The sequence below is a fragment of the Nesoenas mayeri genome, assembly GCF_963082525.1.
Source record: "Nesoenas mayeri genome assembly, chromosome: 5".
NCBI classification, from domain to species: domain Eukaryota; kingdom Metazoa; phylum Chordata; class Aves; order Columbiformes; family Columbidae; genus Nesoenas; species Nesoenas mayeri.
Window position 1 is genome coordinate 48,155,970 of NC_137548.1, and position 144,179 is coordinate 48,300,148.

Genomic DNA, 144,179 nt, shown 5'->3' on the forward strand with positions numbered 1-144,179 from the left:
AAACAATGAATAACAGTTTATCATTTTTACAATTTCAACCGACTTTCCTCAGAACTGCCGCCAGGTACATTCAAGACAAAGGGATGTTTTTTGACCAAACTCAGTTTTTGACCAAAAAGCCCAGTTCCAAGTGTGTAACATTCATTCCATGTAATTTTGTGTTTCAGCTGAGCACATTGCACATTGATCTGTTCAGAACTAGGGCTCTCATCTTATGCCAGCTCCTAGAGGACAACAAGGTTCCAGTGCTTTCAGCCTCACTTGCCTGCCTGTTTCATACAGATGTGAACAGGTTCTGTCTGTATTAAACACTGAGCTCAAGGCTCAATGGAAACCTCTGTGACACTATTTCACGATGCAACGCTGATACGTTTTGCATAGAGGTAAAGCCCAAAATTAAAAAAAAATAATATGTAAATAATATTCACTGAGATCAGAGGTTGAATACTGAAAGGCTTCTGTCTTTCACTATGTCAGCTGTGTGCCTCTTGTGTCTTGAAAGCAGCTTACAGACTCAGAGCAGGAGAAATCAGCAAACTCTTAGAATTATAGAATCATTTAGTGTGGAAAAGACACTTGAGATCATCGAGTCCAACCATAAACCAAACACTGCCAAGCCTACCACTAAATCATGTCCCTAAGCACCACATCTACATGTCTTTTAAATACCTCCAGGGTTGGTGACTCCACCACTTCCCCAGGCAACGTGTTCCAATGCTTGACAACCCTTCCCATGAAGAAATTTTTCTAATATGTAATCTAAACCTTCCCTGGTCCAACTTGAGGCTGTTTCCTCTCGGTCTGTTACTTGCTACTTGAGAAAAGAGACCAACACCCTCCATGCTACAACCTCCTTTCAGATAATTGTAGAGAGTGATAAGGTCTCCTCTGAGCCTCCTTTTCTCCAGGCTAAGCAACCCCAGTTCCCTCAACTGCTCCTCATAAGACTTGTGCTCCAGACCTTTCAGCAGCTTCATTGCTCTACTTTGAACTCACTCCAGCACCTCAATGTCTTTCTTGTACAGAGGGGCCAAAAACTGAACACAGTAGTCAAGGTGGGGCCTCACCAGTGCTAAGGACAAGGGGATGATCACTTCCCTAGTCCTGCTGGCCAGAGTATTTCTGATACAAGTCAGGTTGCTATTCACCACCTGAGCACACTGCTGGCTCATATTCAGTCAGCTGTTGACCAACACTTCCTGGTCCTTTTCCACCAGGCAGCTTTCCAGCTGCTCTTCCCCAGGCTTGTGGCATTATATAGGGTTGTTGTAACCCAAGTGCAGGACCCAGCACTTAGCCTTGCTGGCTCTTGCACTGCAGTGAATGGGCTGTCCTTGGTGTTGGAGGTCAGAACTGGTGGCCATGGACTGTCAGGCCAGCCTCAGCCCCCGCATCCTGTTAAGAGTTGAGTTGAGCTTATTTGAGTGGAGTTTAGCTCCTTTGCCACATTTTGGACATGATCTCCATGTCTTTTCTTTCGTTTTCTAGCTATAAAGAAAGCCTGAAAGAGTTTTTATTTTGCAGATATTTTGAGAGAACCTTTCAGCAGATATGTTGTACTTGAAAACTTCCGAAACATCTCTACTCTCTTTCCCAATAGACTCTCTGGACAGCTTGAGAACTAATAGGCTTATGTTGTCTATGATAAAGGTGTAGCACAAATAGCTGAGAGAATAAGTAATTTTTATCTAGGCTGTTTAAGATGCTGGGTTTTGTTAGTACATATTTAATGTAACACCCCTATAGATAGCTGGAAAAAAAAAAAAAAAGTTTTCTAAAGATTCAGCTTAGTCTGCTCTATACAGCAAATATCACAGATATCCATGCAGTTTCACAAGAAGCAGCAGTGAAGATGAGCCTTGACCCTTCTGATGCTTCAAAGATTAAAAATGAGAATGGAGCCTTTCTGAGAGGGAGAAGTCCTGATTTATCAGGCCTTTTTTAATCTGTCTCAAAAAAGAACAAGAAGAGTACAGACTTATCTTGCACTTCCTTTTGCCATTTCACCTTTCTGCTGCTTCTTATAGCTCAGGAAATGTCAGAAAAGAGCTGCAGTTAAGGCAGAAGTTTCCGACTGCAGAGTCACCATGTGGAAAGGAACCCAGCTGTGTGTCTCCATGCTGTGGTCCAAGAGGATCCATACAAGTCAGTTCATGGAGAGAGGAAACAGCTCTTGTTATACCAAATGATATGTCCGGGAAAAAATGACAAGCTTCTGGGCTAACTTATGCTGTGTTGTTGAAAACTTGTCTGTTTTTTCCAGCTATATCGCTTGGCCTAATCAATAATTTTCCTTCTCCTGTGAACTGTGCCATATTATTAGCCATGTGATTTTTCTCATGTCTTTTCCCTCTATTACACAATAATATGTTTAAAGAGGCTGAGTTAGGACAGAAAAAGCAAATGATAAGCAAAAAACAGCAGCTAATCCCTTAGGCCAGGTAATTACACTTCTGGAAACATCTGAAAACTTTGTACGCTTCACATTTGTCAATTTAAACCAGATGATGTTAATGAAATGACAGTTACTCCCCCCAAGATAGTGCCAACAACTATGGCTGGCAATGTGTTTAAGTCCATCCCCACTCAAGAAAGCATTTAAGGACTCATTCAATTGTAAACATTATTCTTATGAAGATAAGCGTCCATTTCAGAGTGGTTTTGATTGTATATGCTCCACCATAGGATGAGGTCGCCTGTTTCTGGTGCAGTTCCACCAGGTCATGACTGGGCCTCCCCATAAGGTGCCCTTTCTTCCCAGTTGTCCAAGGGCACTGTCTGTATAGGTGCTGGGTTATCCTCTTCAGCAGGCTGCCACTGTGCCCAAAGCGCCGTTATGGAAGTGTCACTGTAGTATCTTTACTGCTGCCATCCTGTGGGGTACAAGAACAGGAGCATCTCTTCCTGGAGGGTGTTTGGGATAATATTGTAACTCCCATAGCAGGGAAAGTAAACACTCTGGATGTAAAATCTTGCAGAATACAATGATGTACTTAAATAAAAGCAAAAGTACATAAAAGTAGTGGACAAATAGTGAAAAATGCCTGTATCTTAGTTTTCTCTGACAGGCATTTGACTTGAACAACAAATGAAAATTATTTTGTTCTTCAGTCATGTTCTTCTCTCTTTTTTTCTTTGCTACAGAACAGCTTGCTTTGACTGCCTACTCCCACACATAAGGAGAAGATCTTCTGCTGTGAAAACACTTCTTTGATCATCTCACCTGCTAAGATCTCCTGTCCTTTGCAAATTCCTCAGTTGGTATACAGCCCATCACCAACATTTGGTCTTTTGATTTTATGTTAGGCATCTTCCAATTTCCACTTCCCACTTCCCCTTCCTCTTTTGCAGAAAGCTAATGAACGCCTGTAGCCATCCCATCCTCTCAAAGTGTTTCCCTTAGGCAGGCTATCAGTAAAGTTTAATGACTGACACCTTCCCTGGCTGGCAGGCACTTGTTGAGAGACCTACAGGCCCACCTTCCATGACAGAGCAGTTCTGGAAACCAGGGTTCATGCTTGGGACTGCAGCACCTGCTCCAAACCAGAGTTTCTGCCTCGAGTAAAGGTAATCACAGAATGTGCTATGGAGTTTGCTGTCACACTGGCCCAGCACCTATTTAGTTCTTTGTTTCATAGATTAAAAGTTATTTTGCACAACAGATAAGATGAATAAATCAAAGGCAATTTGCAGTGCTAAAAGAATCTCTCCTATAGTATGCACTCAAGGCTGCACCCCAGATCAAATAACTGTCTGGAAATTCATATATAGAACACATAAGTCTTAGTGAAAAGTCAAAGAAGAGTACAGAAAAGGTAAATGTCTTTCTTGGGAAACCTGCTATCTAGAGATTGATCTTCCATAATTACATCCCCTATTCTGGAGAACTACAAAGAGTAAAACAAACAATTATGCATTTCTGTGGAAGCTGAAATTAGATGTTCATTGCCTGTCATCTCAAGGGAGTTCATATTTATTCTGTTGAACATTTTACTAACACCGGGAAAATATTATCTTTTCCTAAACATTTGTCCTTTGTCATGTTGCCAAAGCTTTACAGAATTATGAATTCTTTAGTGATAGCAGTGCTATTATTTCTCATTTCTAATGTAAGCAATTTTTTGGTGCAAAATTGAGACACCTCATAATGATGTTCAAATGAGACCTAATGCCTGCATATTTGAACATATGGGAAAAAAGTGCATGAAGCAATATAAAAAATCATTATTCCTGTGGTGAAAGTAGGCAATGCTCACATCAATCACTCATACCAATAGGGTTGCATGTATACTTGACAGTGACATCCACATTGTAAATAATAGGGAATTGCACAGGTGAAGACAGAAGTTCAGCAGGAACCATCTGAGGCTGCAGCAGATGCAGTGGCATCTGTGCTGGTACTGTGAGGAGCTCTGCACTAGGAATAGCAATGGGCAATGCAAGACAGAAAGCTAGTGAATTTATGTGAGAATAAAGCAGTGAGTAGAGGGTAGCTAGTTGCCATAGCTCAGTTAGACTTCCCTAGAGCCCCTTCTGAGATATCTTATAGAAGGACAGAAATAAATTTAAACTATCATGACTGAGAAACAAAGTATATGAGTCAAAACTGTCTGGGAGACAGGAAGAAAGAGTAGGAACTATTTTTTTTTCTCATACTTGTCAGTGTAGGTGTAGTGCGGTTTCTAACATGGATGTGAAGTCATATGTAGTTAAATACATGTACTAAGGATGAGTGAGCTGAGACCTAACATAAGGTTAAGCTGATCAGTGCAGATCAAGGAATGTCTATGAGGTGCTTGCAGAGGATCCAAGTGTAGTCTAAGCAAGGATCTAGGGAAGCAGATAAAACAACAAGCAGAGTTCAATACAAGCATCAGAAGAGTAAGTTACTCCTGCACTTCTCAATGATGGGTTAGTTATCATCAGCTCAGGCAAGTGGGCTGGGTCCTGCTCTGGGCAGGCCAAAGACATAGTGGCTGTAGGGGCAGCTGCATCCCAGCAAGCCTCAAAGTATGGACAAAGGAGACCATGATCAAGAGGATGATGCAGTGCTTTGATCTTATCAGTGAGATGCCCCCTATGGGACACTCAGCTCTTCCCAATCACTGCATTTCAAATGGATGTTGTGGGATTAGAGGATGGAGAGGAAAAGGAGAGGGACAGAGAGAAAAAAAAAAATACTGGTCTCTTGGTAGCAATTTAAAAAGCCGTGAGTATTGTCTTACAAAAAATAGTAACCTGCTGAATCAAGAAAATTTTAGAGAGGTATGGTTTAAGTGTTTGCATGAACCATGAGCTGGAACAGGTTATCCCAATGAGTTTACTATCTATATCTGTTGAAATATACTATCTTGGTCATTTTTGGAGGCAGAACACTATACAAAGAGGATACTCAATCTTATCTGGCCCAGTTGGGTTTATGTAACAATATTCCAACAAACCTATGAATGCTAGGCCTGAAAGAAAAGGAAGGAGTGAGGCTTTTGGCAGAGCAGTTTGTAGTGGAATAATGAAAAGGCAGGGGATACTTCAGGTCAGTCCCAAAGGGCACTGCAAGAGCCATTCAGTAATAGAAATCATCCATTGTCACTCAGGCACAAATATTTTGAAAGGAAGAAATTCTGGACAGATTCAGAAAAGCTGCTGGCTTAACATTCTGATGAGATTTCCATAGGGAAGTCACAGTATTTGCAAGGTTGCCAATTTTCAAGCAGTTCTCTCTCAGCCAATTTATTTCTTTCCCTCCCCACAATACTAAACATGATTATATCATATTAAGAATGTATCACCTGCCAAATTTCATCTCCTATTAATCATACTGAGCACTGTTACCTTATAAAAGAGTCTTAAAGTGATTAAGCTGTTTACTCTGTGCCTATGTACAGAGGAAAAAAAAGTCTCATCAGCTTACTTTGGAGTACTATTTATCAAGGCATCCTGTTTTATCTTTTCCTCCTCTTTTTGCAGTTGATTTGTCACACTTCAAAGGGAAAGGCTGTAAAATAAAGCAGTGGTTCCACTGTTGTGGATCACATGTAGGAAGTGGATGATATAACACTAAATACACCCCAGCTAGACAGGAATGTGCAGACTTCTGTCATTTGCATCTTACTCTTCTCACTTATTCATTCACGATGTGGCTTCTGGTTGAGAAAATCATAAAACATTTAAAGCATTAAAGCAGCTCAACTGGTGCTGCTAAAATCACAGAGAAGGGCAGGCAATGAAGGCTAGAGCCTCATGTGACACTTAAATGTCACCCTTCTGGCATCTGTACTCCACAGAAGCAGACAATATTTTGCAGCCTAAGCCAGTGTGATCTGTCCCATGAAATACAGGTTTGCAGACTAAGTCAATATTTCATTTTACTTTTTCATATAGTATGCAGTCCTCACATAAATTCCCCAGATTGGGTTTGGGCTTACTTTATCTAATATCAGACATCTTAAATGTCACTGTTTACATCAAAGGTAGTCTTATAAAATCCCTTTCTAGTGCACAGAGAAGAACAGAAAACTCATCCTGATGCTGATTTTTAAAAGAGCGGTAATAAATCACATACCAGAAGTTTCTAGTTGTCTCCAATTATAATGAAGAACACCCAAAGCACTAACTCAGATATCTATATACAATCATCTAACATTTGGTGAGCTGCATATTATCCTCAGGTCTGAAATGGAAGACCCATCAAAGAGTATGAAATGCTAGAGACCAGGACTGAAACATGTCAGTTAAATTACATCTTAGATCAGTAATAGAAGATTGGCAGGGGAAACAATTTTCTCTGATTGACTCCCATTGAAAGAGCAGAAATACCATATATTATGAAAAGGAATGTGATTGTTCTCTACCTTAGTTATGCATTGTGATATTTCACCACACACAATCCCATTAAGTGGGTCACTGAGTTGGTGTTGTAGGCTTCTGCCCAAGATCTCTTACTCATAATGATGTGTGTGACCGTTTAATGTTTAGAGCAGAGAGATAAAAACTGCATGTAAAAACTAATTAAATATTTCAAGGTGCTGGTATTGACTTTGGCCTTGAGATACTGCTGTTACAAACTAATTTTCTAAAAGTCAATGCTTACAAGGTTCCTCAGGAAAGATGCATAGTTTATGAATTTTAACAGGCCAAAACTTTTGGGAAACACATCTGAGGACATCAACAAGAAAATAATTCCCCTCAGAGATCAAATAGCTGGACATACTCAGTTGTGCTCCTGACTTTAACAGTGGCCTCTTCTGAAGACATAGAAAAGCCAGCTTTGGATAGTTATGACATAAACAGTCCGTACAGGAAATTTCTTTTTAATGTTTGTTTTGATAGTGTTTGGGAAAATCCTTGTTCATAAGCACATATAATACAGGAAGATAAATTATGTTTCATTTACAATTTTGCCCCTAGTCACATGAATCTAGATGATAAAGTTCTTTGAAGTGGTGCACTCATATGAACTATGCCTATATTACCTGCAAAGGATGGTCCCATGACTGCCCCAGGAGATGAATTGCCTATTTGCCTCATGGTGAGCTTGCAGGCATGGCCTGAGGTACAACTGGAGCAGCATTTCCATCATCTGTAGGATCATGTATGCCCAGGCCAGCCAAGAGGTAAGTCAAGAGATGCAGGAAAGGAAACAAATCAGGCTCATAAACACTCCAGAGTTTCTGTTTCAACACAGCATAAATGTGACTTTCAATTTCAGACAAATTCATATCAGCTAATCATCAGAATCCTCATGGGCCTGCTCATTAAATACTGAGGGACAGTATGTTACAATGTATGATCTTTCTGATTCATATCCCAATATCATTGCCTAAAAAATAATGAAAGAAAATTATTAGGAATTTTTTTTTCCAAGTTTTTAAGCGGAACATCAATAGTAGTCTGGCATGCCAGAGTTTGAAGATGACAAGGATGACATGGAGAATAAATATGTAGAAATAGGATCATCATAGGATCATCAGAACTGTCAACTCTCACATCAGTGTCTGATAGGGACAGAAGATGTGCACAAGATGCTACTTTACAGCAACTTGCTTTTCAGCATCTGGTTTTGCACTAGTTGAAGATGCTTATGACTTTTTTTTTTTTTTAATAAAATTGAAGACATGACTGCATATTGTGGGTACACAATATGCAGTGGGTACACAATATTGTGGGTACACTGCATTTGGTGGGTACATCAGTGTCATGGTGACCTTGTTCAGTTGTTCTCAGAATGGACTACTGCTCTGAAAGATCTCAGCCACTTCATCAATTAGTTTGAGCAATCTTTCTCTCTCTTTCTGAATAATTCTATTTTTATTGTCTTTAGCATCTTATTCAGGTCCCCCCCTCTTTGTCAAGGTCAGTCAAGTCAATTAAGGGAGAAGGACAGAAAAACTGATTAGCTTAAGAGGGTGTTATAATAAATCACAGATGGCAGAACTCCCAAAAGATGCATCAGGAAGATACATGGCATGTTGTGAGGGACTGCGGTGGGTCTGTGGATTCCCTGACGGACGGTATGGGAACAAAGATTAGCCTTGAAGATATTAAGGTGTACCCATGAGAAGGATGGGAGTAGAGGAGTATCCAAAGATATTAAGGTGTACCTGTGAGAAAGAAGGGAGTTAAAGGGTAACATTCACAATAGCAAAATTAGCCAATTATATGTTACTATTGCAGCCTGTAACCAGTGACAAAAAGACACATGAGCTGGTAAAGACTATATAAAAAGGTGTTTGTGGCAATAAGTGGAGACTGCTGTTTCTACATAAGAAGAGCTACGTCTATGTCGTTTGTCCATCCCAATCACGACAGCATGTTACTGTACATGTCCTGATTATTTACTTGTATGACATGTAAGACAACTGTATAAAAGATGAATGATTTAATTACTCCTTGTAATTAGAACTTCACAGTTTTTCCTAATTAGACTTTCTCACAGAATATTCATCAGGACATTTTGGCAAATCTGACCTACAGGGACAGAGAGAGTGAGCGTTAATTTCAGTTTTTATGGGGATCAATGAAAGGAGAAAAGGAGATCACAAAAAGCCTGCACTTCAAACTAAGCTCTTAATTTGTTAGACAGTACTTCTCAAATCTACATCACTCCATCTTACATCTAACTGCAACGCAGTTACAGCTCATGTGAATCATATTTCCAAAAATGCTACACTTTTACATTTCCAGTTTGGAAAATCAGACATTCAGCACCTTTGAAAAGCTGACCTACCACCAATTACTTCCAACCTACATTTTTCTGACCCTTATTTCATGCACCCATTAATCTGGCTGGACTTCATGCTGCCATGCTGGTCTGGCCTTCTAGGTGGAGCATGGTTAGGTGTCTCCAAACCATATTCTCTTCTTGGCTTCCATGCTGACTCACGTGTACCGAAGACCATAAAACATAAGCCCAACTTCAATAAAATCAAAACAGTTGCTTGTTTTCTGTGTTTCTGTTGTTTTGGTGATCAGTTTGAATATGCTATACAGACTAAAAGTTTCATTCATTAACCTAGAAAGCCTTATTTATTCATCTATGAAGCAAAAATGTATATCACAAGAATGACTTAATCTACGGGTTATTCATGTCCACGTAAGGAAATACGTGATTGCAGCCCTTTTTTGTTACCCACTTAGACTGTAATATCAATGTCTGACTGATTGTTAAGTAGACTTGACCACCGGCTAGTTTTAATTTCAAACCAAATCTTCCACCAGTATCTTTTCTTATGCATTGCTACAGTGAAGATCATCACAGACTGCATAAAAAGTGAAACACAGAAGACTCACTGAAAAAACCCATCATGACAGATTAAGACAGGAAATAACAGCTGAAAAAAAAAAGGTATATTGCTTGTTAGGTGCAATTAATCAGCCATATTTTTCTGGCCATATTTTGCTAATCATCTGCCCAGAAATGTATTTGGAATAATTTAAAACTTCCTTGATTTTCCTGACAAAATCTTTTTAACAAATACAAGCATTACCATTGTCATTACAAGTCACATAGGTCAGGGACCCCAATGTGTGCTGGCACTACCTCTTTTGGCTTCTCTTATTCTCACCCATTTAGCTTTCTGGACTGTCTCAGTCACTGAGGATTAACATCCCACACAGAGATGGGAATAGTTGGTGGAGCTCAGGCCAGGAAAAGGTGCACAAAGTGCCCTTGCCTGTAGGTGCCTGTTGTGCTGATTTGACTGAAAGTGAGTTAATTTTCTTCATGCAGTTAGAAACTATTCTTTTTCATAGCTAGCATGGTCATTGTTTGGATTTAGTTTGAGAACAAGAAGATAACAACCCAGGACAGAATAATGTTTTTCTTCAAGTAACTTTTCAGTGTTTTTGAGTTGGAACAAAGAAAATGTAAGAGCTTACTATTATTTTAGTTGTTGTCTGGGAGCCAAGGCCTTTCTGAGCTCTCTGCCTGCATGCATGAGGCAGCTGAGAAGGGGGAAGTGATGGGGCAAACCTTGACTGACAACTAGACTGATTAATAAGAATATTCCATGCCATTAGCATCATGCTTCATATTTAAGGAGTCAGATTTTCTAGCTACAGAGATGGAGACCAGTTCTCGTTCTGCTCCATTTCAACTGAGTTTTGTTCAGGAGTTCCTTTAGTTCAGCCTTTTGCCATTCTGCCAGTTTGCATCTCTCTGGGATCAGCTGTTCAGGGACAGGGTGTTCTCTTCCTGAGACTGGCTGCTCAGTGTGGACAGAGTTAATGAGGAATTGCATTGAGTATCTTTTATTTTACATTTTATTTTCCATTTAAAATATATTAGCAGTAGTGGTATTTTAGTGTTACTTTGGTAATTTATTAGACTGTGTTTATCTCAATCCACAAGTTTCTCCCTTCCCTTTTGATTCTCTCCACTATTCGGGGGAGTGAGGATTAGTGAGTGAGCAGCTAACATTGTTGTGATTGCTAGCTCGGGTTAAACCGTGACACCTATGTAGGGAGGCTGCCACAGTTCTACAGAGGTTCATAAATGCTGGATATTACACTGCACACGTTTGGCATAACTTGAAGCCCAAAGGGCCAAGTATACTCTTAATACTCCTAGAAACTTTAAAAATGTTCCTCAGATGTTACAGTAAGGACTGAGATTTCTTTTAAAAGCTGTATTCTAAAGGCAAACAGTTTGTTATCTCTCCTCTAAAAGGACCCCTTACTTGACAATAATGCTTTGTGCATTGGTGCTAATCTTTCATTGACTGCTCTTGCTGCTACTTTTAAAGCTCTAGGTCTGAGTTTCATTTGAATTTTATTTTCCCTCTGAGATACAAGTCCTTTCCAGCCTCTCAATGGGTCCATCTTCTTTTACAATGTCTTTCAAATGGTTGAATTAGATTTTGTTTGAGTGGAATGGTATTATTGGATAGTCACTAAAGTTCAAGACGTAACTCCAGCAACCCTGCTGGAAGCACCTTTGAGCTCAGATGGTTTAAACTCTTTTTTTGGCAGAAGACTCCATCAGTTTCAGTGAGAATCTTGCATGTGAGAAGAGAGAGAAATTAGCTCCATATGTTCTTGTAAGAAGGATGTCCTGCAAAGGCAACCAGTCTGTAGTGGCATAAATGAATAATGTTGAAAATCACAGATTTCCTTCCAGCAGAACCTCTGGAGCTTTGGAAAATCATCAGGGCCATTTGGGATGGAATAATCTGAACAGAAGTCACAAAAGAAGAAAGTTTTCTGGTAATGTTCCAGTAACAGAGACAGGATATTTCAGTAGTCTGTGAAAATGGGGTGACATAAAAAGTTCACTAAAATTTCAAAAGTCGAGACAGCTATTTTGTTTCAAGTCCAAATTGATTTTATTCAGACCTATACATTCATCCCTAATTACTCTTCATTGAGCAGAACAGTCCAGAGCTTCCAATATTGAGAGTGAAGTTACTGACCCTTCTTGACCTGCCACTTCTTCACAATATGAACCTCAGCTCATGTCATCTCCCTGCATCTCAGTTTTTTCTGCACCACAAAATGGTGGTTTTTCTGTTCTTGTAGACTAGACCACATAGTGTTTTCATGTCTCAGGTTTGATGGCAGATTATTAAAAATACAAGTCAGTGGAATTAATTACACATTAATTATTCACTCAATTGTCAATTATTAATTATCAAAGGACTCGTTTTACTCTAGGTTGAAATTGATTACAGGGTATTTTAAAATAACTATCAGAATCTGATGACTCTATCAATTTTTGCAGCACTCTGTTTTACAATTCAGTTTCAGTGGAATGTAATTTTCAAACCTGTACTTCAGTATGTTTAGCAATAGAGCAGATACAAACTTTGCAGCCAAATGCTATAGTGAGATTCCTCAGCAACACACACACATGGTTAAGAGCTTTTTGCTTTTTTTTTCATGGAAGATTACATACAGCCTGAAATATTTGGCTGGTGTGATCTGCCTGGTTTGGTCCCTGCCTCTTAAAAGGAATGCAAGAAGTGCATACAGGAGCACTGTGTAAGTTGCCCGCAGTCATTCCTGGAGCTAAAGCTACATCCCACCAGACAACTCATGTAAACAGGACATGTGCAAATCTGTGGGATCATGACTGAATTCACTTCTTTGGCTGCTTTATAAGGAGGCAGTGGATCCACCAACTAAACTGATTTTGCAAGGTGCCAAGCTAAGTTAAGCACTGTAGAGTAATGCAATTATATTTCCTGGTGGCAATTATGTTTCCTGGTGGCATCTTTACCTTTACTCAGAGACAACTTGAGAATGTCTGATTTAGAACTGGGAAATATTTTCTTTGGATAGTATTGTGCAAGAAAATTATTAGAAAAAATAAAGTATGCTGCTATGAAATATAGGCTGAAGACGAGGTAAAATCAGTAGTATGTGCTGATAGAAAATAATAATAAAAAAAAAAAGATAAAAGAGAAAATCCAAATTAAATTATCTCCTTTGTTTGAATTGAACATTTCCTCAATATCAACATGTTCTGACAAAACATTTCAGTTTTGCCAAAATTGCATTTCCTGGCAGAAATTGACTTCATAAAAAGTTTTTAACTAGCTTATGTGTGTGTCTGCTAAGTGATTCCTTTTGTGTTTGTGGTTTTCACCCACTGTGGAGTGAACTTTTAGTGAGCCTCATTCATTCATCTGCCCCACAATAAAAAATGCGTGGCTATTTTAAGCATGTTGTAAAGTGAAACATGTCACTTGGCCAGGCTGCCCTTTCAGGAGTGTGGGTCAGGAATCCCTCTCTGCACCTACCCCATCCCTAGCCCCACCGTGGTTAGGGGCAGTACCTCGGGATGCAAGCCCAAAGGGAGCATGTATGATGTGCCTCCTTCTGGAGATGTCTGCAACTTCAGCTCACCCACAGCAACGGGGATGATTCATATAAACAGATATTAATATTTCTGTTTCTTTCCCCTTCACAATATCTTTCTTTCTGAGATTAAAATCAGTATCTCAGAGCTGAACACTGAACCAATGAAACCATCATAAAAGGGATCAGCTGCCAGAGTCCAGAAAGGGTTAAGGCAGCAGTTGGAGAGGTTTGGGGTGACGTCGTGCTTCTGGATGCCTGAGAAATCTCTTGAAGGTAGTTCCACTCTGGTGAGGATGGGATTGAGCTGAGGTCTGAAATCTGAGATCCCTTGCAGCCTGAAGCTGGTGAGGTCCCAGTAAAAGCTGTTTGTCTGCTTACTCTTCCTGAGCAGTCACACTGCTGCGCTGGTCTGGGCAGTATGGATCGAGCCCCCTGGACCCATGTAGGACTCGCTCTCCTCCAGCTCCTGCTCATCTCCTGCTTGCCAAGAGGTACCGTGAGTGTGTGTGTTCCCAGCACAGCCAAATGAGTCCCTTTCCTTCAGTGTGGTCAGAGGGGTTTGATCTCATGCGCTGTCATGGGAAGTAGAGAGATCTGCATGGATGGTAATAATAGAAAGAAGAAGCTCTGCTTTATTTTTTTTTCTTGCTGGCATGGAGTGTGGGGCGGGGGAGGTTTGCCCAAGGATGATTTCCAGGCAAACGTAATACTCTTAAAGAGAAACAACAGGCTGGATTTGTTTGCCAGTGACCATCAATAAAAGGGTATGCAATCACTTTGCTTACTACTGCTTTATTTTCTCAATGCTCAGTGCTAAGGAAATGGTGATTTTAAAAGGTATTTAATTCTGAATTGGAAAGAGAAATTTGTTTAGTTTGGCAAGACAGAGACTTTCCTCTCCAGCCCCAACAACAAGAATGGAGGCAAGGAAGGAAAAAAGTGAACGAAAAAAGAAAACAAAAGCCACACATTGTTTCCGATCTGGGCTTCACTTCTGTCAATGTTATTCTTTCAAAAGTAAAGCCTCGTTAAACAGAATGATTTTTTTTATACTCAAGCCTCGCTTCAGTTTCTGCTGAACCAGCATGTATTGTTTCTTTTTGATAAAGTTAAGCAAAAAGCATTTACTATTGAGTAAATTGGCTGTTGTAAGGGCCATGAATGTGGTCTGTTTACACCTGGAGGTAACCAGAGCTGCTTGCAGCAGCTAGCTGTCAGCATCACAGGCTGTTTTCTCAGGAGTTGCAGCCCTAAGGACTGGGAGGTGAGGTGCCCTCAAACCACCCACCCTTCAAGCCACCACAGATTGCAGCACTCCTGGCAAGGTAAGTGCCTCTTACTGGAGGAGATGTCAGGTACATAGGCACTCAGATTGTGACGGCTACAAATAATTGGTGTCAAAGATGGTGCTTCAGAGCTCGCTTCCCAGGGGCCACGGCAAAGGGTCTGCCCCTGCAGTGCCCTTCTCTGCGGGCCCCTTGGGGCCCAGGGTGTAGGTGACATGTGGTTACCAGGAGTTTCTGGCTCCCAGGCTGGCCACCAGCACTTGCAGCCATTCTGAGAAACTGGCCTCTTGCCAAAGTTTCCCACTGGGGCATAAGCACAAAGAGCTGCTCCACACTGCCATCCCACATGCACCTAATTGTCCTCACGGTGGCCTGTCACTTGCATACTGGCCAGGCAAGGTGGCTCTGTGGCATGTGCTGAGGTGTCACAGAAATAGCCCTGCCGGTGGCAGAGCAGCCCTAGACATGGGCTGCAGTTGTCAAGCAGCTAGGAGGGCAACAAACCACTCCTGCTGCAAGAACAGCGTCTCTCACTGTGAGAAGCCAATCTGTAGAGTGGACTGCTTGGGGGACAGGGGGACTGGGCTGCTGGGGGACCCCTCAGCAACAGTGATAAGGGGAGGCAGGAGGAAGGACAACAGCAGGCAATGGGACACAAGTGCTATGGGGCTGCAAGACTGGGAAGGACGATGCTGGTTCCCTCTGACACCAGCTTCTCACATGCCAGGAGCAGTGCAGGAAAGGCCTGAGGGACACATGGAGGAAAGCTGTCCCCCTCATTTCCTCTTTTTCCTCTCCTTGCCTCCCCTGCCCTGCTGCTAGTGGAGCAGCTGGCACAGTCACTTGCCCAACACAGCTGGCAGCATGAGGAGGGGGCCAGGTGCTCCACTCTGGCAGCAGTGGAAAGGACACCCAGAGACAGGGGAGCAATGCAAAAGTGCAGTGGCCTTAGCAGGCTGGAAAATATCATTTTGCCTCCTCCCCACAGATGTATCCAATTTTTATCCATGTTTATCACACCCAGTTGCACAGGGCCTGCCTCAGGAGTTGGGGGCACAAGTCAGAGAGGTCTGGGAACTGATTTTTGGAATAAACTTGAAGTGCAAGTGACTCATATTTCCTTAAAAATGTATATGTGTGTGTGTGTGTTTCTGCTTGCCTAAACCCTTCCCAACCTCTCTTCCCCTCCCCATCCAGCCTCTGTCTAGTGAAGTGGAGGCCAGATGCACTCAGACACATCCAGATGCATTCAATCTTACCAAATTGGTTAGTTCAGTTCACATGTTTAGGTTCCTAGCATGGACAAAGGGAAAAAGACTTGCTCTTTATTTTGGAGAAAAGCTGGCGTTACTCACTCTTGACCCTGACACCACCTCAAGGGACTCCCAGGAGTCCCTACAAGGCTGCTGGTGTCCAAGATTTGGCTCTCCATTGGCCCAGAGGGGGCCCTCACCACCATAGGACCGTGTGGGTGCTGCTGGAAGCATGAGCTCCCCTGGAGACATGGATACCCCTCTCCTTCCTATGGGATCAAGGACATGGTGCAGAGGCAATAACGGAAGGAGACCATAGGGCAGGGAGACAAGCTATCAGCAGTAACAGAGGGCGGGCAGCCTGAGGGCATCTACAGTTCTTGGTTAGGACTTTACACACTGTGGAGAGCTGTAAGGAGTAAAATTTGAGAAGGAAGGGTTTTGCCGTTTTCTGTGTGGACAAAATTAACTACAAATAAACTCCCAACATGTTCCAGGTCTCACACCATTACAGCAAGCAAGCACCTGAGACAGGTCCAGCACTACTCCTCCATGTTTATAACACAAGCACATTTGCATGTTAGGTGGTCATGAATTTCAATACTGCAGCTGCTTCTCCAGTTTGTGTAAATGGTCTCTAACCTGATCCTGCTCAACCAAGGGAAGGTCTTCCTTTTGCCATACTTTCTCTTCTCTCTCTAAAGTCTGGGATTCCTGAGAGCTGGTTTTAGTAGTAAAGACAGAAGGAAAGAAGGCATTCAGTAACTCTACCTTCTCTGTGCGATCTGTCACCAGGGTACCCTCCTCATTCAGCAGCGGACCTACATTTTCCCTAAACTTCCTTTTGCTGCTGCTGTACTTGAAGAAGCCCTTCTTGTTGTCCTTGACATCTCTGGCCAGATTTATTCCCAAGAGCAGCTTGGCCTTCCTCACCGCATCCCTGCATACTCTAATAGTCTCCTTATATTCCTCCCAAGTGGTCTGTCCCTTTTTCCACATTACATAAACATCCTTCTTCCACCTGAGTTTTGACTGGAGCTCCTTAATCATCCATGCTGGCCTATTACTCCCTTTTCTTGATTTCTTCCTCATAGGGATCCATTGGTTGTTGACATCTTCCTCATTTTAAAACAGATCGTTATTGTTTAAATTGGAGTGCCAGTCATCAGAAGTTCCATGTGTTGAGAGTTTTATAAACAGTGAACCACGAGATGGTATCTTCCCTGAAGGATTTACAATTTACTGTTTCAGTGGAAGTATTGAATGATTCATGTTTTAGATTAGGGTTTAGTAGTCTGATATATTCAGTGTTACATTTTAAACTAATTTGTCTGGGAGGAAGTGATGTTTGAGTATTAGTCAGTTCTCTTGGACCTCCCTACCTTCTAGAGGCCTATCCCATTGGATTCTTCCAAGCAGGACCTTGAAGAGGCCAAAGTTCATGCTCCTGAAATCCATGGTTTTAGTTCTGCTTATTGTCCTGCTTCCTCCATGCGGGATCCTGAACTCCACCATCTCATGGTCGCTGCAGCCGAGGCTGCCCCCAACCATGACATCTCCCACCAGTTCTTCTTGGTTTGTTAGGACAAGGTCCAGCAGCATGCCTCTCCTCATTGGATTCTCCACAAGTTGTCAAAAAGTTGTCGTCAATGATCTGTAGGAGCCTCCTAGACTGTGCATGCTTAGCTGTGTTGCCCACCCAGTAGATGTCAAGGTGATGGAAGTCTCCCATGATAACCAGGGCATGTGATCATGAGGCTACTTCCAGCTGTTTGTAGAAAGCCTCATCAACTTCCTCTTCCTGATCAGGTGGCCTGTAGTAAACACCCACAACAGTGTCCCCCATATTAGCTTGTCCATTAATTTTTACCCATAAGGACTCAACTTGTTTGTCATATCCCCCAGGCAGAGTTCAAGACACTCAAGTTGCTCTCTCACATAAAGTGCAACTCGTCCACCTTGCTTTGCTGGCCTGTCTTTCCTAAAAAGTACATGGCCTTCCATGACAACATTCCAGGCATGTGAACTGTCCCACCATGTCTCTGTAATAGCAATGAAATCATGGCCCTGTGAATGCACATAGATCTCTAATTCTTCCTGTTTATTCCCCATGCTATGCACGTTGGTGTATAGACACTCCAGGGAAGTACTCAAGCATGTAGGTTTCCCCCGAGGGGTGCAGAAAGATCCACTGCAGCCATGTATACCCTTGAGGTGGTTTGCCTTCTAGTTGTCATCTTGGGAGGCAGATAATGAATATTTGTTGCTGCTCTGGCTGGTCTGGCATATTCCCTAGTTGGATGTGATTGTGTGAGCATCACCACTTTGGACTCCACCCCCAACCTCATCATTTTAAAGCCTTCCTAACCTTGCCCCTTGTTGTCTCATCCCACAGCATGTCACAGGTGAGCCCATTTACATCCCTCTCCCCCATCATATCTAGTTTAAAGGCCTGTCAATGAGCCCTGCTAGCTTGTGTGCAAAGATCCTCTTGTCCCTATGTGAAAACAAACCTGGTGCCATGCAGGCCACCTCATTATCAAAAAAGCCACAATTGTGGTGGTGACACCAGTCATGGAGCCATTTATAAATAGAGTGCACCTATCTGCTTCTTCTAAGGTCAGTATATTCACTACCATTCCCGTTCCTTGTATTGCAGCACAGAGGAAACAAAATCTCTTCCTGATCACACTAGTATAATTTTTCCAGCCAGAATAAGCTCCTCTACCCCAGAAAGAACTCAAGGCCTGAAAGGTAATGTGGCAACCTCTCACTTTTAGTCTTACCCTGGCTATTCTATCCTGTCACAGCCCTTCTCGGATGAAGACACAAGGCCACAGTGCTGACAATAAGAACACAAATGCCAACTCATTATTACAGAGATTAAATTGAAGTAGGGGCAGGTTTAGGGCAGACTTCTTCAGGTTGCTTTAGATGCTAAAAACACCTTGACTTGTGGCATAGATTGCCTGTAATTTAAATCCAACTATGACAAAAAGATATAGTAAAAGGAATCTGTGTGATGTTTAGAGGTCAAGAGGAAGGTGTATGCAGAGGAGAACGAGGTTTAAACTGGAACTTGATCTGAAATGTGGTAGAGGCATGAACACTTGAATGCAGCTCTTTGGGCCTGTGGCCCAACTGGCCTGTTCCTGAAGGGAAAAGAGGGAATATAAAAGTTTGGTACAAGAAAATATTGAAAGAAGCAGAGTTTTCGACTCAGGAGGTGTGGAGTGTGGCTCTATTTTGCACTTTAGAGCTTACCACCAGGGAACAAGGGCTGTTGAAATGTATGAACAAAGGAAAAGGAAAGTTTCCAATAGGAACAAGCATCCTACCTTCAGCTCATAGAACATCCCAAGTTGGAAGGGACCTACAAGGATCATCAAGTACAACTCCTGTCTCTGCATATGACAACTCCATAGTTCACACCATGTATCTGAGGATGTTGTCCAGTTTCTTCTTAAATGCTGCCAGTCTTGAGGCTGTGACTACCTCCCTGGGGACCCTGTCCCAGTGCTCCACCACCCTCTGGGGGAAGAACCTTTTCCTAATGTCTAGCCTAAACCTCCCCCGGCACATCTTCCTGCCATTCCCTCGTGTTCTGTCATTGATCACTAAAGAGGAGAGTTCAGCGTCTACCCTTTTTCCTCCCCTTGTGAGGAAGCTGTTAGACCACGAAGAAGGTCTCCTCTTTTCCAGGCTGAATGAACCAAGTGACTTTGGCCACTCCTCATAGGGCCTCCCCTGCAAACATTTCACCAACTTTGTAGCCCTCTTCTGGACACACTCCAGTAGCTCGATATCTTTTTTATCCTGTGGCGCCCAGAACTGCACACAGTGCTCCAGGTGAGGCCACACCAGTGCAGAGTAGAACAGGACAATCACCTCCCTCACCCAGCTGGCAACGCTGTGCTTGATGCACCCCAGGACACAGTTAGCCCTCTTGGCTGCCAGGGCACACTGTTGGCTCATGTTCAACTTGCTGTTGACCAGAACCCCTAGATCGTTCTCCACAGAGCTGCTTTCCAGCATCTCATCCTCCAGTCTGTATATACAGCCAGGGTTGCCATGTCCCAGGTGCAAAATCTGGCACTTGCCCTTGTTGAACTTCATGTGGTTGGTGATTGCCCAGTTCTCCAATTTGACCAAACCTCCTGTAGGGCCACTCTGCCCTCAAGAGGGTTGACAGCTCCCCCCTAGTTTTGTGCCAGCAGCAAACTTACTAAGCAATCTCTCAGGTCCTGAGTCTAAGCAATTTATGAAGACATTGAAAAGTACTGGCCCTTAGTACTCAGATCTTCTTTTTTCTTTATATGACTGAAGAACCTTTTGCTATTATTTTCATATCCCTTGCAAGGTCAAATTCAGCTTGGATTTTGGCAGTTCTTCCTTTGTCCTTGAGCTCTGAGGCATAGCTTTCTTTAATGATCAGACTATTTTCCATCCCTGACAGGTCTCTCCTTTTCCCTTGAATGAGAGATTGGACTCATTGTATATCCCACAAGATCCATCACTATCCTTTCCAGCAGACCTTGTAGGAGTAACCTACTTCCACTCCTTCCCTTTACTGGCTTCTGTGGGTTCAACATACAGAAGCAGGCAGGCAAGCATCACTTAAAAAGGCAGTCACTGAGCTGAGTCAAAACCAAGAGCAAAGAAAGGCTGAAAGTTTTGCAGTCTTGAGGATCTGTGCAGAAACTGAAGTCCTGTTACTTACAGGGGAAGTCAGTAAGGATTAAATTACTCAGAAAATTGGCTGTGCATTTCATTCAGTGCCAGTTCCTCTGTAGATGCTCTCCATACATTCTTCAGCAGCTCAGCTCCCAGTGCTGGCTCAACTGACCAGAGCAGGATTAGCCAGCCCACCCCTCCCCATGGTCTTGCTGCATCTGCATCGGCTCAACACCCACATGCAAGTTTTCACAGAGGAAGCTCGGGGCCCAACTGCTAGCGAGGACTTGGCTCCTCCAAAGCCCTGGCTCAGCACTGGGGAGCAGGGGAGGTGGTAGGATCACTGTGATGAATTGCCACTGCTGTAACTCAGCCCTCAGAGTGATGCTGCTAACAGGGAGGACACTGACTGGCAATATCCCCTCCTACTACCATCCTACAAAATTCATTAATGAACAGCCTTCAGGATCTGAAATATACCATAGGGACAAGGGGGTCTTGCTAGGTGCGGATGTCAGTGAAAAGCATGAGGTTTTGCCATTCAAACATGGAAATGCATGAGAATTACAAGCCACCCTGCTTATGCCTCAGTGTTCACCTCCTATCTCACTTGTCCCTCAGGCTGGATTAAAAGCATCAGGTGAAATGTTGCATTGTACTCTGTCAGGATCCCAAGCCAAGCAGGTCTTCCCTCCTGCGTCTTCCCCAGAGGTTCAGGTGCCTTCCAACGCAGCCATTTCTTGCTTGGTTTCTATGGTCCAGAACTGCTTCCATGTGTGCTGTTTATACCTGGATTTAATGGGCTTCCATCATTAAAACTCCATAAAACAATCCACTGTTTATTTGCCTGTCCAGAGACTTGTTTGTTCCTTTCAGTTAAATATTTTGCATGGGTTGTCAAGAAGCTTCTTCCTGCTTCTCCCCAAATGAGGTCACACCACTTTCTGGACTGTGTTTGGTGCTGGGAGACACAGCCACTGCCTGCAAGTCAGACTGCCTGCTTTGAAAGATTATAAAAGTCAGGACCACAGAGTATGCCACAATTATCTCTACCACAGCTGGCCAAGGCCTGTCTTCCAGTATTTTACTCATTCGGTAAATCTCCTCCTGCTCTTCTCTGCCTCATTCTTTCCTGTTTTTGGCTAATAATGGCCAAGTGTGGGTGTGGGAAGCTGTCAGTTGTTGCCATTCCTCAAACACACATGGGGGAGGGGGGTTATGCCTCTTCCTCCCTGGAGTCCAGGCTGAGCTCAGCAACACAAACAAATATTCATTACACATGCTAGTGACTCTGTGCATCTCCCTCTTAAATTTCTGAGGGAAAAGTTTCCTTTGCCTTTTGTTTAGTAGCCTAGAGATACTTAGGCAAAACAAAAGGGATCCTGCTGTTATTAAGGAGGTGCATAAAGTCTTCACACAAATTTATTTAAATAATAGCTTCTACAAAAGTTCAGAATAATACATTTCATTATTTCTGTGAAGAAAACTCTAGATGATGGCTTCAAAAAAATCTCAAATCCATAGATTTCCTTGTCAAAGCTACATATGTTGCCCAAACTGCAGTACCTGAGAACCTGAAAAGGAATTAAATTGTCAGTAAAACAAAAGACAGTCTATTTTCATCGTCTTAGTTGAGACAAGGGCAAGAAGTGAGCAAACAGCATTTCCAGGTGGCAGCAAACTTATTTTTACAATTCTTTAAGGCCAAGATCTGTTGCTCCCCTCTTAACACTAAATATTACCTTAAACGCAACTTAGGCTACAAATACACCCATTTGATTCACCAAGAATAAGTATGGCATCTGCTTTTTGACTCTGTTGTGTACACAACTCTACATATAAAAATAAATGTGCACACGTACACAGACTCTACGCACATATAAACACATGCATAGTATTTTATGGAAGCATAGAGTAATTTAGGTTGAAAGGGACCTCTGGAGGTCATTTGCTCCAGCCTTTCTTTCAGATAAGTGCTAACCTGGAAGCTATGTTGTGTTGCCTGCAACCTGGCAAGAGCCAGGTTTTGATTCCCTGCAAGGATGGAGACACGCAGCTTCATCTATGAACATTTCAATCATTTTACAGACAGCAGTTTCTCATGAGCAACTTAGAGCTACAACTCATTTCATTAACAAGCCTAGCAATCTTAAGAGAAATTAGATTTCTAGCTTGAGTTGAGAAACAGGAAAATTTGAAGGAAACTTTGCAAAAGCTCCTGAGTGTTGGGTAGTTATTTACTACTCAGACTTTTGGGAGTCCTCCTTCTACAAGGAGTAAAACCCCTGACAACCATACACCACAGAAAGTTATTTTCAGTCATGTGTGGTAAGATGTATCACACAGAATCACAGAATCACAGAATGTTAGGGACTGGAAGGGACCTCAAAAGATCATCTGGTACAATCCCCTTGCCAGAGCAGGAACACCTAGATGAGGTTACACAGGAATGTGTCCAGGCGGGTTTTGAATGTCTCCAGAGAAGGAGACTCCACAACCCCCCTGGGCAGCCTGTTCCAGTGTTCTGTCACCCTCACTGAGAAGAAGTTTCTTCTCAAATTTAAGTGGAACCACTTGTGTTCCAGTTTGAACCCACTGCCCCTTGTCCTACCACAACTGCGTGTCAGTCATGCTGGTGGAGAAAGATGGGATCTGCACTTTTTGTGGCAGTCTGGAGTCACAGTCTGAGGTCATTTCCTAAAAGGGTATTTCCAGCATAGCTTAAATATAATCATACAAGGTTATGCTAAATAACAAAAATATATTAATAATATTACCATACTAGAAATGCCAGGCAAAATGAATCTTTAAAAAATAATGAAAAGTCCTGTTTCTTTTGGCAGTGGAGTGTAACATCTTGTGCTTCTCGGTGAAAATACAGAGTGAAACCGGCTAACACCCAGCTTCAAAATTTGACTTTTCTAGTGGACAATCTAGTCTTTAAGAGTAGCAAATTCACAAATAGAAATATGACCAAATCATGCTATTATAGTTTAAATAATCTATACTATATATGAGGCCATAAATCAGTCCTGCTATCTCAAGAAGAGTTCCTCATGTGACATCATACTCTGTGGCTTTTTAAAACTATTTTTCTCACCACAGAAGTGGGAAGGCCTTGCAGAGAAAAGATTGAAGTGAACAAATACCTTCCCTCTGGTCTGTTTGCTTCCTCTGGCTGGCACTGCAAAACTTCCCATGTGTTCTTTAGACACACAAACTGAGCTGACATTTTGGCTGCATGTTCACAGAATCACAGAATCTACTAGGTTGGAAAAGATCTCAGAGATCGTCAAGTCCCTTGGTCCAACTCCAGTCCATTTACTATATCATGGCACTAAGTGCCATGTCCAATCTCAGTTTAAAAACCTCCAGGGACGGTGAGTCCACCACCTCCCTGGGCAGGCCGTTCCAATGCCTCACCACTCTCTCTGTAAAGAATTTCTTTCTAATATCCAGCCTAAATTTCCCCTGGCAGAGTTTAAGCCCATGCCCCCCTGTCCTATTGCTGACTGCCTGGGAGAAGAGACCAATCCCCACCTGGCTATAACTTCCCTTCAAGTAGTTATAGTGATGAGGTCACCTCTAAGCCTCCTCTTCTCCAGGCTAAACAACCCCAGCTCCCTCAGCCTCTCCCCATAGGTCTTGTGTTCGAGTCCCTTCACCAGTCGTGTTGCTCTTCTCTGGACCTGCTCCAGCACTTCAGTATCTTTCCTGAACTGAAGGGCCCGGAACTGAACACAATACTCCAGGTGTGGCCTCACCAGTGCAGAGTACAGGGGAAGGATCACTTCTCTTGTCCCGCTGATCACGCTATTTTAGATACAGGACAGGATACCATTGGCCTCCTTGGCCACCTGGGCACACTGATGGCTCATGTTGAGCTTCCTGTCAATTAGTACCCCCAGGTCCCTTTCTGCCTGACTGCTCTCCAGCCACTCTGCGCCCAGCCTTTAGTGCTGCAGGGGGTTGTTGTGGCCAAAGTGCGGGACCTGCCACTTGGCCTTGTTGAACTTCATCCCATTGGAATCAGCCCATTTTTTCAGTCTATCCAGATCCCTCTGCAGAGCCCTCCTGCCTTTCAGCTGGTCGACACTCCCTCCCAACTTGGTGTCATCAGCAAATTTGCTGATGATGGTCTCAATCCCCTCATCTAAATCAATAAAGATGTTAAACAGGACTGGACCCAACACTGACCCCTGGGGACACCACTAGTGACTGGCCACCAGCTGGATGCAGCCCCATTCACCAGCACTCTCTGGGCCTGGCCCTCCAGCCAGTTCTTAACCCAGCAGAGAGGGCACTTGTCCAAGCCATGGGCTACCAGCTTTTGCAGGAGTATATTATGGGAGACAATGTCAAAGGCTTTGCTGAAGTCTAGACAGACCACATCCACAGCTTTCCCCTCATCTGCCAGGTGAGTCACCTGATCATAAAAGGAGATCAGGTTGGTCAGACAGGACCTGCCCCTTCTAAACCCATGCTGGCTGGGTCTGATCCCTTGTCCATCCTGAAGGGGCTGTGTGATTTCATTCAGGATGATCTGCTCCATAACCCTGCCAGGCACCAAGGTCAGGCTGATAGGCCTGTAGTTGCCAGGGTCAGCTTTGCAGGCCTTTTTGTGGATTGGGGTAACATTCACCAATTTCCAATCATATGGGACCTCCCCAATGTTACCACGTAGTTTGATATTTCTTGTGCCAAAGACCTCAGCCATCCTCATGTCATACGTGATCTGACAAATGGCTGAATAATAGATCCTGTCAATCCTTGGCAGACAGTGGATCTTTTCTGTGTGTCCCCCTCTCTGTTCTCCTCTTGCAGAGTACACAGTGATCAATGAAAACTGCCCGGGTGCCGAGTGGAATATCATGTGCCGAGAGTGCTGCGAATATGACCAAATCCAGTGCATCTGCCCAGGACAGAAAGAAAGAGTGGGCTATACCATTCCCTGCTGCAGGAATGAGGAGAATGAATGTGACTCCTGCTTAATCCACCCAGGTATGCTTGGGGCTACACTGCCCTCACATCGGATCTTTGGCCAAAGCATCAGCACATAACGGTAGCTGCTGGGCAGGGGATCAGCAAGGGCAGGCATGTCTCACTGGGGCATGGGATTGCCCTGCAACTCCTCAGGAACTCTTTCTGCCACTCTGCTGACAGCAGAAAGACACTTGGCAAGGTGACAAGGCAGGCTTGGGAAATGCCAAAAGGTGACATAGCAGCTGGCTTCACACCAGGAGAGTTTTATAGGTGCTCAATGATGATTTCCATCCCCAAAGCAAGAAAGGAGAGGTGACCTGGAAGTCTGGCTAGCAAGGAGGAAAGGGGAAAATGAAAAGTGAGAGCAAGAGGAGACAGGAACAGGTTAGAAAACATCAGAATCATTTGGGCTGGTCCTAAGTGGCACCAGCATCCACAGACTTCTGAGAGAGGCATTTACAGTCAGAACAATGAGATGTAGAGGTTTGGACAAGTCAGGCTGGTATTTTGGCTCAAAATCTCAGCATCTGAGCTGCCTAGAGTTTGGGGTGGAGGTTAGGTGCAGTTCTAAGCAGATAAGCTGTCAGCACCACAGCAGTCACTAATGCAATTGGCATTTTTTGTGGAAAAGAGAGAGAGACTGCTTCTCTCTCCAGAGGACAATCCACTTTGGCTTTCCTCTAACGCAGTGGCTCTCCTTTCAGGCTGCACCATTTTTGAGAACTGCAAGTCCTGCCGCAATGGCTCCTGGGGAGGGACGCTTGACAACTTCTATATCAAGGGCATCTACTGTGCAGAGTGCAGAGCTGGCTGGTATGGAGGTGACTGCATGAGTAAGTGTCCTACACGGGCAGGGAAGCATGTTTGGGACAGGGAGTGGTGGAACAGAGCGAGAGTCATGCTGTGCTTTTCCAGCTATCCCTGTACAGTGACTCTTGCAAAGGTCACAGGCAGAAGAGGGCAAACAACTAGGCAGTAAGCATATCTACAGTGCGAAAAAACTTCTCTCCCAGTGCTCATCTGCTATGGTTTGGCCCAGGCCCCAAGTCATGGGAGATTATAACCGTACTAAACTTCCGGTTTGTTTTGGTTTATTTTGAAACTTTAACTACTGTGACTCTGGAAATCTGTTCTCTGCATTTCTCAGCCACACTTCAGCATAACCAATTCCTCAGAGGCCTTCAGCAAAACATAAACTTTTATAAGGGCAACAGCTATATCAAAGAGCTTCTTCTCTGTTGTCCTTCAATCCCTGAGCTGCAGAACCAGCCTCAAGGAATTCCCAGTGCCCCCTCTTTCCTTCACACAGCTCAATGCACTGCAAGACAGCTCTGGAAAACAGTGTCTTGCAAGTGCTAACAGCAGCGTTTCATGTTCTGGTAGTGCTATCTGAAAGTTTTGTTCCTGGCAGTGCACAAAAGGTACTGCTTCTTGGATTTTGCTAAAATGTTGGTCCCAATGCTACCTTTCAATAATGAATTCTATAAGCTAATTGGATACAGTTTAAGACTAGTATTTCCTTTACCAGTTTCCCACTGGTGAAGGTATAGGCTTTCACCAACCCTTTTTCAATTTTTATTGAATGTCTCTTTGTTCACATCGCTGAAAGGGATGAAAGCAGAACCTACTTTTCCTACTCTGTAATTCTACACACCTTAGTCTTGTATCCTCTTAGTCACTAATTTTAAAGCAACAATTGAACATGCTTTCCCAACACAGCCCATGACCACTCAGGAGGTGAAAGTAAACAAAATAAAATAATTGCTTCAAATAGCAGAATATGGGCAATCAACACGTTTCAGTAACAGGGCTAACTCAACCTTGGTGCTTTGGAAACTGATAAACTGAGTCCCTTGCAGTTTACAGTGTGATTTCCAATAGCACTTTAAAGTCTCATTTGCTCTGAGTTGATGCTAGAGCTCCCCTGGCACTTTTCATAACAGCAGAGCCAAGGAAGAATCATTAGATTATCTAATCCTTCTTCACTCTGCCCAAGTAGATCAGCTGCCTACAGTATATTTCAGCCTGCTTTACCAACTTTTGTTTTAAAGTAAATACACCCTCACACTGCAGTCTATTTGGACATTTTTGCAATAATGAAATTTTGGAGAGCTTTGTCTTACAGTGTTTTTCCTACCAGCTCTTTTGAGAGAAGCAGTGTGACACTGAGGATGTGGACTCTTTAGTGAGGTTCTGCAGTGTATCAGAGGCAGGATAGAATGGGCAGATAGTGCTATTGTCTCTTCCATTTCTAAAGAGGAACACAGGGAACAGTTGTGATTCCAGCACACTTCTGAGCTCCCTTGCTTTGGCTTTCATGGCTATCTCAGTTTTTTCCTTGCTCAGGCATGCAGAGACTGCATGTTCAGAAAGCAGCCTATAACCATGATGGGTGCTGGCCTATAGGCTCACAGCTATGTATGTGGCTTTGGGTCTGGAGCACAGCTGGTGAGTAGCCTTTGAACAACAGTGTGCACCAACTGCTCAAGCAGTGGATGTGCTAACACAATAAATTTTGGAAAGCTAAGGAGGAAACATCTCTCTTTGGTACATCTGGAATTTTGCAGCCTGCTCAGAGTGCCTCGCCAGTGGTAGAGTGCCAATAAATCCCAGTAACACACAGGAGCACAACCATAGTAATTGGGGGACGTAGTTTATCTACTTCATCCTATATTGCAAACGCTGGTGCCCTCTGCTAGCAACCACATGGATGACCCACGGGAGTTGCCCTGACCAAGCTGGTCATGCACACAAACTGCACACAAAGCTTCACTCCGCAACAGGTCGGCTGCTGTGGGAACCAGCGTTGCTGCAGTGCCCAGAAAAGAGGGCTCCTCCTGGCAGAGCTGCCCTCGCAAGGTGCCCCCAGCTGAAGCTTCTTCCTCAGATTTTACTTCCTCCTGCCCAGCAAGACCTGTGTCTGCCTTGTCCCTACGCCGAGGGCAATTTGCGTGCAGGTTCACAGCCCGCTCCCACTCCTGAACGCGTTAGGGTGGTTGCCCAGACCACGGGAGCGGTGCGGAGGGTGCTGGAGATGTTGGCACGCAGCCCCCGGGCAGCCGGCAGAGCTCGAGGCGGACCCACCGCCAAAATCGCCAGAGGTACGCTGGGCTTTGTCTCCCTCCTGCGGGCCGCGGGAGGCGTTGCCACGGACCACCGGTCCCGGTCCCGGGTTCCTGCTCCTGGGGCGGAGCGCGCCAGGGCTCAGGCGGGCTCCGCCGTAAACGGGCACACGTCTCGGCGGCGAGCGAGCAGACCTCCAGCTTCATCCCTTCACTACGGGAGCGTCCTAAGAAACGGCCCCGAGCGCGGTCCGACCAGACCTGGTCATACTGAAACTCCCCTCCTGCTCTCCTCCCATCGCGCCATTTCCCTACAGCGCCCTGGCCTGCCCGCGGGCGCCGCGCGGCACCACCGCCGCTTGACGCTAGGTGGCGCCCGGGGGCCCCGGAGGAGACCGCCCCAGGCGCCAGGTCCCATCCTTGTCAAACAGATGGCAGAACGGCCGCGAGTGCAGGCAGAAGGGGCTCAGTGCCGGTGCTGCAGAAGAGCACAGCTGCAGTTTAGCCTATAGGCAGGATTAATGCCTATTTAATACCGCACTGGTGGGTGTGGGGAGCAGTGAGGCCTGCCCACGGGTCAGCCCAGCAGCTCTGAGGTGCACTGGCCAGCTCCATGGGCTAGTGGTGCTGCCTCAGCCATAGGGCAGCAGTCAAGGAGCTGCCTGCAAACAAAATGGCAGCATGAGCCCCTGGGAGTGATTTCTTGGAACTTCTAGAAAAAGTGGCAATGTGCCTGGAGGGCTGTAGCAAGGAAGAAATAATACGGTCTGGCCTGTGAGGCTGTCCTGTTCATACTGTCTAGTGGCATTGCTGGATGCATGGACGTGGCTGAAAAACAGCCAAGGAATCAATTATTAAAAAGACAAATGGCACAGGGTAGTCCAAAGTAATGTTATTAGGAAAAAAACCACAGTGAATAGAGTTAATTTGGTACTGGAACATTTTCTGATGGGACTTTTTATTGGATTGAACTATTATACCCTAAAAGGCACGTCAGAATCTAAAACCAGAAGAAAAATGACCCTGTCGGACCTTTTCCTCTCTATCCCGCACTCCAACAGCCTTCATCAACTTCTGATTGTCATATTGTTGAGAACACATATTCCATCAACACAGGAGAGAAAGTGGTGTTATCTAACAGCTGTTCTTGGCTTTGCTATCCAAATGTGGTTCCCATGACAAATAACAGTATTTCTAGTTTTAGAGATTTTGCAAACATTAGTGTTTCACATAATACCGGTGACCAGGAAGTAACAAGTAGCAACAAGGTGTGACAAGTCACAGCTGCCTTCCCATATTAGCCTGTTTCTGAATACCAGTAAAGTTTCTACGCATCTATGCTGTAGCACTCAAACAGGAGATAATGAGTTCCTGCTGGAGGTCTCCTCAGGACCTCTCCCTCCTTTGACCCGTGGGTCTGTGTGGGCTACAACTCAGAGATGTCCTATATTGTTTTGTTTTCTGTTAGTAACAAGCCTTAGAAGAAATCTTACTGTGGCCCTGAAAGCTGCCTTTTTTCCAGGAACAGGAACAGAGGAAGGATGCTGACACCGCCAAAGTAGACTATCTTTTTGTAAATGAAGCACAATTTTCCAGCATTTGTGTTTAGGATATAAATTAGTTTTTGAGAGCTTGCCAAGTCCCCCACAGATTCAGAATGGGAGGAGAAAATACTCCTTTTGATCAACAGATGATTGAACTGTTAGTATGAGAGTCAGCCAAACTTCTGCTAGAAGGGCTAGAGATACAGGAGCACAGATCTGATGTTATTGCAAAGGTACTTCATGTGGAGAAGGGCAGTAGCAAATCTGAGAATGTTCTTTTGGAGGTGGTCATTAAATGGCTCCTTTTTAGTCTCTGGACCACCTGCTTTGCTGGCAAAACCTACTTCCTTGGCATTAGTGTTCAGAGAGTTCAGGCTGTACCACTGCAAAGAGAAGAGTGTGTTTAGTATGCTGTGCACACAAGTATCTCTTTGCATCAGTTCTTTGGCTTTCCTTTCTTAAAAGCATTGGAAATGCAAAAGCCCTACAGAACAAAAAGGAAGCTTCCTTTGAGGTGGTCCAAGCCCCTTGTCAAACCATCTGAAGATTTCAGGTTGTTTTTGAGGCAGGAGCCACTGGCGGCACAAGGTCCTGTTTCTTGCTGTGGGAAGAAGCATTATAGTGCACCACAGCAGATCTTGCTGTACTAGCTGAATCCTAATGGGGTTGCTGGGCACAGTCATTAATCCTTGCCTTTTACAGAGGGGAACTAAGCAAGCCACAGAGGATGATGAAACACTTTTAAGGAACTCTTCTGAGGAAGATTTCTGTTTCCTTGGGTCTTAATTAAGGGTAACTGAGAGTAAATGAACAAAGGTTATTTCATTTGAACAACATTTTCTTAAGAAGAAAGAGGAGTAATCGACCTGCAGTTTTCACATTTCCCTATAGACTAGATGCAGCAGGACTGATTTCCAGACATCAAGATCAATGGAAACTGCAGATGCTTGGTATATCACCAAATCAAATCATTATCACCCTCTTTTCCCAAAGGAAGGAAGGGTCCTGAGGCAAGTGTTAAACCCCAGCATTTCAGTAGGAAACATTCATATTGTGTTACTTGTTAAAAGTTTAAGGTTCTTCTTTGGAAATAGATGGAAGGAGCAGGGCTTTCTGTTGGACTAAAGAGGTAAAAAACAGCGAGAGAGTTGCCATGGAGGTCTTTTGGGTCATTTGTCTTTTTACTTATCCTTATTATCTGTGGTGTGCAGCCTACCAGAGTCCCCTGGTTCGGTGATGCTGTTAGACTCAATTGCAATTTCTGGTGTATGGATACAGTCTCATTCCCCAGCAAAGCAAGTGACAGCTTATCAGGGAATGTAGCCATGTGCAAGACTCTATTCAGAAAGATGTAGTCAGGAAAGTAGAAAGTGAAAAATTAACTCTGTTTGGTGTGTAATGACTTAACTTCGCATTTTGCGAGCACTTGCATTTACAGATCACAGAAGGCTCTACAAAAATCACTAAACAACTTTCTTCCACAGAGGAAAAATACCATTATCTGTATTTTATAGCTGGGGTAAGAGAGAGGTTACCAAAGGTGAGAGGATTCTTTGGGCTAAAAATGTTCAGCATCCAAGATGAGGAATTAGGACAATTATCCCTGGACAGCTGCCATGGGGCAGCTGCAGGATAGCCATGAAAAGGTATTGCTTCCTCAGTACATGACTTTGCCATCTGTTCAGGTCCTCTGGTGGTTTTCTCAGACTAGGCACAAATGACTGGAGTACTTCACCTTATTCTGTTGGTGCTGGGCACTGGAGTACAGTTCGTAGTATGGTGAAAAGCTGAGAGTGAGACAGAGTGAGACAGGAAGAGAGCAAGGATAGGAATGAACCTGAGAGAAGGGATAAGGGCTGTATATTATATATGTGTTACATCGAGTAATTGGTGGAGGAGCTGTGATGGTTATATGTCTCCATTGGCATGGTGGCATTAACATGTAAGCGTGATGTGGAGAATCCTGAGGACTAACAGATGTCTCCTCTAGGAGGCATCTCCTCCATCAATTGTTTTTCCTCCAAGAGTCTCCCTGTGAAGGCCCTGAAGTGATGCTGTTTGGTGCAACAGCTCCTGCTCTCATTGTTTCACTCAAGCTAATTCAAATGATCATGTACCTTTAACACTTTCCCACCATCTTCCTCAGCTTCAGTGGTTACATGGGTCAACATGAGATCCATCAAAACTGTTCTGAGCTGGAGTGTCAGCCAAGTGGGTGGGTGGGCTAATCAAGAGTAGGTCAGAAGCTGTAAGAAATGGCTTAATGGGGCTGCATTGCACAGCAGGGAGAAACAATCAACAAAACTTTTCTAGGAGTGCTCTTAGCCTAGACAATACACTAATAGAGTCATCATTGTGTGGCTGTTCCATTATTTTATATACTGCCATGTAAGAAAGTGTGTGACTTCCTAAGCCACCCTGTTTTCGCATTCCAGTGTTGCTTCTCCATGTACTTTCTTCAAATACCTCTTAAAGGTCCCACACACAGATTTTTTTTTAATTTTTCTTTGCTCCCCAGGGTGTGGACAGGTTCTTCAGGCTTCTAGAGGTCATATTTTGCTGGAGGGTTACCCACTGAATGCACGATGCGAATGGACTATTCATGTTCAAGCTGGATTTAACATTGAATTAAGGTGGGTCATACTGACTTTTAGCCAGCACTGGTTTCAGGTGGTCATCGAGGCATTTGGATAATCAAGAGTCACTGAGGATCAACAGCTGGGAGCCACCACTTTTCATTTGGTGCCTTGGCTCTTTCCCCTCGTCTAGCTTGTGATGGGCAGCCACTGCACAAATCATCAGTGCTGTGCCTTCAATTCCCTTTTGGGACAGCTGAATGCTAAGGAGAATGTCTCAGGTATTGGGCACAATGTCTCTTCAAGACCTGGACACTAAAGCACCTGGTATTTTCTGAAGAATGTACTAGGCTGACCTGAGATATTCTTTGAATAAAAGCTGTAGGAACATTTTGATACGATAACTTATGCCAGGAGAGATTTGCTGATAGGACCTACCTTGCATTTAGCAAACATTTTCCCTCTCTTATTTTTCTTTCTCTCCTTTTACCAGCCCCGTTCACTACTAGCCTCAGTTGCTCCTTTTACCATTCCTATGTCTGGAGGATGTGATTGGTTATCCTGCAAGTCATTGGTCCTCTGATGTGTGTGTGCTTAGACCTGTTAACCTGTCCCTGCTGACTCAGGCTTACAGTTCTTGATTGGGTATCCTGCTTAGTGCAGGAGAGCCCCCAGCTGGGGTAATTAATACTCTTTTCATGTGTATGTAGCAGGGAGCTCACACATGCAGCAGGAAGCTTGGCAGGGGATTGTATTCAAAACCCACTAGCTAATATAATAAAAACAGCAGCTAAAGCTTTCACATCAGTATTTCACCAGCTTTGGAGACCATGCCAAAGAAATATATTAGATACACAATATAGATTTCTTCCTATATGTTTAAAGAGAGACTTAACATTTAATGAGAAGAAGATAAATCAATTGAATAGAATAGCTTGTGGCATTCCCACATTAATGCCCTTTTTTCAGACTTGCAAATGCAAGCCTACTCTGTAGTTATGAGCAGGTGCAATTATTGCCTGGATAACTTTGGAGACTCTTGACTATGGAGAAATGTGAAGGTGACACATGAGAGTAACACTGTGAGGAGGAGATTCTGTTCTCATGACACAACTTTGCATCAGTGTCTGGAGGTACGAGCTGTACTTACCTTGTGTTTAAAAGATGATGGCTGTGTGTATGATCTGCACAGTACAAGCTCAGGGAGGTGGTAATCTGGTATTTTTTACATTTCTGAATGAGGCCTTGTCAATTGTAAGTCTTAGAAAGTGCTTCAGGATCTACAGCTGTCACTCTGTCTTCATTCTTGTGGGGATGGGTGTGGCGGTGGAAATGGATCCTGTGCATGCACAATCACTAGTGAATGCACCTATCTTTGTGTAGAGTTGACAGCCAGGTGGCACCAAGCACAAGGTACAAGAAAGGGAGGAAAGGCTACTTTAACAAAGGACACTAGATAGAACAGCGGTACTTACTGTGGTTGCACTAAGGAGATTCTCATTGATTCTCAAGGCAGGGGAATGAGAAGTGCTGTGATGTAAGCTAACAGATGTACTAACTCTTGAGAAATCAGACTTCCATTCTAGACTCTGAGAGCCTCTCACATGCATGCTAGGAATATGCTAGTCTCACATGAGATCTGTACAGCTCACTCTGTTTCCTTTTGCTGTTACCAGAAGATGCAAAACTTCAACATGAGGGGCATAATTCAGAGAGCGCCTTTCTCTTTCTCCCTGTGTCTATCCTTCCTACAGTTAAACAAACACAAAACTAGGCCTCTCCTTGTTGTGACATAATGTTACATTCCAACTGTGAAAATCTCCGAGAGGGAAGCCTGAGTTACCAGCCTTCTGTTGTCAGCAACTGCATTTATCTCAGCTGGGCAGCACTGGAGAAGCCTAACGCCCTGTGCTCAGCCTGAGCTGACCGTGATGTCTGGGTGCCTAAAGATCCCAGCAGCTGATACAGCACTTCTAGGGAAAGATCAGGAACTGTCCTGAATGTCCACACTTAATCCTACCACCATGCAAGTCAGGAGGCACAGCAGGAAGCCTCCAGGGCAAAGACAGAACATGAGGAGCTATATCTACCTCACATTAGGCAACCCTGGAGTGTGTTCTCAATGAGCTGAGGTTTTCAAAGTGGAGCACCTCAAAGCTGGCCATTGAGGTACTTCAGCAGTTAGATACTGTGCAAAACTGGTACATTTAGCCTAAAGCTTCTCCTTTAGGCCATTCCTACACAGAAGAGCAGGTACAACTAAGCAGGCCACCACAGTCTTCCTTCTGGGTCTGCCATCATGCTGAATCTGTTGCCTTCACTGTATTTTCATATAAACACACTGATCCCCTCTGTGGGTGCTAACTCTGCTTACACCAGTAGTGCACAGCCAACATTGCTCTGAATCAGCACAACTGCAAACAAAAGAACTAATTTCTTCATTCTCTCTGTGCACAAATCCTATTTCCTCTTGCTCTGATGGCTTGCAAGGGCAGAGATGGGGACAATGTGACACAGAAGGGGAACAAAGTGGTTTGTCTCTGCTTACACAGTACTGGAAGAGTAAAACTCTTAGGAGCACAGATAAATATTCCTTTGCTTCAAGCTGTGCCACACAGTCCTTTGGGAGTTGTTTAAGCAGAGCTGTTTTGATAAACGGTGCCCAGATTGTGGCAGTAGTTTGTTTTCTCTGTTTTTTTTTCCAGCCTCATTTTTATTTTGGCTTGTGATGTATAGGCTCCCTTAGCCTCAGCCATATCAGAGATGTCGTACCACAGTAGAAGTATCTCACAACTTTAAATCATTTTCTTTAATGCCTCAGCAGAAATGCAGTTTTAAATATTTTCCTTCAGCTAGAAGCTTTCTTCAGAGGAGTTGGTGAATGTACTCACAATGCAGACACAGATGAAGTCAATACAATACTTTGCATTTCCACTACAGTTTCACAGGTGAGGGAACTGACATTCCTGACATGCCTGTACCTGTGATTTAAACAGCAATAGACCTCATGGTCTGTGAAGGGTCCCATCAAATGGGCCATAGCCAAGAGGTTTTGAAAAGCTTTTGCAGGTTTCCTGGTCTGCTTGTTCTGAGTCTTAATCATGGTTTTCCACGTCATCAGTCAGTGTATCTGCTTCAATGCTAAGATACGCTAAATAAAATGCAAATCAGAATCCCCATGCCTTTTACATCTTCCACTTTGCTTTCATCATTTTTAAACCAGGGAAAGCAAACAATTAAAACCAATATTCTGTGTGTGGCTCTTCCATTCTGTGCCTTCACTCTGTGTGAGTATCTCTTGATATTCTTTATTCAGGAACACACTGCTACACAGAGTTTACCTTTACATCTGTAAATATTACTGCTCCCATTACATGGTGGGCATCCCAGAAATTTTCCTTTTGTACTTACACACATGCTTAATTTTAATCAGAAATGTAACATTTCAGAGAACCAGTAAATATTTTTAGGATTGAGTCAGGATAAACTTTAGCCTGAAAAGTATGTCAAGGATGAATGAGTTAATTTGTATTGCTCTATAACTTCCATAAGGGTATGTCCCTGGGGTATGATCTACCAGTAAAAGAACATTTTGAAGATGTAGTGTATAACCTAATGCCTGTGAGAATGTCTCTGGCAAACCTGACAGAAGTAGAATTCAACTCATGCGTTTTATGCAAAGCTAAGTTGAATTGATCTCAATGTAATGCATATTAGAAGCAGGTGTTATTTTTTTTTTATTCTACATTCCACTAGATGATTTAAAAATGAAGGGTTCTGCTCCATTGGTATAGCTTCCTACGACTGCTCATTCATTTCTCTTTATGTAGTGTACTCCTGATGCTCTAAAACCAACCATATGACCTGAACAAACGTTACTGAGTGAAGAGGCCTCTTAAGTCAGCTCATGAGTTGTCAAAGAAAGGTCATTTCACATAACATGGGGGCCTCTCTAACCTGGGGGCCTGAGTCCCAAGAAGAGAAGAGGAGGAAGTAGGCTCCATTGTAGTCTTGTGTCTTCACATCACAGGATCCAGCAGCAGATCTGAAATTTGTCTGACCTCTTTGGTTTGAAAATGCAGTCTTTGCAAATCACTAGGCCTATGGTGGAACAGGCAATGTGGGACATTTAGCCTAATCCTAAATACACGTCTGCATCCTTAGAAGTTCTCAGGAAGATTGAGTACACAACCAGTTTCATTTATAAAATGTTCTACTGAACAGTTAGTAGCATGGCCTCTCCAATCTTCTCATTCTTATCTGCCATGCCAAGGCACCCCTGGCCATTGCTTATTCTCCAGGGGCACTTGGTGTTTCTCACTCTGTTTCTCGTTCATGTTCTGGTGGGATGCTTTGGCACTGTACCCCAATGAATTCAAACAGCATCATATAACATTGCTGTTAACAAACAAGAGCCTCACACAGTGGCTGGATCAAAGCTAGGAAACACAGACATTGTGGGAAAAGGTTTTAAACATTTCCCTTCTGCACTAACTTCAGTCCCTTATTTCTGCCCTCAAAAGAAGGGCAAGTGCTAGACTTTGGGGATTTACTACCATTTTGCTTTCTAATGCAAAATGTGCTGTAGTATTTCAGATTCCCTTTCTCTGCCTATTTCTTCTTTTGTTACACCCCCAAGCTTTCCTTTTACCCTTAATTGCTGACTTCTGAACATCACAAGGTAAATAGCTTTTAAGCCTTGGTCTTTGATACTGTTACTTTCAGTACTTAGAACTTAATTTAGAACAATTTTTAGCAAACAGCTGTGATAGAAATATGCCCCCTACAGTGTGTGACCCTAGATGAAAGTTCTAACATTGTAATGTGGTTAGGAACCTGGTGCACGTGAGCAGACTGTATGACTTCAATTTAGACTTCACTTTTCTGCCACTGAAGTATTCTTGTGGAGCAACTGTGTAGAGTTGAGTTGGCTTCCAAGGATCATGATGCAAAAATTGAGATGAAGCAAGAGGGACTTCATGTGGTTAGGGACTTGTTGATTCACTGAGGGAGGAGAGGCACTAACATAACTAAATGTCAGAGTCAGGGTGCAGAGTACGCAGCCTGACTGTGTGTCCTTGTTCTCCAAGATTTTACATGCTGAGCCTGGAATTTGACTACATGTGCCAGTATGACTATGTGGAGGTCCGTGATGGGGACAATTTGGACAGCCGAATAATTAAGAAATTCTGTGGAAATGAGAGGCCACCTCCCATCCGAAGCACTGGGTCTTCACTCCATGTCTTCTTCCAGTCTGATGGATCCAAGAACTTTGATGGATTTCATGCTGTCTTTGAAGAAATCACAGGTAAAATAATCTGAAAGTGGAACAAGCCATCATTCTCATTAATTTGGTTTCACTACTCTCTCTCCCTGCATTGCTTCAATAAAAACTTTCATGCTGTGTTACCAACAGTAACTTACAGAAAGTCAGTGCAGGGAAGATTCAAAAGCTGTCAGATGGCATGAGAATGTGAGACTCTTCCAACAAAGACTGAATTCCTTCTACCCATGTGAGGAACAAGGACATCAGCCAGCACAGGAAATCTGCTGTTTTGTGAGGCTTTTCTGTTTGAATCTGAGAACTATGGGCACAGAAGGACAAAGAGGAAGAGGCATGTGTATCTGCAATTGTAGCATTGCTAAATGCTGTGTGCAGGAGCATTTCTCACTATCCCAATTAGAAAAACCTGATGCAAAGCATAATAATTAGCTCTGTGAGAATGCCCTAACATGACTCCTGTGTTGGCTCACATATTATACCATTAAGACTTTTAAAAAGTGTATACAAAGAACATATTATTTTATTTGAGAAAATAAAAAGGCATTTCCCATTCTGTGATAAACTCAGTGCTATCAATGTCAGAAGCAGGGCTTCAGAGTTCTTGTGTTTTTGTTAGGACTCAGTACTTGAATCCCCCACACTGTTTTCCATCATTTGTTTCTGGCTGCAAAATAATATTGAAAGTATAGCTGGCTCCTCATTTTGCTGTTGCATTTGAAGCAGCCTCTCCGCTCTTCCTGGATCTTCCTTGTTTAGTTATGTAGGGAATTTTGATCAAATCTGTCTACAGTACTCCAGACACAGAAGGCTAATCAAAATGTTCTGCTTTGCCTTAGATAAACCCTGCAAGATCTGTGACTCACCAAACGTTGCCTCCTGCACATCCTGATGACCCATATTTCATGAGGTCATCCAGGGTATATCTGGCTCAGGAGGTAATACAAAAACCTACAATGGATCAGCTGTTAACAATGACCAGGAGTGTAACTAGCAATCTGAAATGCGCATACTGCTGGTTGCAGTGCCTATGTCATTTCTTAGTCTTCCCTATTCTTCAAATGTTACATTAGTTATGTTAGTAACATAGCAGGAGCAGGTAGCTATTGATAGTTCACCTGGCTTGCAAGAGGAAAGGTGATATAGAACAAATGAATGTGGTCCGGGCTATGTTGCATAAGGGCTGCCTGCACTCAGGGAAGTAACGTTTTTCATGTAGTGCAAGCTGAACTGATTCTGTTTTCTCTGCCCAGCAGGGAACGCTTGGTACTTGAATACTGTTGAGCACTTTATTTCCGTCCCATTTTCAGTTGTAATTATTCTGAGGTTGGGTATCATAATCCACACAGAGCACGTCAAAGGGCTTCTTAGAGTTTGTGAGGTCTTATTGTGCAGTTAATTATGAGTCTATTCTGACCTAATGTGTGGCTGCAGTGAAAGGCTTTTAAAATACTCCCAGTGTCTTTTTATGTGAAGCATTAACCTGGCCAGCAGGACAGTTTAGAGAAAGAATCCGGTGTGCATGAGGCAGCATAGAATTGAAAGTGGTGGTAGCACAGGATTGAAAGCTTTAGCAGCATATTGCCAGCTGAAGCATTTACTCTGAAATTTCCCTCTGTACACAGCACTACGGAAAAGCTAAGATCCCTGACACAGATTGCACAGGGCTTGCTAGAGCAATTTCCTGTGCTGCAGGTGAGAACAGCAGCATCACTTGTGCTTACAGTTCATGGACCAGGCCATAGACCTGATCTGATATCCCCAGCACCTTAGTGGTGCAATGGAGAGGACTGAAGAAATGTCTTGTGCTGTCAGAACTGAATTGCTTCCTGCCTTCCTTTACTCTGAGCTCTGTGTTGTCTTATAAATCATAGGTTGCTGAAGCAGTGGCACTGACTGCACAGAGGTCACCAGTTTAACTCCCAGAAAGGTTTTGATTGATACAAAATAAGCTGCAAAGCCTATATTCCCTTTAGGAAAAGTCACTGCATATGTAGTTATTAAAGGACGAAACCACACAACCTGCTGCCCCATCTTGTCTGGAAGCAGGTATTGGGTTGCATCCCATACCAAGCGTCAAATGGAAACCAGTCATTGGCATGAATGACTAGAAGTCACTCAACAGACTTCAGATGAGAAGGATGGGGGGCAAATGAAAGAGCATCAGAGTCTCTTAGGGATTAAACATACACTGGATCTAGTTAAATGAAAGCTTGTAGTTGAATTTCAATTATGCTTTACTTTCTGTAACCCCAAGCTAGCAATTTTTGACACAACATAGGGACTTTAACCTTTTGTAGTACTGTCCCATGTTGTTTGACTGAAGCCAGGAAAACAAGACTCTTTTAAAAATAAAAATATTTTGTGCTCTTGAGTATCAGGTGTTTTCAAGGACAGTCTATGGCACTTCCCCTGTTCCCTTGACATGCTTACTTTTACAGAATCATGAAATAAGGCTGGGGCAAGGGCAAAGCTGAAAGTTCACTGGCTTCAAACCAGTGATTACAAAATATCAGTCTGTACAAGCTCTTCTGTTTCTCCTTCCCTTTCTCAGTTTTTACATTAGCTCAATACAGAATAATTGCCACATATATATTCCTTTTAACAAATGAATTACTGTCCTTAGCCAGATCTTAGTCTTCAATGAGACCTGAAAGATATTCATTGCCTAGCCATGTATTAATTACTATTACATTACCACATGCAACCTCCAGATAAAACCATATGTGTTATCTATATATCTGGATGTAAGAGACTCAAAGATTGTGCTTCAAGTGAAGTCTTTGCAAGGAAAACTGCTGATTCTGAACTGCAGCAGAGAGAATGCTTTAAATGTAACAACATCCTCACTGCTAAATTGGGGAAGTGTGGACTTGATGATCGGGTAGTGAGGTGGACTAGGAACTGGCTTAAGGGACCAGTACTATTCAAGATGTTCATCAGTTACTTGGATGAGGGACTAGAGTGCACTTTCAGCAAGTTTGCTGATGACACAAAACTGGGAGGAGTGGCTGACATGCCAGAATGCTGTGCTGCCATCCAGTGAGACCTAGACAGGCTGGAAAATTGGGCAGGAAAAATGTAATGAAATATAACAAGGGCAAGTGTAGAGTCTTACATTCGGGTAGGAACAACCCCAGGTTCCAGTATAGGTTGGGAAATTACATATTAGAGAGCAGTGTAGGGGAAAGGGACCTGGGGGTCCTGGTGGACAGCAGGATGACCATGAGCCACTGTGCCCTTGTGGCCAGGAAAGCCAATGGCATCCTGAGGTGTATTAGAAGGGGGATGGTTAGTAGGTCGAGAGAGGTTCTCCCCCTCTACTCTGCCCTAGTAAGACCACATCTGGAATATTGTGTCCAGTTCTGGGCCCCTCAGTTCAGGAGGGACAAGGAACTCCTGGAGAGAGTCCAGCGCAGAGCCACAAAGATGATGAAGGGAGTGGAGTATCTCCCTTATGAGAAAAGGCTGAAGGAGCTGGATCTCTTTAGCTTGGAGAGGAGAAGACTGAGGGGTGACCTCATTAACATTTATAAATATGTAAAGGGTGAGTGTCACAAGGATGGAGCCAGGCTCTTCTTGGTGACAACCAATAACAGGACAAGGGGCAATGGGTACAAACTGGAACATGGGAGGTTCCATTTAAATTTGAGAAGGAACTTCTTCGCGATGAGGGTGGCAGAGCCTGGAACAGGCTGCCCAGGGGGGTTGTGGAGTCTCATTCTCTGGAGACATTCAAAACCTGCCTGGACGCCTCCCTGTGTAACCTCATCTGGGTGTTCCTGCTCCAGCAGGGAGGTTGGACTAGATGATCTTTCAAGGTCCCCTCCAATTCCTAACATCCTGTGCTTCTGTGATTCTGTGAGTAGTACACAGCCTCACCGTAGATCCCCCTAGGCTGCTTGCTTGTGGTTGCAACACTCAACAGCTGGTACAAAGATTCATATTTCTGTTATAACCAAAGTAATCAGTGTATTTAGCATGGAAGGACATAGATAATCTATATATTAACTAGAACACAAACCTTCCTAGCAATTTTGATTTAAAAGTTTAATCCATAAGTCATCAGGCATGGTAAGATAATTCTTTAAGATGGCAAGGAATAAGTTTTGTAGTCAATGTGAGCTGAAACTGAACTCAACTGCTGATATGGATCCAGATGTGGACTTCGCTATAGATTCTTGTTTTGTTAAGATGAACTTGAAGCAGGGCATCAGATCCTGAACTCCTCAGGTGTTGAAGTTACTTTTGGCTCTACTTCCTGTCTGCTAAAACCCACAATCAGTTTGGAAAATAATCTAAATGGAAATGGTTTCTTTGTATTTTTGAGAGTAAATTATGTTCTACTCATCTCCCCCTAGAGCAGGCACAAAAAAAAAAAAGTATGTGTTATTGCACAGTGGAATTTGCTGATATGAAATAGTACATTTACACATTCTGATACTAATTTATGCAAATATGTACAGTTTGATCTGTGTCACTGGTAGACTTGTGGTGTGCAAGAGCTTACCTGGCAGACCTAAGGTCACCATGACCACTTAGAGCTTCCTAAGCCCAACACCAAAGAAGTGCTCCTCAGGGGCAAAGCAACTCCAAAGATCTGGGATGACAAGATCCAAGACCTAAAAAACCCACCAGAACCGTGAATCCCAGAACCTATCCCTAAACTCTGAGATGAATGGCAGGAGAAATGTAGGTTGATATTAAATTTATTTAATTTAGGCTAATCTCTAAACACTGTTGGAGGTCACTGTAAATAATTTTTCTTCCACACACCTTTCTCACCACTTGAATACAGTTAAAGGAAAATGGTAAGAGTAAGTGATGAATGATGGGAAAAGAACTGCCTATCCTTATAATATCCCCTCTCCAGGAAGTAAGAAAGAAGAACAAAAGTCTTTTTGACATGCATTAGGCCCTTTAGTGTATCTTCCTAACTTTTAACCAGAATATGTAATTTACCACAAGACACAAGCATCATGAGGAAAAATTGACAGGACCTCCATCCTATGAGACACCATGAACATCTTGCTTTTCTTCTATAGCTTGCTCTTCCTCTCCGTGTCTTCATGATGGAACATGCATTCTAGACAAAAGCAGTACCTACAAATGCGCCTGTCTGGCTGGCTATACGGGGAATCGCTGTGAAAACTGTGAGTATGGGCACTGTGTGTATGACCAGTCTTCAGGGTTGTCACTGATGTAGGTCATTAATCATTAGGAATGTCAATAAGATGTAGGTTACGTCAGTCACAGTGTCAGAGAATGCACTGAGCTTCCTATGGCATTTTTTAAGACACATTGCTTGCAGTTTGTGAAGATTTGCACTGAGCTTTATATCTGTGTTTTAAAAAGTAAAATAGAATTGGAGCTGGGAAACTGCACACAAGAAATCTTGTAAGGGACTAGCCTTATCAGACAGATATATGCCCGCCTGCTATTTTCCATTGTGTGGATCAGCTGTTCTCTTCTAAAAGTACATACCCCAGCGGAAACCTGTGCTTGATGCTCTAGCTAGAGTCAGGCCTAAGAAGTTTGTCTTCACTACAGCCACCTGAAAGATAGATTTCTGGCACCATGAATGACATAGACTTGGAATTAAAAAAACTAGAAAAGGGTAGATTCTGTCCACATCTGTGTTGGTGGTCCTCACTGTATGTTTGTGCTGGTTTTGTGCTGCCAAGTGAATTGTAAAATAACTAGGTTCAAATGCATTCAAATAAATTGTCTGTTCTAGTGTTTTAATTCTTCATGCTTGAGCTAATGTCTTCATCTAACAGGTCTTGAAAGACCAAGAAGGAGTAAAAACTGTGTAGTATATGCTATAAGAAAGGCTGTATAATCTCTACTAGCTGAAAGGAGCATTGTACAATATTTAAAGTCACTGAGCTAGAGCTCCAGCTGACCCTAGAGGATTTCAGTGATACTAATGAAATCCATTTGGCATCATATTTGACTCAAGAGAGAAAGTGTGGCTTACTGTGTCCTGCTGAGGCACTACTCTCGCTGTAAGGCACACAATGCTTTGCCTGCTTCCAGAGTTTTGAGTTCTGTGTCAGAGCAGCCAATACACACCAAACCTCACCAAAATATTTCCCCACATGTGCCATTGTCAGGAGTGGATTTCTGTCCTGTAATTGTTTTTACTTCATTGAGGGAGTTAAATCATAGTGACCTCCTTGCATGAATCATTTTGAGATAAGATGAAATGGAGAAATAAACTTAACAGCAAGAATCAATTATACTGTTAAGCAGGTATTCTTTATTGACAGCGCTGGGGAGCTCTGGGAATTATTCTCCATAAATGCTCCAATGACTGGCCACACTTGCGTTTCTTATATTCACACAATTATTACATATTAGTTACAATTTTGTGAAATTTCTAACATACTATATATCTATACTAAGAAATACTTGATGAAGTTAGTTATAATTAGTTTCTTACTTACAATACATCTATTAATTACTAGTCAAACATAAGCTAAGCACTCTGCTTCTAAACAATGTATTACTTAATTTTCTGTCTCCCTCTTGTCATGCAGAAGGATCTAAAACCTGAAAAATATCCCCTCATTTTGCAGGTGGTTAGAAAGCATTTATCATTTCAATTGGTTAATGATGGGTACATCTTTTGTAACTTAATCATGGTATACATTAATTTAGCAGCTTCTCTTCAAAGAGACCTTTCAATTTCTACAGATCCAGAAGCAGCTCATAAAACTTGACTCTTCTCCCAGCAGACCAGAGAAGAGGTAGTTTTACATTTTCTGTAAGTGTGGAAGAGTTTTGGCTCTGAACAGCATGCCACGTTCTGCCAGACTGCAGATTCCCGGTATTTTTTTCTGTAGGGAAGGAGTTACTGAAAATTGAGAGCTTCTGACCTCAGGGCTAATGTGGCTGGCTCTTCTGCTAAGTAGTAGTTGGTTAGCAGGTCATTTAGGGACTGGAAACTCTCAAGCTTTTTGCAACTGCTCAGTGAGTTTAGTTCCATTCCTGTCTTTAAGGAAGAGTTTAAAAAATAGAATCTTCCAATCAGGTTCAGAACCAGCCTAAATTTAAAATTAATGAAATTTCCAGCAAACTTCAACCCTAGTTTTGGCAGGGTTCATGCTACAGTCAAGGCAAGAAATGATGCTCACTTTCTTTTACTAGTTTTCTTCTATAATTTCAGTGTAGGAACTTCACACATGCAGCACACACAGCAAACAACAGAGGAGGTAGCAAAAAAGCAATAGGATGAGAGAATTCTGTCTTACTGTAAACAATGAAGGGTATAGGTAGTAACAGAATAAAAGGGAGGAGACACTTAAAATAGATACAGTAAGATTTTTAACTTGACAGGAATTCTATAGTTTGATTTGTGAAAGAAAAGTTTAGGTGGATAAAATACTGGTACTTTATTATGTTTGTGGCTTTATGCTTGACTTTTGCTTATGCTAGGAAGCATTTTTTCCAGCACCTATATTGCTGCCTTCCATAACATAATTAAAGGTCGACTGCTATTTGTTTTTGTTTTGTTTTTTTAATTTTTTTGTATGTGAATAGCCAACCTTGCAGTGGGAAAACATCATGGCAGATCTGTGTTCTCTCTGTCTTAAAATAATTTTTGCTTGAGGCATTTCCATTAGTTTTGCTAAAAGGTATCCTAAGTATTTCTCAGTGTTTGGAGGGAAAAAGGCAGAAAATTAAAGTTTGATTTGTTTTTTAAGCACAAAGAGAAGAATTCTTTAAAAATTAGTTATGTAGTTTCCTGAACAGCATTGCAGTTTAAATGTTAAAGGCAGATTGTGTCGTGCTCAGAATCTTTCTGCCTGCAGCAACAGCGCTGTCTTGTAAAGTATATTCAAGGGAAATATATTGATTTCTGCAGAAAACAATCATTAAATAGTCGCTTTTAGAATATTGAGTATGACTTTGGACACTATGAGTCTAATTCCTTTCGTCTGTTTATCTTGGAGCAAGTCAGCTGCAGTCCCATTAATGTCAATGGATTTATGTTGGTGAAAAGTAAGTATAAGAGAGAAGGAAATTAGAACTCCTTAATGTTAAGTGCATGTAGATTTGAGGTGATGCAACAGAAGGTATCCAGATAGATCTGAGGGTTTTAAAATAATCCAAGGGACATACTTCAGAGGAAGGGACACTGTGGGATTATCTCATTGAGGGATAAGTTAAGGCCAAATTAAAAAAAATCAAAAATTGACATTTCATGACAGAATCAGAAATCTTCTAAGTCCCTCACCATTCCAAAGCAGCTCTGTCTTTTTGTCCATTACCGAGTTTAGTTTAAAGGTGTGGGAATCACTATTGGAATAATGGAAATCACCTTAATGAGATAAACCACAAGGAAACTATTTTTTCCTCTGTTAAACTAAATTCCATCAATTTAACAGGATGATCAACATTAGTCAAGCTGCTTTCCTGGGGTAATATTCAGCCCTAATTGCTCTGTCAGTTACAATTTGCAATATTAATAAAATAATTAAAGGCACAGGTTGCTTATAAATAGCAGTCTCTTTTCTACTATGGTAGCCAGGAAATTGTATTTTTGTTTACCATTTAAGGGACTAGTATAGTGATTTAAAGGCTTCAACAGCACGAAGTGAAATGCAGGCATCTATCTTTCTAACAGTTGTTAATATTTCTATCAGTCATGTTTCAGGGCAAGAAATATTTTATCTAAATATGTCTGATTTCACTCCAGAGACTGTTTTAAAAATATATATATATACGAAATTCAAAAGCAAATGCTAACCAATAGAATGAGATCTTCTTTCTTCTGCCTTAAAACACAATAAAGTCCTAGAGACCAGCAACAAATAGCTTCTTACACATAAACATGCTTTGTTGCAGTGATAGAGGAAGTAGAGAAAACTAATTCCTATTTTAAATGCTTGGGCTTCTTTCTGATCTTAAACTGAATTTTCAGTACCCCTGCATACCCCTCTTGGTGACCTCTTAACCATGCTGACATAATTGAGGTCAAACTCAGGCTTTTCTGTCTGAGTTCTGTGGATTTTAATGCAAATAATCCTGCAATCACAGGCATTAAAAAAAAAATAAATAAAAGCAACAACAAAACCAGATCATCTTGTTCTCTTAGCCTGAAACAGAACAGCAGCCTCCTCAAAAGAAGCATGTTAGGGAAAAACTAACAAAATGACCAGTGTCCTCATCCTCTTTCCCTGCATGCTAAAAGCATCCACTCAAGTATCAAGAGTGTCAATGACAGTCTGACAACTACTTGTTCAACTCCAACTAAGAAAGTATTTTCCAAAGTTTCACTGTTGAGCTTGCCTGCTGAAGATGCAGCTCTAGAGAGAGGGTACTGCTGACATGCCATGGCAAATGCTCTCCCCCTCTGCCTGCCATCCTCCTAGGATGGGGTGTCCTAACTCAAGAGTCCTCCCAGGGCTTGCTGGCCCCAAAGCAAGGGGACGTCATCCTGCCTTGAAATTTCCTGTTATCTTTATTTCAAACAAAGCCAGGAGAACTAGAGTTCCTATGCAAACAAGAGGAACTCATGCTGAATAAGGATTTCAGGGCTCAGATCTGATTTCCGTTTTTATTCTGTTTCTCACTCCTGTCTGCCAAGAAGTTTGTTCTGCATCCTAATGAAGGGTCTAATCCAACTGACTAAGCTGTATAAACGAACTCCTTGCTGTAGGCTTTGATGTTGCTAGGGCTGGCCTTATTTGTTCCAACAGGCCTCTGAATATAGCTTTCAGGCCCTTCCTCACTGCTAATATAATCTCCTTCCATCCTTCTTGGCCACATACAATTGTGACTTGGGCAGGTTCTTAGGGAAGTCCTCACCCTTAATGGATGGACTGACAGTTAAGATAGGGAGAAAGCATTAGCACTCCCTCACCCTCTGCCTTTTTCTGCTATAGGAGAAATGGTTTCAGCTGTCAGTGTTTGGCGTAGGCTAGACTGGGTTTTAATCCCAGCAGTGTTAAGGATGAGGCACTGATGAAAGGTTCTGGACATTAAGTCTAGTTTTCTTACCTAACCGTGGACATCTAAGGCAGAGTCTTCTAAGGGAATGCTTGGAGTGTTTTTTTAAATTTTGCCAGAGAGATTCTCAGTAATAGGTTTCAAGGAGTGCCATAATCACTGTCTATAATCACTGGTATATATTGTGCCATTTGCAGCCCACATGTGTTAGACCATGCCTACATTGCATGATTACAGTGGAGAACTTCAGATATAACCCAATGCCCCTCAGCTCTTTCCTGCCACTCTGGTCTGGACTTTTGGTTGGTTGCTGGGTTTTGCTTATTCTTTCCAGTGGAAAATAGCTTATTACAGCTTTTAAAAAGGGCTGGAGTTCTTCCTCACTTGTGTCAAAGAGATGAGAGTAATGCCACTCTTTTTTCCATCACATTTCTAGTGTCCTCACTATAGTCTTGTGTGTATAGGGTGGATGGAGCTGCTAAAGAATAAAGGTTAGTGGCCCTTTTTCACTATCGCAATCCAAGGATTTACCTGCCTTGAAACTCACACACTAGCAAAAACCTTCAACTGGAATGTGGCAGTTCTCATATTTTGCAGACCCATTAGGGGTTAAGGCCTCAGCTTAAGCTGGTACTACTCTTTGGCCTGTCATGCAGCAATTCTGCAGTGTGAACACAGGCAGTAGGGTATCAGAGGTGCCTTGTTCTCCAGGACCTTCCTGGGACTCCCTCTGAGAGGCAACATAGTATCACTACTTGTGCCATGAGCAGTATTACTTGGTTAAACTGCTCTTTATGTGTAGTCCTTATTATAATGAGATAATGCAGCAGTGAAGATATGGCCAGCGCAGTCATACAGGAAGATTCATCGACCCACCTGTCTCTGCAAAGCTAAGTAAGAAAATGGTACTTGCATTCATCAGAGAGGTTTTTAATAAGTCACCTTCAGAGTTCAGTTCTGGTGGGATAATGTCCTCTTTTTTTTCTCCTGAACTGATCAGAAGAACATTGTGATACTGGCTAGGCATTTGGTAGGACATTATGCTTGCTGCCCCATACTGCCCCACAGTATACTGCTTTCCAGGAACACCATGTGTTTATGAGGTGAGATCTGTATTGTTTAATGCTTAGTGCATGAATTTGAAGGGCTTGTCTTGAGATGAAGGTAAAGATTTCTGCTACCAGTTTTCGCTTCAGTATATTTCCTGGAGTTTTCTCCCTTGGTTAGAAGGATGCTGGAACTGCTCACACAGCAACTGCCAAACCACCAAACATAATTTCTGGTGCTTAAGGGTAACCTAACATCAGTTTTGAACTGTCTTAATTCACTGAGTGATAAACTAAACTGTTTGGCTCCTGTTACACAAATAGCCAAGGTGCCCCATAGGAGAACAGAAACACCTAAGAGGAAAACTAGGTTGATGGCTGAGGATGGAAATCGCTACACACATCTGAAGCAATCACTAAACAACTGCTGCTTGTGAATTATCCTGCAGAAAACTGGTCTGTAGGACTGCTCTGTCACTATGTCTGTTGGATTGAGCAAGTCATACAGTTTCTGAGAGGAAGTTGCTCATACCATTTAGCAGTGTTTGGTATATTTTCATCATATTCATTATATTTTTATAGTGTCTTGAAACTCCAATGAGTAAGTGTAGATGACAGCAAGGCTGAAAGAGACATCTGTTTTATTGACAACTCTTATCATTTTGTTACTTTCTCAGTGTCTATTAACTAGCCAGTTTTTTCAGTTTTTCAGAAAGTGAAACATGTCTTGTAAAAAATCATGGTATTCTACCCAGAGCATAGCCCCAGACATGGCTATAATATAAACAGATCAGAATTTGTCTGTTAAAGTAATCCATCCAAGGACAGACCTGCCATAGGAAAAGAGGTGTATTTCTAAACCACATTAAATGGATTCACAGGGAATCTCCATTTGTCCAAGCTGAAAACAACTCTGAACTTTTTCCTCATTCTGCTAACATGCCTTAGAGATAAAACCATCCATGGAATTCTCCCTGATATGACTTGCTGTGTGGAACAACAAATCAGTGTTGCAGGAGGACAGGCTGGACCAAGCTAAATTCCAGGTATTCTTGCCACCCTGGATGGGACAAAGATACTTTTCCCCTTCATTTCATCACTGAATCTCTTAGGAGACTAAGTCTCCCTGACAGGTCTGCTCTAATGTGTGGCATAAATCAGCTCTTCAGCACAGAATAACTGCATGCAGGCAAAAAAAAAAAAAAATATTCTGCATCACTAGCACATTTCAAGCTCACTCTCACCTTTTGCAAAGGTCAGAGATAACAGAGAGCTGGTATATGGTTATAAGTTGCTGAAGGATAAGTTTCCTGCCACCTAGCTGAGCGGGAGGAGATATATCTTTTGGGGGGTTTTTTGAGCTAGAAAAAATTAGCTAAGGACCTGGAGTAGGATTTGGGATCTATGCCACTAACCACTCCTAGTCCTCTCTGAAGACTACTGATACATGGCTGCTGGTGCAGAATGCACATTCTTGCAGTGCTTTGGGGTAATGTTAAAACTACTTTGAAAGTTTGCTGAAATAGCCAGCATGCTTAAATGCTGACAATTTCATTCTTTTCCCTGCAAAGTTCATTCAAAGACTTGGTTCCTCCTTGTGGATTTTACACTCAAACATCTGAGTCAGACTACCTTACTTCCCTTTGTGGGCATGATTACATGCTGTTTGCAGCTGATACAAAACACTGCCAAGGCAGAATGGCCCCAGGTGGTAGGAATGATGACACAAATAACCAGGCAGTATCCCACTTGCTCTTTGTTATGGCTCCCATACTCCTCTTTAGTTTCTTCAAGAGCTCAGGAACTGCATTTCACAGCCAATCAAATTGCCCTGTCACATCCTTAATACTCTCCCACTTTTTACTTACTTTTGTTGTCTTTTTCCCTACACTTTCATCTCAACACTTGGTAATTTCCATCTCTTTGTTTTAAACAGGCAATGCCAGATCTTCCTTTCTTTCTGAAATCCAGCTCAGATCCCTGCAAAAGGCTGAATAAACCATTCTGTCAGCTACAGTGGAGTCAATATGTATCATTAAATGGTGCTTTTCTGTTACAGTTAATGCACATTCACAAACATTGTTTTGAAGCAATATGCATTTCTTTTGAGTGTCTTTCTCATCCAGCATTGCCTGGGTTTATCCCTGTTTAGCTGGAAAGCTGTCATCTCCAAAATGAAACACCTCAAGATGATTTACTCTCTTTTGTAATATGGTATAATAATGAGCATAGCAGATAGTGCTGTCTTTTGCAGTGTGATATTGTTATAATTTCCAAGGGACACATTGGGGAACTTTTTCTAAGTATTAGTTCTTACCACTGACAGAGAAAGTGAATGTTAAGGATCATTAGGATTTCACTCAGTCCAGTACCCCATGCACAAACAGGCCCAGTTGTGTAATTAAATAGGCCATCCAAGTACCGGAAATGTTGTATCCAGAGACACAGCTTTCTGAGGGCTAAAAGAACAAAGCTGATGAAGATCAAGTGGCTAATTGTAAGCAACAACCTCCAAATTGCCTCTGGATGAATAAATCACAGTCAGTGATCCAAGCATATTTTTACATGAATATGTTCTCATTCACAGAAGCAGGGAGCTGGAATACATCAGGGGTGAGTTCCAATTGGCTGGAAGGGAATTAAAAGATTTGGATTTCAGTACGGGTTACATCATAGTTTTGTGTAATTATTCCCAGATGATGCAGAAGTGAAGAGGCCCAGCAAGCAAGACTGGAAATCTACTATCTCTGGTACTTGGGGTTAGCTGATCAGCTGCTCTTGTTATGGTTTTCTTTGACATTTTTCCAGGATTAATGGGAGGACTGGAAAAATGCAAAAATGAGAGGATATTTGAACTTCCGGAGTATGAGGGATAAATTAAGGCAAAAAATCTTTGTGGTGAAATGTCTGTCCCAGCTGTGAGTCTGTGATGACAGGCATGACCAAGCAGAGCACTGCTGTTTGGGTGTGTAGCTGTAGCTGTTCAGACCATTCTTGTTCTTCAAGGTCCAAGAATCTTCTTATTCCAGAAAACACTGCCATCACTGTGAATACCTTTTTATCACAGTGGTTTCCCTGCCCTTTCCTGTACAAGATCTGCTGTAGCGTTTGCATGTATTTGTTCTCTGCTTTGAGAGTCTTTCTTTACAAAAAAATAATTTTTAACCCAAACCTGAACACTCTAAGCACATCTTCTAATTTCTAGCTATAAAAATTGCAACCATGGTCCTTTTTTTCACCTAAAATGCAGAGCCTGCCAGGTCTAGAAAGTAAAAGTTCTCAGGGGCAACAAAGATAAGCAAGCATGCTAGATATCACCATCTCCCACAGGCATGACCTGTGCAAATATATACCACCCCCAGGAAGTATTTTTTTCAGAGAGCCCTAGAATCATAGAATGTCCTGAGTTGGAAGGGACTCAGAAGGATCATCAAGTACAACTCCTGTCCCTGCATAGGACAGCCCCAAGTTTACATCATATGTCTGAGGGCATTGTCCAGTATCTTCTTGATTACTGCCAGGCTTGGGGCCATGACTGCCTCCCTGGGGAGCCTGTTCCAGTTCTCCACTACCTTCTGGGGGAAGAACCTTTTCCTAATGTCCAAACTAAACCTTCCCCTGCACATCTTCCTGCCATTCCCTCGAATTCTGTCATTGGTTGTGAGAGAGATCCACACCTACCCTTCTTCCTCCCCTTGTGAGGAAGCTATAGGCTACAATGAGGTCTCCCCTCAGTTTCCTGTTCTCCAGGCTGAACAAACCAAGTGACTTTAGCCGCTCATACAGCTTCCCCTCTGAACCCTTTACCAACTTTATAGCCTTCTTCTGTACACTCTTCAGTAGCTTTATATCCTTTTTATAGTGTGGCATCCAGAGCTGCACACAGTGCTCCAGGTGAGGCCACACCAGTGCAGAGTAGAGTGGGACAATCACCTCCCTTGCCTGGTTGGCAATGCTGTGCTTGATGCACCTCAGGACACAGTTAGCCCTCTTGGCTGCCAGGACACACTGTTGGCTCATGTTCAACCAGAACCCTCAGATCGTTCTCCACAGAGCTGTTCTCCAGCATATCATCCCCCAGCCTGTATGTACAGCCAGGGTTGCCATGTCCCAGGTGCAAAATCTGGCACTTCCCCTTGTTGAACTTCATGCGGCTGGTGATTGTCTAGGTCCCCAATTTGTCCAGATCTCTCAGAAGTTCCTCTTTTGTGTCACTGGCAAACTTACTTAGTATTCCCCCAAGTCCTGTGTCTAAGTCATTTACGAAGATATTAAAGAGTACTGGCCCTAAGATGGATCCCTATGGAACCCCGTTAGTGACTAGTCACCAGCATGACATAACCCCATTTAATAGAACCTTTTGAGCCCAGCCCGTCAGCCAATTACATGTGCATATGTGCATGGAGAGTAAATACACTCGCAATCCTGCGAGGGTCCTTTTACTCACGCCCGTGGTGGCAAGGCAAGCGGAATCTCCATCCTGGGGAGAGGGCTGTCGGCGGCAGCATCTTGCTCGTGCTCCGAGAGACCCACAACAATGGGTGGAGTCTCGATGAGAGTCCCGTATTTTTATAGGCTGATCAGATCTGACTGTAGGCATTCCAGAAGCTTCTCTGCACCCCCACACTGGCTGTGGGGTGCTCCTGAAGCCTCCAAACATCCCCCACACTGGCCGCAGGCACTCAGCGGCTCACTGGCACCTCGACACTCCCTTCTCCTAATGGCCCTGGCCAGGGTGCTCTAAGGCCAAACAAAAGAAGCTGTTAGCCTCAAACAGCAGAGAGGGAGATGTGCCTACTCCTTCCATACTGAAGGAGGGAGGGTGAGACAGGGGAGTATGCATCCTGCCACAGATCCCTGTTGCCCTTCTTGTAGACTGGGATGCTTGTCAGCTTCCAGTCATCAGGGACCTCTCCAGATTCCCAGGAGCATTGAAAAATCCCAGAGAGAGATCTTGCTATGACATCAGCCAGCTCTTTAAGTACCCTTGGATGAATCCCATCAGGCCCCATTGACTTGTAGGGATCTAGCTGGAGTACCAAATCCTGTACAAGTTCTAGATTGACTAGGAGTTTATTGTTCATGCAGCTATGGTTCGCTAGCCTAGGGCTATGGGCGCCCTCCAGTCCATCTTCAGTGTTGAAGACCGAGGTGAAAAAAGCATTAAATATCCCTGCTTTGTTTATATCCCTGTTAATAAGGTGACCATGCTCATCGAGTAATGGGCCAATGTTATTTCTGGTTTGCCTTTTGCCATTAACATATCAAAAAAAGCCTTTTTTATTGTCCTTCACAGTACTGGCCAGCTTCAATTCTAATTGAGCTCTGGCCACACGAATTCCTTCCCTACAGTGGTGAGCAGCATCTCTGTAGTCCTCCCATGATGCCTGACCTTGCTTCCACTGACCGTATAATTTCTTTTTTCACCGTATTTCAAGAAGAAGATCCCTGCTCAACTAAGCTGGATTTATGCCTCACCTGCTAGATTTTGAGCATTTTGGAATTGCCTGGTCCTGTGCTTTTGGTAGGTGGTACTTAAAAAGTGACCAACACTGATGGGCCCCAGCACCTTCAAAAGCTTCTTCCCAGAGAATCTTACTAAGTAGTTCTCTGAGCAACCTGAAGTCTGCTCTTCTCCTATCTAGAGTTTAGGCCTTGCTGGCAGTTTTCCTACTATTAGCACAGATTTTGTACCTGACTGCTTTGTGGTCACTGTGGCCAAGGCAGCTACCAATTGCCATTTCTCCCATAAGACCCTCTCTGTTATTGAGTACCAATTCTAGGAAGGCACCTTTCCTGGTCAGTTCCCTTGGTACCTGTACCAAGAAGTTATTGTCCAGATGCTTTAGGAATCTTCTGGACCTTTTGGTGCCAGCTGTGTCATATTTCCAGTTGTCATCTGCCAAGTTGAAGTCCCCCATAAGGACAAGGGCAGATGACTTGGAGGCTTTGCTTAGTTCCTTAGAGAATAACTCCCCAGAATTGTCATCCTGGCTGGGTGGCCTACAGTAGACACCCACAATGACTTCTGCTTTATTTTTCTCTCCCTTAATCCTTACTCAGAGGCTCTCAACTTTGCCGTGGCAAACTGCCAGCTCCATGCATTCCAGCCCCTCTGCTACATACAGTGCCACCACCCCGCCTCTCCTACCCTGCCTATCACTTCTGAATAGTCTGTAGCCATCCATCCTGGCACACCAGTTACAGGACTCATCCCACCAGGTTTCCCTAATGCCAGTTATATCATATCCCTGGGACCGGGCCAAGGCTTCTAATTCATCTTGCTTTTTCCTCGTGCTACGTGCATCAGTGTAGCATCACTTCAGCTGTGGTTGATTGTGCCCTTCACCCCATGGCACACTTTGAGGAATCTCACTGTCATGTGTCTCCTCAAGCTTTGGTGTGCCATCCCACTGCTCATCATTGACTGGCCTGTTATTGCCCTGTCATAGTTTAGCCCCAGTCCCCTGCCAGCCAGCAGCTAAAAACACGGCCTGTTTTCTCACCTCCCTCCTGCCCCTAGTGGGATGAAGAGGACAAATTAGAAAACAAAGGCAAAACTCGTGGGTTGGGATAAGAACAGTCTAATAGAATAGCAAAGGAAAAAAAAAAAGAAAAACAAACAAACAAACAAAAAAGCCAAACAAACAAAACAAACAAAAAAAACCAAAACAAAAACTAACAAGCCGTAACAACAATAATGCAATAATGAAAGAACCTACAAAAGCGGTGGGCACAAAGCCCAACCTGATCCGTGTAGCATTCTCACCATGCAGCAGCACCCCCTTTTGCAGCAGTGAGCAGGCTCCTACTGCAGCTCATGCTGATACTCTCCCATCACCATGGCAACAGCTCATGGTGAAACTGCTCTTCCCTCTGCTTTAAACCGCAACTCACACCCAAAATACAAAAGCACCAAAACATGCAGTCAAGAAGAAGATGATTTGGGCTGCCCTGGACCGCCAACCAGCAGGACAGTGAGCACACCCCTGGCTTCTCTTGACTTTTATGTTGAGCTTGACCTTATGTGGTATAGAATATCTGGATGTCCAGGCAGTGTAGTAATTAACCCCGTCTTGACTGACCCAGCACATTCCACTTGTTATTCTATACCATTTATGTCATGCTCAGTTCATACATGTACCCACACACTTCAACTAATTACTACCACCTGAAATACGTATACACACATATATACACACAAATAGTTTCTTCCTTAGTTCATGGCATAGTCTCATTCCTTTGAAATGTTGAGTCCACTAATTTGTCATGTTGGTGTGCTGTATTGCTGAATGCTGCATCTGGAACACATAGCTCCTGCTCATGTTTTGCAAGTCAAAGGCATTGACCTCGAGGAGGTGGGTGTATACCAGTTATTGGAGCAAGCTTTGGTTCCATCTTTGCTGCACTTTGTTGAGTTTTGTTGAAGTTAATTCTTCATTAACCTGAAAGATACTTACTGAATATTGTTAACCTGGTGTATAGTGTTATGCAGCAACTAACATCATACAATTCACATCATGGGAGTATTCTCACCCAAAACCAAATCTCCCTGAGGTACACATTGGACTCTTCCATCCTTCAGCATTACCCACCAAGGGCATCCAGGTCCCTGAGCAAAAGCAATCCCACGAATGGGTTAGCCTTTGCCCAAGGCAGGAGTAACCAAGACTGTTTTCCCCAACACATTCTTCATTCACACCACAGGGACTTTATACCTCTCTACAGTGTGTGAAAACTTCAATTGGGCAGGGCCAGGTGGATTGGTAGATCCTCTGGTGTTAACTAACCAGGTGGCCTTTGGTAAATTTGAATCCCAGTTTCTGAAAGTTCCACCACCCATTGCTTATAGTGTAGTCTTTAACAGTCCATTGTACCATTCAATTTTCCCAGAGGCTGGTGCATGATAGGCAATGTGATACACCTACTCAATGCCATGCTCTTTGGCCCAACTGTTTGTGAGGTTGTTCTGGAAATGAATCCTGTTATCTGACTCACTTCTCTCTGGGGTGCCATGTCACCATAGGACTTAATTTTCAAGGCCCAGGATACTGTTCCAGGCAGTGGCATGGGGCACAGCATATGTGTACAGCCATCTGGTGGTTGATTTCACCATAGTAAGCACATAGGGCTTGACATGTCAGGTTTGTGGGAACGTAATATAGTCAATCTGCAAGGCCTCCTCATATTTATACTTCAGCCATTGCCCCCATACCACACAGGTCTTAACCACTTGGCTTGCTTGATCGTAGTGCATGTTTCACAATGGTGAATAGCCTGTGCAATAGTGTTCATGGTCAAGTTCATCTCTTGATCACAAGCCCATCCATATGTTGTACCCCTTCCTTGATGAAGAAATGGGCCCACTGAGCCCAGTCAGTCCCTAAGTGGGCCCACTGAGCTATAAATAATTCACATTTGGGTTCCCAGTCCAAATTTACCTGAGACATTTTAATCTTGGCAGCTCAATCTGCCTGATGGTTGTTTTGATATTCTTCAGTGCAACAACTTTTAGGCACATGGGCATCTATGTGGTGCACTTTTACAGACAGGTTCCCTGGTCAGGCAGCAATATCTCACCACAATTCAGCAGCCCAGATGGGTTTGCCTCTGCGCTGCCAGTTGTTCCTCTTCCATTGCTGTAACAACCTCCACGGGGCATTTGCCACTATCCATGAGTCAGTGTAGCGATAAAGCACCAGCCACTTTTCTCATTCAGCCATGTCTAAAGGCAGTTGGATTGCCTTTACCTCTGCAAACTGACTTGATTCAGCCTGTCCTTCAGTGGCTTCTGCAACTCGCCTTGTGGGACTCCATGGAGCAGATTTCCACATCCGATGCTTTCCCACAATACAACAGGACCCGTCAGTGAACATGGTATATTGCTTCTCATTCTCGAGTAACTTATATGGTGGGTCCTCTTCAGCACGTGTCACCTATTTTTCTGTTAATGCTCTGAAATCCTTACCCTCTGGCTAGTCTGTGTTTACTGCTAAGATCTTTGGGTGATCAAGGTTCCCCATTCAAGCCAGTTGTGTGATCAATGCCACTTACTCCATGTGGCATCAGTTGCATAATGAATGGAAGAGACCTTCCCTTTGAATGTGCAGCCCAACACTGGCAATTGAGGTGCCAGCAGGAGCTGTGCTTCAGTACCGACCACTTCAGAAGCAGCTCAAACCCCTTCATATGTAGCCAGTATCTCCTTTTCAGTTGGAGCATAGCAGGCCTCAGATCCTCTGTACCCCACAGTCCAAAATCCCAGGGGTTGACCTTGTGTCTCCCCTGGTGCTTTCTGCCAAAGGCTCCAGGTAGCGCCATTTTCCCCAGCTGTAGTGTAGAGCACATTTTTAACATCTTGTCCTGCCAAGGCTGGCCCAAGAGCTACAGCATGAACTATCTCCTGCTTAGTTTGTTAAAACGCTTGCCGTTGCACAGGGCCCAACTCAAAGTCATTCTTCTTCTGGGTCACCTGATAGAGAAGGCTCCCAGTCTCACTGTAGTTTGGAATATGCATTTTCCAAAAACTCACAACCCCCAAGAAAGTCTGTGTCTCCTTTCTATTAGTTGGGGCAGACATAGCTCCTGTTTGGTTGACCACATCCATTGAAATTTGGTAACATACATCCTGCCATCTTACTCCTAAAATCTGATCTCCTGTGCAGGTCCCTTGACTGTGTTTTGGTTTATAGCAAAACAGGCTTGCAGAAGAATCTGGATTGTCCTCTCACCTTTCTCAAAAACTTCCTCTGCTGTGTTGCCCAACACAGTGATGTCATCCATGTACTGCAGGTGTTCCAGAGCTTTGCTCTGCTCCAGTACAGTCTGGATCAGTCCATGGCAAGTGGTGGAGCTGTGTTTTCACCCCACGGGGCAGTCGATTCCATGTGTGCTGGGCGCCCCTCCAGGTGAAAGCAAATGTGCTCTGCACTCTGCTGCTAAAGGAATAGAGAAAGGTGCATTAGCAATGTCGGTTGTGGCATACCACTTGGCTGCCTTCGACTCAGTTCGTATCACAGCTCTAGCATGTCTGGCACGGCAGCACTTAATGGTGGTGTGACTTCATTCAGGCCACGGTAGTCTACTGTTAATCTCCACTCTCCACTGGACTTCCGCACTGGCCATATGGGACTGTTAAAGGGTAAGTGAGTCTTACAGATCACTCCTTGGCTCTCCAGTTGACAAATCAACTTATGGATGGGAATCAGAGAGTTTCAGTTAGTGCAACATTGCTGCTGGTGCACTGTTGTGGTAGCAATTGGCACCTGCTGTTCTTTGACCCTTAGCAGTCCTACAACAGAAGAGTCTTCCGAGAGACTGGGCAAGGTATACAGCTGTTTAATGCCCTCTGTCTCCATGACTGCTATGCCAAAATCCTACTGGTATCCTTTTGGGTCCTTAAAATGTCCTCTTATGAGGCAGTCTATATCAAAGATGCACAGAGCATCAGCACCAGTTACAATGGGGTGCTTTTGCCACTCCTTTCCAATCAGACTCACCTCAGCGACTAATACAGTCAAGTGTTGGGATCCCTCAGTCACTTCAGAAATGCTGATGGGTTCTGCCCCTTCATATTTTGATGGATTTAGAGTACATTGGGTCCTGGTGTCCACTAGAGCCCTGTACTTCTGTGACTCTGGTACCCCAGGCCATCAAATCCACACAGTTCAAAAAACCTGGTTATCCCTCTTCTTCACCTGGCTGGAGGCAGGGCCTCTCTAATCCTGGTACTGGTACTCACTGCTTCCTCTTTGCAAGAATGAATCAGAAGTCCTTTCAAGAAGGTCAGAAGCAAGATCAGCTCTTCTACTTTGTCTGGGGAACTGCCCACTGGGAACTGGGGCAGCATCTTCCTGACAGAATCCCCTCTTGTGGTTGTCTTTCCTTTCAACTCATGTAACCATGCCTCTAGGACTGAGGTAGGTTGCCCATCCCACCTCCTCATGTTCTCTCCATGTTCATGCAGGAAAAAACATAGGGTGCCCTGTTTTTTATACCCTCTGTCTTTTCTCTCTTGATTGGAGAGACGCTCATTCCAAGTGAGTTGAGACCCTAGGCCATACAGATGAGGAGTGGAACTTGTCTTCGAAATGCTGGAACTCTTGGGATAATTTCTCAGCTAGTGCATCTGGCAGTTTCTCCACAGCCAAGACACAAGCCCAAAGGGAGGATGATAGACTTCTCTCATATCATTGGAGCTGGCCAGCCAATTCATCCATTATTTGTTCCTTGCCTTCTTTCCAAGACATTACTGCCAATGAGCTGACATAGGATGATGGTGCACTCTGCAGGAATTTCATTGGGATCTGTGGGTACATCACCATTATTGGTGTCATTATAAATCACCTCCAGAACAGCTAATTCCTTCAAGTACTGGATACCTTTTTCCATGGTGGTCCACTTGCCTGGGTGACAGGTAACATCTTCCTTGAAGGGTTACGTTTCCTTCACACATGACAGAAGTTGCCTCCAGAGGCTGAGGGTTTGTGTCTTTCTTCCAACTGCCTTGTCAATGCCCCCATCCCTAGACAGGAATCCTAGTTGCTTGGCTTCTCTATCCTCTAGTTCCATGCTACCGGCACCATTATTCTATCCCAGCATCAGAGCAGCCAAGTAACAAAGTGCTTGCCATCCCAGCAGCTGAAATCTTTTTGCATATCTCACAGCTCACCTGGGGATAGAGATCAGGTGATTATCTTTGGTTCTACCTCCTCCTGTTCTTGCCATGGGGCTGGGTCATCATCTTCTCTCACTAAGCAAACCAATTTCTTTATGTATTTCTTTTTCTGGAGAGGAGCAACTGATACATACACAGGTTGGTTCTTTGATTCAGCTGCAGCACCTGCTGCCTGGGTTTGGGTAGCCACAGTGCCTGTTACTGGGGTCTGAGCAGCTGCAATGTTCGGCACAAGGGTAGGAGTAGCTGTAGTGACTGTTGGTTTGTTACCTGCCTCTTCACTCTGGGGGTGCTGTATGGTGTTGAGCAGCATTTGGGATATACCGGCCAGGGCCCACCACAGTGCTGTAAGTTGTGCTTCTTTGAAGTAGCCAGAGCATTTTCCTTTTAGATATTCTGTCACCTCATCAGGTTCCTGCAGTTGTTCTGGAGTGAAACTCCAAACCACACACCGTTCCACCCATGATCATCCAACCTCAGAGCAAATCCATGTGTGATATACTTAATACGTCTTTTTATAAACCTGTATATGACCTGGCACGTATTCAGAAGACATAGCAACAAGAGCATGTTAGCTTGAATATCCCCAGGGTGTCCAAAATCCTCAAAAACTGTTGCATGTAAGCCAGAGGAGAAAAGGAAGGTGAAGAAATGAGGGAAAATTCCTCCCCCCTCTATCTTCTCCGTAGACTAGGTGCAATTACTAATCAGTTCCGAGAGGTGGCACCCGAGGTATGGAAACATCAATAATATCTTATAAAAATATTAATAAAGGCGTGTAAGAAATGAAATCACCATCTCATAGGCTTTTATCATACAGGGCAGCAATATGATAAACCAAATCCTTTCCCCAGGTGTAATAAACAGCACTGCACGGAACACATAGGGCACATTGGAATTCAGGTGGCACAGCCAGGTGGACAAAGAAACATTGTGACCACTTAACTAATAGAGTAAACTTTGATACACTCTGGTCAGCTCTGTCATTATCCCAGCCCTTTTATTTTCTCTTGCCTGGCTCGCCAAAAAGGACTGTCGTAGTTTAGCCCAAGCTCCGGCTCCCCACCACCCCCCCACCCCAGCTGGCAGCTGGAACCACTGGCCACTTGTGCACCCCTCCCCGGCCCCTGGTGGGAAGAAGAAGAAGAGAATCAGAAAATAAAGGTAAAACTCGTAGGTTGAGATAAGAACAGTTTAATGAAACCGCCAAGGAATAAAAAGGAACAAGCTGTAATGACAATGATGAAAGATCCTACAAAAACAATGGGCATACAGCACAACCTGATCCACACGGCCACACCACAGAGCAGCCCCGGCTTTGCAGCAGTGAGCAGGCTTCTCCTGCAGCTCATGCTGAAACTGCTTTCTCCCCTGGCCTAAAATATAAAAGCACCAAATTTGTTAATGGAGAAGAAGCCGATCTGGACTACCACTGATCGCTAGCCAGCAGGAGAGCGAGTGCACCCCTGGCTTCTCTTGGCTTTATAACTGAGCTTAACCTTATATTGTATATACTATCTGAATGTCCTGGCAGTGTAGGAATTAACCCCATCATGACTGACCCAGCACATGCCACCTTCCTCCTTCCAATGTAGTTTAAACCCCTATCAATCAGCCTTGCTAGCCTCTGAGCAAACACTTTTTTCCCCCTTTTGGGAGAGGTGCCTCCCATCGGATATCAGAAGACCTGGTGAAGAACTCATCATCCCATAGTCAAAAAAGCCCAAGTTCCATCAATGACACCAATCTCAGAGCCACATGTTGATTAGTTGGACCTCCATGTTCCATTCTATGTTCCTGCTTGTTATTAAAAGGAGGAAAAAAACACCTGAGCACCTGAGCCATTGATCAACCACCCCAAAGCTCTGAAATTCCTTTTGATTGCCTCAAGACTTCTTTTTCCTACATCTTCCCTGCCGACATTAAGGTCCAACAGTGGGTAATAGTCAGGGGACCTTGCCAGCCTGGGGAGTTGTTGAGTAACATGTCTTATCCTGGCCCCAGGGAGGCAGCAGACTTCCCTTAGGGTTGGGTCAGGTCTGCATATTGGGCTCTCTGTTCCCTTCACAAGGGAGTCACATATGCCAACTACCCTTCTTTTTCTCTTTACATGTGTGGTTTTAATGGGTTTGCTGGGTTTCATGTGGGGCATAGGTTGCCTAGAGGACCCCTCCTTCCCAGAAGGGTCTCCATCAGCAGCATCAGCTGTCTGCCCATGCAGTTACATGGCCTTATACCCGTTGTGTACAGGCACCTGGGAAGGTTGTGCAGGGTGAGGGTGTATTCACCTGCTGCCTCAAGCAGTAACCCATTTTCATTCTTCCCATTCTGGGTCTCTCTTTCCAACAGGCTGGCAAGAGGGTAGGGAGTCCTGTGTTTCTCGTGCCATGGTTGGCTTCTGCACCTGCCTCAGGGATGGTAGAGTGTAATTCCACGAGTCAATCTCCTTCTCTGACTCCCTGATGCTCCTCAGCCTGGACATCTCAAGGCACAGCTCTTTGCTGGGTGGATACCGTGTGTCCTGCTGTACTTAGATCCTTGCTAATGGGTCATAGCCTCGTAGCCTCCGTTTAAAGTGGCAGGGTCCTCCCTGCTTGCCCTTCCCACATGCCCTTTCATGCAAACTGCTGTGCTACCTGCCACACCTCTGCTTGCTTGCTCTGTTGGTGTGCTCCATAGGGTCCATTTAAATCTCCTGCAGTTGCTCCTGGCAACTCCCCCACTGCATCAGCCTCTCTCATGAGGTCTGCTGGTTTCTGGCCGGTCTCTCTGCTTGTATGTGGGTTTCCCTCACTCCAGGGTCCCCCCTTTTCCTCCTTGATTTGTGTTCTGCAGCTGAACTTACTGTAGCTGCTACTGTGCTCCTTGCTCATCCTGGCCAAGACCACCTGTCCTCCAAAGCAGTTCAGCTCCCAGTAGTCTGTTCCTACTGTCCGTAAGGGTGATGACCATGTAGTAAAGCTAATGCTATCAAGCCTCTCCTGCTCTCATTTACATCCATCTCTTGCAAGGGTCTACAAGAGAACAGCTGTGCTGCTTGTCAAATGTGTGGCTTCTTAGTCAGCAGTGATCTCCAGCGCAGGAGAGGTGAGAGGTTCAGGGAAGTGGTGGCAAGAAGGTTAATGTCTTTATGGTGAATCCCACAGTGTTTGCTAGCATTTATTCAGAAGAGCTTGAGCTCAGAGTTGACCTTGAGAGCAGCATCAGAAGATGACAGGCTCTTTCCTGAGTGTAAGTACCATCATGGTGAATAGAACAACTTGTAGGAACAAAGCCTGTGCTGAAATGATTGCAGGCTCAGGGAGAGTGTCAGCAGTGTCAGAGAGAACATACCTACCACAACTTACACAGCTCGCTCTATGAGGTGCTGCAGGACCTCATGAATCCAGTGTTGTTATCAGCAGACTTATGATGTGCCCAGCATGTGATTCCAGCATGCAGAGAACCTTAAAGGCAGACAGGAGCCAGAAAAGAATGCTGGGACTCCTAAAGCATGAATCTGAAGTCAGGGCTCTTGCCTTGTACTGTGTATGACCTGATACATCAAGGTCTGGCAGCCCTGTACAGAGGAGACTGCAGAGACACGCTGCCTCAGGATGGCAGGATGGCCTGATGCCTCCTAATGTTGGTGGGCTATATGATCAAATCCATCACCAAACTCATATGCTTGCTTGAAAGCCCTGCTCATTGCTTATGAGAAAGAATAAAAACCCAGTTCTCCTGAACACTTGAGCCATGACCTCCAGAAATCCCTCACCTCATTCCATCCTTGAGGACACAGCCATTCCAAAAAACATTTTGACAAACAGTGTCCTTATGCCTTTAGCTGAAGTTAGTCTTCATGGGCTTATGTATTGGATATTAACCATTTCTGTGCTGCTATGCCAAACTGCAGAGGGATAATGTCTCAGAGAGACATCAAAGTCCTCCCTCACATCAGTTCTTTTCTACCAGCAAACCCTGTGAGAACCTGGGACATCCTCACCTTGTGGATGCATGCTGGGGAGAGAAGAGATAAGTGTAGGCATAAATGGTATCAGAGATTTACATGGACTGACAGAGCTCATGGGCTAAGATTAGGAAAGCACTGTTATGAGTGAAGACAACAAATTCTGTAAGTCTGAATTCAGAAAAGGTCCTTACTCACAGGGATTTGCAAAGGGCATCACAACACCCAGCAGTAACTGCTAAGAAGTTCATAGCTGGTTCCCTCCTTAACTCCCATGTTTTGCATTCAGGCACACTGAGATTTCTCCTCTCATATGGCTCCATCACCTTTGTACAAAACACTGCTGCTGAGGGTAATGTGTGGATTATGTAATGACATAATTATTTAATGCTGATTTCTGTACAAAGCTGGGTCAGTTTAAATGTAAATGTAGTAAGCATATCAGATGACTGGACTGATCTTAGCTCTGCCACTCACTCACTGTTTGCCTTCAGGGAAACCACTTGATATCTCTGTGCTATAGCTTCCCCAGCAGTACAATGCAAACAGATACTAATTTTATAAAAAACTTTGGAAATGCAGATATAAGCTTTAAGAACTGTTATATAATGATACTTCGGTAGTCGTGTAGTCAGACTTGCCCTCGAAATAGAAGTGATTAATTCAGAGACTTGCAGGCCAAAAGTCAAACCTTATAGGATTTACCGCTATTGACTTCAGCAGTCTTGGCCATAGGCAGCAACTGCAAAAATCTGCATGAAGTGCATGTAGCTAGATATGGCTGGGAAATTTGTAAAAAATCTATTATCTTGCCAATATAATAGGTTCAGGCAGGATCCCTCAGCAAAGCATATTTTATTTATGATTTTGCAAAAGCACGTGTTCTACCTAAAGGTAGGCACCCCGCACAGGGCAAAAGCCACTATTTATAATCCCAGCCGCAAATTCCCTCCCTTGTTCCCCATTGGTTGGGTACAGAGTTCACAGACTACTTGATGCTTCCCAAATGTCTACCTCAGTTTACCTCTCTCACTACATTCTAACTACAATTCTAACTACTTTATTATTTATTTATTTATTTATTTATTTATTTATTTATTTAAGGTATGATTAGGTTAGCTCTCTGGCTAACCTTCCTCCCATAGCTTAACTTTTGACCACAGGAACTGGTTTGCATTCCATGATGGGTGCAAAGAGGCTTTGTTTTACATTTAAAGTCCGATAGCCGGGTGTCCCTCAGTCCCCACCTGCTGGGTCAGGTCTGAGATCCACAGTTACAAAAACAACATTCCTCCTTCAATGGCCTCTTACAGTTTTCTGTATAAATTTCAAAGAAATTTATATTTCTGCTGATTTTGTTTTTTTTTTTTTAATTATGGTTTTCTTAATCAGGGAGAAAAATATTACTTCCACGTACTCTGCATGTTGTGCTTCTGCTAGCAACATCATTTTGGAGCTGTGATTTCTGGGGCTTCCAGGTTCTCTGACTCCAGAGCACTTGCCAGCCACTGCTGTGTAGCAAGGAAACCCCAAATCTCAGGATCCAAAACCCTGATGCTGAGGTTCCTTGCACAGCTCAGAGGCTGCTGTGGCATTTAGCAGCATGCTGGGTCATGATAGCATTCACTGGAGGAAAGACTGTCATTGAGGCTTTCTCCTGACAAAATGTCCTTTTTCTGAGTTTAAATTTCTTCAGTTTCAGTCTCTATGAGGCTTGCTCTGACAGTGGTTAGACTGGTTTGGCTAGGATGGTGGCACCTGCATTCCCAAAGTCCATAGTGCTCTCTTTCACCACAGAAGACATATACTATGATCCATAGCAGCAGAAGCTGTTCTATGCCCCTACTTGTTACCAAGTGCAATTTCTGTGGCCATTTTCAGTGTTTGGCCTCCAGTGAGCATGCTAGCACACCTTATGATAAAGCAATATTACAAATACATAGAAAAATATTCCCTAGAGCCACTACTAGGTAGTCAAAATGTGCTATATACATTAGCACAAGTCAGCCTGAAAGCCGAACTCTGACTTGGGAATATGCAACAGGATAAATGTCTTTAGCACTAGCAATATTAAAAAATCCTGTAAGCAAATTAAGAACAAAACTACATACAATTACAGGCTCTTGTGCCAAATATTTCAGGGGGGTTAAAAATGGAAATGTATACCTTTTATTAGTACCAGCAGTGAGAGATGGATTTGCTTCAGGCATGCAATATATCAATGAAATGTTTTGCAGAATTTAGAGATAATGTATTATATGTGTGTGGAGATATATATAATTTAATGAGGAACCAGGTGAGAGGAAGGCAGCAGAAAAAAAAAATAAAAAAAATTGTTCATTTAATGGACTATGGGACAAAAGCAAATAGTAATTCCATTAAGTAGGATTTGAAAGACATTGAATAAAGAAAAGTGTAGCTCATCTAATTTATCTCACTGGTGATAGAATGGGCATGAAAACTGAGGAATGACTCTTACATATACTTTAAAGGGAGAGGAATTTGCACTAGTTTTATTAATAATGGAACATTTTACTTGAAAATTCAGGAACATACTCTTCCTCTAGTCTAGTGTTTCTCAGATTGCAGAGAGTTGTCTGTGAAATATAGAGCCATTTTAATGTTTCATATGGGACAGAAATATTCTTTTTTTCCAAGACACCAAAGTAAGAGGCAAGTAGGGTAATAAGTTTTTTCAGGAATCTGTGAGTTACTTATATAGACACTTGAGGCAGGTCTGGTTTTTATTCTAACAACTGGACTGTCACAACGGAGCATTTTTGCCAGAGGTGCTTGTAGCCACCTTGTCTAATGCCTTCCTACTTTGTTCTCTTATGAACTATGCAGAGTTGTATCAGGCCAAAACTTGTCTCAGACCCTAAAGTGACAAGGGTTACCTATATGCCTGTATAAATTAATTGTGGACCTTCCCAGGAATAACATTGTGTAGGAAAATATGGAAAAACTGAAACAAAAAGAAGTCTCTCAACTTATAATGGGCTTGTTAGTGCTGGCCTGTTCTCTCTGAACTCTGTTCCAGTTTTGTTTTCTTTAGATGGAGTTTAAATTTTCAAGTGAGACTCATAATTTCCCCTTACATCTCACTATGCCTTTCAAATATTTGTCAATTAGACTTTTACAGAGTTTTTCTTAAGTAAGAATTCTCCTGTTCTTAATTTTATCCTGTCTCTTTGTCTTCCTTTAAATATTTTACTGTATCCTTTCTGGTTTTAGCTTTTAGATTATTGTAGTTTCTAGGTTTTGCATGACCAGGGTGGTCATTCTTAGCTCTTAATTACTCTCAGGATTATATTTCCCTATAGTTTCACCTTTCCCTGAAATCTCTCCAGTTTTCATATTGTTTTCTAGATACAAATTCACCAGAATTTTTATAGATGTGATAACAGCATGGCATGAATAATAGAATCAGCCTGATTCTCATGGAGTCTCTGGGTTGCTCAGACTTTTTTTGGCAGACCTTGAAAGAGTGTCATTCATATTTGGCTATCCACTACCATCTGCTAGTAGAATTTTGCACCCACCTTGTCTATTTCCCGGTGAGTTCAATCTTCTATTAGTGGAGAGAAAGGTGCAGAGACTGAACACTGCAACCTGAAATTCTGACACTCTTAGTTCCATTTTGGCAGGGTTCATAGAATCCTAGAATCATAAAAAGGTTTGGGTTGGAAGGAACCTTATAGATCATCTAGTTCAAAGCCCCTTCCATGGGCAGGAGCACCTTCCACTAGAACAGGTTTCTCAAAGCCCCATCCCACCTTGCCTTGAACACTTCCAGACATCCATAACTTCTCTGGGCAACCTGTTCCAGTTCATCGTGAAGAGTTTCTTATAGCTAATCTAAATCTACTCTCTTTCAGTTTAAAGCCATTACCCTTTGTTCTATCACTAGGTGCCCTTGTAAAAAGTCTCTCTCCAACTACCTTTTAGGTAGTGAGTCCGCCTTTAGGTAGGTTGTCTCAAAACTTACAGTTTGGGTGAATATTGCTGATTTCATGGTCCAGTTAACAGATATTTCTTTCTGAAGGTCTCTACCTTGTGTTTCATTTCCCCCTCTGTTTGCTTTGCAAAGTACACAGGCTTTGCAAAGTACACAGGCAGGCTGGCAGGGGTGACACTGTTGCGGGCGTCTGTTACAGGCCACCAGATCAGGCTGAGGAAGTTGATGAGGCCTTCTATGGGCAGCTGAGAGTGGCCTCACAGTCACAGGCCCTGGTTGTTGTGGGGGATTTTAACTTCCCTGATGTTTGCTGGAAGGACCATTCAGCCAGCCAGCCACAGTCCAGGAGGTTCCTCCAGTGCATTGATGATAACTTCCTCATGCAGATGGTGGAGGAGCCGACTAGGAGAGGTGCACTGCTGGATCTCATCCTCACTAACAAGGAGGGTCTGGTCGAAGCAGTAAAGGTTGAGGGCTGCCTGGGTTGCAGTGACCACGAGATGGTGGAGTTCAGCATCTTGTGTGGCAGGAACAGAATAGCAAGTAGAATTGCAACCCTGGACTTTAGCAGGGCTAGCTTTGGCCTTTTCAAGCAATTGCTGGGGGAAATCCCATGGGCAAGACTGCTTGAAGGAAAAGGGGCCCAAGAGAGCTGGATTGCATTCAGAGATTGCTTCTTCCACGCTCAGGATCAGAGCATCCCCACACATAGGAAGTCAAGGAAGGGAGCCAGGAGGCCTGCGTGGTTGAATAAGGATCTGTTGGGTATGCTCAAGCAGAAGAGGAGAGTTTACAGGTCATGGAAGCAGGGGCTGTCCACTTGGGAAGAATATAAGGCTGCTGTTAGAGGATGTAGGAAGGCAGTTAGGATAGCCAAGGCCTCCTTAGAATTACAGCTGGCGAGAAGGGTCAAGGACAGCAAAAAGAACTTTTTCAAATACATAGCGGATAAAACTAATACCAGAGGCAATGTAAGCCCACTGAGGAATGGAGTGGGTGCCCTGGTGGCAGAAGATACAGAGAAGGCAGAATTACTGAATGCCTTCTTTGTCTCTGTCTACTCTGACGGAGGCTGTCCTGGGGAGCCCTGTACCCCTGAGACCCCGGATGAAGCCAGGTCAATGGAGGAGTTTGCTTTAGTTGATGAGGACTGGGTTAAGGAGCAATTAAATAGACTGGACATCCATAAATCCATGGGTCCAGATGGGATGTATCCGCGGGTGCTGAGGGAGCTGGCTGAGGTCATTGCTGGACCGCTCTCCATCATCTTTGCCAAGTCTTGGGAAACGGGAGAGGTGCCCGAGGATTGGAGGAAAGCAAATGTCACTCCAGTCTTCAAAAAGGGCAAGATGGAGGACCCGGGTAATTATAGACCGGTCAGCCTCACCTCTGTCCCTGGGAAAGTATTGGAACAGCTTATCCTTGGTGCCATCTCAAGGCATATTAAGGATAAGAGGGTTATTAGGGGCAGTCAGCATGGCTTTACGAAGGGTAAGTCATGCTTGACCAACCTCATAGCCTTTTATGAGAATGTAACAAGGTGGATGGATGATGGCAGAGTGGTGGATGTGGTCTACCTTGACTTCAGTAAAGCCTTTGACACAGTCTCCCACAGCATCCTAGCTGCTAAGTTGAGGAGGTGTGGTCTAGACAATAGAGTAGTGAGGTGGGTTACAAACTGGCTTAAGGAGAGAAGCCAGAGAGTGGTAGTCAATGGTGCGGAGTCTAGTTGGAGACCAGTATCTAGTGGAGTGCCTCAGGGGTCTGTACTGGGGCCAGTATTATTCAATGTATTCATTAACGATTTAGACGAGGGAATAGAGTGTACTATCAGCAAGTTTGCTGATGACACTAAGCTGGGAGGAGTGGCTGACACACCAGAAGGCTGTGCTGCCATCCAGCAGGACCTGGACAGGCTGGAGAGTTGGGCGGGGAATAACCTAATGAAATTTAACAATGGCAAGTGTAGAGTCCTGCATCTGGGCAGGAACAACCCCAGGTTCCAGTATAGGTTGGGAAATTACATATTAGAGAGCAGTGTAGGGGAAAGGGACCTGGGGATCCTGGTGGACAACAGGATGACCATGAGCCAGCACTGTGCCCTTGTGGCCAGGAAGGCCAATGGCATCCTGGGATGTATTACAAGAGGGGTGGTTAGCAGATCAAGAGAGGTCCTCCTTCCCCTCTACTCTGCCCTGGTGAGACCACATCTGGAATATTGTGTCCAGTTCTGGGCCCCTCAGTTCAAGAAGGACAGGGAACTGCTGGAGAGGGTCCAGCGTAGGGCCACCAAGATGATTAAGGGAGTGGAGCCACCTCCCTTATGAGGAAAGGCTGAGGGAGCTGGGTCTCTTTAGTTTGGAGAAGAGGAGACTGAGGGGTGACCTTATTAATGTTTATAAATATATAAAGGGTGAGTGCCATGAGGATGGAGCCAGGCTCTTCTCGGTGGCAAACAATGATAGGACAAGGGGTAATGGGATCAAGCTGGAACACAAGAGGTTCCACTTAAATTTGAGAAAAAACTTCTTCTCAGTAAGGGTGACAGAGCACTGGAACAGGCTGCCCAGGGGGGTTGTGGAGTCTCCTTCTCTGGAGACATTCAAGACCCACCTGGACATGTTCCTGTGCGACCTCACCTAGGCGTTCCTGCTCCAGCAGGGGGATTGGACTAGATGATCTTTTGAAGTCCCTTCCAATCCCAAACATACTGTGATACTGTGATACTGTGATACACTGAGAGAAAAGGTAAGGTATTAATTTTGTGGAAAGCTGGGCAGTGACTGCTATTCAGGGTGCATTGCACTAACACTGGGGAAATGTTGATAAGGCCTGTGGGTGGACATGAGCCAGCAATATTTGGACATGGGTCAGCAATGTGTGCTTGCAACTCAGAAGGCCAAATGCATCTTGGGCTGCATCAAAAAAGTGTGGCCAGCAGGACAAGGGAGGTGATTCTGCCCCTCTGCTGAGATCCCACCTGTAAGTACTGTGTCCAGCTCTGGAGTCCTCAGTACAGAAAAGACATGGACCTGTTGGAGAGGATACAGAGGAAGGACACAAAAATGGTCAGAGGGATGGAACAACTCTCCTATGAGTAATGGCTGAGAGACTTGGGGTTGTTTAACCTGGAGAAGAGAAGGCTCCAGGGAGACCTTACTGCAGCATTTCAGTACTTAAAAGCAGCCTGTGAGAAAAATGGGGACAGACTTTTTAGCAGGGGGCCTGTTGTAACAGGACAAGGGGTAATGGTTTTAAACCGAAGGAAGGGAGATTCAGGCTAGACATGAGGAAGAAGTTTTTTACAGTGAGTGTGGTAACAACACTGGAAAAGATTTCCTAGAGACGTGGTGGATGTGCCATCCCTGGAGACATTCAAGGCCAGGCTGGATGGGGCTCTGAGCAACCTGATCTAGTTGGAGATGTCCCTGCTTATTTCAGGGGCTCATTCAGGACTAGATGACTTTTGAAGGTCCCTTCCAAGCCAAACTGTTCTAAGATTCTATGATGCCAGTTCTTTCTTTAACCACTGCCATTTCAGTGAGGAAGCCTTCCCATGGATTATCAAGAGAGGTTTTCCTACACCTTCCTCTCTCATTTTGCCATGAACAAGTAATACCATAGCCAAATACAGCACAAAATCACATGTCTAAGACACCTTAAAGGTAGGAAGCCAGAGTCACAGGGCAGTAGGAATCATTTATTTCATGTGGAGCAGAGCAGTCTAACTAGTGGCATAGCAACAGTTCAAGCCCATTGAGTGCTCCTGGCCAGCCCATCATCTGCTTCCCAAGGAAGTGCTATGCAAATGGTTCACAGCACTATTCCTGCTGTAGAAGTCAGGCTAGACCAGGCATAGATATAGCTGGGGGTGGATATAAAACAGAGTAGGGATGAGTGTGAGTGGGTGGAAGGCTGTGAGGGGGATCCAGCCCACATGACTGTGAAAGCTGGACCACGCAGAGAAGGAGGACTGATATTCAGAATACTCAGTAGAGGCAGGATCAAGGCCCATCCTACCTAGGCGAGGGAGTTTGAAATAATATCAAATATCTTAGAGAACTTAGAAACTGAAGAGGATTGACTCAGCTCAGTGACTGGATTTTATAGCTAGTGTGTGTATCCAGAACATAAGGGCAGAGTTAGGTATGAATAACATCTACAAAATGTTCTTTTCCTTTCTTTTTGACTTGGGAGAAATGTCTGTTGGAGAGTTGCATGTAGTCTTACCAGGAGAGAATGTTGAAAGACTTCAGTAAAATATGTCAAACAAAGGAGCCTGTCCTAAAATTTAGTGGAACATACTGTACATTCTGAAAGATGTAAGAACAAGTCAAATTCACAGTCTTGATGAGAAGCTATCCACAAAAAGATAAGAGAGATTTGGATGAAGCACACAGAGGCTAGGTTTCCCTTTACAATAACTGTTGAAAACTTGATTGCTTGATGTGTTCACAAGTAAAGTGAAAAGGTGCAGAAGAGCTGCCTGAAAGATACTACATGAAGGGGATAAAAGGCAAATGAAACTAAAGAGGGAAAAAAATTATAGTGCTCAAACCAAAGGAGTAGAGGCAGGTACTAGAGAAACTGTATGTGACTTTCAAGCTAGATAATAGAGCTGAAAACAGAGAACTCAATTGTGGTACTGAGATGCAGGGAACACCTGAAGATTCAAAACCACATTTAATTTGTAGAGAAAAAGAATGAACTTACAAAACGATTCAAAGAAAAAATAAAATGAGCAGCTGTGCCTCCAGTGGCAAAGTTTAAAGAATAGGGCAGACCAAGAGGGAAGATCCTGTGCCAAAAGACAACAAACAATTAGCACAAAGAGGCATGGGTAACAAAAGGGACACATCTATTAACAATACTTAGCTGGGTTTCCATCAGAGAAACCCCATGGTGACTCTGTGACACAAATGGGTATGAGATAATGCTTATAACATCCCTGTGAGGAGAGGGGTGCTCTCATTTGCTAGGTAAAGCAGATGAAGCAACTTACCCTTGGCCACAGTTTCAAAGCTATTATTAGATCTCATCACCTTCTACCTCTATATCCTGTACTCTAGGCCATAGTTCCAGTACTAAATTAATCTGTGCACAAAACACTAAATTTACATCATAAATAAAACCAGAGTTGTTCCAGCTGGGTCACACTGGCACAAAGAAAGTCTGGCAACCAGAGCAAATCAAACAGACTAGAAACTAAATTTCTTAGTCACTTAGGAAACAGAACAAGAACCAAGACTTCTAGTTTGTGGAAAAAAAAAAGCAACTGTAGCTTGGTGACATTTTTTCCAGGGTGGACCTAGAACAAAAAAGCACCAAAACATTTGTTCTGCAGAACTGAACCGGACCACAAACAAATCAGAAAACCCATATTTATGATCAAAAGGGGAACTCTGAGTGGTGCACAGATGTTTCTAATCATCTTCTTTTCTCATTTGACAAACTGAGTGTGACTTTACATTGAAAGAGGGAAATTTAAAGCTAGTAAAATGAATTGCAGTTCAGAGAAAGATATGGAGGAAGTGACTGGGAATACAAAGATCATGACTTTTATGAGAATGTTACAAGGTGGATGGATGATGGCAGAGCCGTGGATGTGGTCTACCTTGACTTCAGTAAAGCCTTTGACACAGTCTCCCACAGCATCCTAGTTGCTAAGTTGCGGAGGTGTGGTCTAGACAATAGAGTAGTGAGGTGGGTTACAAACTGGCTTAAGGAGAGAAGCCAGAGAGTGGTAGTCAATGGTGCGGAGTCTAGTTGGAGACCAGTATCTAGTGGAGTACCTCAGGGGTCAGTAATGGGGCCAGAATTATTCAATATATTCATTAACGACTTAGACGAGGGAATAGAGTGTACTATCAGCAAGTTTGCTGATGACACTAAGCTGGGAGGAGTGGCTGACACGCCAGAAGGCTGTGCTGCCATCCAGCGAGACCTAGACAGGCTGGAGAGTTGGGCGGGGAATAACCTAATGAAATTTAACAATGGCAAGTGTAGAGTCCTGCATCTGGGCAGGAACAACCCCAGGTTCCAGTATCGGTTGGGAAATTACATATTAGAGAGCAGTGTAGGGGAAAGGGACCTGGGGATCCTGGTGGACAACAGGATGACCATGAGCCAGCACTGTGCCCTTGTGGCCAGGAAGGCCAATGGCATCCTGGGATGTATTAGAAGGAGGGTGGTTAGTAGATCGAGAGAGGTCCTCCTTCCCCTCTACTCTGCCCTGGTGTGACCCCATCTGGAATATTGTGTCCAGTTCTGGGCCCCTCAGTTCAAGAAGGACAAGGAACTGCTGGAGAGGGTCCAGCGTAGGGCCACCAAGATGATTAAGGGAGTGGAGCACCTCCCTTATGAGGAAAGGCTGAGGGAGCTTGGTCTCTTTAGTTTGGAGAAGAGGAGACTGAGGGGTGACCTTATTAATGTTTATAAATATATAAAGGGTGAGTGCCATGAGGATGGAGCCAGGCTCTTCTCAGTGGCAAACAATGATAGGACAAGGGGCAATGGGATCAAGCTGGAACACAAGAGGTTCCACTTAAATTTGAGAAAAAACTTCTTCTCAGTGAGGGTGACAGAGCACTGGAACAGGCTGCCCAGGGAGGTTGTGGAGTCTCCTTCTCTGGAGACATTCAAGACCCACCTGGACAAGTTCCTGTGCAACCTCACTTAGGCGTTCCTGCTCCAGCAGCGGGATTGGACTAGATGATCTTTTGAGGTCCCTTCCAATCCAGAACATACTGTGATACTGTGATACTGTGACTGGGAAGAGAAGTGTTCTGAGATTTTAAAACACCTATAAAATCTATGCTTCCATTATTTACCTTTCATTATTAATAAATATGCTTGTGCATACATATATGTACATATATATATATGCATGTATATGTGTGTGTGCCTATATTTCACATGAGAAACGTCAAGGGCTAGTGTCGCATCCCAACAGATGGGGTGAGGGATGAGTTAACTCTGAACGCGACACGTGCCCTGGCTCAACAGATGAGACCAGGTGTGAGTTAACTCTGGGTTAATTCTGCGTAGTTATGCGAGGTGAATGACAGACAATCACTCCAGGGGTCCAATTCAATTATGAGTTTTACTAAAAGTACATGTTGGAATACTAATTACAGCGAATAGTGGCTTGGCAAAAGTATTTTATGATATTACAGAACTTATCAATACATTAACAGCCAAAGTCTTCCATGAGTGGTGGATTGGCAAACACCAGTAGCTATAATACAAAACTTAACAAGAATCCAACAGCAGAGCTTAAGATGATGTTACTCTTATACGTTCAAAAGGAAAAGAGAGAAAGAGAGTGGTAGAGAGGGAAGAAAAACTAAGGTATAAGAGAGAGAGAGAGAGTAATATATCACCACTCACGGAAGGAGAGACAAAGAAATATGGATATAGAAAAAAAAGGAGAGAAGGAAAGAGCAGAGAGAAAGGAAGAAAGAAAAGGGTGAAGGACCCAGCCACTCTTACGGCTCTGCAGCACGGATGACAAGACTTGTATGATGATGTATGGCCTCCAGTGTCCCATGGCAAGGATGTTGGGGTTTGTAGTTCAGGAGCGCAGCGTCCTCCGGTGTCTGGTCCAGTTCCTGTGACAAGGCTGGTGGGCGGAGGGTCCTCAGGGTGGTGGGTCCCCTACCAGTGCTGTTTTAGGTGAGCTTTTTAATAGCTTTCCGAGTAGAGGAAAGTCTGGGGTGAAGGGGTGATTACAAAAGATTGACAAGTCTCAACTAGTCCTGGGCCATGTTGAGGGGCCTCAGCTTTTCACCTTTGTGCCATGCAGAAGTCCCGGAGAAGGGGTGATTGCAAAAGATCGACAAGTGTCGACAATCTCAGGCCATGCTGAAGGGTCTCAGCTTTTCCCCTTTGTGTGCCAAGCTGGGCAATATCAGCACATCTCCCGGTATCAGTCAGCCAGCCTGGGCTGTGGCTCTTTAGCTTGTCATTGATATGTAAATTGCAGTTCACCCTTCTACTGAATGTGTCCTGTCCTGCTACAATATTTGAGGCATGATTCCTTTTAGCCTTTGACAGTCCTGGAACTGGAGGAACTAGTTTTGCCACGATATTTCAGCCATGATCCTTATCAATATACAACAGCTAGAAATTAATTTTGTTGAATTTTTATCATTATTCTTTTGCTAAAGATGACAGTGTTGCAGGACACTTGCAACCAAGAGGAAAAATTGCACTCCCCTAAGTCGATATGTTTTGATTTGGAACAGTGAGTCTGAGCCCTTCTTTGATGCTTAAATATTAGACAGTTTTTCTTTCCAAGACTTGTGTTTACTAGTGCACAAATTATTCTGCTGAGTCACTGTTTGATGTTTGTAGTAATCCATAAAATGAGGGGAATTTCTGTGGAGCCTTGTTCTTATGAATGCTGCTGCTTTAAGACTCATGCTCAAGGATCTCTTCCTTATGTGAATAATTGGATGGCCCACAATCCATATAAATAGATGCATTAATATGTATTCTGTGGAAGGATTAGAGGGTTGAGGATTTAGAAAAAATTTTCTTCTAGAAGTGTAAGCATCAAAATTTGGCTGTAGGTTAGTAAGCAACTAACTACAAGGCAAAACATAAAAAGTCAAATTCTAAAAGCATAAAGTAGGGATGATCTCTTTAGTATTCACCTGTCTATCTTCAGTGAAGTACCACAGCTCCCAGATAAAACAACCTCAATACACATTTCTAAATCTTGCACTGAATCTTTTCCTATGCAGTTTTCCACAACAAATGGCCAGGCAAAGCCAGAGACACACAGAGAGATGGATAACTGTGTAGGTACTAAAACCTGTGTTTCCTACATAGTTGTAATTTCTACCTACAGAAATACATACACATGATTTTGACATACAGATAATTGGTCTTAAAAAGGAATTTCGAAAAGGTGAATAAAGCATGGATGTTGTCTGTCTCTCATAATAGAGAAAGTAGAGCATCAAATAAAATTGCCAGGTGTCAGGCTAGAAACCAAACCAAAGAAGGCAGTGTATTTTTCACACAACAGTCTGTAGAATTCACTGCTACAGGATATTGTGGACACCAAGTATGTAGGTGAGCTTAGAAAATATTCAGACAAATTAATGTTTAAAAAAAAATCTCTAGGGTATGTTTTACCAAAAATGCCATTATAGTTCAGATAGGCCTTGAGCTAAATTGAGCTGATTGCTGAATGCTGCCAGAATATGCCAGGAAAGTATTCTATATGCTTGCTCTGTTTTTATATTTCTTCTACCAAATCTACTGTTTAGGCCATTGAAGACAGGTTTCTGTGCTGAATGGGCCTTTGTCCTGATTTATCATGGCTGATTTGATGTTCTCAGAGAAATCTTACTTACAATGTTTAATCTACCATTTACTACTTCTGGTAGTTAAATAGACCAGTTGTATGTAAGTATTTTCCCATTAGAGCAAACCCAATGGAAAGGGTAAATATCACAGTTTCATAAATATCAAGGTTCCTTTTTAATGTCATTACGATAATATTTGATCTACACAAATAAAGATAAAAAATATTTCTGTGAGGTTATCTAAAAAACTATATAGAATTGGAAAGAAGAATTTGAAAAAAATTCAATATAAAGCTTTTAAGTATCTACATTTTTTCTTGACCCAGCATGGTAGTTAATTCAAAACCTCTCTTAAGGTTGGAAAGTGCTTTAAGTACTAATATTTTGAGTAAATGAGCCCTAATGACACAAACACTTCTGCACATCACTTCACACTTCTGAGTAATCCCGTTGAATTGCATAGATCTAGATATGTTTTGAAAAGTGATGCATATGTGTGTGTAGAACTGACATCTAAACAACTTTCTAAAGATCAGTATATACTTGTCATGTAATTTTGACTCCTGTGCCCATTTTAATTGGTTTTTCAATGTTCTAAATAAAGAATCATCCTAACACAGTCCTGTTTTTATAATAAAGTGGATTTTTTTGAAATATCTGAACTGTCAGTGGTGATGTGTAGGACTCCAGGTGCTCCTGCTCATGGTATTGTGGAAGGAGATGACTTTAAATACGGGGCCCAGGTTTACTTCAAGTGCAACGCAGGTTACAGCTTAAAAGGCAGCCATGTTGCCTACTGTCAGCTTGATGGGACTTGGTCAACACATCATCCTGAATGTGGTAAGGTCACTTTAAGTTTTGATTCTTATAAATTTTTTCAACCAATGTATTCACATGAAACTAGAATATCCAAATCTCACTTGAAATTTGGTAGATGCATGGCTTAACATGATGTTCTTTCATCTTCTTGTCTTTAAGAAGCAATAGGGATTCTCATTTTATTCTGCTACAGGCCATCCTACAAGACCTGCTTATATAAAGGTATGACTGAAACATCAAATGACTGAAAAATAATTTTCTCAGATTTTAGCCTTACATCCTTCTTACACACAGACCGGAAATGTCTAGGACTAAAACCGAGTGAGGGACATTGTGCAACAATGACCAGATGCTTCCATTACTATATACCTCTGACACATTCTCTACAGAAGTCTGGTGCACTCTGTGATGGGCTTACATGCACAAAGACTATACTCTTATTTCAATAAAATTCCCACCCAAGATAAAAACCAATAGAAGGGAAACTTCCATTCATTCTGGCTGTGCAAGCTGGCATGCCTACCATTCACATTGATTCAGCTGTGAAATTCCAAGCCCCATCTTCTCATCCAAAGAGACTTTTAATTTTTCTTTAGTTGTTTTGTATTGCACAAATTTATTTCCATATTCCAGAATAATTTGTATCAATTGGAAAAGTGCTTTTACAAGTGTGTTGTGGCAAACTATGTAAATTTGGAGGGGAGTGTTTTGAAACAGCTATGTATAAGTTCGTCTGAAAGAGCAAGCAATAGGCATTCTTCTATCTAGACAGAATGTGTCCAGTTGCAGTAAATGTAATATCAGGATTATGCTAAAGTCCCTGCTGTGTTAAGTCTCTGGCTAAAAATCCATCTCTAGACTTGGCTATTGCTGAAGTTCCAGGTGGTATAATTTGAGTCTCTCCTTCCCAGATGTTTTATCTTTGTTTTTAATCCATTAAAAATGTCATAACCCTGAGTTTAGGGAAGAAGAAAATTACTGTTCAAGTTCCTGATAAGCATAGGATGACTTGTTTGACTTGTCTTGTTTGGTCAAGTCTAGGTACATTTAGAAACACACACTCTACTCATCAGATGATGCCTCTAGACTAGATATCAGTGCAGAAAGCAACTTGCAAATAAAGCATTATATTGTGGGTGATTCCCTGTAGTCTTTACCTGCTATTGAGTTGTCAGTTTTGGTTCACAAGTGAGAAAGCCTGTGAAGTACAGAGAAGAAAAATTGAGACAAATTAAAAGGAGACAGGGATCTGCTTCTCCCTTTCTCCTGGTTGCAGGGAAATTCAGACATCTTCTTTACTGAGTATGATTCCTGTGGAAAATTGTTTAAGTACACATATAACCTTCAGCATATGGTAAAATCCAATGTTGTTAAAAAAGCACTGAAATGCATGCTTAGCTTGAATTATATACTCAATGTTAAGATCATATGCTCTTCATTGAACAGGTACTGCTAAGGTTAGCTATGTGCTTATGTGCTTTGCTGAGCTGGACTCTGTCTGGTGACATGAAGATAGGGGAACAGGACAGAGCCATACCCATACACTATTATACTGCTGATTTCACAGGGATTTAAATAAATGTTTAAGTGCTTTGTTATATATTGGTGCTCTTGTGAAGCTGACTTGCTTGCTAGGCATCTGAGTCTGACTCAATGACATGAAGAGGTCATTTCTGGTCTACCTTGAATTCAGTAAAACCTTTGACACAGTCTCCCACAGCATCCTCACAGCTAAGTTGAAGAGGTGTGATCTAGTCAATAGAGTAGTGAGGTGGGTTGCAAACTGGCTTAAGGAGAGAAGCCAGAGAGTGGTAGTCAATGGTGCGGAGTCTAGTTGGAGGCCAGTATCTAGTGGAGTGCCTCAGGGGTCAGTACTGGGGCCAATATTATTCAATATATTCATTAACGATTTAGATGAGGGAATAGAGTGTGCTATCACCAAGTTTGCTGATGACACTAAGCTGGGAGGAGTGGCTGACACACCAGAAGGCTGTGCTGCCATCCAGCAGGACCTGGACAGGCTGGAGAGTTGGGCAGGGAATAACCTAATGAAATTTAACAATGGCAAGTGTAGAGTCCTGCATCTGGGCAGGAGCAACCCCAGATTTCAGCATAGGTTGGGAAATTACATATTAGAGAGCAGTGTAGGGGAAAGGGACCTGGGGGTCCTGGTGGACAACAGGATGACCATGAGCCAGCACTGTGCCCTTGTGGCCAGGAAGGCCAATGGCATCCTGGGGTGTATTAGAAGGGGGGTGGTTAGTAGATCGAGAGAGGTCCTCCTTCCCCTCTACTCCGCCCTGGTGAGACCCCGTCTGGAATATTGTGTCCAGTTCTGGGCCCCTCAGTTCAAGAAGGACAGGGAAATGCTGGAGAGGGTCCAGCATAGGGCAACCAAGATGATTAAGGGAGTGGAGCACCTCCCTTATGAAGAAAGGCTGAGGGAGCTGGGTCTCTTTAGTTTGGAGAAGAGGAGACTGAGGGGTGACCTTATTAATGTTTATAAATATATAAAGGGTGAGTGCCATGAGGATGGAGCCAGGCTCTTCTCAGTGGCAAACAATGATAGGACAAGGGGTAATGGGATCAAGCTGGAACACAAGAGGTTCCACTTAAATTTGAGAAAAAACTTCTTCTCAGTGAGGGTGACAGAGCATTGGAACAGGATGCCCAGGGAGGTTGTGGAGTCTCCTTCTCTAGAGATATTCAAAACCCACCTGGACATGTTCCTGTGAGACCTCACCTAGACATTCCTGCTCCAGTAGGGAGATTGGACTAGATGATCTTTTGAGGTCCCTTCCAATCCCAAACATGCTGTGATACTGTGATACTGTGTGAATTGATATGTCTCAGTCTTCTTGACCGTCTATAAGCAGGGCAGCACCAATGGTAGCTGCCTAAACTAGCTGTTCACTGGTTATCATCAAATGAGACATTAAATAGAGGAATTAAACAGAATTGCATGTTACTGTTAGCCTGACAAGAAAACTTAGATAAAATCCAAAGAAAAAAAAAGTAACGTTTCAGCTGCTAAATAGAAAAAGCAGAGGAGTGAAAAATATAGGGAAAAGCATTTATTAGGACCACATAGGAAATACTGTCATCCAGATTTAGGCCAAATATTCAAGCTTATTGAGAGAAACAAACAAACAAACAAACCAAAACCACAAAACCAAAAACAAATAAAAAGAAGGGAGAAATATTGGGAAGAAGGAAGTAAAAGAGGTTTTATAGGCAGAACCTGGCATGAGTAAGCTTTCCATAGTGAGCTTTTAGTACCAATAAGTGTGTGTATATATATATGTAGGTATGTTCTCTTTACATTCCTCCATTTCCCTGGATTATTGTGATCTCTCAGTACTAAGAAACCAAATTGCAACCAAACATAAAAGAAAATTCAGTTGTCTAGTTTTATTATCCAAGTCCAGCGAAGTATTGAAAACACAGAAAAGGGAAAAGAATGCCAAGGGCCTGTTTCCTGCAAATAGCTCAAGTGCATCCTTCTATGCTCTTGAAGTAGCCCTGCTAATGATAATAGGACATTAACATCATGTAAAGTCAAGGTTCTTTTTCAGGATTGTCATTTATGTTTTAAGGTCTTTTTAACAATTTGAGAATCTTATGCTTTCAATGTAGACTAAAGTATTATAAACAGATATCTGTATATTACAGATCTTTCTGAAGACAGAGATCCCAGATGGGTCTTGAAAAGGCATCTTTAGTAAAGTGTAGATTGTATAGTAACATGTGAACAAAATGTTGAACAATCTGATGGGTGAAAATAATGCCGTGAACTTGATAATATGGTTACTATTTTTTCCCCCTGTTATTAGTTCTAGATGAAAAAAACTGCTCAGATCCTGGTGGACCCCTCAATGGCTACAGAAGAGTAGTGGAAGACACTGGGCTCTTGAATGGACGCTATGCAAAAATTGGCACAGTCATTGCTTTCTTTTGTAACAACTCATATGTTCTTAGTGGGAATGAACAGAGGACTTGCCAAGATGATGGAGAATGGTCAGGGAAGCAGCCAATCTGCATAAAAGGTAGTATACAATTTTTTACCACAACTCACAAAAGCTGCTATGGTTTTACTGGAGTTCATTTTATATAATTTACACTTGCCAAACAATATTTTTTTCTAAGAATAAGCCATCTGACTGACACCTGATACTGAGAGTGGTAGTTTGGCAGCTCTACTGGCTGATAAAATCAGCTAAAGAAGACATCAGTGATTCCAGAAGATGTTTCCATCTTTAAAATGGAATGAAATGTTCCCTAAGGCACTTATTACCCTCATTCTAGGATCAAACCTGTGTAAGACCAACATCAAGGAAGATCAGGAGGGAACTGAAATAGAAGGAAATAACTGCCTCATCATAGGGCCCAGCTCACTTTTCAGAATACTTTTAAGTCAATGGGACCAGTGATGATTGTAGAAAGGCCAAGCCTGTAGATTACAGTCTTGAAGGTTTGGTTCAGAAAACTATTTGAGGACATGCCTAAACTATCTGTATTCATTAAAACACTGACACACATCTTTAAATACTTTGCTAGAAAGGGAATTTTGCTGTTGACCTGAAGCTACTCTAAGCATGTCTAAAATTTTGAATGGATGAATAAATTTGTGCTGGGGAGCTGCCAAATTCATTTTCCCTAAGCAATTGTTTTTTTGGATTTGTTTTTTAACAGAAGTAATGATAATATAAGGAAATATGTCTGTGCCCTGCAGAATTTGCTTTATTCTGTTATTTCAGATGGAAATATTCTCTCCCTGAGGTGTCTAATCATCTGTGGAAAGCATCTTTATTGATGATAATAATATGGGGAAAGCATCTTTAACTTCGTCATGTTAACTTTGATAGTGACATAAAGGTTAACATGTACAGTAATCACTAAGAGCTACATATTGTTAAATCCCACAGAATACAAGTGCTCAGGCATAAAATCCATCATGCAAGATTCCTTTTCTACCACTGTGTGCAGCAAGAAGGAAATACTGGCAATCATTAGAACTGATAGACCCGAATATTTTATCCTGCTCTTAAATAAACTGAATATGCAACACTAGAAACTCTGGATCTCCCTTCTGTTATTTTGTGCATGTTCAGGTAACTCGGAAGTTTTCTTCTGAATCAGAGTCTCCACCTCCTTCCAATGGGTGCACAAGCAAGCAGACTTTTAGAAGTCTGTAATATCCTGCAGCCTTGCTCTGTTTGTCCAGTCACTGGGATTAGCTGTGTGTGGCTACAGAGGTGGAAATTAAGTATTTTTTTATGTAATTCCATTGTTGCAAAAGCTTGTTCAGTTTTCAAACCATCAGCTGTAGTGGTGTAAATCTGAAATTCAGACACACTAATGGACACATTTCCTTCAATGGCTGGAAGTGCCAGTACAGAAGATGCTCAGTTGCTTCCACTCTTGTAAACAGGATGGATCTGGCAATCTGTGAGGAAGTATTTTTCCAGTGCTTTAGGTTTCAGGGCCTGTCTTTATCTTAATGCGTATAATTACTGCCTCTTTTCAGTCCACTCTATCTAGTGAGAGGAGTGGAAATGTGTATAAAACATAACCCTTGAGCTGTGAATGTGGAAAAGTACTGTGCAACATTGTATTTTTTCTAGCCTGCAAAGAGCCTAAGATGTCTGACCTGGTGAGGCAGAAAGTGCTTCCAATGCAGGTTCAGTCAAGGTAAGAATGCAATATCTCAACTACAGCTTGAAGAAAAAAATGTGATTGCTTTTCCCCTCCTCTCTTTTCCACCCTGTGTGTTTAGCCTGCCTGAGCAGCCATTCCTACAGCTCCCCTAGATGACCAAGCAATGAGAGCTGCTGTGAGGGGAGGCCTGATTAAGCACAGTTTACAAGCTGCTGGAAGCAACCAGGAAGCAATGGACATTAGAGATGTTCGAAGTACTGGACAATGCTGGAATTAGGCTTGTAAGCTTGTGACAAGCTACAAGAACAGTCTGAGAACAGTTCATTGGGGCTAATGATGTATCTTAAAATATGAACACGTGCCATTTTAGGGAAGAAATAAGTGGGGAGAGCATACGAGAGAAGGGTGTATAGCAATGCAATCTGCTCCCAGTAAGTTTCACCATCAAAAACAATATAGCACCAGTGATATAAATTTGGGTTTGGGATGGGCATGGGGAAGAGGAGGAAGTAGAGTAGGAGCAGAGGAAGAAATGAAAGATCATACCCTATCTGAGCTTACCCTTCTGCTGATTTCTTGAAATAAACCCAATCTGAATTAGTTATGCTGAATTGTTCAGGTTCATTTTTGTCCAAGTAGTAATTTCTCATCTTGGGGTTGAGGTTTTTTTTGCAGTACACCATTCATTTCTTTTTAGATATAGTGCAAGAACTGTCCTCATCTTTGGTCTTAAGAACAGTCATACCAGGTCAGAATAAAGTTCCAGCTCAAGCCATATCCTGACTCTGGCAATGGCCAGTAGCAGATGCCTAGGGAAGACTTTAGGAACAAGGCAAGCACTTACTTCCCAAATACTCTCCCACTGTCCAGCTCTGTTATGTATGATTGTAGAGACAACACTGAGAAGCCATTAGGAGCCTCCTGCTTAAATTTCTCAATTAACTTTTGAACACAGGTCGTTTTATGGTAAATGTTTCAGATATTAACACCAGTTTATAAGAGCACATACATGCCCCCACCTCCATAGCATCATGATGGCATCTCATGTTTGTGGATTGCTTTTCTCTCTTGAAGTAGGATCTCTATTTTATAGATTAATAGTGAGATAAAGTGTGCATTATGCAATATTGCAAGTTCACATGTGAGTAGGGAATGGAACCCTGGCAGACTAAGCATGAGCACAGCAGCTCTCATCCGTCTTCCAAAATGCAAGAAACTTGCCATTGGTCTTGTTCTTAATAATTGCACTTTTCTTGAGTGCTGTTATGTATCACCTCACAGATTCTATATGATGGAGGCAGTCTGTCTTTCTCTGTAATCAAAAATGAAATTACCACATGAAAAAAAAAAATTCCTATGGCTTTTCTGGATGCAGAAAGTACCAGAAATCTCAAGGGTAATTAATTTCCTGCTGAATTTTTCAGATGTAAACAGGTTTGTTTGGTTTTTGGTTTTTGTTTTTTTTTTTTTTTCTGTAGATACACACTTTTAAGCATTAGAACAAGGGACACATTCTAAATGATGAAGATGACTGTAGTCAAGCTTATGGCCCATATCTAGGCTGGTGCAAATATTTATTTTTTTTAATTATATGCCATGTTTCAGCTAATCAGTACAAAATCTAAATGTAAGCTTAGTGATTATTGCAATTATGAAATCTCTGTGGTAAGGCAATTATCTCTGTTAATTGCTAAATCAAGCAACTTTATCAACATGATTTAACCTGAATTGATTCCTAATACTGCCTGTTAAAATCTTCACTAGAGAAAATATGTGCCTAACTCCTCTCTAGTGAGAATTAGTTACAGCAATGCCAACTTCCAGTGTAATTTCTTTATTTAAAAACATGGTATCTCAGTCTTTTTGTGAATGGCAAGAACTGTTCCACACTTAGAGGCAACTAGTTGCAATCTGGAAACAGTGAAATGAAAAAAAAAGAGACACAAACAGAAAATTTATAAACGTACCTGTATTTATGTATGCATGTATGCATATAAATATAAATTAAATAGCTGGGATGGGAGTAAATGGGAGTATGGCTAAAGTATGTTGGAATTACATTTTTGCCTTATTCTTTCACATGCAAACTTCACATGCTTTTAAATGATACTTAACACAGCTGATGATAATGCTAAAATGATTGCTATTATTATCATTATCATTATCATTATCATTATTATTATTATTATTATCTTGTGTTCTTTGTACCTTGAAACAGGGAAACACCTTTGCATCAGCTTTACTCATCTGCAGTCATCAAGCAAAAGCTTGAAATCTACCCAACCAAGAAGCCAGCACTGCCATTTGGAGACCTGCCCCCAGGGTACCAGCATCTGCACACTCAGCTTCAGTATGAGTGCATTTCTCCTTTCTACCGCCGCCTGGGTAGCAGCAGGAGGACTTGTTTGAAGACAGGAAAATGGAGTGGGAGAGCCCCTGTGTGTATTCCAAGTGAGTCTCCAAGGGAAAAAGAAATTCATACATCTCTGAGGGAATAGGGGAACAGGATGTGTATTCCTGTTAGATAATTAGAGAGTGCCATTGGTGTAGGCTGCCTATGCTTCCAGCTGGGAAATAGGAGCAATAAAGCTTTAAGGCTCTTTTTATCCATCAGTAGAACTTGTCCAGTTGATGGTAAAGGGATCAAGCTTTCAGCACTGTAATTTGCCATCAATTTTTCTAGTCTTTTACTGAACAAAATGTGTAGTGAGTTTCTTTCCTGATTTGAAAATATTTTCCTACTATCACCTCATGTTTTCCTGTATTATTTACTGCAAATGTGATTTTTCTTTCACCTCTATACTTCAGCACACAGCTAACAGAAGCATAGAAGTTTAAGCAATAGAATGCAGAGTCTGCATTTAAAATAGGCTCTTCCTTTAACATGCCCTGCTAAGGAAGGGTTCATATTGCAAACTGTAAGTCTAGATAAAATCTCATCCAAAACTAGTGCACAAAGTCAGGGTAGGAACATCACAAGATTTGGTACAAGCCACTACTGACATCAGGCAAATTGTGAAAAGTAGGTGCTAACATCAAGCAAATGTTGAGAATTCTTGTTTGTGGTTTTGCTTTGAGATGATGTCATGTATTGAAAAGTATTTCATTCAATCATTTTCACTATGGACATGCGCACACTAGATTCCAGGAAAAAAAAAAAAAAGTTCTAAGGGAGACTAACTAAAAAATGTGACCAGATGATGTAACCTTTATACTGAAGTAAACCTTTCCTGATACAGGAGATTTTACCCCAGTTCTGAGCCTGAGTAATGTATTCCTAGAAGACAGCAGAGCTTTTTCTTTTCCCCAGGATGGCTGTTGACATAGATGCGTTTGCTTCAAGGTTCTTGTTGTAAGACGAGTTTTTTCTCATGGGCATGAACTCATCTGTGCTAAGGTCAGCTCTAGGAGAGTACCTTATAATTACTCTGTGACTGCCTAAGAGTGAGTTTTAGTGCACAGCTAGCTTTATGGTGTTTTATTATAAGCAAGAATCAGGGGTGTTCTTTCCATTTCTTTATACAGTCATCTCATTATAGTGCAGCTTGATAAGGTTGTCATGAAAATTCACCTGCTCAAGTGCTAAATCCACATTCCTACTTCAGCCAAGAATTCAGATAAAAACAGAAAAATTGAAAGGTGTTTTTTAAAAGCTGTATAAAATGATCATATTAAAATTTTGCAGGTTGGAGACAGAGGTTAATTAGAAAGCGGTCTCTCATGCTAACCTTAGCAGTTTGGCTGCCTTTAGCACATGCTAATTAAGAATCAAGAGTGAAATTCAGATTCATTGGTGGGGGAAAGGTGTACCTCATTTTTGGTTCATAGAATCACAGAATTACAGAATGCCCTGAGTTGGAAGGGACCCACAAGGATCATCAAGTCCAACTCCTGTCCCTGCACAGAACAACTCCACGGTTCACACCATGTGTCTGATGGTGTTGTATAGTCTCTTCACAGTATCACAGTAGCACAGTATGTTTGAGATTGGAAGGGACTTCAATAGATCATCTAGTCCAATCCCCCTGCTGGAGCAGGAACGCCTAGGTGAGGTCGCACAGGAATATGTCCAGGCGGGTTTTGAATGTCTCCAGAGAAGGAGGCTCCACAATGTCCCTGGGCAGCCTGTTCCAGTGCTCTGTCACCCTCACTGAAAAGAAGTTTTTTCTCAAATTTAAGTGGAACCTCTTGTGTTTCAGCTTGATCCCATTACCCCTTGTCCTATCATCATTTGCCACCGAGAAGAGCCTGGCTCCATCCTCATGGCACTCATCCTTTATATATTTATAAACATTAATAAGGTCACCCCTCAGTCTCCTCTTCTCCAAACTAAAGAGACCCAGCTCCCACAGCCTTTCTTCATAAGGGAGGTGGCTCCACTCCCTTAATCATCCTTGTTGCCCTATGCTGGACCCTCTCCAGCAGTTCCTTGTCCTTCTTGAACTGAGGGGCCCAGAACTGGACACAATATTCCAGACGGGGTCTCACCAGGGCGGAGTAGAGGGGAAGGAGGACCTCTCTCGATCTACTAACCACCCCTCTTGTAATACACCCCAGGATGCCATTGGCCTTCCTGGCCACAAGGGCACAGTGCTGGCTCATGGTCATCCTGTTGTCCACCAGGACCCCCAGGTCCCTTTCCCCTACACTGCTCTCTAATATGTAATTTCCCAACCTATGCTGAAACCTGGGGTTGCTCCTGCCCAGATGCAGGACTCTACACTTGCCATTGTTAAATTTCATTAGGTTATTCCCCGCCCAACTCTCCAGCCTGTCCAGGTCCTGCTGGATGGCAGCACAGCCTTCTGGTGTGTCAGCCACTCCTCCCAGCTTAGTGTCATCAGCAAACTTGGTGATAGCACACTCAATTCCCTCGTCCAAATTGTTAATGAATATATTGAATAATATTGGCCCCAGTACTGACCCCTGAGGCACTCCACTAGATACTGGCCTCCAACTAGACTCCGCAGCATTGATTACCACTCTTCTTGAATACTACCAGGCTAGGGGCTGTGACTACCTCCCTGGGGAGCCTGTTCCCATGCTCCACAATCCTCTGGGTGAAGAAGCTTTCCCTAATGTCCAACCTAAACCTCCCCTGGCACATTTTCCTCCCATTCCCTTGGGTTCTGTCATTGATCACCAGAGAGAAGAGATCAGCACCTACCCTTCCTCCTCCCCTTGTGACGAAGCTGTAGACCGTGATGAGGTCTCCCCTCAGTCTCCTCCAGGCTCAAGAAACCAAGTGGCTTTAGCCACTTCTCATATGGCTTCCTGTCCAAACCCTTCACTAAATTTGCAGCCTTCTTCTGGACACTCTCTAGTACCTTTATGTCTTTTTATACTGTGATGCCCTGAACTGCAATCAGCACTCCAGGGGAGTCTGCACCAGTGCAGAATAGAGCAGGATAATCACCTTCCTTGATTGGCTGTAGTTGCCACAGTGATCCTGTCACGGAGGCACCCCGAGGTTAGTTTAAGGGACAACAGGGTCCAAAACAACTTTCATTAAACCAGTGAGAAACAGGGTTTCAGCACTCCAAAAGTGACTTAAATACAGGTTCGGATATCAGTTGAGGAAAATTATTAAGGGGCAGAAACTAATACAACAGGTGGTCCACAGAGTGCACGCACATGGCTTCACCAAAACAATGTCAGAACCGTCTCTGGGTCCGGTAGGAGTACACACTTGCCTGAACACAGTGCAGGATTATTTTTAAAGAGATACACATACTCGTAGTGAGTACGGAAAGTTAGTACACTCGCGATTCTGCGAGGGTAAATTTATAATACACTCGCAATCCTGTGAGGGTTAATTTACTTACATGTGCAAATGTGCACAGAATATTACACATGCTTATGTGGAAGCACGGGAGGAAAATACACTTGCGATTGTGCGAGGAAATAATTTATACACATGCTTGTATTGAGCACAGAAAGTTACATGTGCAAATGTGCACGGAAAGTTACACGTGCTTACGTGGAAGCACGGGAGGAAAATACACCCACGATTATGCGAGGATTAATTTTACGCGTGCTTCATGCGGCTGGTGATTGTCTAGGTCCCCAATTTGTCCAGATCTCTCAGAAGTTCCTCTTTTGTGTCACTGGCAAACTTACTTAGTATTCCCCCAAGTCCTGTGTCTAAGTCATTTACGAAGATATTAAAGAGTACTGGCCCTAAGATGGATCCCTATGGAACCCCGTTAGTGACTAGTCACCAGCATGACATAACCCCATTTAATAGAACCTTTTGAGCCCAGCCCGTCAGCCAATTACATGTGCATATGTGCATGGAGAGTAAATACACTCGCAATCCTGCGAGGGTCCTTTTACTCACGCCCGTGGTGGCAAGGCAAGCGGAATCTCCATCCTGGGGAGAGGGCTGTCGGCGGCAGCATCTTGCTCGTGCTCCGAGAGACCCACAACAATGGGTGGAGTCTCGATGAGAGTCCCGTATTTTTATAGGCTGATCAGATCTGACTGTAGGCATTCCAGAAGCTTCTCTGCACCCCCACACTGGCTGTGGGGTGCTCCTGAAGCCTCCAAACATCCCCCACACTGGCCGCAGGCACCCAGCGGCTCACTGGCGCCTCGACACTCCCTTCTCCTAATGGCCCTGGCCAGGGTGCTCTGAGGCCAAACAAAAGAAGCTGTTAGCCTCAAACAGCAGAGAGGGAGATGTGCCTACTCCTTCCATACTGAAGGAGGGAGGGTGAGACAGGGGAGTATGCATCCTGCCACAGATCCCTGTTGCCCTTCTTGTAGACTGGGATGCTTGTCAGCTTCCAGTCATCAGGGACCTCTCCAGATTCCCAGGAGCATTGAAAAATCCCAGAGAGATCTTGCTATGACATCAGCCAGCTCTTTAAGTACCCTTGGATGAATCCCATCAGGCCCCATTGACTTGTAGGGATCTAGCTGGAGTACCAAATCCTGTACAAGTTCTAGATTGACTAGGAGTTTATTGTTCATGCAGCTATGGTTCGCTAGCCTAGGGCTATGGGCGCCCTCCAGTCCATCTTCAGTGTTGAAGACCGAGGTGAAAAAAGCATTAAATATCCCTGCTTTGTTTATATCCCTGTTAATAAGGTGACCATGCTCATCGAGTAATGGGCCAATGTTATTTCTGGTTTGCCTTTTGCCATTAACATATCAAAAAAAGCCTTTTTTTATTGTCCTTCACAGTACTGGCCAGCTTCAATTCTAACTGAGCTCTGGCCACACGAATTCCTTCCCTACAGTGGTGAGCAGCATCTCTGTAGTCCTCCCATGATGCCTGACCTTGCTTCCACTGACTGTATAATTTCTTTTTTCACCGTATTTCAAGAAGAAGATCCCTGCTCAACTAAGCTGGATTTATGCCTTACCTGCTAGATTTTGAGCATTTTGGAATTGCCTGGTCCTGTGCTTTTGGTAGGTGGTACTTAAAAAGTGACCAACACTGATGGGCCCCAGCACCTTCAAAAGCTTCTTCCCAGAGAATCTTACTAAGTAGTTCTCTGAGCAACCTGAAGTCTGCTCTTCTCCTATCTAGAGTTTAGGCCTTGCTGGCAGTTTTCCTACTATTAGCACAGATTTTGTACCTGACTGCTTTGTGGTCACCGTGGCCAAGGCAGCTACCAATTGCCACTTCTTCCATAAGACCCTCTCTGTTATTGAGTACCAATTCTAGGAAGGCACCTTTCCTGGTCAGTTCCCTTGGTACCTGTACCAAGAAGTTATTGTCCAGATGCTTTAGGAATCTTTTGGACCTGTTGGTGCCAGCTGTGTGATATTCCCAGTTGTCATCTGCCAAGTTGAAGTCCCCCATAAGGACAAGGGCAGATGACTTGGAGGCTTTGCTTAGTTCCTTAGAGAATAACTCCCCAGAGTTGTCAACCTGGCTGGGTGGCCTACAGTAGACACCCACAATGACTTCTGCTTTATTTTTCTGTCCCTTAATCCTTACCCAGAGGCTCTCAACTTTGCCATGGCAAACTGCCAGCTCCATGCATTCCAGCCCCTCCGCTACATACAGTGCCACCACCCCACCTCTCCTACCCTGCCTATCACTTCTGAATAGCCTGTAGCCATCGATCCTGGCACACCAGTTACAGGACTCATCCCACCAGGTTTCCCTAATGCCAGTTATATCATATCCCTGGGACCGGGCCAAGGCTTCTAATTCATCTTGCTTTTTCCTTGTGCTACGTGCATCAGTGTAGCAGCACTTCAACTGTGGTTGATTGTGCCCTTCACCTCGTGGGACAGTTTGAAGAATCTCACTGTCATGTGTCTCCTCAAGCTTTGGTGTGCCATCCCACTGCTCACCACTGACTGGCCTGGTACTGTCCCCTTCCCCTTCCAAATTAGTTTAAACTCCTATCAATCAGCCTTGCTAGCCCCTGAGCAAACACCCTTTTCCCTTCTGTGTGAGGTGCATCTCACTGGATGTCAGAAGATGTGGCGAAGAACTGACCATCCCATGATCAAAAAACCCAAATTTCCATCCCGTTGATGACACTGGTCATGGAGCCATGTATTAATTAGTTGGGCCTGCCTGTTCCATTCTATATTCCTGTGTGCTACTGAAAGGATGGATGAAAAAAAAAGAAAACACCTTAACAATTAATCAGCTGCCCCAAAGCTCTGAAATTCCTTTTGATTGTATTAAGACTTCTTTTTCCTACCTCTTCTCTGCCAATATTAATGACCAACAGTGGGTAATGGTCAGGAGACCTTTACCAGCCTGGGGAGATGTTGAGTAGCATATCTTACCCTGGTCCCAGGGAGGCAGCAGACTTTCCTGTGGGTTGGGTTGGGTTGGCATATTGAGCCTTCTGTTCCTTTCAGAAGGGAGTCACCTATGACAGTTACCATTATTTTTCTCTTTATGTGTGTGATTCTAATGGGTTTGTTGGGTTTCATGTGGGGTTTAGGTTGCCTAGAGGAACCTGCCTTCCCAGAAGAGTCTTCATCAGCAGCATCAGCTGCTTGCCTGTCTAATTCCAGGGCCTCATAGCTGTTGTGTACATATTGTGTTCGTGTTTCCTCAGTCTGTGGAAAAGCAGAAAACATCACTCTTCAGAAGACAGTGACCTCTATCAGGTGGCCCTGGCAAGCTGCAATCTATCGGATGGCCAATGGGGTGAAGGAGAACAGTCTCCAGAAAGGAGGCTGGATCCTTATCTGCAGCGGGGCCCTGGTGAATGAGCGCACTGTGGTGGTGGCAGCTCACTGTGTCACTGACCTTGGCAAGATCATTGTGCTCAAGACAGCAGAGCTCAAGGTAGTTCTGGGGAAATTCTACAGAGATGATGACAGGGATGAAAAGACCATCCAGAACCTGCGGGTAAGTCTTGTGGGAGCAGAAAATGATGAGCAAAGACAAATGCTGATCACATCTGTCTTGTACAGGGAGAAAAAGCTTAACCTTTGTTGTTTTACACACTGTTCTTTGAAATGTGTATCTAAAGACCCAACTGATAGGACTTTCATGGCACAAGGAGGGCACATGCCGTATGTAGTTTATGAAATTCCCCTGTCACTGTCCATCTCATATGTTCACTGCCTAACACAGATCACTAAGAAAACAGCTCAGGTTCCATGAGTCATACTTGAGTGATATTGTCAGGAAAAAAAAAAAAAAAAAAAAAAAAGGTAGAAAGAGATGCCAGCTGCTGTCAAAAGCGATCAGTATAATTTATGAGGGAAACACTTGTGCTCTAGATGCTGCTTTGATGCCATGAGCACATTTCACATCTCAGCCTCAAGGATGTATAGCTCTAAACTCAAAATAAGTTTATGTCTGACTCCAGCTCAAAAAATAGCACCTCAGGCTCACCAGAGGGGTTTGTTTTTTTCAAGTAGAACTGGAAAGGTTGAAGTCAAAATGAGGAGAAATACAGCAATTTTGTCTGTGTGTTTTTTTCTGGAGTGGGTGTATGTGAGTTAATTAATGGATTTTATACAAAAAATCATAGTTAATTTGATTCTTTTTCCCTCCCCCTATTTACAGCTTCTTTCTGTAATTCCAGATTTTTCAGATTTTCCTGTAAGGAAATATATTATTTTTTTACGAATTTTCCTTTTAGGAATCCTATCTGTTCTTGTAGTGTTTCATCAAGGTACCTAGCAGTAAAGGTTTGGCCCCAACATTATGTAACGTATTTTTTGGTGGGAAGATGGTTGAATTTAAATAAGAAGATAATATTTTAATTCAAAAGGGGAGTGGGCCTTCAAAATCTACACGCTTAAGATGACACAACAGGTAAACAAGTAAAATCTTTTCAGTAAACAGTAGAAAAACTTGAACTGCACATTAACTTCTCATTTTCCTGAAAATATCCTTGACTACTTTTCATTACAAAGAGTTTCATGCAATAAAAACTGTCCTGAAACCCAAGCCAAAAAAAAAAGTCAGAAGATGCTTGATCTTTTCACATGTTTCTCATTTCAGTGAGCACTATGGTGAAATAAGAGTGATGGTGAGTGAAGGGTAGAGATTAGAGATTAAGTATGCCAAATAAACTAACATGCATTATAGTAGTATGGAGAGTGCTGCTGACTTGCCATTGCTATTAACTCTACAATTCCTCCTACTCTGTTTCGTCCCTAGATTTCTGCCATCATAGTGCATCCCAATTATGACCCTATATTACTTGATTCTGACATAGCTATCATAAAACTCTTGGACAAAGCCAGAATCAGCAGTCGTGTTCAACCCATTTGCTTGTCATCTTCTCATGACTTGACTTCATCCGCAGAGTACTTAAAAATAATGGTTACTGGCTGGAAGGTATTGGCTGACATTAAAGATCCCGGATACAAGAATGACACAATCCGCATGGGAGCTGTTCAGATGGTGGACTCACTGTTGTGTGAGCAACAGTATGAAGATAATGGGATACAAGTCAGTGTCACTGACAGCATGTTCTGTGCCAAACAAGACCACACAGCCTTTTCTAATATCTGCCCTGCTGAGACTGGTGGGATTGCGGCCATAACTTTGCCAGGAAAAGCATCTCCTGAGCTAAGGTGGCACCTGATGGGATTAGTGAGCTGGGGTTATGATAAAACTTGCAGTCTAGAACTCTACAGTGGCTACACCAAAGCTCTTCCCTTCAAAGACTGGATTGAGAAGAACTTGAAATAGAAAGCTTTGTCTGGAAATGGCATTTTATTACTATCAATCATATCCCTTTCAGTCTCTGCTGCTTTAGGCTTCTCATCCCAGTGATGAGCCATATCTGGGATAAAGTTAAGGCAGACAGCCTGGTTTTTGTCATAGGATCAGATGTTCCATCAGGCTACTTTTACTTAACCCATGACAGAATGTCTTAGTGCATGAGAAGTTTTGCCATATTTTCCCTATCTCCCCTGGTGGTAAGATGATGCTCTGCTTCTGAGTTTGACATACAGAAACAGGACAGCAAATCTGACTGAAATTAATCTGTAGTGTGGAGTCCCCTAGAGAAACTGATGGTAAGCCTCTCCCAAAGACTTGTGTGACTGAGTGGATTAGGAGGCTGGAAAAAGTAGCCTGAATTCATTACAATGAATGAGCTTGTTATGGTATATTCTGCCTGTATTGCCATAGTAAAATGTAATCTTTTTCCCTTCCAAGTACTTTACACATTTAAATAAAACATGGTTTGTTTTTTGTTTGGGTTTTTGTTTGGGTTTTCTGGCAGGAGGCCTGGCTGTGAGAGGACACTGCTGTGTGCCAGCCCTGCACACGCACACTGTTTATCTATACACTGGTGTTTGAATCTGTGGCCACGTTTGTGGGCATGTTCTTGAGGGAAGGTTTGGAAGAAGAATTAAAACTTCCAGTCTTGCCCTGAGGAGATCACCTTTCTATCTGCAAAGGCTGTTCTGAGGCCAGCTGTGTCACAGCAGTGCCCATTGCCTGTCCCTGCCTGCGCTCACAGGACTAACACACAGCAGGATGGTGACCAAGCTGCCAGAGCACTCAGGCCTTGCACCAACACAAGGGGTCAGAAGGAAAGTGTGGGAGTGGAATGAGAACAGCTCTGGAAGACCAAGCGCTTATCTTTTAACCTACATACCCTTGTTACACTCTAGGAACTCTCTACTGCTCTAGTCTGTTTACATGTGACTCACACTTCGGACTCTTCAGACCCACTGAAAGGCAGAATTAGCACAAAATTTGATTACTACATAAATAACAAGACTTTTTTTTTTTTTTTTTTTTTCTCAATACATCCAGTGATGCTATTGTAGGTTGTTCGTTGTTGCAATGAAATGTACAGGGGAGTTCTCTCCCACCTTATATTCTGATGAAAACCTGAAACATACTTTTAAAAACATTTTTTTTCTATGCGGATTATTTCAAAGACCCATGAAAACCTCAGGAAAACTTCTGGTTTCCATCAGTTCACATAATTCTGTGGCAAAACAACACCTCTGTAGCTCTTCAGGGTGAAGAACAACATCCAGATCTCACACTTAGCAGAGGCTTTTCTTGACTGGACTGTTTGACATCAAAGTGTAAGATCAGGCATGTTGTCGAGTGGAGAGACTTTAGTCTCCTCATGGTTCTTAATCACTGCTCTTTCACTAAATCATTCTCTCTTCAGCTCTGGCCCAAGTCTAGAGGTGAGCCTTTGAAAAAGTTGGAGAGGAGGCACAGGGGAATGCCTCCCATCAGTAATGACTCCTGAATAAGTCATCTACAACACCCTGGAATTTGTAGGACCTCCAAGTTATTACAGTGCCCAACACAACTCACAGGAATAGCTGGACATGAAGGCTGTGGATCTGATGAAAGAATTCAGGACTGTCACCAAGAAGGACTTGAATCCTGAAGTCATGTTCTGCCTAGCCTATTGCATGGCTATAGCAATTATAAGCTAAAAAGTCTGATTTCAGATCTGATTCTCTGGTGCTGTGAAATCTTGTTAAGAGTTTCTTAGCATTCAGTAGTTTCCACCTACTTTTGAATTTGAAAACTGCTGTTAATAGGGCAATTAGTACTGGAGGTCATCCCTTGTAATTTATTTATTGCTTTCCTGTGCAGTAAGACTTAATGTGTTATGCCTTTGCACTTTTATTGTTTTCACCAGCAATAGGACAGGTTGAAGATGCTTAAACCAAAAGGTTTAAGGCTACAAGCAAAGCATATTGCTCTTTATCTTACTTGCTTGTCTCCTCCTGCCAGGAGATTATGCTTGCTGACAAACTGCATGGCAACAACAGCAACAAAAATTCTGAGTTAAATGTGAAAAATAAGATGTGTTTCATTCCTTTGCTGGGAGAAACATGTGCCAGTGAATGTGTGGTACTCCCACACTGACAGAAGGAGAGTCATAGAATCATTTTGGTTGGAAGAGACTCTCAGGATCATTGAGTTCAACCACAACCTAAATCTAAAACTAAAATTAGGAAATTAGGTGACATTTTTTGAGAAGGGTAAACTTGCAGAAAGTCAATATGTGTTTCTTCCTAGCACTATCAACACAGCATGAAATCACAAGGGAATATAATGTTTCATTGGAACCAGACCTGTTGTGCCAGGTGTACTCCTCTCCCCCACCTTCAACAACTCCAGAAATTTATTGACTGGTAAACCTTGCATGTTGCCTATGCTCACATACACGCCTTAGTTGACAGACAGGGCCCTTAGCCAATGAAATACCTTGGTCCAGAGAAGTTTCTAGACCACTGATCATATATGACTACAGATCAGATTCAACCTAGGGTATAAGTGTAGTCTTGCAGGGGGCCACTTTGAGCCAGTTCCACCGCATTCATGAAGCAGCAGGTCTTCAGCTGGGGGCTCACCCCCATAGGCTGGGATACCACGTAAGGAAACTCCTCAAGGCTGAGAGCACACATATTATAGGTAAGTGATGATGCATTTTGAATCCTCCTTCCAAAGTTTAGGGATCGCCTGAGTTGGTTGTGAAGGAATTAAATTCCACCTCCTATTCTCAGAGGGTTGTGATCAATGGTGCAGAGTCTGGCTGAAGGCCTGTAGTTAGGGCGGTTCCCCAGTGATCAGTATTAGGTCAAGTCCTGATCAACCTGTTCGTCAATGACCTGCATGAAGAGACTGGGTGCACCTTCAGCAGTTTTGCTGATGATACCAAACTGGGTGGAAGGGTTGACTCACCAGAAGACTGTGCTGCCAGTCAGCGAGACCTGGACAGACTGGAGGACTCAGCAGAGAAGAACCTAACGAAGTTCAACAATCACAGAATCACAAAATGTTAGAGATTGGAAGGGACCTTGAAAGATCATCTGATCCAATCCCCCCGCCAGAGCAGGAATGAGGTTACACAGGAATGCATCCAGTTGGGTTTTGAATGTCTCCATAGAAGGGGACTCCACAACCCCCCTGGGCAGCCTGTTCCAGTGTTCTGTCACCCTCACCGTGAAGAAGTTTCTTCTCATATTTCAGTGAAACCTCCTGTGTTCCAGTTTGCACCCATTGCCCCTTGTGTTATCATTGGTTGTCACAAAGAAGAGCCTGGCACCATCCTCGTGACACTCACCCTTCACATACTTATAAACATTAATGAGGTCACCCCTCAGCCTCCTCCAAGCTAAAGAGACCCAGCTCCCTCAGCCTTTCCTCATAAGGGAGATGCTCCCCTCCCTTAATCATCTTTGTTACCCTATGCTGGACACTCTCCAGCAGTTCCCTGTCCTTCCTGAACTAGGGGCCCAGAACTGGACACAATATTCCAGATGTGGTCTCACCAGGGCAGAGTAGAGGGGGAGGAGAACCTCTCACGACCTACTAACCACACACCTTCTAATACACCCCAGGATGCCACTGGCCTTCCTGGCCACAAGGACACAGTGCTGGCTCATGGTCATCCTGCTGTCCACCAGGACCCCTAGATCCCTTTCCCTTACGCTGCTCTCTAACAGGTCATACCCCAACTTATACTGGAACCTGGAGCTGATCTTGCCCAGATGCAAGACTCTACAGTTTCCCTTGTTATATTTCATTACATTTTTCCTGCCCAACTCTCCAGCCTGTCCAGGTCTTGCTGGATGGCAGCACAGCCTTCTGGCATGTCAGCCACTCCTCCCAGTTTGGTGTTATCAGCAAACCTGCTGACAGTGCACTCTATTCCCTCATTCAAGTCGCTGATGAATATATTGAATACTATTGGTCCCAGTAGCAACCCTTGAGGGACTCCACTAGATACAGGCCTCCAACTAGACTCTGCCCCATTGACTGCAACTCTCTGGCTTCTTTCCTTCAGCGAGTTCACAGTCCACCTCAATATCCGATCGTCCCCTTGGTGAAGCCATGTTGACTGCCCTTAGTGACTCTCTTATTCTTGATATGCCTTGAGATGGCACCAAGGATAAGTTGTTCCATCACCTTCCCAGGGATGGAGGTGAGGCTGACCGGTCTATAGTTACCTGGGTCCTCCTTCTTGACCTTTTTGAAGACTGGAGCGACATTTGTTTTCCTCCAGTCCTCAGGTATCTCTCCTGTTTCCTAAGACTTGGCAAAGATGATGGAGAGCAGCTTAGCAATGACCTCAGCCAGCTCCCTCAGCACCCGCAGCTGCATCCCATCTGGAATTTATGGATATCCAGATTGCTTAATTGGTCCCTCACCCAGTCTTTATCAACTGAGGCAAACTCCTCCATTGTCTTGCCTTCCTCTGGGGCCTCAGGGGCATGGGGCTCCTCAGGAAAGCTTCTGGCAGTGTAGACAGAGACAAAGAAGGCATTAAGTAACTCTGCCTTCTCTGTATCTTCTGTCACCAGGGCACCCATCTCATTGATCAGTGGGTCTACATTGATTGCCTCTAGTGTTAGTTTTATCTGCCATGTATTTGAAAAAGCTCTTTCTGTTGTCCTTGACCCCTCTCGTCAGGTTTAGTTCTAAGGAGGCCTTAGCTTTCCTAGTTGCTTCCCCGCATCCTCTGACAATGGCCTTATATTCTTCCCAAGTGGCCAGCCCCTTCTTTCATGATCTGTAAACTCTACTCTTCCACTTGAGCTTACCCAGCAGCTCCCTGTTTAACCACATAGGTCTCCTGGCTCCCTTCCTTGACTTCCTACATGTCAGAATGCTCTGATCTTGAGCTTAGAAGAAGCAGTCCCTGAATACTAACCAACTATCTTGGGCCCCTTTACTTTGAAGCATCCTTGCCCATGGGATTTCCCCTAGCAATTGCTTGAAAAGGGCAAGTATAGGGTCCTGCACCTGGGCAGGAATAATCCCAGGCACCAGTACAGGTTAGGAGTTGACCTGCTGGAAAGCAGTATTGCAGAGAAGGACTTGGGAGTTCTGGTTGACAACAGGTTGACCATGAGTCAACAATGTGCCCTTGTGGCCAAGAAGGCCAACAGTATCACGTGGTACATTAAGAAGAGTGTGACCAGCAGGTTGAGGGAGGTTCTCCTTCCCCTCTACTCTGCCCTGGTTAGGCCACATCTGGAGTACTGTGTCCAGTTCTGGGGTTCTCAGTTAAACAAGGACAAGGAATTACTAGAGGAAGTCCAGCAGAGAGCTACAAAGATGATTAGAGGCCTAGATCATCCTTCATATGAGGAGAGACAGAGAGAGCTGAGTTTGTTCAGCCTGGAGAGGCTGAGAGGGGATCTTATCAATGGTTACAAATATCTTAAGGGTAGATGTCAAGAGGATGGGACCAGACTCCTTTCAGTGGTGCCCAACAATAGGATGAGGGCCAATGGGCACAGACTGAAATGTAGGAGGTTCCATCCAAACATGAGGAGAAACTTCTTTACAGTGAGCGTGCCAGAGCACTGGAACAGGCTGCCCAGAGAGGTTGTGGAGTCTCCTTCTCTAGAGAGATTCAAAACCTGCCTGGACACATGCCTGTGTGATCCGCTGTAGGTGAACCTCCTTTAGCAGGTGGGTTGGACTAGATGATCTCCAGAGGTCCCTTCCAACCCTAACCATTCTGTGATTCTGTGAACCTGTAGTTTACTAAGTGTTTGTCAGAGAGTAAAGTGATTTTGATTACGAACAAATTCTTGGTTTATCAGTGGTTAAACAATTTTGGTCAGAAAAATATAAATTACCCTTGGAGTTTGCTGTCTGCCTAGTTTGATTTTTGGTGTGCCTCCGCAACACTTGCCCAGTCAGAGCTCTTACATGGATATGTTAAATGAGAGTCTCTACACTCTAATGGTAAGAGAAATTTCCTCCTAAACCAGAAGTCATGAAGGTCTGTGAGCTTGTTCTTTTCTCAGTTATGACACTGTAACTACATTGCTCTCCATAGCATTATTGTTCTCCACTGCTACAACTGAGAGGGAAGAAGTGACCCTAAGCTTTTTTTTCTCTGTCTGGGATTTGTCCACTAGAGAACTAGGTAGTCCACACAGATCTGCAAAAGTCTGTGTTAATTCCAGCTCTAACCCTCATTCTCCTCCTTTTACTAAAGATCAGCCATGCCTAGTATTTACTGATCCTCTAAGTCCTCAGTGTTAAATCCCATCCCCATTTGGCTTCAAATCACTCAGAGATCTGGGAACAAGTAGCTGAACATTTCTGGGATTTGGCAGCTACAATATTTCATGGGCTGTATGTGATACAAAAGTACATTCTTGAAGAGAAACTTGGAGCATTTCATGGAATGAAAATCACAGGAGGAGGTTGCTACAGCTGTGCATGCACAGCAGAATTCAATCCCCGTTCTTTTTTATGGTCATGATGCTCTTCAAAGAAAACAGAAGCAAGAAAACAGCCAGGCTTCTCTCCTTCCCAGGATTCAAATTTTAGCATAGTCCTTTAGAGAAAGAGGAATTAGGTGTAGCATTTGGTTCTACTTCTGGACCTCAATGATGTTTGAAACCTATATTCAATTCTGGGTAATCTCTAAATGCAAACATAATGTTTTATTTCTATTGTGATATGACATATTCACACATACAAGTGAGCAGTCATATCAACATATCCAAGCATCTGTACCGTTACTAGTATTTGCAGGAATTATAAATCATCTTGTCCATCCTGTCTGGCAGGCCAACTCACAGTAGTTCATACTTACTGCCTGAGCAGCACAGGAGTTAACATCTAATGCCAGTTATGAGAAAAAATAGGGGATGAATCTTTGAAAAAAAGTGTGAGCTGGAATCTCTAATCTCTTGGATAGCTAGGATGTATTTTTAAGATGCAAAACTATTTTAAACATCTCTTTCTAAACAGGTGAGGATCTATGCCATCTGTTGGAGAAAGGGTGTGAAACAGCACAACATGGATAGCAGCACATCTTCAGTCCTAGGAAAAGAGCTATGCATTCTGGAAAGCCCATAAAGATATTGCTATGAAAAGAAGGGAGCAAAACAGTCTCTGTATTCTTACTCACTCCAATGGGTTTATACTTGACCCTTTGTATGCTTTTAGAGTTTGCAATGCATTAGATTACTCCCCAAAGCCAAGATGCTTAGCTGAAAAAGATCACTGTAAGGAAATAGCAAAGGACATAGCAAAGTACATGCTTTTGTCAGGCATACCTTCAGTGACCTTCAGTGACTTTAATGGAATCACCCTGGTATCCCGTTTCTGTTGAAAACCTAGGTCCATGGTAAGATCACAAGAAAAAAATGTGTATTTGATTAGTACTAGGGAATGCATACTAAGCTGCATCCTGTCATTTTTAAGGATCGGTACTGGAATCAGCTTGGGTTGCAGGAAAGCTGTCTTGGTGGAGTGGAAGTGGTGGGCAAGGTCAGTCAGCCTTTGCTCAGCTATGCATCCCCTGCAACCTTGCAGCTTATCATGGCAGGGAGCTTCCCACATGGCTGCTGGCTTTCTGTGCCAGCTCCTTGGTGCACAGGGAACAGGCTATGGCAGACATGTTTCCTCCATGTGACATGGGACATCAGGTTGGTTAGACTTAGATATAAAGACAGCACTGAGATTGGCATGCAAAACCTCTACTGGGGGAAAATGAAGCTAAGGTGCATAGCAGTGTCTTGACATGGCATGAGTATCCCATGCCCCATCAGAAGAGTGTGGTTACTTGATGGTACAAGAACTTACTGCCCTATACTGCAAACATGGCCCAGCTGCAGCATTGGGGCCAAGCAGGGGGCTGCCAAGCCAGCCTGTGGTTGGTAGCAAGATCTGGAAAATTAGAGCATAAACTGTGCTGCGGTGAGAAGGCAAAGAAGCAAGTAGGAGAGGTCTCACCAGGACATCCCCAACTGAGCTGTCGTGAGTCCTTGTCCAACCCTTCCTGCTTTGGAGAGGGGCCTGCTAGGGTGGCCGTGGCCAGGGTTGTATCCAGGCCGTGCCCTTGCTATGTCCTCCCTCCCGCGTTCCTGGCGGCTCCTGCCCCAGCACAGCTGGAGCCGCCGCAGCGGGACTGGGGCGCGCACCAGCAGTGCCCTGCGTCCCCGGCGGTAGGAGGCCCCGACCGCACCTCAGCTTCCTTCGGCCCCACGGCCCGCCAAGCCACGGACACGCGCTGCGCCCCCAAGCGGTGCTGAGGTGCGGTGCCGAGGGGCGCGGAGGCGTTGGGCGGTGCAGGTAGGGACGCAGCGCGGGACGGGCCTGTGCCTGGGCAGTGCGAGCGAGCAGAGGGAGCGGGGAGGCGCAGGGGCCATCCACAGGACGGCGGCCTCTTCCTGGGGCCACAGCGGCGCGGGGCTGAGCCAGACCTGGCACGCCCGGGCACTGCGGAGCCTGCGGGACCGCCGCCGCCGGGCCTCCGCCGCAGTGCCGCCCACGCCTTCCCGGCAGGGGGCAGCACCGCCTCGTGCCGCTACCGGTCCGGGCCCCAGCGCATTCGATGCGGCCGCGCCGCGCCCTGCTAGTCCTTAGGGGCGGGCGGACCCGCTCGCCGCCCGCTGCGGCTTTTCGGTCCTGCTGCAGTAGGCAGCCACCCCCGTGCCGCTCCGGCAAGACGGCTTTCGCGAAAGGTTGAAAGAGCGGGGCCAGGCCCGGCGAGGGGCGGCCGTCCAGCGCCGTGCCAGGCCGTACGGCCTCGGGAGGCTGCCGCCGCACCGTGGCGGGGCAGGTGCCTCGGCTGCGGGGGGCACGGCCTGGCCAGGCGTGGAGGCGGTGGCGTGCCCCTCGACCAGACGGCCTGCGGAACCCTTCTCCCGCCTGAGTGCCGGCCTGTCCGCCAGGGGACATGAGGAGGCAGCCAGACACCTACAGAGTGTGTGTGTGGATTCGCTCCTTGCCGTCCCTCCACGCCGGCTCCTCGTAGTCCCGGTGGGCCCTCTCTGTGCGGAGGGCCGGGCCTGCTCTGGGGACGCCGTGGTGGTCTGCGGCGAGCAGGGCAGGTCGCGGTCGGCAGTGCCCGGCCCTCCCCCTTCGAGGGGCTCATGCCCCCCTTTGCGGCCCCCCCGCTTCTGTCAAGGAGCGGTTGGGGGGATTTATAGGAGTACCAACGGCTCGTGATGTCAGCCCGTGCCTAAAATAGAGAGGGATAGACTGCAAATCCACGGCTCGAGGGCTAAAGCTTTCCAATCCAGCCTCCACCAACACCGTACTGATGTGAAGTCACCCCCATCTCTCGCACACGCACATACACGCACACGCACCCCACGGCGAGGGGAGGGCGCCGGAGATCGTAGCCCAGGTGCCAGCGTCTCCTCGCCCCGCCGGCCACTGCTGAGCGGCCTCGGGGTAGCAGCGCCAGTCCCCGGGGCACAGATACGCCGCGTTGGGGCGGCGGCTGCGAGGTGGGGGAGAGCCGAGGAGCGGAGCTGCCGGATCCTCGCCCTACGGAGCCCCCAGGATTACAAGGAATTGCGTGCTCCTTCCCAGACGCAAGCGAGGGTTACCCCAAATAGCCAACCGCCTTCTCGCCCCACTGTCCAAAATAATCCCTTGGACTCCTGAGAAGACAGAGGGGCTTTCGGGACCATGACATCCACAGAAGGGTGAGGGGGACCGTCTCTTGGGAGGGAGGAACGGGAGGATGAGGGGGGGATCCGGCATTGTGCTTTTAGTAACAGTTTCCTGTCGTCTGCTTCATTGTTAATCCTTGTCACTCGCCATTCCCTAACGGAATAATTAGGGAGCGAAAGGAAGGGAGAAGCAGACGAGCCCCATTTAGGAGAGGAAAAAAAGAATTTCAAATATGAGCCACTGGAAAGGTTTTGATTTTCCTCCCATCACTTCTTTATTTAACTCCCGGAGGGCAGATCAAACTTAAACCACCTGTCTGAAAGTAGAGTCCAAATGAATGGTTAACTCAGAGGTGCAGGCTAGAGCATCCTAATGATAATAATAATAACAACAACAATAATAATACAATTCAAAAAGAATCGAGAAGCTGACCCCATACCCACCCCTTAAAAAGGCAATAAACAAATCCAACTTCTTGAGGAGTTTTGCAATTTTGCAGTTTTGTGGCAAATGCATTACAGTGCTAGCAAGAGAAATGCTAGGAAGGGTGAAGAGTTATACAAGAGGCTTTAAAGAAAAGCAAACACAGTTCAGCCCTGTAGTGTCTTTGGAAGGAAACCTTTCTCCCTACCTGTGACAGGATTGCAATTTGTTGCTCTGGTGGGACTGTGGACTTGTGTGGTTTACAGAGTAACTGGTAGTAGGAAAGAAAGGAAGACATTTGTTTGATCTCTAGTTACCCTCTTATAATGCTAGTTAGTATTAGACTGTGTCTGGTGTGAGCTTCCCCTTTATCCCTGGATGTTGTCAGGTTGTATCAGCATGATCTGCTCTGGATAGGACTCTCTGAGGACAGAGTGCAAAAAGAAGCTCTGTTTATATTGCTTTCATGTCTCTCAGGCTAAAAGACTTAATGAGCTGATTTAAATAACCAGACACATGTCTGGGAGAGTGTGCACGCAAGTGTCCTGTTACCTGGATAAAGGAATGAACTGGCTGTCTGTGGAGTGGCCTCTGAGCAGTTGGCTTGGGAGGAGTGGAAGGCTAGAAAGTATTAGCTCTGGTTCCTTTAGGAAAAGGACAGTCCCCCAGGTCTGACAGAGGGCAAATCTGTGGGGGTCTTCTGGCTCTTCCCGGGACTGTGACAGAGGTAACTAATTTACCATTTGCTACTGCTTTGCCTTCATGGGGAATTTCTCGTACAAATTTCTACATTCCTGTTTTGGTAGCAGCCCAACAGTATAATCTGCTGTGTACCATTTAATCTGACAATGAAATAATTTAACTAGATACTGTCAACAAATAATTGGAGCCATGATGATGAAATTCTGAGATGGAGGAACCAGCCTATATCCTTAGGATTGCAGCTCTGTCTTCCCTGTCCTTAGACTTACTCAACTTTCACTCCCCTCTGGCTGCTCCAGTCACTTGCTGTTTACATTCCCACATAAGGTGGCTCTAGAAGTCTGTGCTTATTTCGGACTGGTAGGGGAATGTGGAATCTGTTGTGCAAGGTTTTCATAAGAGGAGGCATAATAAGAGGTGGTTGTATTACACGGATTTGCCAACTTTAGGTGAAAAGAGGTTTTAAATGTGTGTAGAAAGAGAGGTGCTTTTAAAAGAAGTTGACTGAACAGGTGGGCTAAAACAGAAAAAGAAAGGCTTCAATTGAGGAATACTTTTGCTTTTCTTACTGGACAGAGCTAAACTGTCAGAGTGAGAAAATAAACAAAACATATAGGCTTTGATTTCAGGAATCTTACCTGGACTTACCTGGAAGTTTTTAGGAAACTTACCTGGACTAAGACAAGCTGAAACTGTTTGTTTGGTATGATCCAACTAGTGCTCAGTGACAGCTGAAGAAGATGTAGAAAATGAGTGGGAAGTGTTTCACGTGTCAATCCTTTTTTACCAGTGAGAACCTCTTCCAAAACTGAATTGTCATCTTTCTCTCCCCTCAGGTAAAAAGCTGAGGGCGGAGGTAAGCTTTACACTCTGGTCTAAAGGTCAGCAAACTCAGACACCATAAAGATCATCAGAGAAAGTGAATACTGACTAGACCTTGTTAAAGAAAGGCTTTCCACCAGCACCAGCACAGTGGGAAAAAGGTATCAAAAAGTGCCTGTTACTGCAAGCAGAGAAGTGTATCTCAGGCACACACAGGTACATGGAGAAAAACCTGCTGGAGGTGGGGACTTTATGCACTCCAGGTTTATGTCTGATGTTCAGATAGATACATTGGTTGGGATCTGAAGTATATTAAGGGTTTATTTTGTTATGATAGAACTGCTCCAACCACAATCATTTTTGTCATGTGTTATTTCTCCTCTAACAGGGGAGCCTGCTTAAAATCTCCAAAGTGGAGATGTCAGAGGTGTGACGGGATACTTGGCAAACAACAAAAGGCCCAAATATATACATAGAGGAAGGAAAATCTGTATTCCATTGTTATAAAGTAGTGGTCATTTAGAGCCAGGATTTGCTAGGAAAGATTTTTTTGTCTCTGCTTTTCCAGTCATTACGTTTTTCTTTCAATGTCTTATTTGGTTAAGCTTATCCATGTATGGAAATTTGCTGCCCAAATCTTTCTGTTACAAAAGAATAGTGGACAATGTAAAGCTTCAGTCTGTTGAAAATGAGAAAGGAAAAGTCCCTTAACATGGCAAAATCAGACCCATGCATCCTCTGGGTCTACCTTGCTGTAGTTCCAGCTTTGGCTTACTGTTGAATACACTGTCTGTATCTTGACTGTTAAGTCTTCCTTTCACAAAGTCCCCTGATACAGGTTGCATTATCAAGATGGATTTTTGGTGTTTAGTTGGTGCTGAAAACAGAAAATAGCTAGTTCAAGGAGGAAGGGCTAGAACCAAGTATTAGTACTGTTCAGGGTTGCTTGTTTTTATGTTTTCTGTTTAAACATCCTGTGCTGGCCATGACTGCAGACAGGGTGCTGCTGGGAGAAGTAGCCTTCTGATTTGTGCCAGCATTGCCTTTTGTGAGTCTTTAGCATGGTTCAAAGATCCAGTGACATTACTACATATTCACAGATTGTGATGTCTGTCATAGAACTTGGTATGCAGTAGGTTGAACCTATGGAGACTTACCATAGCAGAGCATTTAAGCATTTCCTTTTCTTTTACTGGGTTTTAGAGGACCTAAAGCTTGAGTGAGATTGACTCTGATCCAGTTCATGCCCATGCTTGCCTTCAGACCTTTGAGCAAAGTCTGGAACACCTTGCTTCACATGGTTTTGTTATGGGTCTCATCTCTCTCTTCAGTGTTACTGTTTCAAAAGGGCAAGAATGCAATACCTTGTTACTTTTTGTTTGGTGGTTGGTTTTTTGTTTTGGTCTTGTTTTTTAAAACCCACATTTATATAAGCTAGAGAGAGGTTTTAGATGTTAAATCAGCATGTGACTTTGTAACTCGGATATTAAACATTGAGTGATTTTTTAATGTTATTTTACTTACTTGAGTGATGCTGTTTTAGATACTCTAAAAATGTAGAGATGCATTTGTATTTTGTATACCTTTGAAAAGTGGGAGTTTCAGGTGTGAAGTTTGGGTTTGTGTCTGTTCCTTCAAGAATGTAGCCACTAGAAGACACTATGACTGCATATATAGTAGTAAATTAAACAGAGGCAGAGCAGGTGTCTGAGCTGGGAGCTCAACCCTCTATGTGCAGGTCAGCCTCAGAGCAGTTCTGCCATGGTTTTGACATGCAGCTCTCTCCCAGTTCACAGGCATGATTAAGGAGTCAGCATGGGCCAGTGGCCATTCCCAGTGGGCAGTTTGGGTATGATCACTGTATTTTGGAGACTAGGCTCTTCCATTTCTCCTGGTCTTGATGCTAGAGAACAGTTCCAGGGCAGGTTTATGAAAACAGAAATGTTACCCTTATGGATATATAATATGCAGTTAATAGGCAAGTCTATGTGTGCATGTGTATAGGCACCCTGTTACAAAATACATCTAGTGAAGTGGAATATTATTATGTTGAAATATTATTATGTTTGAAAATTAAGAAGTCTGGGTAAATGCTTAGTGTTGTGATTTGATTAGTGAAGTAGTTGTACTTCACAGTTTTATGGACACTTAGTACAAATAGTGTTTACGTAATATGAAATGTCATGGATGCAGAACTACCATTACCATTCTCTTCAGAGTAGCAGAAATACTGCATGCAGAGTCAACAAACAAGCAAACAACAAAAAATCCCAGCTGTGGTCCATTCCTCCTTTCCAAACTTGATTGTTCCTATATTCTTTTTCTATGGATACTTTCTATCTTACAAAGCAGTTCTGTATTTCTATACTAGGAAATTACTACATTTAAGTTTTCTTCTTCATCTTCATGTTTCCCCTTGATCTACAGGCTATCCCAACCAAGATTGCTAATAACTTTAAATTTGTGAGCAGTGCTTAAAGGGTCACAGTTTTGCAGTTAATAAAGGCTGTCACTAAAACTTCACCCTGTTTCACCTGCATAGGAATGTGGTTGGCACACAGATTCCTTCTCAGTGTTTGCGACAGTAGGAGTGCCTAGGCTGTGTAGGTGAAGGGATGTAACCCACAGTAACCCTAGCCTGCAGTGCCCAGCTGTCTCTGCAAAGAGTTGTCTTCATACAGCAGCAAGCTGTGAGGAATGTGGGGAGAAGGTGCAGTGCTAACCAGTGGGCCTTCCTTTTCAGTACCTTCTTATTTAATACCTTTTCATTTTCTGTTGTTTTCTGTGTTGCAATACTTGATATTTAGAGCAATTAATTGTATGAGTTCTTGAAAACACCGTCTGGATCTGTCAAAGACATCATCTCTGTTATTGTCGATCTGCCTATTAAAACTCCTTTATCACCAAGTCAGTATGATATTTAACACTTTTAACCTCCAGTTCATTAGCTTAAAATGCTATTTCCAGAGGCACACAAGAAATAAAAATAAGTGTGCTTTTATAATCTTAATTCTATATTCATTTCAAAGCCTCTCAGTGTACTTAAAGCTTCAAGACAATTATCTGTGATACATGTCTCAGCGCTTGGGAAAGATAGCAGACTAGGTTCAAAGATCATAATATTTTCTAACTTATATCTAGAACATACTTGATCTCATGTAAGCAATTCCAAATCAGAGATCCTTACAAGGGAGAATAAAAACCCCCAGAACAAACAAAAAAAACCCAGACCAACAAAGACATAAAATAATGAAGTATTGTTTCTGTTAATTACAGGCATCTGTAGGAGAATGGCATGAAGTTCATAAAAATGCAGTATTTCAGGTTCGCTGATGTCTGAGAAATCAAATTCACTGAAGTGCTTTAAAGAAAATAAGATTGAAAGGGAATTTAAAAAGGAAAAATATTTAATTTTTACTTTTCAAAAATATAACGCTTAGTTTCAGCCCAAACATTTTCATGTCAAGCCTATTTTTCAGTTGAAAAAAAGGGTCAGTGAAAAAAGGAAATGTCGGTGGCTCTAATACAAAGGAAAACACTGTGTATTAAGGAAACATTTTGGGTTGACTAAAACAATACTTGTCTTTATTTTGTGTTTCTTTTTGGTTTTTTTTTAAAGTTTTGCTGAAAAACTCAAGATATAATTTTTACTATGACTGATCTATTTCTTGACTTTTTAAAAATATAAACACCTTGTCAATAAACAGTAATTTTTCCAGGCTGCTTTTTGCCCTGTAGCCTTTTTTTACTATTTTCTCAAGACATGAGTTAAGCTCTGGGCTATTCCTAAGGGCATTTAAATTTATATAGAATCATAGAACAGTTCAGGTTGGAAGGGACCTTCAAAGGTCATCTAGTCCAACTCCCCTGCAATGAGCAGGGACATCTTCCACTAGATGAGGTTGCTCAGAGCCCCATCCAGCCTGGCCTTGAAAGTTTCCAGGGGTGGGGCATCTACAGCCTCTCTGGGCAACCTGTTCTAGTGTTTCACCACCCTCATTGTAAAAAATTTCTTCCTTACATCTAATATAAATGCAGTTTCTTTCAGTTTAAAACCATTATGTCTTGTCCTGTTGCAACAGGCTCTGCTAAAAATATCTTTCTTATATGCCCCCTTTAAGTACTGAAAGGCAGCAATAAGGTCTTCCTGGAGCCTTCTCCTCTCCAAGCTGAACAACCTGTTTCTCAAGAGTTTTCTCAGCCTAAGGGAAAAAATATCAATGTTATTTCTTCCAGAGTATGAAAATTGTGTCCAGCTTAACCACCAGCCATCTAGGACCATGGCTTCCTTAATGTAGAAAAATGCCAAAACATACGTAACATGTAACTGGGTATGTGAGAGTAGACTAGAGGCTTTCCGGAGGTCCCTTCCAACCTTAACTGTTCTGAGATTCTGTATACCACAAATACATGGTATGCAGCTGTCTGTATGTGGTATCTTCATATCTCAGTTCTTGGATATGGGTGTGATGCCATTTACTGCTGGCACACCGTACTGTACTATACTATGTCCATGTTACTGATGTTTCATGAGATTGGCTTCAGGCTATGCATACATGAATAAGTTCTGCCCAGGAGGAATAGTTGGCCCTAATAAGTCCACACTACACTATCTAGTATTTGGAGATCCTTAGGTGTGTTGCTGGAGTGAATTTCCCGGTGTAGCTTAGTCCAAAAGTAGTTCAGTGCGTATGCCCCAACACAGCTCTGCAATGCAAAACAAAGTGCAACAGGTGGGCATTGTCAGGAATTTCACTCCAGAAGCTCACTCCTGATTCAGACTAGATTGTTAATAAAAGTTTACCCTCAGTTGGTTACTGATAATCCTCCATTAAGTGTGCCACACTGGGCAGGTTCCTGGCAGGCTGTTGTGGTTTAACTCCAGCTGGCAACCAAGCACCAGACAGCCACTCTTTTACTCCCTCCGCTTCCCCCAAGTGGGATGGGGGAGAGAATCAAAAGAAAAGCAAGAAACTGAGATAAGAACAGCATAAGACAGAAAAAAAGAGAAAATAGTAATAGTAATAATAATAGTAATAATAGTAATAATAATAGCAATAATAACAATAACAATAACAATAATAATAATAAAATAAGGCATAAAATAAAATAATAATATAAAACAGGGCAATTGCTCATGAACACTGGTCCTCTACAGCTGATCTTGGAAGAGCGGAGATCCAGACAGTAGTGCATGCATGAACATGAGTTCACTGAGCTGCAAAAAGAGAGCACTCTGGTCCTGAACAACCAATCCTGAAAAGAGAGCAAAAAGGCAAAATGGTCAAAAAAACTTAACAAGCCAGAAAAGCTAGATTCGGCTATATACTGAGCTTGACACTAATGGTAGGGAATATCTCATTCACCAGTCTAGATGTCAATTTAGGTGCTATCCTGTTTATGCTCCCTACTAGATGCTGTGTGCACCTGTGTCTGGAAAGTTGAGAAAGTCCTTGGTTTCCCTGGCAACAGCCAAAACATCAATGAGTTCTCACATTGTTTTCATACCAACTCCAAAACAAAGCCTAGCTACTGTAAAGAAAAGCATGGGAAGTTCAGTATGTTATCCCATTATTCTCATACTAAATCCAAACCAAAGGACTGTGATGGCTACAAAAAGAAAAGATTGTAATTACTGTGAAGAAAATTAACTAAATCCCAACAAAACCAGCATACAGGCTGTTGTCATCTTCTGTTTGCTCATGTGCATGCTGGCAGCACAGCTGCTTCTGCGACCACAGTCCAAGATGCTGCCATGGCTTGTTGGGACATTTGTGTGTGTAAACTGCTAGTGAACCGGACTTGGCCCCATCATCACAAGGTACACAGACTGGGGCAGAGCATGTCTGGAGGTAAACCATAGTTTCCAGTCATACAGAATTTAGAGGCTTTTGTTGCAAATTCATGCCAAATGTGCAGAGAGCTCTTGGCCCCCTACAGTGGCAGAAGCAGTGTACTGAGTATGGTTGTTTTACACTTCCTTTGAGGCAGAAAGCTATGTCATTAATTAGGCGTCTGGTCCTTATCTGTGTAAGAACTACTCTTGTGATAGCAACTGAGCAAAGATTTGTCCTTAAAAGCGCACATTTATATAAACACATGGCATCCCCATACACGTATGCATATGGGGATTAATAAACATGTTGCTGTGCTGCTATTTATAGCACAGCAGTATAGGACTGGAAGTGCAAAACAGATCAGAATCCCTCACCTGACATTTATGGGGGACTTAGAACAGGCAGATGGCAATGTCTCATGCTGGAAACTGCCAGGAGATACTATTCCTATTGATATAAAACATGCCAGAGGAACTTTCACAGCTATGTAGGCCGACAGTGTTAAAAACCTGTCTCACTGTAATACCAAAGCACCTCAGTAGGAAGCCTTCTGCTGCTTCTAGGATTAGCTGTTGCCTTTTTTCTTGCTTGCTTGCTTGTCTCGTTTGCTGTTGTATGTTCCTGGGTGGACTGCTGAGGGGAACCTGGGGAAATGGCATGGTACTGGGCTCAAAGTTAAGGGCAGAAGGGCCCTATAGCAGTTACCGTTTCTTCAAACAAGTTGCTGGAGTGCCCTGAGGAGGACATTTCTGTCTCCCTTTTCTGGGAACAGGTTTGTGTCACATGGTGGCACCCTTGCAAGCTTTAAGAAGCTTGAACTCCTGCTGCAGCCTCTCTCCTTTAGTCAGGGAAGTCTAGGGGGTGGTGTTGCATTAAGATAATTAATTTAGCAGAAGCTAAGCCCCGTGCAAGGCAGCTAGATTGAACTCCTGAGTGATGCAAGTAACATCAAGTTGGCACTATAAGTCTAGTGTGCTCAACAGCCAGTCTGGCGCACAGATGGACAAATAGTATATTTTATACTATAGTTCTGGGCACATTAACATTGAACTAGCACAATTAGATTCACAAATAGTGCAGGCCAGTCGTGATCACTGAATATTCACACTGCACATATGCACAAATAGCATAATACAGTCTGGGCCTATTATACTATAGGTCTGGGTGCATTCAATGAGAAATTCTCATTACTAGATCCATAGGTAATGAGGTTTATTGAAGCAACGGGTGCAAGCTCTTTCAGGTGCTGTCAATAAGTACATTGTCTGCAAAAACACACTTTAGTTAGCTTACCTGTTTTGTGGACAATATCAAATCTGATTTAATATTAAAAAGTCCCCTCATGACTCAGCAAAGGATAATGATCAGTGACTCCTCCAGCAGTGAGACAGGCCCCCTTTGTCTTACTCTTCAACATTGGTAACAACTGTTAGTAGTCTCCATCTTTATCTGTGGATTCCATATCAGTGGCACTACTCAAATATGTTTTCAGTAGCTTTCGAATCAAGGCACAGGTGTACATTCTATATGAAGATCTCAGAGTTTTAAATTTTTGTTAAAATGCATCTTTGCAGGTTAGTGGGATTATGCATTATGAGTTTTCCTGTGCAAAAATGAAAAGTTATATTTTGCTATCCAGTTATTATTTGCCCATAATACTTTTGTTGTTGTTGTTTTGGTTTTTTTTTTTTTTTTACTTTTTTTTTTTTTTTTACTCATCCAGATACGAAGTGGGAATTTCCTACAGCTTATTTAGTGCCTATATGGATAGAGCTTGTACGAAAGATGTTACATGCACTGCACTCCTTGATGGTCTCTGACAGACTCAGTAAGCAGACTCTCTTGTGTGTCTGTATTCTCAGTGACTGTGAGTGCAAATACCCACATTCATGTGGACTTCAGTATTCATATGCAGTGTCCCACACATTTGCCCATACAATCTAGCATGCCTTAGAGCTGAAAATTTTTCACTCATTTTTTTGAACAGATCAAATAGTGACCCCCTGACAAAAGTTGAAATAGGATTTAACAGTTCTGGCTACTTGCTCTATTCTGTTAACACTATAAATCTCTATATCCTGTTTTTTCTTCAGACTATTGGCAGTAGTTGGTCACTTGTACTAGAATCAGACTTGATAGTTGCTAGGACTAATTCACGATACAAATGTCAGGTTTTTATTGGAAAGGAACTGAGAAAAAAAGGGAATTGTAGAATTTTCACAATGGTATTCAAATGCTTATTTTAATAGGTGAAACCTAGCTATTCTGCCCATTTGTTACTTTTAAAATTGCAAGAATTCATTGCAAGAATGAATAAAAATTAATTACAAAGGAATGTGAGGAAGCTGGCACACATTTAATTATAGCTCTCCTGGCCAACTATGCATAGTTTATTTGCATTTGCCAGTACAGACTGCTCTGACTCTTTGCCTGTGTTCTGGCACTCACTTCTCATCAGTTATAAGAGGGGAAAATTTCATTTCAGGTTTACTACTCCTTCAGTGAGACTATTGCCCATGTGGCTAGCAGGAGGAAAACATTGTCAGTGGAATATGCTGGTCTTTTGCAAAAGTCTGGACTTTCGTAGAATATGTGATACATGCCATGCATAAATTCTGATGCTTTGCTGGATTACCTGTTGATCTGAAAGTCGTTCTTTAGAAGTCCTTCACAGCTACTCACAAGCATTCTAGCACTGTCTGGAAATGTATGGGCTTTCCTACTGTGAAGCAAGCTATTTGGCTAATTGGCTGTGTGCTAGCTACTCTGCGCTAATTAATCACTTAGATACACTTACCCCAAAGCAAAGGTGAAGTAGCAGACTATACCGTGAAAGTGTAGGATAGCCAGCACAGTAGCTGTGCCTGCACCACAATAGATTCCCAGCACAAGCAGGCTTTAGAGTTGTAAAGGCTTTTCTGCCGTAAAAATACCACGTCTTCTTTCAATTCACTGTGAGTTTCAGCAGCTTTAATTTTGTTGAGTTCTGAATGTGACTGCCTAGATGAAACCAGGAGATGGGGTTAAAGAATTTATTTTGACTCTGCTTGTTTCTGACTACTGGCTAGCAGTACATGAGACACCCTGCAAGATTAAGCCTGTCAGCTAATATAACTGCTGGATTTTATGCACAAAATGAGTTTGATTCGTACTTATTTGTCTTAGAAGTATTATGCAGCTGTGTCAGAGTGACAGGGCTTTGCTTGTTCCAAACTTTGCCTTGTTCTCTCTGTGGTGCAGTTCCCTTGCACTTTGGATGTACCAGGACACTCATGAAAATGAGTAGCGTGCCATTGCATGTGGCTCTTTTTGAGAAAAAAACCCAAAACCAAACAGGTAGAGCTCAGAAACATTTATATGCTATGCAGAAATGAGGGCTAAAAAGCTAATGTTCCCAGTTCTCCCTTTACAGGGCATTTTCTTAACAGTAAATGCTGCCATACGGTAATATATAACCTCAAGGGCACAACAAGGCTGTATGAGAGGGTGTACTTAGCACTAAAAAAAGATGACTTGAGAAAACTGAAGCAAGCCATGTATATGCTTCCCTAATAATGTGGTGAAGAAAGTTCTCACAGGTGGTAAGTGGACTTTTTTTCAATGGAATACTGTAAATAGACTAATGAAACTCTGCTTAGGAGTACAGTGACAACACCACTTCCAAGCTGCGGTTGCAGAGTGACAATTTTTCTGCCGTAGAAGAATACTCACCTGGAATTCAATTCTGCCAGCAGATGGACAGCAAAGACTCAACGTATTAATAGAATTCATAATACTCAGATGTGCTTTATAATACACAATATGACGTATTTTGAAAATTACATCTCTGATTTTCTTCGGTTACTCCCCAAAGCAAAAAGGAAATGAAATGGTGGTTCATATCACCAAACCCTGCTAATCACATTTTTTCTAAGAAGTGGAGAAAGATTAGTCTCTGCTGCTCCTTATTTGCTTAATGCTGCTGTATCTGGATTTACAGTAACATGCTGGTAAAACTTGGATTGGGACATGCAGGTGGATGCTTGAGGTGCAGGTGGATGCTTGAGGTACAGAAGGAGCTAGGTTTGGTCTGAAATGGCCATTGAAACTTGAAACCTTGTTATTGCCTCTTCATACCGTTAGCCTCAAAGTGTAGAACATTCAAACCCTTGCTGTGCTGAAGTTGCTCTGCTTATGCTCTGGACTGGAGGAATGTGAGGCAGCCCAAGTCAAGGAGAGTTGTGTGGCTGCATTAGCCCAGTGTTGCAGCTGAGCCCACTGAGTACCTTGTCTGTCAGCTCGGATTATTAGCCTGTGGCTGGTATTGTTCTCACCCTTCTGGTCAGCCTGAGCAGAAGGAGCCTATTTTTGCCTGCTATATGCTGCTCAAGCCCTGAGAGTCAGGGCCATGCCGCAAGCTGACTTCTGAGCATTTTGCCTGGTGGACCAGGAAAGATGTGGTTGTTACAGAGCTGAGATCCAATCTCCATCAGGTCTCCAGACAAGAACCTGAACCCAAAGCCCAACCTGCCAACAGCAGCCATTCTCTAGGAAACTAAAATCCTGTCTAGACAATTAGATAGCATTCTTAGTGCATTTAATACGATATTTTTAAGGTGGATAATCACGTTCTAGTGTAACATAAGAGAATATAAGTTAACTTCCTCTCACCTGTTAGCCTCTTCTCACTACTACCTTGTTCACAACTTATCCCAAATACATGTATGCCAAGCTTCTCTTTCCTCTTCATTTGCCTTTCAGAGCTTAATCATGCAGTTTCTCTGATTTTTTTTTATTTCCTTAGCTTCAGTTTTTCATTTGAATCATAGTTACCCGATGGCTTTAATTCATGTTAGCATGCTTGTTGTCTACTCTAGGTCAGAGTGAATTCAGTGCTCATGAATGATACTAAACAAGAAACTCAGAAGAAGAGATTTCAGTCGGTATTTTTCCACGGGTAGGAAGGTCTCAGAACTGCTTCAGTATGGTCTTCTAGAGAGGCCTCAAAAATATTCAAGCATCTGATTGGTGTATGTTTGAAAAATCTCGCCTGTCTCTTGCAGGGAGTGAATCCAGTCCCAACGTGCATGTTATCCTTTGGCTTCTCCTTGCCGTGTCTACCACAAGTAATACTTTTGTGGTTTGTGGGACTGCTCCCTAGGAACTGAAATCACTTGTTTCACATATATCATAGAACTGCTGTTAGTGGCTGAGCATTTTGTTCACAGCCAAGCAGGCTGGACTAGGTCCAAGAATGAGCCCAGCTCCTCTCCCTTAGGCCTCCAGTTCTATTTGCTTGCAACACCAACAGCCTCCACAATATAAAATTCACTCTGCCTCTCCCAAAACGAAAAGTCCTCATGATATTACACCATGCTGTTCCTACATCCATCATAGAGGAGTGGTCACAGAATCACAGAATCACGTCCTATTAAGAGAAGCAAGGCTGACTACATGTCTGCAACTCATGCACTAGTGAATTGTATGTTGTTAATAATAACTACTTCAAGCTGGTAAAAATGGCCTAAGATACAAGACTGTGCTGGTTTGACTGAAAGTGAGTTAATTTTCTTCATGCAGTTACAAACAATTCTTTTGCATAGGAAGCGCAGTTGTTGTTTGGATTTAGTTTGAGAACAAGAAGATTGCAACCCAGGACAGAATAAGGTTTTTCTTCAAGGAACTTTCCAGTGGTTTTGAGTTGGAACAAAGAGAATGTAAGAGCTTACTATTTTCTTAGTTGTTGTCTGGGAGCCAAGGTCTTTCTGAGCTCTCTGCCTGCATGCATGAGGCAGCTGAGAAGGGGCAAGAGATGGAGCAAACCTTGACTGACAACCAGACTGATCCATAAGAATATTCCATGCCATTAGCATCATGTTTCATATTTATGGAGAGTCAGATTTTCTGGTTAGGGAGACAGAGAGAGAGACGGAGACGCATTCCGGTTCTGCTCCATTTCAGTGGAGTTCTGTTTGGTAGTTTCTTTTAGTTTGGCCTTTTGCCATTCTGCCATTTTGCAGTGGTCTCTGGACCTTTCTGCCTTTTTCTGTCTTCCTGCACAATCAGCTGTTCCGGACCAGGGTGCTTTCTTCCCATGACTGGCTGCTCAGTGCGGATGGAGTTTGTGAAGAATTGCATTGAATATCTTTTATATTCTACTAATATTTTCCATTATATAAATTTTTTTTATTAGTAGCAGTATATTAGTCTTATTTTGGTATTTTGTCAAACTGTTTTTATCTCAGTACATGGGTTTCTCCCTTCCCTTTCAATTCTCTCCACTATTTGGGGGAGAGAGAGAAGTGAGTGAGCAAAACTACTACCGTAATTTTCATTGCTAGCTCGGGCTAAACTGCGACACCTTCCTTCTAAAATCATGAACAGCACCATAAAGCATCCCATGCATCCATCACCGCTCCTCGTGACTTAATTTTCCTGCTCTTAGGGAACTGAAGGAGCTGTGCAAAAATGTGACACAGAGTTTTATGGCCAAGGGACACAGTCTGGAGCCATTCTAACTCCACACTGAGGGTGGTTGGCATGCAACTGGTTCTCCATTAGGAGAATAAGTTCCTATTATAATGTGAACATGAAACCCAGCAACTATTTTCCAGGAAGTGCACTGAAGAAGAAAATGGAAATTAAGAGTATTTATTGTTACTTTCCCTCAGCCAGGCAACCTTGCAGACAGTGAGATATATTTTCTGCTCATTTTCACTGGTCATCACTCTACTGACTTCAGTCCAGTTCTGTCAGTTTACATTAGCAGAGATGTGACTTTCTGCTTGCCTGAACTTTATACAGACAATCCATCATTCAGTCAGTTGCGGACTGTGTGTTTTATGGGCAACATCAGCTTCAGTGTATACACATTTACGCTTTGTCAAGATATGCACTGTTCATGTTCAAAGCAGCCAAATACATTTTTATGAACAGAGACCTCAGACATTGCTATGGCAACCTAATACTGTCAGTCAGGAGTAAATTAATAATGGTTTTCAGCAGCAGAAAATGCAAAATCCTGTTCCTGATGTCTGTGCACTGGGGTATCATGTTTCATTGTGAAAGTAGTGCAAGACTTTTGTAGCACTGGAATTCCATAGTACATTACATTAGCACATAGGAGAATGAGTTACTTTTAAAGGACATTTGTTCCTCTGAGCTTCAAAATTCCAATGCAAAACTCACTTGTTTTAAATTTTGTATAGAAAATGCCTCATCACATTTAATAAATTGCTATTTTAAATTAGAATCTAGGCAGCAACTATGAAAATCAAAATTTAGGTGAAAAAAAGTGTTTGATGTCTGTTAGGTTTTTGATACAGCTTTTCTGTGTAGAAATAGCATGGTTGTAAAAATATTGCAGAAGATTAAAAGGGGTTTTTTATACATTGAGTAATCCAGAAACTTTTTTCTGACCAAACATAGGGAAAGACTGTGGTGTTTTAATTTTCTAGGAAAACTGAAGCTGAATTGATGACCTCTGAATTTTTGATTTTGCAAATTTATTAAGCATTTTTACAATGGGTTTTACTTGCTCAGATCCATCCCCTACAATGTATTTCAAACATTTTCTTTTATAAAATTTCCTGCAAATTTTTTTAGGGCTTAGTACAAAAAGCATCATGATGACAAGAGGGCAATTAATTTGGAAATGAAACATGCCATTGGTATGATTTGAGGGCAGAATACTTTCCATCTTCAATATCAAGATCAACATATACTTCTGTGTTCTGGTATGGGCAAAGACAGCAGGTATTCTCCGAAGGGTCAGGCAACTCCTTTAAGCTTACAAAACTGGTTGACACAATGCTTATTTTTAAAGAAGGTTCTGAATAACTGCTGTTGTAGGACTTTATGTTACTGCTTTAAAACTACTTATATATGTGATCCTGCTTATCAATTTTTCTCATATATGTACAGTCAGTTTTCTTTGGCTATTCAGATTGTCTTTATTCTTAGACTTTTCTCACCAAGGGATTTACTCCAGCACAGATTAGGAAAATGTTCTCTACCCAGATGGGAGTAATCCAAGGTCTAGGTTGCCACTTCAGGACAGACGGAGTTGGCTATTTGTCCTCCTCACACTCTTTTGTGTGTGAAATGGCATTTCCTGTACACATATGGTCACTGTGCACATGTGTGTGAATTTATGCCTCTGGGACCTCCCTCATGCTGGATAATCCCTCCTAATTATTGTATGATGGCCAATATGTATGCCACCTGCAATAATCATACCACTGTGTTTCCCCTGTACAAGGGGAGGGGGCACTCAATTAGCAGCTGCAAGGCTATGAAGAGAGAAGAGATGTGCCTGCCTGCCTTCTTCCTTCCTGCCTGCCTGCCTGTGCTTCTTTCCACTCTTTAACAGGATGGATGTTGTCGACTGCAAAGTCCAGGGGTAGAGTCTGTACCAGTTGAGGTTCCTGCCAAAGAGATTTTATGAGAGACAGTATTTTGACCACATATTGTTTTAAATATACATCACTTATCTCCACCTTCTTACTGAGTTGTGAACTGGTATGATAGGGAATTACCTATCGCTTCCTCTGAGTATCCTTTTTGATGTCCTGTGATTTGTATTATCACCACCTTCTCTGGTAAATTCACCACCTCCAATTAAGTTTTCATGAACTAAGATTTTTTCCTCTATAGGTTAATAACCCTCTTTCCTCCCACAGTTTCCCAAATGCACAAGCCACCCTGTATGCATATTTTGAGTCCATAAATATGTTTACCATTTTTCCCTGGTATAATTTGCGAGCTCTTGCCAAGGTATACAATTCTACTGTCTGTACTGACCATGTGGAGGGTAACTTCCCCCCTCTAGCAATTCCCTTCTTTTTATTACTGCATAACCTGCAGCTGGCTTTCCTTCTACCATTCTTGAAGATCCGTCAATAGACACATTTTCCCCATTCGATCCGGGGGTATCCTATAATTCTTCTCTAGCTCGAGTCTGAAGATCCACTACTTGAATACAGTAATGAATTTCCTCCAAGCCTCCTCCCTCCGGACCAGTTAAGCAGGAGGCCAGGTTAAACCCTTTCCCATTGTTTAATTCTAAATCCTCCTGATCCATTAAACAAGTTTCATACTGTAATAACCTATCACTGGTCATCCATTTAGAAGCTTTCTCAGTTAACAAAGCCTTAATTTGATGTGGAACTTTAACAATGAGAGATCCTCCTGCAGTCAGTCTTCGGGTCTTAGTTACCACTCAAGCCATAGCTGCACAATTTTGCAGACAGTGTGGCCACCTTCTGGACACTGGGTCTAACATAGTGGAAAAACAGGCCACTGGTCTTCAACTACCCCTTTGTTCTTGCACTAGAATTCCCTTAGTATGGTCCTGTTTAACATCCACATATAATTCCAATTCTTTTCTCCGGTTGAGATGGTCTAGGGCTGGTACCTTGGTTAATTTACTCTTTAAGGCTTGAAAACTCTGCTTTCCATCAGGTGTCCATGTTATAGTATTAGGACTCTCCTGAGTTAAAAAGTCACATAGTGGACTTGCTAGAAGTGAAAAATCCTCTATCCAGGTTTTACAATATCCTATTAATACTAAAAATTGTTGCAATTCCATTTTGGTTTTGGGTAAGGGAACCTGCAAAACTTCCTTAATCCTTTTGGGGTCAATATATTGTACACCCTCAGTGAGAATGTGTCACAAATATTTGACTTTCTTTTCTACCATTTGCACCTTTTTTTTCTGACACTTTGAGTCCTTTTTTAGCTAAAAAGTTTAATAGGTTCACTGTAGCTTCTTCTATTATCTCCTCTCTTTCCCCCATTAAAAGTAAATCATCCACATACTGCAATAACTTCACTCCCGGGGGTAAAATAAATTATTTCAATGCTTCCTGTAAAGCCTGTTCAAACAGGACTGATGCCTCCGCATATCCTTGATGGAAAACTGTCAATGTTAGTTGTTGTTTCACTCTTTGCTCTTTTTCCTCCTGGTCACATTCAAAGGCAAAATATTGTTTACTATCCTCTATAAGTGGGCATCCCCAAAAGGCATATTTTAAATTGACCACTGAATAATAGTGGTGTGACAAGGGTATTTGATTTAGAGTGGTGTAAGGATCTGGAACTGTAGGGTGCCTTGGCTTAATAATCTCATTTATTATTCACAAATCCCACACTATTCTATAAGTTCCATCTCTTTTTTCAACAGGCAATATAGGAGTGCTATAGGGAGATACACAGGGCTCCAAAAATCCTGCCTTTAAAAGAGAGTCTATAATGGGCTGTAATCCTTTCCTCCCATCTTTTGAAATGAGATATTGTCTCTTAGAAAACCCCTGCCCTGGTTGTTTCAGTGTTATTTGTAATGGTTCAATTTCTAATTTCCCATATTTCCCTGGAACTGCCCATGCCTCTGGATCTATTTTAGCAGAGGCCTCAGCAGATAGTTTGTGTAACGTCACATCAGTGTTTGCTCTGTTGTCACTCTTAACAATATTAATTTGCATTCCCAATTTTGCCATTAAATCCCTTCCTAACAAATTATAGTCACAATAAGGAACATATGAAAACTCATGTATTTCAAATCTGTCACCTATGTTTACTAAAATTGCTTGTAAGAGTTGCACCTTTTTGTCCTCACCACTCACTCCTTGTATTATTACTGACCCTTTAGACAATTGTGTTTCTTTCTGTATAAAATTCAAACTAGATCAAGTGGCTCCAGTGTCTGCCAAAAAGATTCCTTCCTCTCTCTTTGGACCCACTTTACAAGCTGTCGAGGTAAGTGTGGGTCCTAAATATAATGAGAGCCCCTGACACCCCTAGCAATTAATTTTCATTATTGAGTGCACTTCTTCACGAGATTCTGCTGATCTCTGCAGACATTCCTGTTTCCAATCTCTCTTCTTTTTGCAAATTGCACACTGTTTTTTCCTTAATCTTACTCTTGGTGCTTCCAGTGCCATGGGAGAGGGGGCATCTCGATCTTGTCCTCTTGTCCCCATACCTCTACCACACCCTCCTCTTCCTTGTTGAGGTGGGGGTTGTAAAAACTGGGCCATCACCCTTGCCTTAGTTTTCACTTTTTCTAAATCTCTTCTCACATACACCTGCTGGGCCTTTCTCATTAATTCTTCAAGGGACTTGTTTTGCCATTCTTCATCTTTATGTAATCTTGTCTTATGTCCAGCCAAGATTTAGTAACAAACTGGACTTTAGGCAGTGTGTCAAAGGCCAATCACTCAAGGTCAAATCCACCTTGTTTTCTAAAGGTGTCTCTAGCTCTGTCTAACCAACTAGGGGGACTCCCATCCTTATTTTGCTCAAAAGCCACGGCCTTTGACATGTTGTTTGTTTTCAGAACTGCCATGTTTATTGCCCTAATTACATAGGCATGGCAGTCCCTCATCCAAACTAAGCCAGCCTGGTTGTTTGGATCCCAGTTAGGGTCTACTTGTGGCATTGTCTTCTTCCCCAAATATTAATCTATTTTCTCCTCTACCCCAACAGGGTCATCCAGGTAGGGGTGTAGCTCCTTTATACCTCTGGTATCTTGTGGTATTAAAGGTACAATAACAAATCCAAAACCTCCATCTTGTCCTCTCAAAGGGACCTATCTCAGGGGCATCTGATGAATTTTTTCAGGCTGTACTTTAGGTTTATGAGGAGCCTCATATTGGGTTCATCTCCTAGTTTTATGTGGAGAAATAACTTTCAAATCATCCTCTCCTTTACTACCATCATCTAGAGGGGCTGTTGGGCTCGCTTGGGAGTTCATATCCAACCTCTCTGGATCCGGTATTGGGGGATACAATAAGGAACCTCCCATTGTTCCTTCCACCTGGTCAGGTGGATTAGGAGGAGTTCGTGCATAAGATGGGGATAAGTACTGGAGAATGTCCTATCTTTCCTTATTCCTTTCCATTTCTCCTCCTTCCTTTGTTATATATAATCCCTCTGGTTTTGTTATTTCATCGCCTACCGTTTTCCCTTTTAACTACATTCATCCACATTCTTGTTTGATTAGTCCCTTCTCAGCGTTTGTTAAATATAGACACAAATGCTGACTTATTGATGTATCATCACTGCTTAAAGAGGACCACCTATATCCTTTAACTAATTGCTATTCTGGCCATGTAAAATAATAATATTTTACCAGAACTTCTTTAGTTATCTCTGGGGGTGGTCTTAGACTATCCCCAAATTTCGTCATCCTCCCTAATGGACTATCTTGAGTTACTGTCAGACTATCCCATTCCCTGTCCCATTCTATATTCTTTTTTTTCCCTTTGCTCTTCACACTTCCCATAATTATAATTATGACTACAACTACCCAAAGAGGTCACAGGTGTGAGGCTTCTTTTCACTTGTTATGAGCACTGTTGTGTTAAAGGAACAATTTGGCAGAAGCTAAACCGCCTTGCATTCCAGCTTGATCTCAGTATATTACTGGGGGCTGGGTGCGGCTGGGCTTAGCCTCTGAGTCATGCCCAATTATGCTCTATACCGATTTATATCTCTTGGAGAGAGATACAGCCTCCAAGTTCTGCTCCACTATTTGTGATTTGCCATTTCATTTCAGCCAATAGCACACATGGTTTCCCGCCACGATGACTTTTAAAATCCCTTTACACACACAGAGTTAACAATTTTCCTTTTACTGTTGCCCTTTTTCCTTTACCTTTTCCCTTTTACCAAGTTTTATAACCAGGGAACCTTTAAATCTTTCCTTTTACCTCTTTCTGGGTGACGCATACTCCTTTCCTTGTTGCAAGTGACCTGTAGTCCCTTTCCACTGCTAAACGTGCAGGCAACTCATAGTCACAGAATCAGAGTCACAAAATGTTTAGCGCTGGAAGGGACCTCTGGAGATCATCTAGTTCAACCCACCTGCTAAAGCTGGTACGCTTAGATTGCACTGGAATTTGTCCAAGGTGTTTCTGAATCTCTCCAGAGAAGGAGACTCCACAACCTCTCTGGTCAGCCTATTCCAGTGTTCTGGCACCCTCAAAGTAAATACGTTTTAATTCGTATTCAGATGGAACCTCCTATGCTCCAGTCTGTGCCCGCTGTCCCTCATCCTGCTGTTGGTCACCATGGAAAGGAGTCTGGTCCCATCCTCCTGACATCCTGTGTCACATCCTGTGATACATCCACCTTTCAGATATTTATAAATATTGATGAGATCCCCTCTCAGCCTTCTCCAGGCTGAACAGACCCAGCTCTCTCAGTCTCTCCTCACAAGAAAGGTTCTCTAGGCCTCTAATAATCTTTGTAGCTCTCTGCTGGACTCCGTCCAGTAATTCCTTGTCCTTCTTAAACTGGGGAGCCCTAACAGGACACAGTACTCCAGATGCGGCCTCACCAGGGCAGAGTAGAGGAGGAGGAGAACCTCCCTCAACCTGCTGGTCACACTCCAGGATACTGTTGGCCTTCTTGGCCACAAGGGCACATTGTTGACTCATGGTCAACCTGTTGTCAACCAGAACTCCCAAGTCCTTCTCTGCAATGCTGCTTTCCAGCAGGTCAACCCCTAACCTGTACTGGTGCTTGGGGTTATTTCTGCCCAGGTGCAGGACCCTATGCTTGCCCTTGTTGACTTTCACTGGGTTCTTCTCTGCCCAGTCCTCCAGCCTCTCCAGGTCTTGCTGAATGGCAGCACAGCCTTCTGGTGCGTCAGCCCTACCTCCCAGTTTGGTATCATCAGCAAACTTGCTGAGGGTGCACTCAGCCTCTTCATGCAGGTCACTGATGTACAGGCTGCACAGGACTGGACCTAACACTGAACCCTGGGGAACCCCACTGACTACAGGCCTCCAACCAGACTTTACACCATTGATCACAACCCTTTGAGCTCTGCCATCTGTCAGTTCATGATACATCTCACCGTGCATTCATCCAGCCAGCACTTCCTGAGTTTGCCTGTGAGGATGTTGTGAGAGCCAGTGTCAAAAGCCTTACTGAAGTCAAGGTAGACAATATCCACTGCTCTTCTCTTGTCTACCCAGCCAGTCATACAATCATACAAGGCTATCAAGTTGGTCAAACAGGATTTCCCTTTGGTGAACCCATGCTGACTACTCCTGTTAACCTTCTTTTCCTCCACATGCTTGGAAATGGTGTCCAAAATGAGCTCTTCCATCACCTTTCCAAGGATGGAGATGAGGCTGACTGGCCTGTAGTTTCCTGGGTCATTCTTCTTGCCCCTTTTTGAAGACTGGAGTAACGTTGGCTTTCCTCCTGTCCTCAGGCACCTCTCCTGTTCTCCAGGAGCTTTCAGAGACTATGGAGAGTGGCTTTGCAATAACATCTGCCAACTCTGTCAGCACTCATGGGTGCCTCCTGCTGGGGCCCAGGGCTTTGTGGATGTCCAGTTCTTGTAAACAATCTCTAACCTGATCCTCCTCAACCAAGGGATGTTCTTCCTTTTGCCAGACTTTCTCTCCTGTCTCTAGGGTCTAGGATACCTGAGGGCCAGTTTTAGCAGTAAAGACAGAAGTGAAGAAGGCATTCAGTAACTCTGCCCTCCCTGTATCATCCATTACCAGGGTACCCTCCTCATTCAGCAGCAGACCTACATTTTCCCTAGCCTGCCTTTTGCTGCTGCTGTACTTGAAGAAGCCCTTCTTGTTGTCCTTGACATCTCTGGCCAGATTTATTCCCAAGAGCAGCTTGGCCTTCCTCACCACATCCCTGCATACTCTAATAGTCTCCTTATATTCCTCCCAGGTTGTCTGTCCCTTTTTCCACATTACATAAACATCCTTCTTCCACCTGAGTTTTGACTGGATCTTCTTACTCATCCATGCTGGCCTCTTAGTCCCTTAACTTGAGCTTGGAGGAAGTGATGTTTGAGTATTAGTCAGTTCTCTTGGACCTCCCTACCTTCTAGAGCCCTATCCCATTGGATTCTTCCAAGCAGGACCTTGAAGAGGCCAAAGTTTGCCATCCTGAAGTCCATGGTTTTAGTTCTACTTATTGTCCTGCTTCTTCCATGCAGGATCTTGAATGCTACCATCTCATGGTTGCTGCAGCTGAGGGTGCCCCCAACTATGACATCTCCCACCAGTCCTTCTTGGTTTGTTAGGACAAGGTCCAGCAGTACGCCTCTCCTTGTTGGCTCCTCCACCATCTGTGTCAAAAAGTTGTCCCCAAGAGTCTGTAGGAACCTCCTGGACTATGCGTGCTCAGCTGTTTTACCCACCCAACAGATGTCAGGGTGGTGGAAGTCTCCCATGAGAACCAGAGCATGTGATCATGAGGCTACTTCCAGCTGTCTGTAGAAAGCCTCATCAGCTTCCTCTTCCTGATCAGGTGGCCTATAGTAAACACCCGCAACAGTGCCCCCCTTATTAGCTTGTTCCTTAATTTTTACCCGTAAGGATTCAACTCGTTCATCATTGTTTCCTAGGCAGAGTTCAAGTAATTCGAGCTGCTCTCTCACATAAAGTGCAACTCCTCCACCTCACCTTGCTGGCCTGTCTTTCCTAAAAAGTACATAGCCCTCTATGACAACATTCCAGTCATGTAAGCTGTCCCACCACATCTCCATAATTGCAATGAGATCATGGCCCTGTGAATGCACATAGATCTCTAATTCTTCCTGTTTATTGCCAATGTTACGCACATTGGAATATAGACACTTCAGGGAAGTACTCAAGCATGTGGGTTTCTCATGAGGAGTGCAGAAAGATCTACCACAGCTGTGCATACTCTTGGGGTGGTTGCCCTCTGGTTCTCATCTTGGGAAGCGGCTAAGGAATATTTGTTGCTGCTCTGGTTGGTCTGGCATATTCCCTAGTTGGATGTGATTGTGTTGAGTATCACCACTTTGGACCCCACTCCTCAAGCTCCTCAGTTTAGAGCCTGCTTGACTTCACCCCTCTATGCTTGCTATCTCATCCCACAGCATGTGGTGATCTCAATTACATCCCCCTCCCCCACCATATCTAGTTTAAAAGTCTGTCAGTGAACCCTGCTAGCTTGTGTGCAAAGACCTTTTTCCCCTTATGTGTAAGGTGAACTCCAGCTGATGCCAGCAAACCAGGTGCCATCCCATTATCAAAAATGCCACAATTGTGGCAGTGACACCAACCACAGAGCCATGTGTTAATTGAGTGCATCCATCTGTTTCTCCTGATGTCACTGCCCATAACTAGAAGAAGAGAGGAGAAAATAACCTGAGCACCTGATTCCTTCACCAAACGTCCCAAAGTCCTGAAGTCTCTTTTAATTGCCCTTGGATTACGGATTGCAACCTCATTGCCATATACATGAAAAAACAGTAATGGGTAGAAGTCTGAGGGCTGTACCAGGCTAGAAAGTTTCCAGGTGATGTCCTTAACCTGGGCTCCCGGAAGGCAGCAGACCTCCCTAAGAGGAGGGTCCTTCTGTGAGAGCCGAGTCGGGCGGGGCCCAGCCCTGCCGCCTCCCACGGGCCCATTGCCCATTACCACGGCAGTGGGCGGCAGAACTGGCAGCGCCCCCTCCCTTCCACTAGCCCCCTACTCCCCTGGTCTTGGGTCGATGTCCCAATGTTCATGGCGGGGAAACTCCCCGAGCACCATTGCTGGGCGCTGGGCACCGGGGCAAGGCGGCACTGCTGGTGGCCATTTGGTGCCAGGAGCAGCAGGGTGAGTGAACACGGCAGGCAACAAATAAAAGCAAAAAAATCTCTCAAACGCAGTTTTTGGCGCTGCAGTCGCCACTCCCAGAGCAAACCTGGCCCGGGTTTGGCCCGTGCGGCCTGTGCAGCCCTGTGGGGGGAGCCCATGGGGCGGCGGTGTCAGACACAAACAGCAACCCCGCCTGTCTCCGGCAGAGCTCTGGGGGAAAACCAAGCAGTGTCCGGGCCGCGGGTCTGCCCTACAGGTGTGCAGGCAGCAGGGAGGGATCTGGTGGGGCTGGGTCCAGACTGCTTTCAGTGGTGCCCAATGACAGGGCGAGGGGCAACAGGCAGAGACTGAATCACAGGAGGTTCCATCTGAATATGAGGAGAAACTTCTTTACTTTGAGGTGCCAAAGCACTGGAACAGACTGCCCAGAGAGGTTGTGGAGTCTCCTTCTCTGGAGACATTCAAGACCAGTCTGGACACATTTCCTGTGTGATCTGCTCTGGGTGAACCTGCTTTAGCAGGTGGATTGGACTTGATGACCTCCAGAGGTCCCTTCCATCCCTAACCATTCTGTGATTCTGGCATATTGGACACTCCGTACCCCATAGCGTAGGGAGTTCACCTACAACTATAACACTCCTTTTCTTTCTCATGGAGATGGTCATAATACAGGGGGTAGGCCTTTCAGATCATGTGAGCACCTGTGGGGGAGATAGTGTAGATGGTCCTTCATTTTCATTGGCCATTGACTGGCCTTCCATTTCTGAGCCTTATACCTAGAGTATAGAGGCACCTGGGAAGGTGGGGTGGGTAAGGGGATGTTTTGCCTGCTACCACAAGTGTGGACATGTTTCCATTCATCCATTTCCCTTGACCTACTGTCTTCAGTCAGTCAAGAGGAGGGTAATGGGCTCTCTTGGTCTTGGTTACTTGATGGTGGCCTTTCGTGTCTCAGGGAGGCCAGTGCTTGATCCCAGCACTCTATTTCTTTCTCTGCCTCCCTGATACTTCACAACCTTTCTACTTCCTCTTTTAGCTCCACCACCAGGCTAAGCAGGTCATCCACCTGCTCACACCTCACACAGCTGTTCTTTCTGTTACCATTCCGTGCCAGTGAGAGACTCTGGCATTCTCTTCAGCCCGAGGTCTGGATGGCTGCATGTTTTCTTGGCAGCTTTGTCTGTGTTGCTGCCTTCTTCATGGTAGATGCAGCTTCCATAGTTAGGTTCCTCCTGCAAGGGTGATAACTACTAGCAACACTAAACTCTTGAGCCAGCAGAGCTTCCTCACCCTTGCCACTCGCCCTTCCGCTTGAACTGCCATTCTAAATACATCATGCCGGTTTGCTGGCCCTGGTTGCCTGTGCTCCCTAGGGGCCATTTAAATCTCCTGGCAATGCCCTCTCCATGTCAGCCTCTCTCCTGAGATCTGATGCTTCTTGGCGCAAATGCCAGAACCACTTCTTCCTTGGGTTTCCCTGCCTCCAGGAAGCCTGTTTTCCACCCCTGTCTGGTGCTCAGCCACAGGAACTAGCTGCTGCCACCACTGAGTGCCTCACTGACTGCAGTCTACTCCTGCTTTCCATCCAGCTGGTCCCTGGCTTTATGAGAGAATGTCCTCCCTTCACCAAACGTGCAGGTGACCCATAGTCCCCTTCCCGGCTTGCTGTCTAGCCCTTACATTCTTTAATCCCCTGTGATGTGCCTGTAAGAACCATTAAAAACCCTTCCCTTTACTTTTTACCTTTACCCCTTATCCTTTATTTACTCACCAACCTTTCTTCAGAGACCCCTCACCTAGCCTGGTACTTGTTCGTCTCCTGAACACTCTCGGGAACCCAATCAATCATCTGGGGTACTGGCAGCCATAGAAAGGAACTGACCACCATCAATTTTTCAGTGGGCACACTGCCAGTTCTGTTTACTGTCTGCCAACCTGAAAAGGTGGAATGATCCCAGACAACCCCCAGTTGTATGGAAAATCACTTCACTAGAGGTAAATGTTCAGAAAAAGAGAAAGAGGATTAAAACAAAAACTTTATTTGAATAAAGGGAAGAGTGCACCAGGCATATCTCTGTGGGGTCTCTTCAAAAAGGCGGGAGGATGCAGCCCCCTGTTTATCTTAGTTCCCTGGCCACAAGTGCTCCCTCCTCCTTTCCCCATTGGCTGAGGTACTCAATATACCTGTTTCGTATCTCCCCACCAACACGCCCTGAATGTCTCCTCACCATCCCCTGTTAGCTCACTGGTTAAGCCTAGCTTCCCTCCTTTTATCATAAGTCTGTTGCACCCCATTTTTGTGAAGATGTGGGATAGCTGTTCCTATCATGGTTTTTATGTATCTGTCAGTCTGGGCCAAATATAGCGATAGTCTGTGCTCTGCTCCTCAGTGTATGCTCTCAAAATCACAGACTGGCCTTCAGATATGAAAAAATGAAAAGTGAAAAACATTGCAAGATGTAACCAATTGCAGTGTTCATTGGGTCATGAAGTGCTCTGCATGCTCACACAAGGGATTTTTGTCATTAGGACAGTAAGGCCATTGATGTCTATCTTATTTTTCAATATTTGTTTTGTTTCTAGAAAAATCTTACTTATTTGTTCTTCTACATTATAATACTGGCTGCATTTTGAGAAGAATCTCTAGTAGAAACCTGCTGGTCCTCTTTGTGAATAAGGGTGACAGTGTCTAGCTCAATATAAGCTTGTTGCAAATTTAGGTGGCATATTCTGCTTTTCTAATAATGTGTTTTGTTTTTGTTATTCACCTTTGTCACAAATGGGAATTAATTTGCTAGGCTATCTTATCTTCCTCTTTGTTTTCCCTCTATAATGACACTATTTGGGAAGTGTAATCAGAACAAAATATGAGTTGAGTATATTGTCTGGATTAAAGCACCCTTCTTTTTGATGAAATTTGTACTAGAATATAACAATAAAAGCACAGTAGCTTATTAACTCAGTGGCAAAGCATGAGAGGAAAATGTTTAGATGATTATCTGTTGGCATCTAAGTAAACTAATTAAGCAGACAGCAAAATGCTCCATTTTTGGTCAGGTTAGTTTTATGCTGTTCTAATTCTCTTAAGCTGAGTGCTATAACAAAATTTAAAAGGAGGAATAAAGCCTGTGGTGACTGGTCTAAGAGTGTTCCAGGACTTTGCCTTAATTTTAATTTCTTGTGGATTGCTGCAATGCTGAGAGTGAATCCAATGAACTGATGGTCCACGTTCTCATTGCAGTTCTTGTTGACTCCAGTATGAATTGTCTGATGCCAGTGTGTGGAGAAGTAGACTCAGCAAAATCGGACTTCGGTTAAACTGGTGTAATAAACCTAAGAGTCAGTTCACTGGTATACCTTTCTAAGGACAATATTTTTGAATGTCATTGTATGAATGAGATTTAGATGTCTATTCTATGGAAAATGCTTATGTATTATTATCATTGTAACATAGTTCCTGTGAATAATTTCTGATTTTTATTGGGGTAACTAGGATCTAGTATTCTGAAATAGGAAACATAGGGTAGGTTGTTATGAAATAAAATTACTAAGTACATTAAAGTTCGTACTGTCCTGGGGTGTATTAGAAGGGGTGTGGTTAGTAGGTTGAGAGAAGTTCTCCTTCCCCTCTACTCTGCCCTGGTGAGACCACATCTGGAATATTGTGTCCAGTTCTGGGCCCCTCAGTTCAGGAAGGACAGGGAACTGCTGGATGGAGTCCAGTGCAGGGCAACAAAGATGATTAAGGGAGTGGAGCATCTCCCTTATGAGGAAAGGCTGAGGGAGCTGGGTCTCTTTAGCTTGGAGGAGACTGAGGGGTGACCTCATTAATGTTTATAAATATTTGAAGGATGAGTGTCACGAGGATGGTGCCAGGCTCTTCTTTGTGACAACCAATGATAACACAAGGGGCAATGGGTATAGACTGGAACACAGGAGGTTCCATTTAAATTTGAGAAGAAACTTCTTCACGGTGAGGGAGACAGAGCACTGGAACAGGCTGCCCAGGGAGATTGTGGAGTCTCCTTCTCTGGAGACATTCAAAACCCAACTGGATGCCTTCCTGTGTAACCTCATCTGGGTGTTCCTGCCCTGGCGGAGGGATTGAACTAGATGATCTTTTGAGGTCCCTTCCAATCCTTAACATTCTGTGTTTCTGTGATTCTGTGATTCGGTGTGTCTAGGACTCTGCTTTGGAAGAGAACCTAGAGTAGCAAAGTAAGGGTTTATTAACACTCACACACTAGCTTACCTTGCATGACCTTCCTATTTTGATGATCTTTGCAGATATAAGGAATGCGAGTCCTAAGATTAACTGTGTAAAATAAATGCTACTTACAAGTAGCTTCATAACTGAACTATAGGAAATTGAGCTGGGCAGTATAATGACTTTGGAAGAGGTGTCACAGGGGGGGAATGTCAAAACCAGGGGAGTAAGCTGAGAGAGAAGAAGATCCTAAAACATGGAAATTTTTTTCTTGAGAAACATCAGAAATTCTCAACAGCATATAATGATGCCTTATTGTTTTCATATAGGTCCTTACGATCTGTTTTCCCTCTCAAGGCAAAAGGTGGATAGCATAAAATGATTTGGACACAAGTTTGCAGAGATCATATCTGTGGGAAAGCAAGATGTGCAGTTCCAGCCACCTGGATGATAAAGAAAGATCAATACTAACATGACCATCTGGACGGTCAAAGAAATAATACTAACATAATTAGATCATAGCAAAATATAAAGGGCTTCGGGCAGATTGTGTTGAAGTACGTTTCTCATAATTGTAAAGAGTGATAGCCCAGACTCGTGAGAATGGTATCTCAGGCTGAATGACCACCCCCAAGTGCATGGGATGTGTGAATGTCCTTGGGCCTGGTCTGTGAATGAGTGGAAACGTAACTGAAACAAACATAACATCAATGTGGTGTGGTTTTAATAACAATTATTGGAAAAACATCTTATGTAACATCTTAGTCCAGACCCATATCTATAAATCCTATGAATTGTCAATGACTAATAAAGAGGGCCTCAGCCTGGCTCAGCTCTCTGCTCTGCCCACCTCTGTGCTTCTTCCTGAACAGGATCTGTGTCTGTCACTGCATCTTGGTCTGCATCCCAATGTGCATCATTTCTAATCGCTGCAATATCTGTGCTTGAAATGAGGAAAATGTAACCTGCCTGGACACATTCCTGTGTCATCTAGGTATTCCTGTTCTGGCAGGGGGCTTGGACTAGATGATCCTTCGAGTTCCCTTCCAATCCATAACATTCTGTGATTCTGTGAAGATGCACTACAGACTAATTTGCTTTCTGGAAGACTGCTGGAAGAAAGGGTAGGGTAAAAAATCCATGCTGGCTTTTAGTTTATACAGCTAGAATCACTAAAGGATGCTATGCAAGGACCTTGAATATGGTAATGGTCAGTGTTTGCTTTCATTGGAAGACAATCTGTGGAGAGCTCTGGGCTGTGTAAGGACTATAGAAACAAGTACCTTGTCTACTGCCACCAGCCCAGGGTAAAGACTGTGCTGCTGAGCTGCAAAGCTTTCTCCTGGGTTTCTGTTCTGAGTCAGTTATTTGTGTGATTTCCAGGCTCAGGAGATTGTCTATGACCATAATGTGGCAGAAGCCTCAAGGCTCTGCTGCAAGTCTCACAGTGTTCAGTGCTGCATCAGCTAGTCCGAGTCACTGTATTGATGGGTCTCTGGTGTTGTCCCGTGGCGTATGTGCCACTTCAATCAGATTTCCTTATCGAAGCTGAAATAAAACAGCAATAAAACCACTGTATTTCTGCAGTGGCCTTCAAACATGTTTCTGCGTCTCAAAAACTCTGGTGAACAGAGATACAGGGAAGTTCAGCAGGTCACCAAAGTTACAATGAACATACGACAGGGCCAAGAACAAGTCTAAAGGAGTTATAGCTTTAAAAAATGCTAGTGAACTAATTCATAATTAACTAGCTTATCTCCACTAGTGTCAATAAAGCTGTAAATTTCCCCTTAAAAGTGCCAAATTGTCCTAATAATTGCCATTATAATTCATATCCTGATTCAAGTTCACAGTAGAAAAAAACACTAATAAAAGAACTGGAGTGTATGTCTTTCAGCAGTGGTCTTGTCTCCTACAAGATGTTTGGTGCTGCGTACAATGACCTGTCTTCAGTTAGGCCTTTGAAATAGTTGCCAGGTATCATAAAATTCCCTGCATGTTTCTGGTCCAAGATAGATCTTTCTGTCAAGTATGCTGCACAACTTCTTGCTGGCTGGTTGACACTTTTTCCCAGGGTTCATCAGTTTTGTGTGTGTTTGGTTGTTTGGTTGTTTTTTCCTTGACTAGGTGTAAAAAGGCTAGACCTATGAGCAAAGCTTCCACTAACCTTGAATGAAAAAGGATATGATCAGGAATGTAAACTTCTCTGCATTTTCTTATAGCCATTACAGTTCTTCCTTTAAAATATGTCTGTTTAACACACAGAACTTAGCTTTTTCTTAGAATGATTTGGTTTTATGTTTCTTTTTTTTTACGTTTCTTCTTTAATTATTTTCTTCAGATTCGCATGAACTTTGTATTTTTTCAATAACAACGAAATAAACAAATGCAGAGATCCTGTTTGTTTTCAAATCCAGACTGGGAAGTCGAGAAAGAAAGAAAATATCAGCAAAAAGTTATGATTAAAAGTATTTCCAAAAGCGAATGTTTTGAATAACCTGCACAGTGCATCTGTAGAACTAAATAGGATCCTTTCAGTGTATGCAGCCTGGTAGTAAATCATTCTCTCACCTCCTCTTGCTCTGCTTCCAAGAGTGTTCCCTGGAATAAGGGATTGTTCTTCTGAGTTTATTTCAAAAGACACTAATATTGCATGCTTTACAAATCTGTTCTTTCATTTGGAGCTAAGTGATGATACACTCCCAAAAAATCAGGTGTTTTTTTAATAGTAGTGTATGAAGCCTTTTTTTTTATTTTTTCCCTGTCCTGGATTTATTAAAAACAAGATTGGTTCTCTTTTAGCGATTTTTCTTTCAGCTAAGTTCTAGATGGCTGTACTTTTCTGAGTTTTATCCTGAATATTTTTCCTAGGATGCTGTACTGGGTGCTCATAAGAAGAACAACAGAATGCTGAAGAAGCTCATGTTTAGATTTATTACTATGGTAGATAAGAAAGACTGATAAGTTTTCCCACGTTCCATTGTGAGAGGGGTGTGTTTGAGGAGGGGTGGATGGAACAGGTGACTAGAACTGACCAACTGAGGATCAATGGAAGTATTCCATCCCATAATCGTCATACCCCCTATATAAGAGGGTGATCACGAGGGTCAAGTTCTCTTCGACCATGGCCGGCATCTAGAGAGGACCCTGTCTGTCTGCCTGTGATCTACAGGCCTGAGGCCCTGCGTCCCTGCAACCAGTTTCCTGTTTGCCGTGAAGTCCTGCCCATGACTTCTGGGGGCCTGACCTGCACCTGCTGGAGCCACGCCAGCTCTGCACACCCAGCTCCTGCTGCTGGAGTGACGCCAACTCCACATCAAGCATTCGAGATTGGTTTTGTATATTTTGTGTATATATTCTCTATTTATTAGTAGCATTAGTAAAACCCCTTTAAAACTTTCCATCTTGAAGTCTAAGTCTCTCTTCCTTTCCCCTTATCTTTCCAATCATCTTTCCGATCTAAAGGAAAGGGGTGGTGGGAAGTGAGGGGATAACAGGGAGTGTCTGCCACGGTTTATTGCTGCCTTGCCTTAAACCTTGACACCCCGTAATACATTGCACATCTGTGCTCAGTATCTCCAAAAGGAACTTGCATAGCCAGTTATTTCCATCTCCAGTAGCAAAACTTTGGAGATGGGAGTACTCTTTGATGGGACTGCAGACCTTAATTGCTAATAAAATTGTTTGAAGCTTCCCTATGCAGTATATCAATACAGAATTATTTAAAAAAAAATACATGAAAGCTTCATAACTGAACTAGAGGAAATTGAGCTGGGCAGTATAGTGACTTTGGAAGAGGTGTCACAGGGGGGGAATGAATGGATTAGTATCTGTGAGATTGTAGGGAACAACTTCCAATCTAGACAAAACCAGAATCACTGCTCTTAACAATTTAGCTAGTATGCCTTTTTGGACAGAGCTTTATGTAGTGAAGTCAATAACATGCAAAGGGGGTGAAGAAATTGGATTTTTTTCCACATTCTTATTCTTCGTTGTGTGTAAGGGAATCTTAAGGCACAGATGTACATTGAATACAATTGTTACACTGTATTTAAGATGAGTGCAAGAGATTCTCTGTTCTGTGTACCTTCAGCTCTAAGTGTTGTGTTTTTCATAAAAAATTACAAGATTAAATTAGAGAGCACTAATATAAATTTCACTACAAAATGACAAGTTTATGAATCATCCATCTGGCTCTGTCAAAATTTCCTTCCAGAATGTTGATGGCTAAAATATGTGGGACACAGCAAAATCTTCCCTGTACAGATTGTGTGCTAAATCAGATGTGGTTTCACTTTGACTGCATCCCCTACTGAAAGCAGAGAAAGTGGCATAACACATGTATGCATGCACATGCTGCACTGAAGTTCTTTAAACTGCTTAAGCACTTTAATTGTTTGAAAGCCAGAATTGCCAACAGGAACGGAGAGTGGAAAGGAAGGCAGGGGTGAAGAAGTGAGAGAAAGATTATTTCCTCAAAGACAGAAAATCCAGCATAGGCCGCAACTGTACCCATAGAAAATAAGCCCGAGCTACTGCTGGATAGCTGGATGCAGGCTTTAATAATCCCAGAGTACAAAGATAAACTGTAAAATCTTCCCTTTGGTCTTAGTTCTGAGAAAAGAGTAGAAGGAAAATTTTATAGCCAACAACTCCTTTAATTTTAAGAAACCTGTTTACTGCTGTACCTGCTTAAATCAATGTTTGACGTCAGCCCACAAAAGTGGTTCTGAGAAAGATACAAGAAACCTTCTGAAAGTGCTGTGGGGTACTCAAAGAACATCACCTCAGCCTTGTTCCTGGTTGAGAGCAATTGGCCCATGCTTTTAAGATATAAGCTTGTCCTTTAGTAATTTGTATCCTGCCAGATGTAACGTTAGCTAGCAGAAGATGGGCTGAGTACACTTTGATAATTATTTTAGCAACAGGCAAGTCAGCTATAATTGTCTTAGCAGCTCTGAGGCTGTTTGCAATATTTCATGTGTGTCTAATGGGTGAGTGATCAATATCAACTGTGTTGTTTTACCCTTAAAAATTGTACTATCATCTGTTGAATTCTCCCAACCCCACCTCATCTTTTAGGCTACATGCAGATAAACTCTATTTGAGTGTAAAACCAAACCTGGGCTTAACATGTTTGACAAAAATGTGTCTGTGCTAGAAAAATAGTGTATTAACAAAGCAAGCCAAATCCCCTTTTAATGAGTTTAAAACTAGATTGGCTGCTAGCACATGATCATACAAGAAAATCTGTAACACTTCCTGCAACTGTGATAAAAAGCCAAGTTGTCTTCAACCCAAGTGATGTGTAAGAGGAGGAAGAGCAATCAGAAGAATGTTTTTTCTTCTTCATATAGACAGTACAGGAAACTGTGCAACAGCCTCTGGCATGAGCCATTTAGAGTTATTGTGCTACACAAAAGCTTACAGAAGGCGATGTAACTTGAGGAGAACTCCATCTCCAAGTTCTGCTTGATGCAGATAAGGCCAAAATAAGCAAGGACAGGAAAATTCATACCTCCATTCTGTCTGGCTTTGGAATGCATGAGCTAAGAGGGAATGCATTAGCACAAATTGTCCAGGGGCTTAGGTAGAAGAAAACTGGGGTGATGTTTGCTGAAGCTGCACCTTCTCGCATTGCCAAAGATGCCTGTGGCTCTGAAGTCTGTTTTCTGGAATGTGAAAGTATTCAAAACCAAGGAAGAATGATGAAACAGGAAAGTCATTCTTGGAACATGGCTAAAGCTTTGTTTTCTCAGATAAGTTCAAGGCCAGGTTTGAGTTGCAGAGCATTGGTATGTCTTACTAGAACATGTCCCAGTGAATCCAAATGAATGTATTAGCTAGGGAACTTCTTGTCTTACATGGTGAGCAAGATGCAAATATTTGACTACAGAAACAGAGGATTACTCATGGAGAGAGTAAGGGTTTGTTTGGGTTTTTTTGTAATTCAGGAATATTTGTTCTATTTCGCTGAGTAGTTTTTGTCTTATAACTTATTCACAGTTAGTTGTGTGAACCTGAATGGGCGTAGCATGGCCAGGCCTTCAACAAGAGAAGGTTAAGCCACCTTAATGAAACCTCTGAGCAGTCTCCTGGCAGAACTTAGCATGGTCTGTCCTCATCTGTCACAGGGCTGGCCTGTGCTTCCAACTTATCACTTTGTACCCTGGAGGGACCTTAGTGGTTCTCAGTCTGCAACCCAAAGAGAGATCAGGGGGAGCCTGTAGAGTTGCCAGGGTTATGTCAGTGATAAGGAGGCCCCCAAGGTACTCCAGTAGTCTTGTTTAATGGAGTGAGTTCTTGACAACCATCCTGTGGGCTTCGACTCTTCCATCATTATCTCTAAGCTACTCCAGTACAGTGGATAGTCAAGCTCTGTGTTTCTAGACATGAACACCTAAAAGAAGGAGAAGCTGAGAATCATGTTATTTGATAAAAATTTACAGTTAAAGTGCAAAGGTCCTATATTGTCATTCAAAGGTGGGATTTCATACATGAATACAACAAGGTAAGGCCTTCTTTTGTAACTTCGCTCTGCAGTGGTGTGAGGTGCTATTCAGTGCTGCTCTGCCCAAGCCTCTTGTGCCTTCTGCAAGTCTTTGCCACTTCTCAAACCACTGTGGGGAATCAAGCGTGGAGGTATGTAAAGAAATCTGCAAGGAGTATACCTTCACCATAAATCATGTTCTCTAGCTCCTGTCACTCTAAAAATGGACATGTCAGATTACCTGGGCCATTTCAGTCTTCTTTCCTCTGAAATGGAGCCCTTGTACTGCTCAGGTTACTGGAAAGAATCACATCCTCATGTTCAGTTGAAGGTGCTTTTTTTCATCAGGTGTTTTAAGCTCCAGTTGCTGGAGAGTTTAAGGCAAAATAAGGAAGGAGTTAGAATAGGAATGAATCCAAGTTTATAATGAAATGAATTATGTTGTAAAATTATTTATTACCTGACAATTAAAGCCCAGAACTGAAAAAAATAGAGGAAGCCTTGACTGTTCGCAAATGTATGTTAGTTTGGGGCAAAATTGGAGCTCTGTGCAGCCCTTGGGAAAGTGGATTTTGGTTTAGCCTAGTTTTACTTCTGGCACTGCGTATCAATGCATAAGATATTTGTTGTAGAAGAAATGCATCATTTTACATGCCTGTGATTACATACCTGTAAAAGGTATGCCTGTTCACATCCAACAAATTACTACTGTGTAGAAAGAGGAAGATTTTTCTCTTTGTAGGTGGTGCCATGATTGCCAGGCAAAACCCATGTTGCCAGGCTAAACCCATCTGAAGACTGCTAGATGTAATACTTCATACCACACCAGGAAAGCTGAAGACAGTATTGCTTTCAGTGGACTTTATCCTTACTGCAGCTGGCAGGGAGTTCACTGCAGCTAATTGAAGCAAACTGTACTTTTGCCCCTTGAAAGGTCAAGTGAACATGTAAAGAAATTTGCAATAATTATTGCAAGAGTAGAGCTGCATTGGTTCTGGCTTGAACTTTCCCAAATGTTGCTCTCATACACTCCTAGAACGTGACATTTACCTGAGTGCTGAGAAACCCTCCTGTGCATGTAGCACAGTGCAGCTGGAGTTCTTCTGAGGGCAGGCAGCTGGGGACAACAAGCAGTGGAGAATGGCCACCTGCAACTGCAGAGGAGTGGAGACTTGAAGGGGATGAGAGACAGAGAAATTGGTCAGAGAAAGTGCTAAAGGTGCCTTTTCAATAAGTTAATCCTTTGGTATTTTCTCTATGGAAAATATTTTGATTTTGATGAATCCTTCAGCTGGTGGAAAGCTGCAGAGCTTGCTCATCATGTTTGGGGATGGCCACAGTTCTTGTGTAAATGTCCTCAAGGACACATCTTTATTTTGAAACACACTGTGACTGGTGCCATATGAAGGATGCAGTGATTGAAATGTCATCAGAGATGTTTGCTTGGGTAGTGACCTCTGGCCACTCACAGAGCAATGGGATGATATTTGGGCTATACCAACAGCCTAAAGGAGCATTAAAAGCAGGAAAAAAGCAGAAGAGTTAAGTGTTTCAAGAATGGCAAGACTAGCATGTTTAATTGTGTTACAATAAATACAACAATAAGAAACTACAGTTTTAAGTAATCAGAAAGTAGTGAGGTCAGTGTATAAGACTTGAGCTGCGTAGAAAGTGGGGAAGAGAACTGACCAAAAACATATGGTAAATTCAACTGAGGGACTTTGTGATGCCTGAGGAAAGACACGCAAATGCACAATCACAGATTTTTCGTTCCTAGAGGTTTTGAAGTATTTCAGGGATATAAACTTTTCTCCTTTGAATTGTGTCACCTGTTAATTAATCAGGTGGAAAAATACCAATCTATTTATATACTCATTGCTTCTGCAGGATATGTGGAAAGGGCAGCAGAGTTTTAAAGAGCATTTGAAGAGAATTCTTCTTCAATTAGGTTTGTTAAGCAAAAGAAAATGTCCAATTTTCCTACTTAAATCTGTAGACTAAATACTCAGCTGAAGACAAACAATTAAACTAGCACATACTGTGTTGTTTGTAGTGACACAGAGCTAAGTCGTACTCTGTGGATTTTTAATGACGATTTCTTTGCTAATGTGAAAGCAACATGCAAGTGTTGTAAGGTGCTATAAAACACTTCATCATAACTTCAGAACATGATCAATTTGATCTGTACCTGTTTACAAATTCTGCCTTACCAGCGCATTGTCTTGTCCTAGAATGTGGGCACAACCACAGCATTACCTAACCCATCATATTTTTAGTGTGTCGATTGTGGCTCTTTCCCCACTTCATTGTTTTTGACCACTTGTGATGTGTCCTTGTGCTCTCTTTTCCTAACTTTGTATTGAAGGAATCTTACAGGTTATGTTTGCATAACGCTTGAAATCTACAACTCGAAGGCTGAAGAATGCCAGGACAATAGTTTGGGAAGTACTGTGCTACATGCTCATCTTACAGTCATGTTCTGGGTATCTAGAGCTGCTCACTGTCAGAGATTTCAAACTGGGTTAAATGAGCTCTCTAGTTTTACCTTTTGACCTGCTTCAGTCTTCATATTAAAAGCCATTAGGGTGAGGAGGACAGAATAATTTTGAAAATTAACTTTTTAAGATTTCCACTAACTTTAAAAACTTAAAGTTTCCATGGCTGAATTTGGCCAAGATTAGACAAACCATTCTGGTTTTCACAAAAGCTATTGCATCCTCATGCAGTGTAGTTGTATCCTGCAGAAAACCAACTGCTACAGCTCAGAATAGTGCATCCTGCTGTTGAGCCTCACAACTTTTGGATATAAAGATTTGTCTTCAACACATTATCTAGTGATTGTACTGCTCTGTCTTGAAGTGGAGCATCTCCCTAAGAACACACCACCAGGCTGAGCTGAAATAGTTCACCTGAGCCTACCTAAAGTTTTATACTACAGTCAAGTGGACAATACTAAATAGGCAGCATAAATAAAATGTTCAAGAAAATGTCTTGCTAGCATAGAGACTTGTAGAAAGCCAAAAATAATCTTATTCCTGCCAGGACTGAGATTCTCTCAACTCTTTTGCATCTGTAAAATGAGTGTAAGCAGACCTGGGATAGACAAAGACAAACCCTTTGGTGGAATGATGTGTGTTCTGAGGGCATCATATGTATAATACATAAGACAGAAAACAACTCAATCATTCATTTTCAGGCCCATAACTCTAAATATACATTTCTTTGTGAAAGCTATTTTGTATTTATGATCCTCCATCTTAACACTGTTGGTTTTCTGGGTGTAGTTTCCTGGCAGACCTCTCTGGTATGCTGATAAGGGGGGAGCAATCATAAACAGATCACCTGAGCAACCTATGTATCTGATGTCCATTCCATTTCACACAGCTACTAGAATAAATTCTGAGTCCATGTGAATATGGAACTTTTCCCTCCTTTCCCAAGAATGTGGTTGCAGTGTGTTTACTACTGCTTTTCATTTGTTTTAAAGGTACAGTATGAAAATGCTAATTACAATGGCACAAGACAATGAAGAAGATGCTTTATACTGGGTGAAAGTTACTGCTGCCTTTTAGGATTTCCTCTGTAAGAAGCTGTTTTGGTTCCAGCAGATGTCATGCACTTATCAAAGCTTCCTGTCTGATCATAAATACTTCTCCAAGGAGCATGCTGAGCTGTACAGCTAAAATAATATGTCACAAATGATTCTATTATGCTACACTTGATTTCTATAATCCCCTTAACATACTATGGGAAGTTAGTATTCCTACAAGACTGAGTTTCTTTGCTTTTCAGAGCTCAGTCCAAGTAACTTTTGCTGAGGCTCATTTCAAGGAACTTGAGCAGAATTTGGCCAAAACAATTTTGTCAAAGCAATAGTTGTAATTAAAGCAATCTAAATGTCTGCCTATAATAAAGGTGTTATGGCATAAAAAGAGAAGAAAAGACTCTGGAAAAAAATAACAAAATAAATAAGATA

The 144,179-nt window shown here is 43.2% G+C and overlaps 1 protein-coding gene across 2 annotated transcripts; it reads left to right on the top strand.

Annotated features, from left to right (window-relative positions):
* Positions 1-13,717: 13,717 nt before the first annotated feature.
* PAMR1 (peptidase domain containing associated with muscle regeneration 1) lies at positions 13,718-95,476 on the top strand (the record flags this gene model as incomplete). Of its 2 annotated transcripts, XM_080345596.1 has the most annotated exons (11): positions 13,718-13,790; positions 25,337-25,513; positions 26,200-26,328; positions 32,620-32,734; positions 37,768-37,985; positions 43,004-43,111; positions 82,515-82,727; positions 84,306-84,372; positions 86,558-86,790; positions 93,378-93,673; positions 94,940-95,476. In XM_080345596.1, the coding sequence occupies 11 exons, from the start codon at positions 13,718-13,720 to the stop codon at positions 95,474-95,476; spliced, it is 2,166 nt and encodes a 721-aa protein (XP_080201722.1). The 2 variants fall into 2 exon arrangements, with proteins under 2 accessions (XP_080201722.1, XP_080201723.1); XM_080345597.1 differs by lacking the exons at positions 32,620-32,734; positions 37,768-37,985 and having other exon boundaries at positions 13,763-13,790.
* Between the last annotated feature and the right edge of the window lie 48,703 nt (positions 95,477-144,179).